The 139,681-nt window shown below is 49.3% G+C and overlaps 2 protein-coding genes and 1 long non-coding RNA gene across 6 annotated transcripts; all 3 read left to right on the top strand.

The window, feature by feature from the left end:
- The first annotated feature begins 19,042 nt into the window (after positions 1-19,042).
- TRAF3IP1 (TRAF3 interacting protein 1) lies at positions 19,043-86,863 on the top strand. Of its 2 annotated transcripts, none has more exons than XM_082658750.1 (15): positions 19,043-19,269; positions 22,432-22,500; positions 22,928-23,089; positions 24,878-25,021; positions 25,125-25,520; positions 27,923-27,994; positions 29,065-29,140; positions 41,245-41,265; positions 43,911-43,995; positions 44,431-44,514; positions 47,152-47,275; positions 47,493-47,526; positions 50,327-50,403; positions 83,994-84,217; positions 84,709-86,863. In XM_082658750.1, the coding sequence occupies exons 1-15, from the start codon at positions 19,147-19,149 to the stop codon at positions 84,872-84,874; spliced, it is 1,857 nt and encodes a 618-aa protein (XP_082514876.1). In that variant the 5' UTR covers positions 19,043-19,146; the 3' UTR covers positions 84,875-86,863. The 2 variants fall into 2 exon arrangements, with proteins under 2 accessions (XP_082514876.1, XP_082514877.1); XM_082658751.1 differs by lacking the exon at positions 19,043-19,269 and adding an exon at positions 19,841-19,936.
- Positions 86,864-108,468: 21,605 nt separating this feature from the next.
- ASB1 (ankyrin repeat and SOCS box containing 1) lies at positions 108,469-127,192 on the top strand. Its single transcript, XM_082658720.1, has 5 exons — positions 108,469-108,582; positions 112,709-112,850; positions 114,906-115,208; positions 122,094-122,479; positions 123,663-127,192. Exons 1-5 carry the CDS (start codon positions 108,543-108,545, stop codon positions 123,866-123,868), a joined length of 1,077 nt encoding a protein of 358 aa, XP_082514846.1. The 5' UTR covers positions 108,469-108,542; the 3' UTR covers positions 123,869-127,192.
- A 4,794-nt stretch (positions 127,193-131,986) lies between these two features.
- On the top strand, positions 131,987-134,018 carry LOC309825191. Of its 3 annotated transcripts, none has more exons than XR_014297006.1 (3): positions 131,987-132,044; positions 133,281-133,526; positions 133,893-134,018. It is a non-coding gene; the product is annotated as an uncharacterized lncRNA (long non-coding RNA). The 3 variants fall into 3 exon arrangements; XR_014297007.1 differs by having other exon boundaries at positions 132,029-132,194; XR_014297008.1 differs by lacking the exon at positions 131,987-132,044 and adding an exon at positions 132,217-132,709.
- Positions 134,019-139,681: the final 5,663 nt, after the last annotated feature.

Raw genomic sequence — 139,681 nt, 5'->3', positions numbered from 1 at the left:
GGTTTTCACGGGTGGTCGGTTATGATGGGGCACAGGTAGAGAGCAAGGTACTGGGAAGTCAAGCAGAGGTGGTACTTCATCAGAGGGGACAACGGTAATGATATTGATCATGGAGAAGGGTGGCTCCTAACGTTGGGGCTGGAGACCTTGGCAAAAGAAAATGGTAGGCTTAGGACAGCTCACTGCCAACTTGACCAAGTCTGTAAGCCTGAGGGCCCCTTTGCAGCCCAGCAGATTCACATCTCCCACGGCCACTGGGTAGACCGGTGGAAATCAGGCCTAGACTCTGATTGTGAGGTTCCCAGAGCTACAAAGGAGACCAAGTCACAGGCTTGACAGGCCCCTTATGTCAAGGTCAGGAGTCAGATAGGGAATGATCCTGGGTCACGGATGAACTGAAATTTTCAAAGCCCCAAGTTCCCAGGAGTCTCCTCGTCGGCAGAAACGATCACTTCCGCCTTCCAGAGAACTGACTGTCCTTGCTGGTTGCCTCACCTGGAGCAGGTGCCCTGCAAAATGATGCCTGTTCTCCTCAAGATCTACTCTCAGCATGCCTCTCTGATTCCAGGCCTATGAGGGGGATCGGGTTTCAGCATAGCTGGAGCGGGGAAGATAAGCCCTGCCCTGGTAAGAAACAGCCCACACGCCAAAGGAACTGCAAGCCTGGCTGACCTGTACCCACAGGACCTGAAGTACATGTGTGATGGTGGGTCTTCAGAGTGCTGCAGTGGGGGCGGGGGGACTACAAGGCTAGGTCGGTGGCTAGAGAAGGATTCACTGGCGTGGGGCACTCTTCTGTGATTTAGAACTTAACGTTTTGGCAAGAACACCGGGAACTTGTTCTAATCATTTCTTGGGGGTGAGTCCAGTGGTGTGCTGGTAAAAGTTTAACAGCTGGGTCTCTGGAGGGAGAAAATGTTTGTCATGGTGTAAGTGTCCCCACTGTGGCCAATTTCCAGCTACCAATGTGACTCTCTTAGGAAAGCGGCAATGCCCACCAAGGCCACACCGTGAAGAGAAAAGATCCGCACCGGACTCAGTCCAGTACGGCTGACAGAAGCGTTTCTTTAGAAAATAGAGTGAATTCACTCAGTTGCAAGGAGAAATGGGTCTTCCGAAGTTCAACACCTAAAAGACTCTTTTTCACGACTCTTTGTTTAGGAGATTTAAAAAGAGGCAAGTGTTACCGAGTAATCCGAATAAAGTGTTCATCGTACAAGCATTTCTCAGGGTTCTTGAGGCCTCTTGTAGAGGATTCTGCTGTAAGTCAGTTCACGCTGGGCTTGGAATCACGGCTCCTGAGAAGCTGTTCGGGACAAGGACAGGCCAGTCCGCAGCCACAGCGCTCCTGCTCGTCACGGCTGTACAATCTGCTGTCGGCACAGAGGAGGCGGCTCAAGTTTCCGTCCTGAATGAGGGCCCAGGTGTCGGTGTAAGTCATTAGGGCTCCAGTGAAGGAGAAATGGCTGCCAGGCACCCCTGTCTCATCCCCTGGGAATGACCCCTGCCCTCTGGGATGCTTCCTCCCGCCCCTGCCTCTCACATCTGAGCCAGCCCTCAGGGTCAAAGGTCAGGAGGAGGTCACCAGAAAGTCTCAGTGTCCCTGACAGATTGTTCCTCAGTGGCAGGGGGGTGAGCATGGCCAGCAGGGGATGAGCTGTGCCCAACCCCCCGCCCTTGATGTCGAATGTTGGCCTGAGAGAGCCCGACGTGCACTTTATTGAAAGAGTATGGACTTCCCTTCCAGATGAGGTGCACAGTTAACAGCCTATGTTTTTAGGGGAGTGTGTTTGTGTGAATGTGTACATAGAAGAAAACCAAAAAGGAACATCAAAACTCTTACAGAGGGCTTCCCTAGTGGCGCAGTGGTTGAGAGTCCGCCTGCCGATGCAGGGGACGTGGGTTCGTGCCCCGGTCCGGGAAGATCCCACATGCCGCGGAGCGGCTGGGCCCGTGAGCCATGGCCGCTGAGCCTGTGCGTCCGGAGCCTGTGCTCCGCAGCGGGAGAGGCCGCAACAGTGAGAGGCCTGCGTACTGCAAAAAAACAAAAACTCTTACAGTGATTTTTTCCCTGAGTTGTGGAATATGGGTGGCGTTAGTTTTCTTTTTCATACCATACTTTTCAGTGTCTGTCATATATTCTATAATAAGCATTCGTTACATGTTCTATATATTTGTATAAATTCTAGATAATCTACATTTATATAAGAATTTTTATAATTAGAAAAATATAGTTTTATATGTTATAAACTACTAAATATAAATCAAAAATTAATTTTGAGTTTTTACCATGAATGGATGGTGAATTTTATCAAGTGCTTTTTCTGCATCTATTGAGATGATCATGTGGTTTTTATCTTTTCTTTTGTTGATGTGGTGTATCACATTGATTTGCATATGTTGAGCTAAAAAATTAATTTTGAATAGGGTGCTTAGTATGAGTTTAAAATGGCTGGCTTTGTAACTCCAATAGAGATGAAGAATTGGGACCAGAGCAGTGAAAAGGAAAGACACTGAATTCTTCATATTGTGAAGTTACTACTTTTGTTTGACTTCTCTTCATTTCCCAGTTTTTGTCTTCAATAATTACATAAATATGAGTTTCATGCTGTTTTGAACAACCACTGCTAGAGATTTACCAAGCATATATTTATTGTCCACACCTTTGCAGAAATGATAAACAAATAAAATATTCTACAGAGCCAAAGTCAGATGATAGAACAATAAAAAAACCACAGAAAATAATGTGACAGACATAGGTCAGGCACAGCCATGAGTGCAGCAAACAAACAATGGAAGTAAGAGCAGTGGGCTTTCAGGTGGGACAGAAAACACCCAATATTGGGGGGCTTTTAAGATGCCAAGACACAAATGCTACAGAAAGGTAAAATAATAAAATAAATAAAATGATGAGCTTGGCTGTATCTGTGAAACCAAAGAATGTAGATGTGGCAACATTGCGGAAAGACAAAGCAAAATTTGTGCTTTTGGGTGTACGTATCTTACATGTACAACCATATGAAGCGTACGTGCCAATGGGGAGTGTGGGGAGGGGAAACGTGAAAGGAATACACTTCTGTCGGGTGGGTGGAGTGGAAGTGGCTTCCTCACTTGTTTTCCAAGCTCTCTTTTGCTTGTACAAACAAACAGGGGATGCTAATTCCTGTGCTTTCTCAGCTAGCTTTTAAACAAAACAAAACAAAACCAAACCTTCTAAGCATGTTTGCTTAAAGACCACGCATCCAGCACAATTTATAATAGCCAAGACATGGACGCAACCTAAGTGTCCATCAACAGACGAATGGATACAGAAGATGTGGTACATATGTACAATGGAATATTACTCAGCCACAAAAAGAATGAAATAATGCCATTTGTAACAACATGGATGGACCTAGAGATTATCATACTAAGTGAAGTATGTCAGACAGAGAAAGACAAATATCCTATGATGTCACTTACATATGGAATCTAAAAAAATGATACAAATGAACTTATTAATAAAACAGAGATAGACAGAGAAAACAAACTTATGGTTACCAAAGGGGAAAGGGGGAAGGGATAAATTAGGAGTTTGGGATTAACAGATACACACTACTGTATATAAAATAGATAACCAACAAGGACCTACTGTGTAGCACAGTGAACTACATTCAATATCTTGTAATAACCTTTAATGGAAAAGAAAACTGAAAAAGAATATATATATATTCAGTTATGCACATATATATAAATATATATATATATTATATGTATATATCACTTTGCTGTATGCCTGAAACTAACACGACATTGTAAATCAACTCTACTTCCAAAAAAAAAAAAAGACCAGGCATCTCTCAAGAGTGGGATTTTGGGGAGCTAAGGCAGAGATGTGGTAAGAGGCTCTTCCTGGAGCGGTTCAGGGCAGTGCGGGGGAGCCCTGGGGGCGGGCGGGGGGCTCACCCTGCCCCTGCCCGCCACCTGCTTACAGCTGGACCCACGAGGCTTTAGCGCACCTCCAGGTCACTTTTCAGCCCCTTCCTCCTCTGACTCCCTCAGGCTCCGGGTTGGAACACGGGTTGCCTGCTCGTGCTCCTCCGTCCATGAAGACTGGACGAGGCCCTGGGTGAAGACCTCAGGCCCCAAAACGACAGCGTCGGTCAGCGCTGGGTACGGGCGGATTTGCATCCTGGAAGCCGCCTTGTGCAGAATCTGTCCCTGGCTCTCACCTTCCGCCGGCCCTGACGCAAGGACACTGCGCATCCATGCCTGCCACCCGTCCCCGACTTCCTCTCCTGTCCTCCTCTCTGTCCTCACCCTCGGGACTCCAGCGTTCTTCTAACACTCGGAACTCCTCATCCAACTGCCGCTTTCGGGAAACATCTGATGGCGTCCCTGCCCGGGATCATGGAGGCTTTTTTATTCTGAGGGAGTAAGTTCTCGCCACCCTGGGCTCTAGGTTTAAGAGTGCTCTTCTCCAAATCTGTTTGGAACTCACTCTTTTTTCCAAGGACAAGCTTCACCTCATCCTATCCAAATGTTTTTGCCTTTTTAAAAATAATTAATTAATTAATTTTATTTTTGGCTGAGCTGGGTCTTAGCTGCCGAGCCGGGGCTTTCTTTAGTTGCAGCGGGGCGGGGCTACTTTTCGTTGCGGATTTGCGGGCTTCTCATTGCGGTGGCTTCTCTTGTTGCGGAGCACGGGATCTAGGCGCACGGGCTTCAGTAGTTGTGGCACGAGGGCTCAGTAATTGAGGCACATGGGCTTGGTTGCTCTGCGGCATGTGGGATCTGCCCGGACCAGGGCTCGAACCCATGTCCCCTGCCTTGGCAGGTGGATTCTTAGCCACTGCGCCACCAGGGAAGTCCTTTGCCTTGCTTTTGTTTAACTCTTTTGTCCCCTACCTTTCCCTCAATATTCTCTTCTCTCCCCCTCGTTGTTCAGGTCCCCAAGATTTCAGGCCACATCTGTGTCACTCCAGAGATGAACTCTCCTCTGAGACACCCTTTGCCGGCCAGCAAAGGAGCTCCTGGCATGCTTGTACGTGGAGCTTCTGACTGGGAATTGTCCCTCCAGGTCTTTGGAGGGTGCTCAGGCCAAGGCTGCGTGTGATATCTGGGAGAGCCATGTCTGTCCCTGGGGGCTCTGGGGCTCCGGCTGCATGGCCCAGTGAGGGGTGTTTGTGTGTGTGTGTGTGTGTGTGTGTGTGCGTGCGTGCACATGTGTGTGCGTGAATGCCTATCACCAGGGACTAGCATCTTTCACCGGCATCAAAAGACTGACCCACTTTCTGCAGCCACCTTCTTGCAGCCGACGAAGCCTTTGTTCAGTGTGTATGGGAGAGCGGAAATGTGTCTCCAGCTGGGCCAGGTTGTTTTTAAGAGACGTGGTAGGGGCTTAGCAGGTGGGAAGGAAGCCTGGCCGTGGCTCTCCTGTGAAATCTCACCTCCTTTCTTTCTGGAAAATTTACAAGACTCTGGTTTCCTTTTGCTCAGTCATAATGGAAGCCTCTCTTTAGGCATAAAGTCAACAGGGCGCAATGGAAATACCCTGAAAACATCACCCCCTGTTGGTACCTGGGATTCAGGCCCGTGAAAGCCCCCGTTCCCCGTGGTGATGAACGCCTCACAGGCGCCAGGCTCAGCTCTGGCACACGGCTGAGCCCTGAGTTTGCAGAGAGCTTCAGTGAAGGGCAAGCCGAGTGCACTAAGCATTTGCTGAGAGCCCACTAAGTCCCAGCAAGTGGAATTGGTTTTGGTTTGTTTGTAAAATTTCATTGCACTTACAATAAAACCAATTGCTTTAACTCTTTTTTAAAAAAATTTATTTGTCTATTTTTGGCTGTGTTGGGTCTTCGTTTCTGTGCGAGGGCTTTCTCCAGTTGCGGCGAGCGGGGACCACTCTTCATCGCGGTGCGCGGGCCTCTCACTGTTGCGGCCTCTCCCGTTGCAGAGCACAGGCTCCAGACGCGCAGACACAATAGTTGTGGCTCACGGGCTTAGTTGCCCCGCGGCATGTGGGATCTTCCCAGACCAGGGCTCGAACCCGTGTCCCCTGCATTGGCAGGCAGATTCCCAACCACTGCGCCACCAGGGAAGCCCTGTTTTAACTCTTAAACTATTCCTTGCTCCTCCTGCGTGTGGACCCCCAGGAGTCTCAGGGGTGGGCCTGGCCTCACTTAATGGCTCCGTACAATGATGCAGCCCTGCTTTCTTCCAGAAGCTGCCATCATGCCTAGTGTTAGCTGTCCTAAATTTGTAACAATTGCTGGGCACATATAAAATTCATCTGTTTGGACCACACAGAGTGAATGGGCAAGACTAACATTTAAATTGTTAGCCAAATACTGCCTTTTGAAGAAACACATCACGCCTGGACCTCCGCCTCAGCTTTTTGTTTGCGCACAGTGAGCATTGTGGGAATTGATATAAACGTTATTTTCCTGTTTCTCTGGCTTGTGTTATTTTTGTTTTTACAATGTTGATTTGATTTGAAGGCGAGTGCATCAGAGGGAAATGAATGTCAAATCTTGTTCAGAAGGTGGTAAACAGGCTTGTTTGGGGGATCAGAGACCAACTTGATGGACAAAGTAAAGGAAAAGGAGTGGGGTTGGTGGGGAGGAGACAGTGCAGGCCTTGCGGGACGTGGTAGGGGAGGGTCGAAGGACATCTGGGGTCTGACCATCAAAATGATCCCCAGGACATGGCCTGAGAAAGGGGTTGGGTGGATGGGCCCTGGGGGCCAGCTGAGGTGGGAGTCGAAGGTCTCACAGGAGATGCAACCTTGGGCATCCTTTGGTTAGTTTTTATTTTTTAATCTTATCCAAAAAAACGTATGTTGTGTATAGTGTGCAGAACAGTGGCTTGGGTTTCATAGTTCATGTAGCCAGATTTACAGTTATTTAAAAGGTTATTTAAAAATTCAACCACGTTCCCATTTGTTTGTGCTTGAGGAGGTCTGACCTTACATTGGTACCTCACCTTCCGGTGGTGACTCCTTTTCCTGCCTGCCGGTCTCTGGGCACAAAGAGCCCCAAGTGACTGCTGACAGCCATGACACAGCTCAGTGGCACTCTTACTGGGTACCCTGGTGGAAGTGGTCTCCCTCTGGAGGAGAAGCACAGATTCTCCCAGTGAATGCCTGGAAGTGAAGGAAAGGGCACTACTTCTAGTTTTACTCCTTGGTTCCCGGACCTATGCATTTTATCAATTGGAGACAGCAATTTATAATGATTTAGGGTACATTCCGTGTCCTAAAGGATGGAGTCGCATCCTTATAGGGTATTTTCTCCCACCTGGGACCTCAGCTGAGCCTCCGAGAGGAGCGCTCCGTCACTCACCTGGGCGCGCCGCTTCTGGGTGGAGAGGTAAATGAGAGACCCTGTGGACCCCGCGCTCATGGGCCTAATGCCACACCCCCTTTGCTGTCAAGTGGGCCCTTTGGTCTGGAGCAGTATTATGTGCTGTTCTATACCTGACGATCGAACATTCTTATAAGCCCCAGAGAGTGACCATAAAGGCAGGAAGAACAAATCCACACTCGGACTCTGCGTTGATTCAGCCAGCATGAATCATTGCCCCCTTTAGGGTGGAAGAGTCCAAAGTGATCAACTTTCCACAAAGTAGCCTGTGGGATTCCTCAAGGGGCGGTGCTAGGATGGGGGTAGCTCTGCCTCCTGGCGCTGTCAGGTTGAACTTCAGCAGAGGCCATAACTGGCTCAGCCTCGGTGGGTAGGATCTCATGCTGGGCCCATGCCGTCCTGTTATCCCACCACCACGGCTGATCGCTGAGTGGCCCGTGGCTGAGGCATGTTGATTTCAACCAGTCAAACCATTTGCCTGCTTGGTTGGTTATTGCCTGTTCCCTGGTGGGTGTTTTCTGGTGGGTGTCACCGTGGAAGACAAAGGTCTTCGCAACACCCCCACCCCCAGGTCGATCCACACACGTGCCCCTCCACAGAATTCCTGGGGTCCTCAATCTTTGGATCCTTCCAGGCCCAGCCTAGCGGCAGCCAAGCCTTAAGTCACCGTCCATGGGTGTGAATACATTCAAGTCACATCCCTTTCTACATAAAACGAATAGCCAAGTGTGCTGCCCAAGGGTGGTGGGCAGAATGATGGCCCCCAGAGATCTTCACGTCCAGATCCCTGGAACCTAGGAATAGGTAACGGTACATGGCTAAAGGGAGTTTTTGGATGTCATCAAGTTGAGGAGTTTTAGATGAGAAGGTGATCTTGGATTATCTGGGCAGGCTCAATTTAACTAGAGAAAAAGGGAGGCAGGAGGGTCAGAGTCAGAGAGGGAGATGTGGCGATGGAAGCAGATGTTGAAGTGATGTCATTGCTGGAAAGAAGCCACAAGCCAACGAACTCAGGTGGCTTCTAGAAGCTGGAAAAATCAAGGAAGTGGATTCTCCCCAAGAATCTCCAGAAAGAACACAGCCCTGCCATCACCGTGATTTTAGCCCAGGGGGACCCGTTTTGGATTTCTTACCTCCAGGATTGTATGATATTAAATGTATATTGTTTTAAACTCCTAAGTTTGTGGAAATTTGTTGTAGCAGCAACAGTGAAACTAACACACCAGGTTTCTCCTCCCTGGGAGCTTGGGAAGATTTCGTTTCACCTCTGCCTTTCAGGGACGCCGAGGGAGGCTGTAGGGTAGCGCTGCTGTTTGTAGGCACACTTTGCGCCCCACCCTGAGCCAACCCATCCACATAGGAAGCTCAGCTCCCTTCTTCCTCTGCCGGCTGGACATAAGCGCCACCCTAACCCAACACAGCAATAGGTGGAGGTGAGGGACAGGTAACTGGGGCAACAGCAGTCGGTGATACGAGGGTCTGGGCTTACGAGGTTTGCTTGCGTCCTCTGGCCCTGCGCGTGTCCGATCCTGACATACGACTTTCTTCCAGTGGATCGCAGTTGGCTGTGCCTGACCTTGCAACTTGGAGGGTCTGGTGGAACCCAGCTCTAGTGGCGTGGTGACCACTTGGTGTCTCGCGGTCAGGCACTCCTTCTCTAGGACACAGAGGCGTGCCAGCAGCTACGGGTCTTTGCTGCAGGTAGTGTGTGGCCTTGCTCCAGAAACCTAGGGGTCTCCGTTGTGATTCTCCTCCTGGGGCTTGCCATAAAATTACCACAGGCTTAGTGGTTTAAAGGAATATGGCATCGTTTCCCAGCATAGGCACCTCTAGAACCACAGAATCTTCCAGATCACATGGTCTAAGTGGCAGGGATGCTTGTACCACAGCCTCTGCACCTGCGAGAGTTCTTTGCTGTTCTGGGACTTTTCCCAGAGCCACTTGGTAAGTGCATCGGGGCATTATTCCCAAGTGTGGCCCACTCTGCCACCAGCATCCGAAGAAGCTACGAGGCGTCGTGGGTCTTTCTAAGTGGTGGGAAGTGCAAAATGCAGTATTTGTCCTCTCCTTTTTTTTTTTGTCCTTTCCTTTGGAGCAGGTGTCTGTTATGCTCCAAACCACTGGACTCCTGCAGGCCCCGGAGTCTTCATAGGATTTCTCTCCACCCTCTGCAGCATGTATCTTACTAAAGCCTCTGATGTGTTTTCCTCTTGTTCATCCAGTTTAATTAATATGATACCGTTAACATGCTGGACCAATATGGTGTCAGGCAGAGCACCCAGACAGTCCAGACTATGTTAGGACAGAGGGAAGAGTTAACATAACCCTGGGCAAGACCGTCAATGTGCCCTCTGTCCATCCTAAATGAGTGTAAACTGCCTCTCGTCCTCCTTTTTAGTAGGGATGGAAAAGAATGTATTGGCTGCCTCCCACGGACTTGAGGCTGTGTTGACCTGCTCTGGAAAACATACAATAATTGGGGCTACTACTTGTTTGGGTTTGCAGTACTCCACTGTCATTTTCCAGGATCCAGCTGAATTTTATAGGAGTTAGACTGATGAATTAAATGGCTATATGATGGGGCAAACTATCTATGTTAAGGGTGGGGCAGATCCCGTTCTTATAACTACTGTCGTTCTCAGCAGTATTCAGTACCGTTTTGGTTTACTCTCCCGGCAGAGGTGAGCAGGGGCTCCCACACAGGCTCCCCCACTTCTATAGCTCTTATTCCACAGTCCAAGGACCTGGGCAACACGGGGCTAATCCCACCTGCTAAGTATGTCCATTTCAACTGTGCGTTTAAGGGCTTGGGAAATGACCACCAGGTGGGTCCGTACACTCAGGGGACCTAACAAAATCTAAACAAACCTACAGCTAACTGAAGCAAATCTTGGCCAGGACTTTATCACTCGACCCCAAATGCCCTCCCTCTAACAGGGGCCATGATGACGCTTCAGGTCCCCAGGACCCTGCGTCCAATATTCCTTGAAATGGTTGTGTGTACCCCGCCCCTGTCCCCCCAGTGTAGGGTTACCCGGATGAGTGACCTTAGGTCTCTTTGGAGAAAGACTGGGGGAGATTATGACTGTATACAGTGGCAGCGATGTCGGGAATCTGGGCTTTCCTTCAGTCAGTGGGGTCCAGGTCTGAACAGTGAGTAAGGGGTAGAGGCATTTTATTGGGGGCAGAAACCCTCAGCCTCTGGATTATCTTTGATTTCTTTAAACCTCACTCACTGCCTGTGCATCTGGCCCCTAGGAACACTGTGTTCTATCCACCATCTTCATGGCTGTCTGCATGTCACCTCCTGCTGGCTACCACGCCAACCTTGCCACTCTTTACTGTAACTGTATCTACCCTGTTTCTGATCATTAGGCACCGCTGCTTGGCCTCTATTATTCTGAGATCCTGTTGTCCCCATTGTTACCAGGGAGCTCAGACTCACAACAGCATCTCCCTACCATGAGCCCTCGCCGGGCGCACTTCTCACCAGTCACTGCTTTGGTAAAAGAAGTGATCCACCAGGACCCCCCATGGAAGCAAGTTGGCTGGTGGGTTTGCTGGCGTTACATACTGCATCTACTCTAGCAGGACTACTTCTCTGAGCCTTTGACTCTTTTCTCCACCATATCCCGTGGCAGGGACGGCAGTTTTCCTTCATTTAGTGAAGGCCACAGCGTTTTGCAGGCTTTCAAGAACCATACTAACAACTAAGATGATTAGTCCCGTGTCCCTGGGTCCTTGCCAGGGTCGTAAATCCTATACTGTATGGCAGAAGTTCTGCCACAGTGACTAACTCTCTCTCATCCAACTTTTCATTCTATCCCCTGCTGATCCAGCACGTTGGGATGCCGTCCCAAATACGGCCTCCAGGCTCTGCTGGGCCCTACAGCTCCTGTGGGTCTAGTGCCTTCTTCCCAGCAGGTCATGTCATGACTTGACCCTGGTGACAACTCTGGGGACAGGAGGGGGCTAGTGGGGAGGACCCCGAGAAAGGTGAGTGCTGTCTTGCGTGCAATGACCTCTATATTGTCTTCCAGAAGCCCTTTACGGGGAGGAGTGGACCACTTCTGTAAGCCCAGAAGATTCAGGGGAATGTGGGGATTCTAGATTTTTGAGTACATCAATCCAGATGTCCTGTTCAAATCTCAGTCCCAGGGCTTCCCAGTCACACGTCTCATCTTGGCAGAACAGACTTCCTGGAGTTGAGAAATAAACCTTCTCTGGAGCTCCACTGCCCTTAAAATTAATGTTGAGGCTTCCCTGGTGGCGCAGTGGTTGAGAGTCCGCCTGCCGATGCGGGGGACACGGGTTCGTGCCCCGGTCCGGGAAGATCCCGCATGCCACAGAGCGGCTGGGCCCGTGAGCCATGGCCGCTGAGCCTGCACGTCCGGAGCCTGTGCTCCGCAACGGGAGAGGCCGCAACAGTGAGAGACCCGCGTACCGCAAAAAAAAAAAAAAAAAAAAAAATTAATGTTGGACCTGATCCTCAGCTATTTCTGATCTTTGGCTGCAGAGACAAGGGTTTCTTTACGATCTGCCAAGGAGGTCCTCTGACTCTCAGCCTCGGCCTTCATTGTCTTTATCCACTGCCCTGGCAACCCCACAGCCACCAACTGACCCCATGGTTCTTTCAGATGCTGAAGATAGTGCCCTCTTGCTGGCCTCCCATCCCTCCAGCGCTGGGGAGATTTTTCACAGTTGCATCCCTACTGCACCAGGTGCTCAGTTCTTCCACTCTTATATTAATCATGGGGATTTCAGTTCAGCTGGCCAGTGGGTGATTCCGCTTCAAAGTCTCAGGTTAGAGGCTGCTTCCCCAGACCACTCCTGATAGCAACTATATTAGGTGGCGGTCCCTGAGAAAGTGGGTTTGTAGCCCCAACTCGAATGGGGACTCCCCGGGGGGAAGAGGGGGGAGATAAGCCGCTTTGGTTGAATTTCCCCAGAGAGGAGCTTAGCTGGGAGCCAACAAGGACCAGTACTCCTTGTGGAGTGGGCTTTGGTCCGAGAAGCATCGGGGTGGCCGTCCACAGCATCCGTGACAGTGGTTTCAGACTTTGGCTCATTTAGCCAAGGTGCACCGTGTGTACCGAGGAGACAGCAGAGCAGGCTCCTGTCTTCCTGGAGCTTGCGTTCTAGCGAGGAGGAGACACTGTACATCCCTTTACACAATTTCTCGTTTAGGTGCAGCCCGGAGGAAGCTGATGGGCGGCCGTGGGCCACCTGGCGAGGCACCCGGAGGTGCAGGTCAGGGGAAGGTCCCCGAGGAATGACCCACAAGCCTACTGGGCTTGCAGGGGTGGCAGGCTGGCATAGTTTGGGTGGAAAACTCAGTTTTTACATGATTCAGACAGAAGCTGTGCTCTGAAACTCCGCTCTGAGGCGTGGACGGTGTGTGGCTCACGGTGTGTGGCTCACGTGGACGGTGTGTGGTAGGTACTCCGGAGGGAGGGGCTGGGCCCAGCGAGGCGGAGGGGCAGCGCCAGGCAGCGCTGAGGCCTCGGAACCCGCCCGCCTGCCCTCCTGTGACACCTACTCTGGCAGAAAGCGCCAAGTCCATGTGTGTACCTTGTCCTCATGCTTTCGGGCAAACCCTGACTGACTTTGGACACTAGTTAACCAGGCTTTCCTGGAAAGGGCTTGCTTGGGTCTCTGACAACAGATGATTCTTGCCCTTTGTTTGCGAAACAGCCCCTCTGTTCAAATAAGAGGAAAGCCGTGGACGCCCCCCTCCTCCACTCCAGGAAGGTGCCCTGAACAATTATTCTGTCTGTGTCTTCATGGATGTAAGGGCCCTCCATCAGATCTCTAGGTCCCGGGAGATCCCGGTTTAAGAAAATCCTGGTGGAATCTAGCTCAGCCCGGATTCTTCTGCGGGGCGTTGCTCCAGGGGCTTGTCTTTAGGGATAATTATTGGAGGAGGTGTCTGAGCTTATCTCATTCAAATCCCTCGCTTTCCTGGTGAAATAGATGAGGACTAAAAAGGCCAGAATTGACCAAAAAGTCACACAGCTGGTTACAGGTAAAGTGACAGCTGGTCACTGCTAATTTGGGGAACTCACAACAGTACCAGGTAAACTTCAGTCTCCTAAATGATCCTGTTAGATGCAGTTTTATATATATATATATATATATATATATATATATATATATTTTTTTTTTTTTTTTTTTTTTTTTTTTTTTTTTGCTGTACGCAGGCCTCTCACTGTTGTGGCCTCTCCTGTTGCAGGGCACAGGCTCCGCACGCGCAGGCTCAGCGGCTATGGCTCACGGGCCCAGCCACTCTGCGGCATGTGGGATCTTCCCGGACCGGGGCACGAACCCACGTCCCCTGCATCGGCAGGTGGACTCTCAACCACTGCGCCACCAGGGAAGCCCAGATGTAGTTATATTTGAATGGGGTATAAATGGGCACCCAGAACATTCACCAACAAGGCATCAATACTGTGGTTTTTCCTAAGTGGGGGCTTCCTCTGACAACCTTTAACTTTTGTTTTTGATTGAAAAGTTATTATTTATTGAGAAATAAATCTAAATTACAATGAGGTATAAAGAAGCAGAGAAATGTCCCATTATCCCAACTCCAAGATCACCTCTGAAACCTTGGGACTGCTGGACTTATTCACACACTCAAACACACTCACACAAGTACACATTTAACATGACTGAGATCATATTGTCCACATAACATCATAGTTTGATTTTTTCATTTAAACTTGCGGTATAAGTGAACCATGTTACTAAGAGCCCTTAGGAAAGAGCAATTCTACTAACTGCATAAGCTAGTCAGCGTTTGGCATATAGGTATTGAGTATCGTATGCATCTGACAATGTTGAAGGTATAGGGGATTCAGAGGTGAGCAAATCAACCTGTACTCATGGAACTCACTTTCTGGGGGGCAACTGGGGTGGGAGAGGAGACAGAAAATGAAAAGGCAGATATGAATTTTAAAAATTACTTCCAGAGAGTGATCAGTACTTTGAAGAAAGTAAAGATAACAGGCTGGAGAGTTCAGATGTGGTTTACTTTTGACATCTCTGAAGATGTCACATGTAATTTGAGACCCAAATATTGGGAAGGATGCAGCCATATGAAGATCTGGGGGACCAGTGTTATTCAGCTGAAAGGACCAGCAAGTTCAAAGGTCCTGGGGCAGAAATGATCTTAGCAAGTTTAGGAACAGATAGAAGGTTTTGTCTTCTAGGCTCACTTGGAGAGGAGGGGACAAAGCCTTCTAGGCAGACCCCTCAGATTTCACAAAATGATGTCAGTTACCTCGTGGCTTAGATGATGGAGTATACAGCAAGGCACTTTACTGGCCATACAGACTGATACCTGCCCTTCTGAGGCTGTCCCCAGGCTCTGGCCACTTCTCCCTCTCCTGGTGCCTGCTTCCCAGCCCGTCCCTCTGACTGACCTACATTCTGGGCTCTTCTCAGATGTGGAGCTCAGGATTGGGCCTCCCCAGCCTCTGTGGGCCTTTGTTTCTAGGAATGTTCGCCTCTCAGGCAAGGGAAGGTAGGGCCTGGAAGCCACCTTGCTTTGTGGACTTTCCCTCCTGGGGTGAGTCCTGGCCACGGTTACTTGGTTCATTCATTCATTCAGAAACTGCCGATTTCAAAAGCATCTCCTGCCAGGCTTTTATGTTTCAAACACTTTCTTTGCTGTGATTTTCTCTAGTTATTCAATCAATTATCTTTTTTTATGAATGACACTTTTTTATGTGCTCTGCCTTTTTCTCTAATCCTTTCATGACTCTGAGGAACTTAGGGGCATTCAGGGTACAGAGCCCCCACTCCCTGCAGCCAGCCCCCAGAACTGGAGGTCCCAGGCTGGCGCCCTCCTCCCGTCCCGACTCCTGAGGCCCTGGTGCCAGGTCTCTTTCCTGGAGGCAGGAATCCTTAGCTGCATGCACTAGCCCTGCTTTCCCAGGCCCCAGAATGCCTGCCCACCTGCCTTCCGGGTGGGAGGCGAGGACTCACCTAGGGACAGTGTTAAGGACGTGACCTACAGGGACTCATGTCCGCTCGACAGTCACCTCCGCCCAGACAGGCCCTCAGTGCGGGGTGGTGACCCTGCTCCCTTGTCTCAGATCTCAGATCTCACACCCTCTCTCACGGTCCCGCAGAGAGGGGCCAGGCCTGTGCCCTCCGGCCTCCACAGGGCCTCCTGAGCCTAGAAGTCCCCCTACTCCCCACAGCTGTGGGAGAAACACGATTCCTCCTCGTGCGGCACTGGCTGGGGTCCTCGGTGGACCCTCGGGGCCAGAGGACTCTCCACAGCCATACGCCCTCCCCCACTGCTCACAGACAAGCCGGTTACTGGCCACAGCTGCCCTGGCTGCTCCGGGCCCAGAGGAGGATTCTGCCTGGCGTGAACTTTCTGGGCAGGAGGCTGGGGAGCCTCTGTTGAGAAGGCCGGGTACTTGGGGGTCAGAGGCCAAGGTCACTGACCTCCCTGAGTTCCCCCTCTGCCCCTGCTCAGGCCAAGCCCAGCCAGTGTTCAAAGCTCACAGGTGGGTGCCCCTGACGGGAGACTCTGGGCTCCCAGCTTGGCCACGGTGGGCAGGTGGAGGAAGAGGTCTGGGTGGGACGCTCCGGCTCTCAGACTCCACAGCATCTTCTGCATCTGCTGCAGGCCCCGGGGGCCTGGCCGCCCTGGGCCAGTGAGTTCCCCTTCCTTCTCTCCCTAACGCCTGGAGGGCAGGAAGCTGGTGCATCCTCGTCTAAGGGCTTAATCACCGCAGAGCTTTGGGCCAAGCTTCATGATCTAAGGGCCCAGCCATGAAGAAGTACACAGTCCCATTATGGCCCCCCTTTTAATAGACTCCCAGGGGGCCTGAGGTGGGGTCGGGTGGTGGACGGGGAGGGGGAAGGGAGTGAATACCATTCTCCATCGTGACTGAAGTGCTAGCGTCAGCGTGGGTGAGGACGCTCAGAAATGGCGAGGCAGTTGGAAAACTGTTTTACGCTTCTTTATGGCGTTTGATGGACGGTTTAAGAACGAGTGTTTGCTCTTGGGCAACAGGATACATGTGTGATAAAGATAAGTGTGTGGACGACAAGGAGGATAACAGGAATCTGAGAGCCCTGGAAGGAGCCTGGTTCACAGTGTCCACCATCACCCAAGGGACCAAGGTGCCAAATGCCACAGGGGACTGTCCTACCAAGACCTTGGGTTGTGAGTCTGGACGGGAGAACCCAGACTCTGGGAAGTGTACTGCTGGGCGAAAGGGAATTGATGGGAAAACAAAAGCTCCCATGGGTAGAGTGGGGTTCCCAGAAAGTCAGGAAGATTTGATAAGGCGGGGGCCAGAGGATGGAGGTGCTCTGGCCAAGGGGTGGACTTGGAAGTTGGGAAGCAGGGTTAATAGCCGAGGGCCACCCGGGAGGGAATCTTAGAGCACGATTCTCCGGGGGCTTTCTTCCTCATGGACCGTGGAAGAGCTCTACACAGTGAGCATTATCAAATGCCTTCCCTCACAGGTTGTCACCTCTTAGGCTTCTCTCAACCTCTCAGTAAAGTCTCTTACAGCCAGCCCACCTGCATGGTGAAGTGTGGAAAGAAATGAGGTTGGCACTGCTGGAGGGAGATGAGCTCTGGCCGTTCACCTGGCCTCTGGCTAGATAACCAATGCTCACATGGTCCTGGATGCAGTTAGCAGCAGAGAGAGCTATGGTCCTAGGAGCAGTGAACAACTGCTGTTGTGGAAGTTGCTTACTAGAAGGTATGTAGTTCCACAGAAATCCCCAGCACCTAAACAATACTCAGCATACAGCAGTGATTCAATAAATGCCTGAATGATACTTTGTAGGCTATCCTCACCAAATATATATGAATGCCCGTGAAAATGAAAAGTGTACATGTACATAAAAAGTGCTTGAAATCAGTAATTACCAGAGAAATGCAAATTAAAACCATAATAAGATACTATTACATACCTATTAGAACGGCTAAAATTAAAAAGACGGACACATCAGGTGTTGCCAGGGGGTATGGGGCAACTGGGAATCCCATACGTTGCTAGTGGGAATGAAAACCGATGCAGCCACTTTAAAAACAGTATGGTTGTATCTTGTAAAGTTAAGCATATTCTTACCATACAATCCAGCAATCCTATTTCTAGGTATTTATCCAAGAGAAATGAAAACTTATGTTCATACAAAGACTTGTATGTGAATGGTCTTAGTAGTGTTATTCATAAATAATAAGAAATAAAAGCAACTCAAATATTCATCAACTGTTGAACAGATAACCAAACTGTACTACGGAATACTACTCAGCTGCAAAAAGGAATGACATATGGAGGAATCTCAAAACATTAGAAAGGAAAGAATTAAACACAAAAGACTGTGTACTGTGTGATTCCATTTATATGGAACTCTAGGAAAGACATGGCTGTAATGACAGTTGCAGTTGCCTGGGGCTGGGGTGGGGGAGGAGGTGAACTGCAAATGAGCACGAGAAAATGCTTTAGGGTACAGGAACTGTTCTGTATCTTGATTGTGGTGATGGTAGCATAATCGTGTAAAATTACCAAAACGCATCAGGCTGTACACTTAAAATGGGTGCATTTTATTGAATGTCAATAATAATCGGGGGCTTTCCTGGTGGTCCAGTGGTAAAGAATCCGCCTTCCAATGCAGGGGACATGGGTGCAATCCCTTCGGGGAACTAACATCCCACATGCCGCGGGTCAACTAAGCCTGAGTGCCACTACCGACCTCTCACGCCTCAATTAGAGAGCCTGCGTGCCGCAAAGTACAGAGCCCCTGCGCTCTGGAGCCCAGGCCACAGCTAGAGAAGAGAAAACCCGCACGCACGACACAACTAGAGAGAAGGCCGCGCGCCGCAAGGAGCGCCACAACGATAGATCCCACATACCGCCAACGAAGATTCCGCGTGCTGCAACGAAGGCCTGACGTAGCCAAATAAATAAATATTTTAAAAAGTCAAATATAAATTTTAAGTTAAAAAACTCCACATCCAGATACATCTCGAGCAAAGAACACATAAAGAATGGAGCGCATTGAAAATGGTAAAAATGAATGTAAATAAAAATTACAAAGGTATCCAATAGAAGAACTAAAAACAGACCACAAAGCTTCAATATTGATAGAAGTATCTGCAGTGAGCCTGTGCGTGGCGGATGGAAGACAGATGGGACAGAACCACAGACACCTGGCAGAACAACAAGGGAGCGGCTTCATCCTGGTTACAAAGCCCTGAAGCAACGTTTGGTCCTCATCTCCCTGGGAGTTAGGGAGGCTGGCACATATTATCCCTGCTTTATAGGAACAGAAACATAGCCTCAGAGAAAAGGAGTTACTCTTCCAAGAAGCCATGTTAAGTAACAACAGGATAAGGTATGTGTCTTTCGAGATAACTTAGTCCAGTCCCCCTGAAATGAATCTTGGAAGCTGTGTTGCTGCTATCCAGTCCTCGGGAGGGCTCCTCTAACGCGGGGCGAACAGCTTTTTCCCGAGGCTGCTGAGCGGTGGAGGGGTTCGGCGCTGTTACCGGTCAGGGACGCTGAGGCAGCCCCACCGCAGACACCGCCCGCGTGCGCGCGCAGTCGGACAGGGCCCGCGGCTCCGCCGCCGGTCCGTTGCTAAGGCCGCGCCGCCCTGGCGACCGAGGGCCGCGGCCCCGCGCACGCGCCTTGGCCGACTCCGGTGCACTGTGGGATGGAAACCCGAGCGGCGCGTCTAGGCCGGACCTGGCGGCGGCGGCGGGGCCGGCGGCGGCCGGGTAGCGGAGTTTAGGCTCGGCGGCCGGCGAGACGCGGGCGGCGCCGCCATGAACGCGGCGGTGGTGAAGCGGACGCAGGAGGCTCTGGGGAAGGTGATTCGGAGGCCGCCGCTGACGGAGAAGCTGCTGAACAAGCCCCCGTTCCGCTACCTGCACGACATCATCACGGAGGTGAGCGCCGGGCCGGGGCGGGGGTCGGGGTGCAGTCCGGGGTTCGTCGGGGTCGGGGCCGGGGTCCCGGTGCGCTGTCTGGGTGCAGGCCGGGGGTCAGGGCCCTTGTGGGGCTCGGGGTGCGGGCCGGGGGTCAGGGCCCTTGTGGGGGTCGGGGTGAGGGCCGGGATGCGGGTCGGGGGTCACTGCCGGGTTGTGGGTCGGGACCAGGGCTGGCGTCAGGGTCGGACCTCGCGTCGCTGAGCGCGTCCCCTGCCCGAGGAGCCGGGCTTTGGCCGGATTCCGCGGCGCCTCTGCTCTCACCCCTGTGCTCCCCTTCGCGCCAACCCCCTGAGCCCCCTCTTCCGGGGAGACTCCCGGCCCCTTGGGGAGCATTCTTATTTCTTCCCATCCTACCCATGTATCTCTCAGAGCACATCTTCCACTCTACCTGGCAAAGCTGTTTCTGTGATTTTTTTTGCTGCGGTGTCTAGCATGTGGAGAGTGCTTACAAATCCCGGGAGAAAAAAATCATTCTTTTTTTTTTTTGTATAAACTCCCTCTCCCCAAGTTTTCCTCCACCTGCTCCACTGTGGTCACCACATACTGGATGCTTAATCAGTACCTGTGGGTGAATTGATTGAAGGTGGTTTAGGGGACCTGAAAAGAAGACGCTATAAAAGAGCAGGTGAGTATTTGCTGATAAACGACAGAGCATGTCTTGAGATTGGTCGTCTGTAAACTTTTCCCCACTGGCTGGTGAATTCCTGAGTGACGTGGACGGTAGCTTGTTTGTTGGCATATCCTGGGTACGGTACACAGAAGGTGCACGACAAACATTCATTGTTGAATGGAATCAGTCAAGGCTCCTGTAACTCAGGGTGGCAGCGCCCATTTCCGTGGCACACCTGAGTGCAGTGTTGACCTTGGAAACTCGGGCATGCTCTTGGGGAGTTAAGAGCTCAAACTTGCAGGTGTCCAGGGGCTCAGGCTCCCACTCTTGCCCCATGTTTGTCCTTAAACTTCACTTCTCACTCTTTCCAGCAGGTGCTGGAAATTACACAAATTTTGCTTTGCTTGTTTTTGCTATCTCAGCTTAGCTTACAATGTGTGCCTCTCTCTGTTAAAAACCCTAATCGTGCTTACAGCTCTCTTGAAACCCACCCACATCCCAAGGGCTGCCTTGACTGGCCTCCCGCTCCTCCTAAGCTAGTGCAGCACTTAGACCTGCCCTGGACAGTGTTTGGGGAAGGGACGTGGCTGCGTGGAGAGCCTGCGTGGAGAGCCGGGCCTTGAGCTGCATCACCCGCGCCCTGTGAAGTAGGCAGGTAGCGTCCTCTAACCCAGGAGGGGTCAAGTCACTTAGCCAGGAGGTAAGTGGCCAACTACAGCAGTTGCCGCCCAGCCTCACACTTTCGTTTTCTGTGTTAGTCCCATCTCTTCACTGAAACAGAGCCAGGAAGGAGGCTGGGGCCATACCTCGTCCTGTGGGTCTTGGTGTGGCCCTGGGCTCATGGTGGCTGCTGTCCCCACCTCCTGGAAGGGCAGAGGAGGAGGAAGGTTCGGGCAGGAATCGGCTTGGTTGGCCAGGTAGCCAGGGTGTGGGGAAGGAGTTTCGTGTTCCCAATCGGGATCCACTGGTCTGCTTTTCTTCCTCAGTTTTTTCCTAATCTAAGGTCAAAATTAATTTCTCTACCTGTGTAAAGATAAATACGTTAATTGTCACCTACTCAATAAAGATGTTAGGACAGTTGACATCTGGAAAGCAGTTTCAGATAATATGTGCAGATCCTTGTACGAAAATTCTTCACTGCCCCTGAGTATTGTATTCAAATCTCCCTGTTAGTATTTTAGCGACTGCTAAACCAACTCTGCCTCTTTCATAAATTGAAGCACCGATCCTGCGAAATTCATGTCTCTTGTTGGTTAAAATGACTGCTCACAAGTTTAACTGTCAGCACACTGGAAAAAACTCCAAAGGTTTTTCCTTTTGAGGATGCAGAAGTTCCAGGAATATTAAATGCAGGATACTCCTAAGATTCCACCCGTCTTGTCAGGAAGAAAACCGGCACAGCTGTTAAGTAGTTTGAGGAATGAAAGCTAGCTTAATTAATAGCTAGCTAGTTGTAGCTTGGTCTCAGAGAAGGAGCCTAATATTAGTGTGGGACTGTCTTTTTTTTTTTTAAGGTAATAAATACTCTTTATATCTGACCCAGGACACACACATATAGGCAATATTCATCCTAACTACATACAGTGCAGTCTGATATTTTCTTATATGTTTTATTAAAAAAATGCTTATTGCTACCCATTACATTGACTTTATAGTGACCTGCCGCATTTTGAAAACCTCTGGTCTGAGAGAAGCCAGGGCCCTGGTGTGTCTGGAGGTGGGGAGGAACGGAACACATCACCACCCCCAAAGCCTGACTGAGGGGTAGCTGGGAGGTCCAGGTTGACTGAGGAGAGGAAGGGGTGGGGGGAGAACAAAAGTGATGTGGCACAGAGCACCCCTGTGTCCCAGGACATGAGTGACACAGTGGTGAGGAGAAACCCAGGCTGGGAAGTCCCTCTTCTTTCCAAAGTCCACGCTCTCCACTGCCCTGAGCCGTCCTCACAGGAGGCCGTTTCCTGTCTGTGCACCTCTCGGGGCCTCCTCGTGGTCGTGAGGCTAAGTCCATATTCCTGATGGCTTCAAAGGCCATCCAGTCAGGCCCGTGCTGACTCCCTGGCCTCAGGCTCCTCTTGTCGAACTTCCTCTGGCCCCGTGAACAGGACCTAGTTGGACCTTGTGGGACTGTTTCTTTTGCCTGTCACGTGCTTCCTCAATACTCGCTCCCCCAATTCTTCTCCCGTAAGCTTCTGGTCTTAGTTTAGATATGATTTGCTCTGGGAAGTGTTCCCCGACTCCCCGGGGCCTCCTGCACCTGGACCCGTTATAGCCCCACGGGTCCATTGTGTTCACCTGTTGTCACAGCCAGGCTGAGTTCTGTGAGGACCAGGCTGGCTCCTGCCGGGACGAGGCCTGGCACATGGCAGACGCTCAGTGCTCATTGCGTCAGTGGATGAATGACGTCCTGGGCGTAGACAGATCCAGGCGGCCCTTAGCGTGGGCAGTGGGTGAGGCCAGGGCACGGGCTGTCCCGTGGGGCGCTGACCATGGCCTCGCTTTATCTTTTGAAGGTGATCAGGATGACCGGTTTCATGAAGGGCCTCTACACAGACGCCGAGATGAAGTCCGATAACGTTAAGGTAGGTTTGAGGCGCTGTCCCTGCTCGCCTTCGTGAACAGGGTTTTTGTGAGCGGTGCACTGTGGTGGCCCCTCGCTCACGGCTGACCTGTGGCTGGCATGCGAGGCTGGTGGCTCTGGGCGTTGCCAGGTTCCCTTCCTCACTTCGTGGTCTTTGCGGCAGCTGCCTAGCACGCTAACGTTATCCTGGAGAAATGGAATGAGTGTTCCAAAGGTTAATGATGCTAGCCCACCACCTACAGCTAAAAGCTTTACCGAAGATTTTGTTTGGTGGTTGTTGTTATAAAGAGTCAGGATTTCTAAATTTAACACACATCTAAAAATAGCTTTTTATCTAAACGGGAACTGTGCCTGTTGGACATACTGAAGATAATGCAAGCTCTTTTTGAAGTATTTTAATATTTGTGTTTTAAATGGAAATCTTTCAGGATAAAGACGCCAAAATTAGCTTCCTTCAGAAGGCCATAGACGTGGTGGTCATGGTCTCCGGAGAGCCACTGTTGGCAAAACCGGCTCGGATCGTGGCCGGGCACGAGCCTGAAAGGACCAACGAGCTGCTCCAGAGAATCGGAAAGTGCTGTCTCAACAAGGTAGCGCCGCCCCCGAGCTGGAAGCTGCCAGCGCGGGAGGGATGACCAGACGGGGAGGGCAGGCCACGCAGCGGAGCTGAGGTGTTTAAGGAGGGGGTTTTAACCCTGTGCTTGCAGTCTGACCCCACCTCTCCTGGAGCCTCAGAGTTGCAGAAGTAGTTTAAAGCTGTACACTGAAACAGATAAGGCAGTGCTACGCACAGGGTCTACGAGCTGTCAGCATCAAATAGGGACTCCACAGGCACTTTGCTCGTGGGCACGTGGCTGGAGGCTGCGTGCCCAGCCTGCTGAGCCCTGCATCCTTTCTCCTTTTGGGCCTCCTTTCAGGGCAGGTGACTGTTTCCAACCGGGTGGCCGGAGGAGCTGCTTTTCTTCATCTTTGGGGCTTGTGGGATGTCCCTGTTCTCTGCCCGCCTTTCCAGCCTCTTGGGTCTGCTTCCCTCCCTCTTTCCCTCCTCCCCTCCATCCCTCCCTCTCCCCTGGTGGGTGTTTGCAGAGCTGTGCTGCCTTCAAAGAGATCCCGTTTCACTTGTGCAGGGACTGGATTTCCTGAGATCCTCACCAAGGGCTGGAATCTTGGCTTCTCCCTCACAGTCCAGCTGGGCCGTAGGAGCAGGTCATCCCCAGGGCCTGCCTTCTTTGTGGGATCTGAGTAGCCCCCAGGGGAGCGGAGTTGGACCTTTATCAAGGGCATGACTAACAGAGCCCTTCATGGACCTGATGGGCTGAGGGCTCACCTTCCATGTTACCAAGATGGGAAAGGTGGGCTTCAGCTCACACAGCAGCAGTGGGAGATGGAGAGTGGGATCAGACTGGCCCCCGGGGCCTCAGGGTAGCCTCGCCCTGGTGTGCTGGGTCCAAGGCATGGAGACGCAGAGGCTCATCTTCCAGTGCGCTGACCTCTGTCCCCCGCCCCCACCCCCAGATCCTTCTTGTTGCTCATCTTTCCAAAAAGCAAATCTGACTAGCCTTCCTGCTGAATCCCTCGCCCCCAGCTCCGTGCACTGCTCACGAAGCCCGTCTCCTCTGGTCCTTTTCTCTCATCTCTCACCTTGTGCCTGCAGCCCTGAGGGCTCCTGCCCTGGTCTCACTCCCTCAGTTGTGCTGCTGCTTTCTCTGTGCGGAGCTGCTTCCCGGGAGCCGTGTGGGATTGGCTGCTCTTGCTGGAACCCCCGTCGTGTTCCCCCAGCGCACTGACTTTTGGTTGTTGTGTTTGGCGGCCTCGCTGGTATGCAGCGTGTCCTCGGCCCGCGGTCTAGTGCCGGGCGTGTAGCAGTCACTCAGCGCAGGCTTGCGGAAAGCGGGAGTGTGTGGCCAGTGGGATTCCTGACCCGAGGTGTTCAGAGACTCTCGGGGGCGGTCAGGGTTGCTGCAGAAGGGATTTTGGCATTTGATGCGGCTCCGGTTAGATCATTCCTTAGGCCCTTTCGGTGCTGGGCCTCTGTGGCCCCGTGAGAAGCGAAGGGTGTCGTAGAGTCGTGTGGCCAGCTTTGGTGTCCTTGAACAGCACACACGTCCACGCTTGGCACCTTGGGTAGAAGGGACCCAGGGTTCATTTAGCTTGAGTGGACTGTGCGGTTACCGCAGGAGTGCTGGAGGGCTCGGTTAGAGGAGATGCTGTACGTTGTCTGTGGTAACGTTCATTTCCTTTTAATATTTTATCCTTTGAAATCCGTTAGGAGACAAAGATTCCGTTTAATGAGCAATCTTTGAATGTTGACATTCATGTTTATTAAATGTACTAATTTCATCGCAACCTTGCATTTTATTTCCTCACGTTGGGACAAGCTCTCCAGCGACGATGCGGTGAAGAGAGTGTTAGCCGGAGAGAAGGTGGAAACAAAAGGAAGGTCCTCACTGACGTCGAAACCTCAAGAATTGGATAATAAGAACGTGAGGGAGGAAGCATCCAGGGTTCATAAGGATAAAGAGGTGAATGCAAGTTACGTGCATCTGAAAATGAAATAATGAGGCTTTTTGTGGTTCAGGTAGACATTTATAAGTGATATTGTCATCCAGCTTTTTTTTTTCCTAGGATAGAAGAAACTCCGAAATAAATGAGAGGAATACAAGCGGAGGTCGAAAACAGAAAGAGGAAGAAAGCAAACCAAGAGAAAAGGAAAGGGACAGGGAGAAGGCCAAGGAGAATGAACGAGACAGACACAAAGATCCCGAGAGAGACAAGTGCCACGAAGGGGAGAGCGAGCGGGCCAAGAACAGGGCCCGGCCGGAGAGGGCCAGGGATAAGGGCGCAGAGCGGGAGAGCGAGCGGAAGAACGAGGGCGGAAAGGAGGAGAAGTGGAAAGACCGGGAGATCGAGCGCGAGCGACACAAGGGCCAGGAGCGGGCCCGGCAGAGGGTGCGGGACGGGCAGCGCTCCAGGGACCCCGACAGGGAGAGGAGCCACGAGCGCGAGAAGCCGGGGAGAAAGGTAAGTCCTGTCGGAAAACCTCTGCCTTTAACTTAGAAAGGGTTCGTGGTGTTCTCCACAACGACTCTGGTCTTGGTTGTAGTGTGATTAGGAAACTGGATTTCTTTATCACCAATTTAAAATTCTGACAGTCATGGATTCCTAGGAGAACCTTAAAGCGATACTGGTTTTTGCTTTTCCTGTCTGCTGTGTGTGTGTGCCTTTGGGCGTTCTCCTGGAGACTGGGGATCAGTGGGTCCCGTGGCTTTGTGAGCAGCATTTCCAGGCAGCCTCAGTGTGTGGGGTCCCCGGGGTGTGGGCATGGCTGCGTTTATTAAGGATTGGGGATACTTTCTAAGTCTCTGAAGCATTAGCAGATGAGTAAAATGAGACCTCAGTTTACTGAATTCTTGTTTAATTAAATTTTCAGGTAAATTTAGGGTTTTCCAGAAAATTCTTTGGGTTTCAGACACTGTTTTCTAGAGGTGCAGGTTATTTCGGACCTGCTGTAAATAGGGTAAGTCTCCTGGCAGGGCTGGCATTGCAAATGCTGGTTCTTGCAGGGACATCAGATAACTGTAAAGTGTCCTGGGCAGGTCCTGGAAATCCTCTGGTCTCCAGCTGCTAGAAAGGAGGAAGCTGAGGTCTGGGAAAGTACAAGGTCTGCTGAGTGAGGCGGCCAGGCGGTGAGGGGCTAGCTTGCTCTTTCCTGCTGAGCCGGCCTCTGGTTTTGTGGCCTCGCATCCCTGGCACCGGGAGGTGAGCGGGCTCTGTGGGACGGACTGCACGCCAGGCCTGGCAGCTGGTCTGCTCGGTGGTTCTGTTGGCTGTCGGTATGCTACCTGGGACCCTGGGGTCTCCCAGGGACACCCTGGAGTCATGTAACCCACCACGGCGTATGTATCATAAAAGCCTGGTTTCCCGTAGGAGTTTTAGAAATAACAAAGACCTTCCCCGTCTTTTGCTTCTTTCTAGAGGTCTAAGAAAAGTCTTTTTCGCTGAGCCGGTTTTAGTGTGGTGCTCGAACATTCTAGTGCACTTTACTGTGCACGAGGCAGCCCCTGCCTGGGGCACCTTCTCAGCCCTCCAGGCCTTCAGACCCAGTGTCCCACCCGTGATGTTCACTGAGGTTGCTGGTGGTATGACTGGTTTTTTAAGTAGAGAGACAGTTTCAAAGAGAACTTTTATAGGTGGATATATGGGACGTATTGGAGCCACGAGCGAGGCGTGCTTTTGTTTAAATGTGTGAGACCAGGGTGAACGGACTGCGTTCCTGCTCCCAGCTGGCCGTTGTTGGCCGAAGGCAGGTGTTCATAGACCTGTCGTGGTGATTTTGCTGGACTGGCCCTTCTGTGTCCATCTGGGGCTCCTTTGTGGAACAGGGCTCTGGGGGCAGGCTGCTGTCTCCCCCAGGAGTGGTGGGACCCCCAGAGAGCCGAGCCTCGAGACTTCCGGGAGGGCAGCTCCAGGGAAGAGGAGACTCAGCTCTCACCTGGGCCCTGCCGGGCAGTCTGCAGCCTCCAGTCGAATCCCATGACTTAGAAGAGACGATGGTGAGACATTCTCAGCCTGTGAAACAGCAGGTATGAAGGCACTCTGAGAAGTCACGGGTGTGTCCCCGTGTGGCGGTGGAGGATGAGTCTGAGGTCAGAGTGGCCACGTGTGGGTGCTGCCCTCCTCCCATGTCTGCAGGGAACTGAGCACTCTGGGCTGGGGGGACCCCAGGCACAGAGCCCGGCCCGCACAGGAAACTACTTCGGATATAGTCTGCTACCTTCATAGTTAAGTCGTGAGGACAGTTAATTGTTGAAGTACTCAACAGGCATCCACTGCTTTTCATGGAGGAAAATCTCAGCGATCGTGTCTCTTCTACTCCTTATGTCGAGATATGTCTTTCTGAGAGTTGATTTAAGTGTGAGGTTTTTTAAGGTGTTGATTTAACATGCTTACAGTTTTCACGTCATTTTTGTTTTGAGAGTGCTTTCCTGATGTAGCGTCTGGAGACTTTGCTCAAAAAGAACCGCTCCATTGGGAGGTGAGAGTGGTTCCCTCACAGAAGATAGGAGTGGGCGACTCCCTCGTTTCCAGATTCCCTGTGTGTCCCTGGAACATCTCCGAGAAGTCTGGCCTGGCGTAGGGACCGCGTGGGCCTGGGAGACGCTGCTCCCTGCGGTTCCCTGCGAGGCCCTGCCCCTGCTGCCCTTGGCCTCCTGGTCAGCCCCCAGTGGGCGGAGATCTCGGATAGGCCTTTGGAGGTCCAGGCCACACAGTGACCACCGTGGGGCGGGGCTGGGATGTGACGTGATGCTCCCGTGTGAAGGGTTATCTTGTTGGTCAGCGTTAGAGAAAACATCTCGGCGCGTTTTTAGATGTTACGGACTTGAGTAATTCTAGAGTTTGAAAAAAAAAATTTTTTTTTATAGTCCTCAAGCTCAGGAGAGATGTCTAAAAAGTCGTCAGATGGATCTTTCAAAGACTCCAAAGCTGAAACAGAGGTAAACTTGAAAAAATAATTTTGAGAGACATAAACCCATAAACCCATAGCTGTGTTGAAATAGTAAGTGCTGTGTGTGGTCCACCCCCAGTCCACGGAGGCACGGGGTGGGGCGTGGCGGAGGCTCACACACAATAGGTCCATATTTATTTTGTCGTAAAAGTACCGCTTTAAAGGGTTTACTGCCTGCAAGGTAGGTGGGGTGTGTTTATTCTCTGCTTCTCTGTGGTGACTCTTGGGTCTCCTCGTACCTTTATGTGACAAGTATGATGTGCGGAGTACAGAGGGGTAAGGCAGTCATTTGGGAGAGGATGGAGGTGGCACTTTGGAGGAGTCTGGGAGAGGATTAAGTCATGAGGCAGGCAGGGACCGGAGGGCTGGCTGGAGGGACCCGTCCAAGCTCTGCCTGGCCCGGTGGGACCCTGCAGTGCAGTTCCTGTGGGTGAGGTCCAGGCCAGGCTGGGCTGTCTTGGGGAGGTCAGACTCACCCCAACTTCATCGTCCAGTTTGCATTTCAGAAAGTATATCCGGGCAGCCACAGGCAAGATGGACAGGCGTGGAGTGGAGGCTGGGAGGCTAGTTAAGAGGCCCTCGTGGCAGGTTGAGGGAGGGGTCGGGCCAGGGAACTGAGCCAGCGGTGGGAGGGACGGGATGTGCTGTTTTCTCTGATTTATGCTCTGTTTAAACACACTGTGTACGTTTTCACTCTCAGAGTTGTTCACAAATGCATTGAGGTAATTAAGCATATAGCGACAGAAGTCGAGTCCTCATAAACTCATCTGATGAGAGTGATTCTCAAGGTATGGTCAGTGGACGGCTGACCTTTTTAGGGCTGTACCAAAAAGTGGAATTCTGCATTTAGAGTGAAAGAGCTTTCGGCTTCCTTCTAATCCACACTCTTAGGTCTTAAGTGCTTAGCTGCGCTGACTTGGAGTCAGTTCCCCTTTGAATGCGTACGGATGTTGTTGTGTTTCCTGTTTGTTCTTCCTTGAGCTTGAATAATAAATCTGCTCATGGTGTCGCTCTGTGGTGCATCAATTAATTTATTTTTTTCATTCTCTTTTCTTTAAGACTGAGATTTCCACTAGAGCATCCAGGTCAGTGACAACAAAGACATCAAAACGGCGATCCAAAAATTCAGTGGAAGGTACTGCAAAATTTATCATACAATGTAGCTGAAAATACTAGATTCTTTTTTCTTAATTTATTTTATTTTTGGCTGCGTTGAGTCTTCGTTGCTGCGCACAGGCTTTTCTCTGGTTGTGGCGAGTGGGGGCTACTCTTCGTTGTGGTGCGCAGGCTTCTTATTGCGGTGGCTTCTCTTGTTGTGGAGCATGGGCTTTAGGCGCGCCGGCTTCAGTAGTTGTGGCACGCAGGCTTAGCTGCTCCGCAGTATGTGGGATCCTCCTGGACCAGGGCTGGAACCCATGTGCCCTGCATCGGCAGGCGGATTCTTAACCACTGTGCCGCCAGGGAAACCCAATACTAGATTCTTTGCTTTAGTCACAACATCTAGTAGGAAAAAGCTTCTGTGACTAGAAAGCGGATTTGCCTTTGGAAGGAACAAAGACTGTGAAAATGATGAAGATATATGGTTTTCACACCCACATGCATGTGCATGCCCTCGCACACATGTGTGAGCTCACGACACCAGGGGCAGAGTACACCTGCGTGATCTGTGTTCCAATCTAAAAGGTGTGACTGAATGTTAATTTTCCAGAAATATTTATCAGTCATCCGTGTCTCACTGACTCTTCTGAATGGGTAAGCAAGTTTAGTCCTGATGCAGGACGGACATCAAGAGCGTCCTGCCCTTAGACAGGTGATGTTTATGCATTTAAAACATAGCAGAAAATGTCACTGGCAGTCATGCTAAAAGCCGAAGCTGAAGCAGACGGGCCTGGCCTGGGTTTGCCCGAAGATGTGTCTCCTTGTGACAGACCAATAAGTAGGGAAAGAATGTCAGTCCAATGCAGGAAAGTACAGTTGGAGGCTGGCAGTGTCGGAGGCTTTCAGTGGAAGCATGAAGTTACTTTGAATGAGCGGTAGTAGTTCCTGAAAAGTCATCCTTTTCCTAAATTGTAAAACTTAAAGAAGTATGGCAAGAATGTAGTAGTTGGAATTTTTCACTGAGAAATTGAACTTAGGTGGTAAGTTCCACTCTTTGACATTGATAAATGCTTTAGTGAACTTCTTTGTGACAGAAACTTTCTCTTCCTTTTGGGCGATCTCTGTGGGATAGGTTCCCAGGGTATAATTACTGGCACAGAGGGCCATTATGGACATTGTAAGGCTTTAGCTACAGTGGACACTGTCCGTACCCTCTACCCCACACCTTCTCTGGGGATTTGTTTGAAAGGCTCGCTGATTTTGATAGATGGAAAACACTCAGAGTCTGAGTGTTCTTAATTTGTGTGAGCTCCCTGTATGTTAAGGACATCTGCCAATTTTTTTTAAAGTATTTATTGTTTTATTTTTTTTAATTGGGGTATAGTTGTTTTACAATGTTGGGTTGGTTTCTACTGTACAGGGAAGTGGAGTTCCCTGCGCTAACAGCAGGTTCTTCTCAGGTATCTATTTTAGGTATGTATGTCAATCCCAATCTCCCAATTCATCCCACCACCACCCCCCTGCCGATTTTTAAATAAGTATTTGTTTCTTATATTTTTTTTCCACTTTTTTAATTCTAATTTTGTTTGGTTACTGACTTGCCTAGGTGTTTAATTTTTTTTTTTTTTTTTTTTTTGCGTTATGCGGGCCTCTCACTGTTGTGGCCTCTCCCGTTGCGGAGCACAGGCTCCTGATGCGCAGGCTCAGCGGCCATGGCTCACGGGCCCAGCCGCTCCGCGGCATGTGGGATCTTCCCGGACAGGGGCACGAACCCGTGTCCCCTGCATCGGCAGGCGGACTCTCAACCACTGCGCCACCAGGGAAGCCTAGGTGTTTAATTTTTATGCACTGGAAGCTACCAGTCTTTTTTCTGTAGTTTTTCCAGAGATTTGAGAGATGAAGGTTTGTGTTTTGTCATACGTTTTAATATTTAATCTTTTTGGTTATCTCTTATTTTAATTCATGGTATAAAATGAGGCTCTGAATTTATTTTTTCATAATAACTCATCAGGTGTTCCAGGGTCACTTACTAAATTGTTCCCTTCCCTCCTGCTCTGTGATCTCCCCACATGCCTTTTGGAGTCTGGAGTCTGGTGTTTCTGTTTTTGTTTTTTCTCTACGGTTTTCTGTTTCACTACTAGTTCCCTATCATTTTTCTTTTCAAAGATGTTTTAAGCCCTTTTATTTGCTATTCTTCCAGATGTATTTTGTAATCACTTCATGAGTCAAAGAATCCCACATCCCACAAAACAAATGGATGAGGATGTAATTGGACTTGGGTGAAACTTAGGCTTTCGTTATTCTGGGAAGATTGGATACCTCTACTTTCAAGTTAGACAGGGGTCTCCTCCTCTCCCGAGATGTGTGTTGGGTGCTTGGGTGTGTCTGTCAGTCAGGGATTGCTCGATTGTTTGTTTTGTTTTCAGTTTTTTTGGAAATGGTATCTTTCTTCCCCTCATTAATTTTTAGTGATCGTTGTTGGAATATAGAAACTTCATTGATTTTTGTAAATGTATCTTAAATCTAGCTTGTATTGAATCTTAACCCATAATTGTTCCATTGATGTTTTGATTTTCTAAGCTGATGGTCGTATCATCTGCTTTTCTTTTTTACTAACTCAGGATGTTAGCATCTGAGTTAACCGGTAAGCTTGAACTGTAGGGTTCCTTGTATTTGATCTTTGAGAGATTTGGTTATCAGAGAGTTGCCAGCTTTAAGACACTAAGGTTTACTGAGCTGTTGACAAATTGGTGAACTCTTTCTTCCCTGCCTCTGCTAGTCGGGCACTGACCTCACCCCGGGTCCTTGCCCAGCAAAGCTGGCGCTGCGCCCTGTCGTGCTGCCTCGCTTTAGCGGGTAGCATTAGGGGAAGGGTCCAGCACCCAGGAGGTGTGCGAGACACAGGTCCTCTGTGTGCCCGCCGAGGAGCGAAGCCTTGCCTTTACTAGAGAGGGAGGGCATCACGTTTGTTAGACATACTTAGAATCTTAAGGCCACACTAGAATCCCTATAGGATCCAAAAACCATTCTGCGTAAGAATATGATAATTTTTGCTTATTCTTAACCAGTGGAGACTAGCAGAGCAAATCACTTTGAGTTAGTGGGTGCATTTTAATTTCATTTGTTTGATAATATGCAGCATCGTAAATTAAGTTTAATACGTATTTTCATTGTGCAATTTCATGTTAGGAAGAAGGGATTCTAGAACCAGTGAAAATAGTCTCTCCCCTGAAAAAGAACGTAACTCTTCCTGCAGTAAAGCTAAGAAGGAACACGCCGGGAAACAGCTCGGTAAGACTGAGCGAACCCCAGGGAGGCTGCGAGCGAGGGTTTGTGACTCGAAACCTTTAGCCGCCTGATCCCTCGCTTCCGTCTGATCGTTGAACAGATGGAGCCCCGTGGGTGGTGCAGGGGAGATGCGCCCTGTGCTAGAGACGCGGCCCGGGTGCTAGAGCACTGTTCTCGGGGCCCCAAGGGGAGCAGGGGCAGGGGACCAGTGAGCCCCCTTGTCTGAGCCACGGGGCTGCCCCCGCCGTGCATGGATTCCCGTCCGTGACCCCCTCACTGGCCGAAATCGTCCATGTGAGCCTTCCTTTCTTAATTCTGCAAATATCTGTGGAGTACCTGCCCTCGTGGAGAGTATGATCTAGAAGGAGAAGACAGATAGTAAAGAGAACTCAGGATGTATACATTCGTGTTAGTTAACCATGAGTCTTTTGAAGGGAGGTGAAGCCGAGAGAGGTGGAGGGGGTGCGTAGGCAGGGAGGGCCACTGAGGAGGGGGTGTCTGGACAGAGTCCACTAGCGACACAGAGCACATGACCTGTGGGTGTCCAGGAATGGCCAGAGGCCCCGAGCTGGGGACAGGCCTGCCTGTTTGAGTGACTGGAAGCCAGGTGGTGAGGCTGGAGCAGAGAGAGGGCAGGTGCCAGGAGAAGGGGCTCGTGAGCGGGCAGGCTGGGGGCAGTGGAGTAGGTGGGAGCGAAGTCCCGGGGTGCCCAGCAGGACAGAGACAGGCTCTGGCTTAGGTTTGAGAGGCGCCCCCATTAAAACTGCAGGGGCGGGAATGAAGGCCGGAGAGCAGTTAGGTGGTGCTGTGGCGTCCAGGTGAGAGGCTGCGACGTCTGGGACCCAAGGTCACTGCTGCGGAGATGGGGGGTGGGGGTGGGGCGGGGTAAGCCGCTCTCACGGAAGGGATGACAGTGGCGCCGATGGACTGCACGGCGCCTGTTAGAGAGGAATCACAGGTGGGATCGGTTGGGGGTGTCCGGCACCTCCGTGGTGTCATTTATTGAAGCGGGGAAGGCTTTGGGAGAAGCTGGTTGGCGGATCCGTTCTGGAGGCGTTAAGTTCAAGATGCCTGTGAAACAAGCAGGTGGAGGCGTTGGGACAGCGGGCGGGCGTGTGGGCCTGAGGTTCAGGGGCAGAGCTGGAGAAGCTGACGTTAAAATGAAGAACTTGGGGGTTCCCAGATTAGCGCGCGGGCCTTCATGCAGTAATGGCCTCCGGGGAGCGTGGAGCCCAGGATTCGAGGGTCGGAGAGGAGGAGAGGCTCTGGCAGAGGAGACAGAGGCCAGCAAGTTGGGGGGTTGGAGAGCCAGCACCCTGAAAGCCAGGGGCTTCCGGAGGCGGAGGGGCTTATCCAGCGCTTCCGAGACAGGTCCCATGGAGGCTGAGGGTTGACCGTTGAGTTGATGGGACAGTTAGTTGGTGACCTTGGCATAAAGCCTTGTAAATCCCAACCAAAGCAACCAAACGCGAAAACCTTTGCAATAGTTTAATCTGTTGTTCACTGTTTTATGTCAGGAAGAAAGGAGGATGATATTTCAGCTAAAATTTTAGACCCCATAGTGTCTGGATTAAATAATGAACCAGATCAGGAAACTACAACTTCAGAAATAGGTAAGAAAAATATATTCTTTAGTTTAAATTCCTCACCACTTTGGTATGAAATATTTACATCTCAGTGGGGTTATCATTATTCTTTATTTTTCTAACCACTTTAATGTTCATCAGATTTCTTTTTTCCCACAGTGTACTGAAGAACAGAAATGACTTGATAGTCTGTTTGCTTTAATTTGCTAAGTTTTATGATAAAGAAGATGAACTTAGCTCTAAGTTAACCTTTACATGCTTTATTATGTGTAACATCTTTGCATCTAAGTCAAAATGCTTTCTTCATCTTACTCCTGGAATTTTAAAAAGTGTTGTGGATAGTTAGAGAAATTATCTTTCAGTTCTGCGACGTGCTCTGCTGTGTTCTGTTAAGAAAATGCTCCACAAGAACTATTTTCAAGTGCTTGCTCGGAGCACCTGGGGAAGGTGTCCCCGTGGCACACCTTTTACATTCGAGGCTGGCAGTGTGATGTGTGTGCACATCCTCACCCTGCTGATACCGGCTGATTAGACGTACGGATATGGAATTTCGGTGGGATGATCCAAGGTTGTAACTGTATGGAGTCTTCTGTGATGTTTAACTAAATTCTTCAGAAATACGGCAATTCTTGAGTGACATTTGAGGGGAAAAATAGTGTAAATCTTGCCCCCGGGGAAAGATAAAGATTTTTCTAGGCTGAACTTGCCTCGGATCTACCTGGTTTTTTAACATTCTGTAACTGTAGCTAGAATAACAATAAGCCCATCTTTCTGCACTTGCGTTCTCCCTTTACTAGTTTTTGCTTTTCTAAGAGGGGTGTGTTTGCAAGCCGTCTGCTCCATCGCTGGTTCAGCAGTGATGGTCTGTGGTTATTCTGTTCCAAGTAGGTCAGCTCTGTGTGGTTTATCTGCGTCTCTAGCAGTGTGGGAGGACCGAACGACCTAAATTGGGACAGAATGAGTTCTTACGGATGAAAATGCTTTTCTCAGTGGCCACGCCCGTTGCAATTCAGCTGCATCTTGTGATGTTTTATTTCATTTCTGCAGGAGCTTTTCTCAGCCACAGGCGGGTCCTGTGGGGGGCAGCACAGGGCAGTCCTGGTACTGCAGGAGAGGGGAGTGGGCGGGGCGAAGCTTGAGTGAGGGCTTGCCCTGCGCAGGCCCTGGGCGGCCCACGTGGGCACACCTCGCATCCAAACCCAAACCTGCGTACCTGCTGCCCTGGAACGAGCCGCACAAGTGTGCTCTCTGAGCCAGTGCCTCCTCGTGGGTACACGGGTGTGAGAAGACCTGCCTTGAGGGTAAATGAGGTGATGATCGTGAAGTGACTGGCTTGTCACAGACATGTCGTGCACCATTGCTTTAGTACCCATCACTTTATATATAAAGTTTACTCGAGAGCCCCAAGTCAGGGTGAGTCAGCGCTGTTCTGAGATGGTATGCTGGATTTAAAATAAATTGGGGTAGTTCTTTAGACATATGTTAGACTTTATGGATCTGTATAGATCTTTATCTGCATGTGTGAAAATAATAAAAGCTCAGTGTTTAAGAAGCACAGAACATTGCAGCAGGCGATTCTCAGTTGAGCGCTTTGTGGAGATTAGAAGGAAGCCTGGCGCCACCTGGTGGCCGCCAGCAGAGTCCTGTGCGCTCCCTGTCCCTGGGTGGCCCTAGTGAGCCTCCCTCCCCGCAAACCCTTCCTCCCTTGAGTCCTGTCACTGCACACACCCCGGGTCCCTGTCATCACAAGTGTCGTCCTGCACTGGCAGTCATTTTGCTTCCGGAATTCAGGGTTTGCCAGCAGTCGTTAGGGTTCCTTAAGTTTCCAGATTGATTATGGCTTCCAGATCCAGGCCACTGGGTGTGTCCTCCCAGCCCCCTTCCTCTCCTGGCCAGTGCTTCAGACCAGCGCCTGGCCGGCCCGCGTTACTGTTGGGGTGTCCCGGGACAATGGTTGGGCTTGGTGGTTCTCATTTGCCTTTGCCGGTGGATTGGAATTTATCCATTTCTTTCTCAAAACATGAACGTCTTCTTCCCCTGCTCACATTGTCACACAGGCTGTCTGAGGAGACTCGCTCCTTCTACAGCTGTTTGGTCGTCTTATGTTTTCCCGGAACCTTACGGCATCCATGTCTTCATTTTGCTCGGGTTCGCTCATTTCATTTTGTTTTATTGTTTAGACATTTTCATTATGAAAAATACGTAGAAAGAGTAGAATGACTCGCACCCATGTACCTCTCATGTAGATTCAATGGTCCTAACGTTCTGACACATTTGCTTCATCTATGGTGACATAGTTTTATGAAATATTTCAGAGTATTTAAAAAATATTTTAATACTTTAAATAATTCCATTTAAATACTTCAGCGTGCACCTCAAAAAAAAAAAAAATGTTCCTACATAACCGTAAAATTATTGTTGCACCCAACAGACTTGTCATTCCCCAAGAGCATCTAAAACCCAGGCTGCATTCTTATTGTCTCAACAATGTTATTTTAAAAAAAATCAGGATCCAGAACACACTGTATGTTTTTTATTATTCTTTTTGTGTCTTTAACCTCTTGAATGTGGAACAGCCCCCCTTCCCCCACCTTCGTTCCAGAGCATTGACTTTGTGCAGAGGTGAGGCTGCTTGTCCTGTACATTGTTCCCTCTGCCCCTCTTCCCCCACCTTCGTTCCAGAGCGCTGACTTTGTGGAGAGGTGAGGCTGCTTGCCCTGTGCAGCGCTCCCTCCTCTGTGTTTGTCTCATCGCTCCCGTGCTGTCATTTAACTTATGGCGCCACCCCCCGCCCCCGGTATTTCTGTTAGATCTAAAGGCCTGATCAGATTTGGGTTAAAGAGATTGCTTCTCCCTCACCCCTACGTAGGTGATGCTGTGCCCTTTACCTTGTGTCCTGTCAGGATGCACTTAGTGTCTCTGCATCCCATGATATGATGCTAAGGCTGGTCACTGGGCCAGGCAGATCGGCCCATTTTAAACCCTGGTTATTTGCATTTACCCTCAGATATAGTCAGCACCTCCGTGCAGCTGAACTTTGCACAGAGGCCTGGCAGAACGGCAAGCTGCTTGTGCAGTGCTGTGGGCTCTGCGCTGCTTGGTGAGTTTCAGGGAGAGTGACTGGTGCAGACTCCGTGGCCCCAGCCGGTGCCCCCAGCTTTGCGCGGGTGATCTTATTGGGATGAGAACCCCCTCAAGGCGCGGTGCTCCGCCCACGTCCTTACCTGCAGGGCTCAGTAATGGCCGCTAACTCAGCAGATTGTGCTAATGCACTGTTTTTTTTTCCCAATTCATAGTAATTTTAATTTCTTATGGGTGCGTTATTGTTTTAAAAGCTGTTGTTGGCAAGTTGGTTAACCTGCCCTCTGATTAGCAATCGATTGTAGTATTATTAGTGAATGATAGTCTGTTTTTATGTTCTTTCTGTTTGTGTGAATTTGGGGTTTAGTAAACCTTACTTAAGAATACCACTGGAAACGTTAAAACAACCATCATAGGCCTCTCAAAAAGGTAAGGAAAGAAAGAGCTTCGAGGAGATAAAATTGTGCAGAGTGTCATTGGTCTCCTCAAGCTATGGACAGAAATAATGCATTTGTAATTTACTTACTGTGCTGGTGGGTTTTGTACAATATAGAAAATATTTGATACTTTCAAATAGCATATGACAACTTAAAGTTATTGGGGTGTTTTCTTCTAAAATTGACAATCTACAGCTGCCTAACTTACACTTATTTTTAGATTTGTTTGTTTTAGAACTTAATGGTATTTCTTGTTGGTCCTATGAGATATCATAAATAATTAACTGTAGACATGAATCAGACTGTTTAAGTCAGCATCGTTTTTGCAGATCAAAAAAAAAAATTTCCTCAGAAAATTACATGTTGTCTATTTTATGCAGTTGCACTACATAAAATCAAGCAGTTCTCTGATAGTTAGTGACAGTTTAATTCTGACATAAACTATTTCTTTGAGTACTTTTAAGAAATTATAAGATCGTGTTTCAGGAAAGGGAACATTTTCCTAATTTTATTTTTGCCTCCGGATCCATTTCAGAGAGTGTGTGGGAGGGTCCTTTAGTAACAGGTCAGGTTTCCTCCCTGGGTCCTGCCACAATTCAAAATCTGTTCCCCCAGCACCCATCCTTTTGTTTTTACTAGGAAAAAATGTTTTATTTCTCAGGTATTTGGTGTTTTTTTCTATTTTTATAAACATTCGCATATAAGTCAGTAATCAGGAGGCAAGCGTTTGGGAGCTTTTGACACGTCTAGGACTGTGCACAAGGCCAGAAATATTTTTCCTTCTCCTCCTGCTTTCCTGAAGTTGCAGCCTATTTGCAGCTTGTGACTCCCAGGCCTGGCTGTCGTGGGGAGATGAGGGGAGACTGGTAGTGTCGGGTGGTCCTGGAAATGGGGGGCCAGGGTGCTTTGGCTGTGGGAGCCCAGGCCTCTGCCTGGGCCACGTGGGCGGGGTCTGCTCACGTCTGGGTGTCCCTTCGTGCCCTCCTGATCCCAGAGCCAGGCCTGGGAGGGGTGTTCTAGGTGCGTTTTCTAGAAGCTGCCCTGGGTCATCCTTGGGAAGCTTGTGGTGGGGGAGCACAGATGAGTAAGGTGCCTGATGACCAGTTCCATCTTAATAACCCATTTAACTGTCTTACATCAGGAACAAAGGAAGCTAATACTAACTCAGCTAGTGTTTCAGATGCTAATTCATCTAGTCTGCCGCGAGAAAGTGCTGAGCCAGAACCAGCAGTAAAGCAGAAAGGTGAGAAAGGGGCCCCGTGTCAACCACTCCTGTCCCGTGAGGGAGACCCGGCGCCCTGGATGTGGCGCGCTTGTGTGGATGCCTCTCAGCCCGAGGCCACGGCTGCAGCCACAGGTCCCTGAGTCTCTAACACCCCCAGAGAGTCCAGGCCCTCGTTCTCCGCACCATCAGGACTGAACGTGGCAAATGGCTCACTTCTGCCTTTTTACAGAAACTAGAAAGCGTCTTCTAGTCACTGCCTGATGGCAGCAGACTGTCCTGTGTCCCCAGTGTTCCTCCTGAGATACTGTGGGAAAGCCCGGGGTGTCGGGACGACAGGAACAAGCCTCAGTCGCTGCTGGGGGTCCCAGAGGCCGAGCTGCATCCCCCAGGTTTCAGGTCCAAAGAGGACTTTTAAGCAGCTCAGAGCGCTGTCACGACTGTGACTTTTCTGTCTGTGACATTCTCTGAGTGTCTTAAGTCCCACCTCAGTGGGGTTCTGCTTTTGGCATAATTTTTCTCAGCAGTTAAAAAAAAAAGTCGTGGTAAAGTCCAAGTTCAGCATTTGCTTTTTAAGGCCCTGGAGCTCCTTCGAGCATGGAGGGGTGCACGTGCCCCAGTGCCGGGCCTGGTGCAGGGTGTTGGGACCGGGGCAGCAGGGGCACGGCCAGGTGAGGGCCGACATTTGTCAGTTTGTTCCAGTAGAAAATGTTGGTTGAAGGCCTACTGTGTGCTAGGCCCTAAGGCAGTGAGTGCATGAGTGGGCAGAAGCCAGTAGGTGCCCTAAGGGGTGCTGGGGGTGGTCTGGGGGGAGGGACTCTGCACTCTCTTGGGGAGGGTCAGGGAGAGCCTTTGAGCAGGGTCAGGGGTGAGAGCTGGGGCCAGTGGCCACGTCAGGGAGCTTCGCAGCAGGAAGCTGATGGCATTTTTACGATGAGTGGCTAAGCCCTACTCAGATGGCCTCCACGTGGGCAGAGCAGCGCGTGGTCCAGAGGCGAGAGCGGCCTGGGCTGTGGAGTGGTGGGGGAGGGGGGACGGCAGAGTCTCGAGGCGCGCAGACACCTGAGGGCAGGCTCCCAAGCTCAGAGGGGGGCGCGGCCGGCTGTGAGGGTGCTCTCACCTGGGACGAGGGATCCGAGGGGGACAGAGCGCCTGCACGTCCGGGCCCCGGGATCTGGGGAGGAGGTGGAGCCGCAGAGGACCTGGGCATCCGTGAGGACGGGGCGCCCAGGGGCCGGGCCGATCTGTGGGCGGGGCTGCCGTGTGCCCTCACCACCTGGGCATCAGCTCATGACTCAGCCACCTTTCCGGGACCCACGGCCTGTCCCCAGCGACACCGAGGGCATGGGCTTTGGAGAGAGTCTGGAGGTGTGGCGTCGGGGCCCCGGGGGCCCAGCGGCTCTGACGCTGGTCTCTTTCCCGTGCACCAGGCGACAGGGCAGCAAGGAGGGCGGCTGCGGCCGCTGTGTGTCCTCCCGGGCAACCCCCGTCACCCCGTCTTCCAGAGGCTCTGTCTGGAGCCACGCTCCCCAGGCCTGTCCTCACCTTGTCCCTCTGTGGGGCGGGACCTCCGGGAGACTCTGTGTCCCACACAGATGGAGTCCTGGAGGGCTCCCGGGTCCCCCCGATGCCCTAAGCGGGCCCCCGCACCCCTAGAGCCGCCCTCTTTGGAGCAGCATTTCTGTGGCTCTGACCACGGCGTCCACAGGCCACCCAAAGCGCTCGAGGTCCCCCCCGCCGGTGCACAGCTCCGGGGTCTGAGGGGCGCTTGTCTGTCACGTCTGTGTGTCCTGAGGGTAAGCTGGGCCCATCCCCGGGGGGTGTCTGTCCAGGCCCTCACCTGAATCCAGGGAGTTTTGGGTCTTCTGCACACGTGTTCATGCATTTTAGGAGTGTAACACAGAGACCTTCCTGGGTCCACCCACCCCTGCAATGCTTCACTCGTTGACTGTGGCCGCGTCGGTCACATTTGTCCCCATAAAGTGGCACTTGAAGGGTCCTGGGGGAAGAGTGCCAAGGCAGGCCTGTGTGGAGCAGAGACACTTTCTTCTAATTTAGGAGCCGATGGAGAAACACTCGCTGCTGAGTTATGTAAGACGGGCTCTTCTTTGCTTCCATCCAGAGCCTGGAAAATGCCCCAAGGTGTGTTCGCCAGTTCACCCCTGGCTCGTCCCACACACATGGAGTCGGTCCATCCGTGGCTTCGAGGCTCTGTCACCTTCTCCCTCTTCTGTTTCTTTCATTCATCTCTTTGATGGATACACTTTCTTCTCATCGCTGCTTCCTGTTTCCATGTAATAACATGTTCTGATTCATAGTTTTGTTTGTTCTCTCTTTGAAGATAAAGCAGTGGCAATAGGAAACTAGAAAAAAGGCTATGAGGAAATGACCCCTTTTTTCCCCAATAGACATCCAAAATTATTAATTATGTATTTCTCTCTAATCCTGTTCTGCTCATTTAATATACTGAGGTTTCCTAACACAGAAGTTGATTTTCTGATGTACCTTTTTTTTTTTTTTTTCCCAGGTGATTCTCCTAGTGATGCAGGTAAGGAATAGCCTTGAGTAAATCTGTTTGGTGTAACTTGTGTACGTGTGTATAGTTATTAACATGTACTCTCAGGTTTATGTTTTACAAACTGTATTAGTGAAAGTAACTTAAGGAAACATAACTACACCAAGTTAAGATTTAATTTTCATATTTTATGAAAATATGTTTCCAAAGAATACATTTCAGAATTTCCTCCTGAGTGTAAACTGTATTTCCAATAATCAAGTTCTGATTTTACTATTTTCTAATGTATAAAGTCCTTTTACTTTAAATAGTAAGAGTAAATTTAATTGTCTTAATATTATAGCTTGGGCTTATTATTTACTGATTAAATATTTATCAAAATGAACAAAACTTTATTCAGATTATAAAAACAATATGGTACAGAGCCAAAGTGAAAAACCTTAAAAATGCAGAAAACTATGGAGAAGAAAATGAAAAGCAAGTGCCCCTGCTCGTAACTCTAACGGGTGTCCTTCTAGAGCCCACCTGTGTGTGCAGTGATCAGATACGTTACCCTACTCTACTGATGATACGTACATTAACATGACGACTGTTTTATACGAGGGTCTCACAGACCGCAGCTCCCTGAAGCTTCGTAGTGTCTGTCACTGTTGTAACTGCTGATGGGTGAGCGTCTTGACACGAGGTTACACGTGTCCGCTTCTTTCCTTAGCTTGTATTTCCTTTAAGTTAAATTGCTGACTTGATTGACCTACCTTTTGAATTCTGTTTCTGGAGAAGTTAAACCAGTTTGTATTCTCAGGGTTTGAGTGTGCCCGTTTCCCCAAATCTCCCCCCAAATTTAGATATCAAGTGTCTGTTTGAACTTCATCAAAATGATAGATGAGAAACGTGTTGCGATTGGTGGCCGCATGGCTGTGCCCATCTCGGGCCGTGGGGCCCGGAACCTGCTGCAGTTCCTGCGGCTGGTGGGGCAGCTCAAGAGAGTCCCACGTACTGGCTGGGTATACAGAAATGTCCAGAAGCCAGAGAGCGTATCAGATCACATGTATAGGATGGCAGTTATGGCTCTGGTGACCAAAGATGAACATCTTAACAAAGACCGATGTGTACGCCTAGCCCTGGTTCATGATATGGCAGAATGCATCGTTGGGGACATAGCACCAGCAGATAACATCCCCAAAGAAGAAAAACATAGGCGAGAAGAGGTTTGTTTTGAACTCTAGTATGCTTATGGTTGAAATTCATGTGGGCATCTTGCAATTCATCCACAAGATGTAAAATCCATAAAACTCTTAGAGGAAAACATAGGCAGAACACTCTATTAAATAAATCACAGCAAGCTCCTTTTTGACCCACCTCCTAGAGTAATGGAAATAAAAACAAAAATAAGCAAATGGGACCTAATGAAACTTAAAAGCTTTTGCACAGCAAAGGAAACCATAAACAAGACCAAAAGACAACCCTCAGAATGGGAGAAACTGTTTGCAAATGAAGCAACTGACAAAGGATTAATCTCCAAAATATACAAGCAGCTCATGCAGCTCCATATCAAAAAAAAAAAACCAACCCAACCCAAAAATGGGCAGAAGACCTAAATAGACATTTCTCCAAAGAAGATATACAGACTGCCAACAAACACATGAAAGGATGCTCAACATCACTAATCATTAGAGAAATGCAAATCAAAACCACAATGAGGTATCACCTCACACTGGTCAGAATGGCCATCATCACAAAATCTACAAACAATAAATGCTGGAGAGGGTGTGGAGAAAAGGGAACCCTCTTGCACTGTTGATGGGAATGTAAATGGATACAGCCACTATGGAGAACAGTATGGAGGTTCCTTAAAAAACTATAAATAGAACTATCATACAACCCAGCAATCCCACTCACTACTGGGCATATACCCTGAGAAAACCATAATTCAAAAAGAGTCATGTACCACAATATTCATTGCAGCACTATTTACAATAGCCAGGACATGGAAGCAACCTAAGTGTCCATCGACAGATGAATAGATAAAGATGTGGTACAGATATACAATGGAATATTACTCAGCCATAAAAAGAAACGAATCTGAGTTATTTGTAGTAAGGTGGATGGACGTAGAGTCTGTCATACAGAGTAAAGTAAGTCAGAAAGAGAAAAACAAATACCATATGGTAATACATATATATGGAATCTAAAAAACAAAAAAAGGTTCTGACGAACTTAGGAGTAGGACAGGAATAAAGATGCAGATGTAGAGAATGGACTTGAGGACACGGGGAGGGAGAAGGGTAAGCTGGGACGAAGTGAGAGAGTGGCATGGACATATATACACTACCAAATGTAAAATAGATAGCTAGTGGGAAGCAGCCGCATAGCACAGGGAGATCAGCTCGGTGCTTTGTGACCACCTAGAGAGGTGGGATAGGGAGGGTGGGAGGGAGATGCAAGAGGGAGGGGATATGGGGATATATGTATGCGTATAGCTGATTCACTTTGTTATACAGCAGAAACTAACACAACATTGTAAAGCAATTATACTCCAATAAAGATGTAAAAAAAAAAATGATAGATGAAAAAAAGCTCATTTATATTTGCAGTTGTTTGATTGCTGTCTCTTCACATATTTACTAGTTGTTTGTTTCTTTCTTTGTGAACTGCTGGTTGGCTTGCTGCCTGTCCAGAAGGAGACGTTGGACCTTCTGGCCAGGAGAAGTGTGAGGTGCCGGAGAATTCCGAGCTGCCAGGCGAGCTCCCAGCCGCCGTCAGGTTCGTGTGCTCTGGTTCCCACCCGGGCAGCTGCCCTGCTCCTCTCCGTACCTTCCACAGCTCATGTAATGCTTGGGCTTCATTGTGAGGAAGTGTGTGTACAAAGAAAGCAAAAACTGTTTTTCTTGTACCTGAGGTGTAACTAGCTCACGTAGATGTTTTAGAGATTTAGGGAAATTCGTACTTAAGGCTAAATTATGTCATGGTTTGATTCCTGATAGTTAGGTTACTACTTTTTGTACCTTAAAATGAACGAGAATGTAAGATTAGAAGATGGATACTTTTAGACTTGTCAGGCTAATGGAACGTTCTTAATATTCTGCAGGCTGTGTCCTAACTGGCATATTGATGGTGGCCTGGAAATTAGCATTAACGTTAATGTGGGTTTTCATCTGTCCACTTTGAAACGTGCAGGTGTTTTGTATCCCTTTTCAGGAGGATACCTCGGCCCGGGAGCGCACGGCCCGCGCCTCCCCGGGTCAGGCGGCCGGAGAGTGCGGAGGTGCCGACGACGGACAGGTGAGGCCCTGGAATCGCGTTGGCACCGAGGGGCAGGGCTTCCCTGGCGCTGGTGGGACAGGGACGGGTGAGGATGGTGCGTGTGCTGAGAGATGGGGGCGGAGCAGGCAGCAGACGGCGCAGGGAGCACCTGCTATTGAGTAGAAGAGAACCCGGGGTAGAGCGTCACCTCAAACCTCGTGCGTGCCACACACTTCAGATAGAAGTGAGGGAAAACACAGGTGTTCGTGCTCGTACAGTTATGTCTTTACAGTTACAGGGAAAGTGGATTGCCCCCATCTCTACATAGAGGATTTTCTAAGCATGAAAACAATTAGGGGAAAAATAGGATAAAAAAATTTTAAGGCTTAATTGCACAAAAATTAAAAAACAAAAGGTGGTCAGAAAGTCATCAGCAGTATAAAGACAAGCCTCAGGCAGGGCTTTTATAAATTTTACAAATCTACCTGTGGATCCAGTACAGAAAATCAAAACAAAAAACTAGGAAGATGAGAACAGGCTGGTCGGAGTGGGCTTCAGATGGAACGGGAGGCGGGGCCTGGAGGCGGCGTAGACGTATGGTTGCCGGGGGAAGCGGAGGGATGCGCAATGTCAAGGGAAGTTAGGGGTCTCTGTTTTTAAGATGAGCCAGCTAGCACATTTTTGTGGTGCGGGGGATGGTCCAGTGGAGAGGGGGAGACTGGAGATGCCGGCGTTGCGGGGTGGGGAGAGGGGACTGTGGGAACAGAGCCCCTGGGTGGACCAGGACGTGTGGAGGGAATGGCCTCAGCGAAGGCTGGGGGGCTGGTGGGTGGGCGAGATCCCAGGAGGTGAGACCCTGGCTCTTCATCTTTCTCCTGAGCCAACAGCGAGTCTGGGCGAGGAGGGGCAGGGCTCAGAGGAGAGAGGAGGTGGTGGATAGTGTCCTCCACGAGAGGGGCTGGTGAACGGGCGAGGGCAGAGGTCCTACCCGGGGGCCGCCCCAGCCCGGGGCCACATCTGGGGGCGTTTTGTAGCACCGTGATTGGGGAGGAGGTGCAGGGGAGGCCCTTGGCCTCTAGGTGGGGCTTGGAGCCAAGGATGCTGCTGAGCATCCTGTGGAGGACAGGCAGCCACACCCCAGAGGTCTGTGGCGTGCCTCCCAGGGCACGTGGGGTGGAGTGATGGCTCAGCATCGCGTGGACTTTGTTCTCCGGCCGGAGCTGGGAAGATGGGTGGGGGAGGCCACAGAGTGCGTGCTTGGATCCGCGGTTAAGCATTTGCTGTCAGTGGCAGTGACAAGGCATCACTCTGGGAGTGATTTCTCAGCCCTTGAAATCCTCAAGAGTGAAGCCAGGAGCCTGGAGTGCGGGGTGAGGCCCGGGATTGGCAGGTGGCGGCACTCATGATGGGGTTCAGGACGAGACTCTGATTCTCGGGGAATCTCTGACAACGTGAGATTCAGAGTTGGGAGATTTTAGGGAGAAAGATCTGGAAGCCTCCATAAGCCCAAGGAAAACCTCGATCCTCCTCGGGACCTGGCGGTCGGAGGCCAGAAGGAGGAAGGCCTCGCAGGGCAGGCACGTGGCGGCAGCGTTCGGGGGCGAGGGTGAGGGTGGGGAGGGTTTGCTGAGGGGAAGGATGTGGGGAGGGTTTCGGGAGCTGGAGGTGGTGGGATGTAGGCCGGACGGGGTGTACAGAGGGCGTGGAAGACCAAGGACGAGACAAGGTCGGTCCTGGTGGGGCAGGACGGGCGGCTGGGAGTGTCTGAGGACCCTGGGGGTGGAGCCGAAGGTGTTAGTGGGAAGCGGGTGTTGTGTTGAGAGCTCACACCCAAGTGCAGGGACTGCTTCTGGACCTCCCATCCCACTGAAGGGTGTGTGTGCACGCGTGTGTACATGCGCTGGAGAGATAGTGGCAGGGGCTGAAGGGTATTTGTTGAAGCGTAACTGTGTCAGGTTGGTAGGGAAGAAATGAGGGCAGGAGGGGCTGGTGGGGAGCCATGGAGTGTTGGGGTCCGGGGGCTGTGGTCCAAGTGCATGCGCAGCAGAAGTCAGTGCCTAAGCAGCAGGCAGCTGGTGGTGGTCTGCCGCGGGGTGACAGTAGGCGGGGCAGTTCCGGCGGTGGCCACTGGAGGCAGGAGAGAGCCCTTGGATGGAGGCGGTTACCAGGGAGACCAGGTCAGGAGCCCGTGGACATCGGACTGATCCAGAATGATGGCAGGCCCTCGGGGAGAGGCAGTGTGTAAGTGAGGGTGCTGGGCGGGGCCGTAGGTCAGGGACAGCACCCAGCAGCCAAATGAGGGGCCTCGAGGAGGCTGCTGTGTTCCCGCGAGAGACCAAGGATCAGGGTCTGGGGTGGCACTGGCCAGCAGGGCCACCAGTGAGTGCCACCCCTGCCCTGAGATTTGCGACTTGGGAGACCGGGCTTCTCCTGGAGAGGGGCTGCAGGCCCAGGGCTGGTCCCGCAGCGAGCTCGGCTGGGAGGAGGGCACGGCGCGGGGCGGGGTGGCACAGTGGGGCGGGGCCTGGCGGCTTTCCCCAGACTGCACGTTCGCAGACTGCGTCTCAGCTCCGGCCTCCTCTCAGGGAACCTCAGACACAGTTCCGGACGCTGGGATTGATGAGGACGTGTGACCTGGAGAACGTTTCTAATTTAATCTGATTTCTTTTCATTTAGGACAGGAAGTGGTAAAACCGTCTCAAATGTGATCGTAGAGTCACAGAATTCTGACAGTGAGGACGCCGACCAGTTTGTGGTGGAGGCCGCCCCGCAGCTCTCTGAGACGTCAGAGCTTGAAATGGTTGGTCAGCCACAGCGTGTGTTTAATAATCACACTCAGACAGCACTGGAATTAATTCTCCAACTTAGAGATTTGTGTAGACGGCATTTTCCTCCAGCGTTTCAGTTAGTTCTCTGCCATCTTTAATTTTGTCACCTCTGCTGAGATGCATGCAAGCATGAGTTTGAGATTCCAACAAATCTGAATCTCCTTTTCTTCTCCTTCCTTTCCTGCTCAGGTACAGGCGGTGGAATTAGAAGATGAGAAGCACGGTGAGTCGTGGGGTTGTGTGTGCACACGTGTGTCTGCTCTGTGTGTTGTGAAAGGATCTGGTGAAATGAGCTTTGTCTGCCAGGGTTTGGTCAGGGGTCTGAGTAGCAGTAGATGGGATGCCGTGGGCACGGATGCCTCCTCCATGTGTGGGTTATTCTGGGAGGCTATGGAAGCTGCTGGGGGGCGGGGGGTGGCCAGGACCCCAGAGGGCAGCCGTAGGCAGTTGTGGGGATGACATCACTTCTTTTCTGCACGGTTAGACTGTGGGATTGGATGACCCCTGAAGTCCTTCCCAGGTCGACAGTTCTGTCATATTGTTTTCTTCCCAAGCACAATGTCTTCCTTGATTTCAAACATTTATAGAAGCAGAGAGAATAGTCTTGTGAGCCCCTGACGGTCGTGCAGCTTGTGCGGTGAGTGGTCATCTGGTCTGACCTCAGTCTCCACCGACTGCTTTCGAGTCCTGGAGAGCATCATTTTTGCCATAAACATGTTCTTTTTTAAAAGGCATAACCGTCACTCCATTACTATATATAAAAAAAGCAGTCCTTCCTTAATATCATCAAATGCCTGTTTTTTTTCCCAGTGGTTTTGTGTGTTTTTCTTCTGGTTTGTATGAGTCAGAATCCAAATAGGGTCCCTGTGTTTGCAGCTGGTGGATCTAACTCTGAATCCGCTCTTAGCCTTAGGTCCCCTACCACCCCATCCCCCTTGTAGTTTATTTGTTGAAGAGGCTGGTCGGTTGTCCAGCAGAGTTCCTCACCGTTGGGTGTTGCTTGTCACACCCCAGTGTTGTGGGTTTCTTCCATGTGCTTCGGTTCCTGTAAATTGGTTCTAGAGACTTGGTCAGATTCAGGTTTTTCGGGCAAGAACACTTGACAAGTGGTGTTGGTTCTTCATCACACCTGCCCGTCTCTGTGCTTGTTGGTTGGTCTCAGTCTGTTGTTTCATGAGGGTTGTGGGGACGGTGACCATTCTCGTCCCGCCCCCTCGCCCCTCCAGCACGTTTTGGTGGGCAGTCTCCACACTGCGAGGCTTCCCTCTGCAGGAATTCGCCGCTCCGAGGCCCAGCTTCGTGCTTCCCCTTCATTGATCAGTTTTCTTAATAGTGCATTTGTCTCCTGGCACCTTCAGGGGTGACTAACGAGGGCTTTGGTGGTGGTGGTGGGTTTTTTTTTTTTAATATTTATTGGAGTAGCTGATGTACAAGAATATGGAACGAATTTGCATGTCATCCTTGCACAAGTGTCATGCTTATCTTCTCTGTATCGTTCCAATTTTAGTATATGTGCTGCCGCAGCAAGCGCTTGATGTCTGTATGATGTCATGGTTTTTAACACGCTTGACGTGTTCCATTTCAGTCCATCTCAGTTTTCTCCTTGATGTTCTGTTGTCCAGTGTTTGACCTTGGGGGCCTTTTGACACGTCCCAGTGGACTTTGTAGCTTCCTTGTTTATGGTAGGACAGATGTTTCAGGCTCGTTTTGTGTATTTCCTGCCTGGTGTCTCTAAGGAGCCTGGCTGCAACTTGCTTCTGGGTTGGTCATTGTTTCTGGGGGTTTTCTAATTTTTTTTGTAGGAAAGTATATCCTGAGTTTGTACTGGTATTTCCAACTTAGATTTATGATTGCAGGGTTCTTCCTAAGTTTATTTTTGCAGGTACGTTCGTTCCTGTCTCGTGCCCCAATCCTGGCTCCCAGCAGCAGTAGCTGTTTGTGTCTTTACCCTACATTGTGCACTCACAGCAGTTCAGAGCAACACCACTGGTGGTTAACAACGACGTGATTACTGGAAACACCTGAGGATCGTTTTTGGCAGATCTGCTTGCCTTTTTGTTCTCAGTGCACATCCCATTAGGGACGTGCAACCGATTCTTCTCTGTCCGGTTATGCTTGCCAGCGTGATACTATTATGTTTACTTTTTATTTATTTATAAAAAATTAAGAAACAAAAGCAAAAAACCAAAATGAAAAAGTCACCATCGCTTCTGTCCTCAAGGAGCAATTAGAAGGGACTCTTTCATGATATTTGCTTCATGGTCCCTCAGAACCGGAAAAAGGGAGGCATTTGCTCCTGTGGGTTTTCTCTGATGTACCTCCAGGGTCTTAGGGCTCTGGTTGCAAGGCATGATGGGAGAAGGTGGACGTGATGATAAGTGTGTTTGGCCTGCATAGCTGTAACGGGGGGTGGGGCGGGAACAGGGTCAAGGGGAAGGAGGCAGGTCTGATTTCAGGGTTTCAGATGAACCTCTTCTTCCTCGGGTCTCAGTCCTGCAGAGCACGGATTGTGACACTGCTCCAGCTTCTGATTCAGTGGATACACGATTTCAAATATGAGCTAACAGTTCATGATGCTTCAAGGTTTCGATACTGTTACGTTTATAGTTTCATTTTGCTTTCAAGTTTTAGGCTTTGAAATTTTTGATTTAATTTTGTTTTATCTATGTAAAATATTCCCTTATGTGAAATATTCACATAGTTCCAAGGTCAAATGTACCAAACAAGATATATTCAAATGGTTTTTCATATGATCTTTATGCCACGAGTAATCCTTTTAAAAAAAAAAAAAAGTTGATGACTTGTCCCAATATAAAAAAAGTATTCGTACTTAGTCTACAATAGGCTGAGAGAATTGCTTTGACCTTTTATCATACAATGATTATCTGAAGCCGTTTCAGTATAGAGAGAGAAAGGATAAGAACTAAGTATCCCTCCTCACCCCCAGCCCCCCACCCCTTTAGAACAGGATAGCTTCTTAGGGCAGAGAATCACTTTAACATAAAACCACTGGTTTTCAACAGGAGGACTTGTCAAAAAAATTTTGGAGACTAAGAAAGATTATGAGAAGTTGCAGCAGTCACCCAAACCTGGAGAGAAGGTAACAAAATGATTTTTGTCAACAGTGGCATTTTAGCAGTCTGTTTCACACATTTACATTTGAAAACTAGGAGCATCTTTCAAATGTTGTGATTATCAGTAATGTCTGTTTACATGTTTACAATCCCCTTCCCATCTCCCCCACCCTCCAGTTGGGAGGATAGAAGATTTGGGGCTTTTGGGGGGCGACGTTGCTTCCCTGGACCCACATCCAGTCCCGTCCTGGGTAGGGCAGTGGCCTTGCTTGGGAGCTCAGGAGTCAGGGTCCAAGGCCTGTTCTGCTCTGACCCCCTGTTGACCCCTTCCTGCCGGGTGCATCCCTTCTCCCTGCACAGAGTGGGCAGGCTGTCTGCATGGCCCTGGCTGATGACAAAGTAAGAGTCGGGGGACGTTTTCAGGGCTGGCTTTTAAATACACGTGCTATTTGTATGTGGCCTCCAGCCGTCTCCCTTACAGGTGTGTGATGTGGCTTTGTTGGAACCCACGGCCTCCTACCAGCCACTACCCTTGGGCACGTGACCTGGGGTGAATACCTGCAGGCCGGGTAGTGTGCCTCAAATGCCACGGGGAGGTTTCCGTTATCGCGCCTTAAAAAAATAAGAATAAATCTTCATTTTGTTTTTTTGTTTGTTTTTTTTTTGCGGTACGCGGGCCTCTCACTGCTGTGGCCCCTCCCGTTGCGGAGCACAGGCTCCGGACGCGCAGGCTCAGCGGCCATGGCTCACGGGCCCAGCCGCTCCGCGGCATGTGGGATCCTCCCAGACCGGGGCACGAACCCGCGTCCCCTGCATCGGCAGGCGGACTCTCAGCCACTGCGCCGCCAGGGAAGCCCTGTTTTGGGTTTTTATCAGAAGTTTCTTGGTTAGTTGCTCTGTCAGCAGCCAGCAGTTCCAGTAAGTTTTACACACACTCCCACAGACACTTTTCTTTCCTTGCAGTTGAATGAACGGTTATTTGTTTTAGATAATTTTGCTTAAAATGTCCTGGTTTGGCATGCAGATACGGCCTGCAGGATTGATAGCTACTGAGGAGAGCTGCATGGTAGAGCCCGCCGTTAGAGGGAGCCCTTTACAGCAGTAACGGGAGAGTAGCGTAGCCTGAGTTCTGCCGGCAGCACCACCGCCAGCTCTTCTGAAAAGAGAAAAACTCTTTCTGCAGTTTATTGTCTGTTGCTGTGGAATTTTAATATGTCATAGTCCTTTTCATAGGCCTGAGGACTTGTCCCGGTGTCCCTGGCAGTGTTTCTGCAACCCTGTCGGGAACCTCCAGTGTGGGCCTCGGGCTGTTACTGTAGGTAACCTTTGAAGCTTCAGTTGCTTTAAATTTTATAGCTATGTTTTTCTGCAAAGCACAGTAGGCCTGTGTTTCAGTTTCCTCTGAAGAGTAGATTTCAGATTAGTAGATCTTCTGACTTCAGAAGATAAAAGGGAAGAAATTCCCTCGTTTGGTGAACATTTGGGGCTTTAAAGGAGTACAGTTTGTGAGTGTTCTGAAGTCAGGGGCGATGTGTATTACAGTTGGGCGGGAAAAGCCAGCAAGTTTCTCTGCTCTTTTTCCTTTGGTATGTTATAGACATCAGATTTAAATTTAACTTGTGGGTCTTCTAAAAACGTTTTAATTAGATTTTCAAAAATAAGTTAAAATGTATTGGGAAAGTTGAAGTCCTTTCTGTCCTCGCTCTGATCCTGTTCTCACGAGGGCAAAACCACTAAGATGCGTTTGGTGTGCTCCTTACTTTTACGTGTATCTGCATTGCTTTGTGAGTTTGTAACTTTATCCTGTTGTTGATTTGTCGTGCAAGTTGCTTTCTTCAGACAGCGTGATGTTTCTAGTTTATTCATTTTAATTGATGAATGGTATTCCAGTGTTTGTCAGTAATTAATTCCTTTACTGATGGACATTTAGGATTCTTCAACCTTCCGCTGTTTGTGAACAGTGCTTCCACGGGCTCCTTAGCGTGTGCCCTGGCACACAAGAGCCAGTGTCTCTCTCCAGCAGTGGTCAGGAAACGTCCTCTGTAAAAGGCCAGATAGTAAATATTTAAGGCTTCAGAGCCATACAGTGTCCATTGTAACGTCTCATCTCTGCTGACGAGCTTGCAAACGGCTGTAGCATAGATACCAGTAAACAGATGTGTGGCCGCGTTCCAATGAGACGTTATTCACAACCGCAGAACCAGGCCTGGGCCTGTGATTTGCGACCCCCGTCCTTTAGAGGCCGTGCCAGACCTGGAATCGCTCGCCAGAGCACGGGCAGAGCTGCAGTTTCACCAGGTGCTGTCAAAGGCTGTACCGATTTGTTCTCCAGGTGGAATGAAAGCCTCTGTTGCCACACAACGTGCAGCCACAGCCAGGATAACGGACGTGCCCACCGCCCTCAGAAGTGGCCTTGGGCATCCCTCCCACCCACTTCTCTCCATGCGCCCCCCCCAGTCCCCAGCAGCTGCTCATCTGCCTTCTGGCACTTTAGTTTGCATTCCTAGAACTGTATATGAATGGACTCAGTTGGTATATACTTTTTATTGGGTCTGGCTCCTTTTATCCATCCTGATTGTTTTGAGATATCTCCACGTTGCATCGTGTATCAACAGTTCACTTTTTCTTTTACCGCTGAGTAGTGAGTAGTCGGCGGTGTGCGTGTACTGCCGTGCGCTGACCCACGTAGCAGCCAAGGAACATCTGGGTTGTTTCCGGTTTGGGACTGTTGCAGACAGAGCTGCTGTGAACAAGTCTTTGTGTGGACAAATACTTTCATCCCACTGGGTAAGTACTTACGAGTGGGACTGCCGGGTCATGTGGTAAACGTGTGTTCACCTTTTTAAAACACTGCCGGCCTGTCTTCCAGGGTGGCTGCACCACCTCCCATTCCAGCCAGCAGTTGAGTTCCAGTTCCTCCACACCTTCATCAGCACTTGGTGTGGCCAGTCTTTTTAATTTCCTGTGGTTTTGATTTGCATTTTCTTAGTTGCTAATGATGTTGAACGTCTTTTCTGTGCTTATTTTTCCATTCTAATATCTTCTTTGGTAAAGTGTCCAAATTTTTTTGCCCCTTTTAAAATTAGGCTGGTTGTTTTCTTCCTGTTGAGTTCTGAGAATTCTTCTTATATTCTGGATACGAGACCCTTATCAGACATGATGTGCAAATATTTTCATCCAATCTGTGGCTTGTCTTTTCCTTCTCTTAACAGCGTCTTTCAAAGAGCAGAAGTTTAGGATTTTAAAGTAGTCAAATGTAGGGGTTTGCTCTTTTGGTTGGTTGTGCTTTTGGTGTTGTGTCTAAGAAGTCTTGCCTAACCCTCAGTCATAGAGGTTTCTTCATATATTTTCTAGAGGTTTCATAGTTTTAGGTTTTATATTTTGAGTTAATTTTTGTATAGAATGCGAGGTATATTGAAGTTTATTTATTTGTTTCTGCATATGGTATCCAAATGTTCCAGCATCATTTGTTAAATTGTCACCCTTAACAAATTTTTTGCCCAATCTGAAGGATGTACGATTGTATCTTCTTGTTTCTTTAATTTAATACTAATAGCAACACACACCTGTTGCCTCCCTCTGTGCTAGGGGCTTTGTATTGATTGCTCTGGCCTCGTATCAACCGTCTGGTGTCAGTTCAGTCACAGTCCTGTATGCAGAACTCCTGGTGCCAGAGGTATTTGGTTTTAGAAACGTGCTGCGGTACATACGCTGTATATCCTCTAATCCCTCCTGAGGCCAGAGGTAATCAGATGCAGGAACAGTTCCACAACAGCATGGATTAAGAGTCCCACTAAGGGGGTGGGCAGAATGCTAAAAATAACCTCACATGAGTTTTGGTGCCAAGTTTATGAAAAATCTTTCCATTTTCAGCACTTGTGGCTTTTGGAATTGACACTGTGGTTTCTTCTCGTGTGTTGCCTGTTCACATCTTTGCCCATTTTCTTTAGTGGTGTTTTTCCTTTTGTTATTGGTGTGTGTGTGTGTGTGTGTGTGTGTGTGTGTAAAATGGTTGCATATGTCATATATCCTATAATAATAAATATCATATATGGTATATGTTATGGTTGCATATATTACATGTGTCATGGAATAATCCCTTGTGTCTCATGCTGTAAACATCTTCCCAGTCTGTTACTTGTCTAACTTAATGTCTTTTTATATACAGAACTTTTCTATTTTGATATAAAATTTAATCAGCCTTTTTCTTTATAAGTTGTTCTGCTCTTGCCTTAAAAAAAAAACTGTCCTATCCTGGTAGTAGAGATGGTCTCAATAGTTTTCTTAAAATAGTTTGTTTTCTTTTTTACATCTAGGTCTCTAATCTGGAGTTTTTGTTTATGTCGTGGGTAGGGCTCTGCTTGTTTTCTCCTTGTGAGTGGTGCTGCCCTCTAGTGAACCCAGACCCCTCGTGTGTGGGTGTATTTCTGGGCTCTGCTGTTTTAAGTCCTGTGTTTCTATGTCTGGGAAAGACGTTCTAATTGTTCCCCTCCACTCCTCCCACACCCCAGGTTGTCTTGGCTATTACTCCTAAATCTTTCTGGCTTTGCATGAGCTTTAGAATCAGTCTGTGTGGTTCCATTGGAAGGTCCTGTTGTGATGTTGACTGGAACTGTTTTCATCCTTCTTGGTTTTGCTGTGGCTGCTCCCCCTTGCTCCATTGCCTGCCTCCCCACATAGCGGAGCTCCGCAGTGGAACTGGATGTGCTCACCAGCTACAGTTCACCCCTTCCCATCCTCTTGTGAATGACTCTTCTGAGTTGCTCTCGTCAAGGTCACCTGCCTTCCTGGTTGGTAAATCCTCCTCGTGATGCTCAGTCCTCATCTTACTGGAATTAGCGGCAGCACCTGGTTCACTTGGGCGCTCTTCCTGGATGTGCCCTCTCCCTTTGGCTCCCAGGACAGCAGCGTGCCTCTCTGGCGCCCTGCTCGGTGCCGGTCACCCCTGCTCCGTGCCGGTCACCTCTCTCTGTCTCCACTGCGGGTCTTCCTCCTCTCTCACTCTTCTTAGTATTGGCGTCTCTGTTGCTGGCTCGTCTGTTCTCTCAAACTGGTCCTTTCTGTTTGCTTTACCAAGTCACTTTCCTAAGCGAGTCTATTCTATCTCCTATTTCTTTTTGAGTTTATTATGGTAATTAATATTTGAATCAGTTAGGATTAGGGTTACCTGTGGGTGCAGGAAAGATCTGAAGCAACAGTGGCTAAAGTGGGCTGGAAGGTCCCGAGTCAGTCTGGAGGCGGTGGTGATCCAGACCCTTCTGCCTCCTTCCTCCACGCGTGACTTCCATTCCTCAGGGCACCTCGTGGGCCACAACGGCTGTTGGCTCTAGCCTTCGCGACTGCGTTCCAGCCAGCAAGAAGGAAAAGGGAAGTAGGAGAAGGGCCCACCTCTTCTCTTTTAGGCTATTAATGGAAGTGATGCACACTACTTCCATTTACATTATATTGGCCAGATCTTTGTCACGAAGGGGTCTGTGAAGTGACACCTTTATTCCAGGCATCCGTTTGCTTAGCTAGCAGTCAGAGGTTCCATCACTACAGACCACAACTTGCCAGATTTTCTCATTGCCTGGCATGGGTCAGAAAATGATGATTTTGCAAGGCACTTGGGTAAGTGGCGGAGGCTGCCTGCCTGGCTAGGGGCCGAGGGTTCTGGAACCAGCACGGCTACCACATGTGGGCTGCACACAGGGCAGGAAGCTTTGCTGTAAGTAGGGAGGTCAGACACGGGGTCAACCAGCAGTCCCTTCCACGGAGCTTCTCTAGGAAGTTGCTTATTTCATGCACATTTTACGGAGTCATGGCAAAAAGATCTTTCGAGATACTTTTATGATTTAAAAAATATATCTACGGTTATAGTTTTCCTTTTCTTCCAAAATTTTTGCGTCTTTTTTCCTTTGATAAGACTTTGAAAAAACTATTGAAGGAGACACCCTCTAGCAAAGAATCAACCTTTGGTTTTGTAGATATTCACTTTTATTTTCATTTCATTGATATCTACTCTTTATTCTTCCTCTTAATTTCTTTGGGTGTTTAGTTTTTCTAGCCTCTTGAGTAAAAGACACAACTCATTTATTTTTCGTCTTTATAATTTTAAACAAATATATTTAAGACTGTACATCTCCCTTTAAGCATGCTTTATATCCTTAAGTTTAAAGTTTTTTGAATACTAAAAACTCCTTGAATTTTAATATGAAGTAGTTGGTTGTTATTTCTTCTTTAACATGTGGGCTATTTAGGAGTCTGGTCTTTAGTTTTTTGTTCTTTTTTTTCTTTTTGTGGTATGTGGGCCTCCTAGTGTTGTGGCCTCTCCCATTGAGGAGCACAGGCTCCGGACGCGCAGGTTCAGCGGCCATGGCTCACGGGCCCAGCTGCCCCGCGGCATGTGGGATCTCCCCGGACTGGGGCAGGAACCCGTGTCCCCTGCATCGGCAGGCGGACTCTCAACCACTGCGCCACCAGGGAAGCCCTGGTCTTTAGTTTTTAAACATAACGGTTTTTAAAAAGTTGTGTGTTTTTTTTAGCAGTATCTAACATAGTTGCATGTTCAAAGAATTTGGTCTGTATGATGTTGATTATTTGGAATTGAGACTTTCCTTGTGGCCTAGTTTGTGGTCAGTTTTTATAAATGTTTCAGAGTGCTTGCAGAGCATGTTTACTTTCTCTCTTTGGTGTCCACACTTCAGTGCACACTGCTGATTTCACGGAGAGGTGATTGGACGACTATGTGCAGACCGTGTCTATCTATGATTTTTGTGTATTAATCATAATATTAATTGCTTATCTTCTCTACCTTATTCAGAAATTCAAATAGTAGGTGTTTGCTCCCACGTAACTTGTAGTGTGCCCTTAGTTTCGGTACTTTTAATTTTTTTGGAAGGAGCACTTTTTTCAATGCTAAGGAAGTACATATTTGTAATCTGGGCATCTCTCCAGCCTGTCTTTGAAGTTGTGTTGGAAGAAAAGCCGTTCCTTATTGTGCTAATGGACTTGAGGAATACATTATAGAATAAATATGTGAGTCAGATTGCTTTGAGCATTTTCTTCATCATCCTGACTTACTTGCTCTCTTTTCAAGAGGAAATATAAACTTTGTTAATAGTACGATATTAGCCCATGCCAAGTATTTTTTTCCTTCAGATTTATGAAGTTTTTGAAAAACAACCAGAAAAGCAGTTTTATGACAGTGTTCCTTATGCTTTAAAAATGCTTGCTTTTTCAGCTTTATAAATGAAGATGCTTGGGAGAATAACCAGCAGTGTCAAGGATGGTTCACTCAGTTTAAACTACCATTTAAAGATTTCTCACTCCTAATTTTTCAATCTCCTTTTATACAGTCTTCTCTCGGGTGTTTTTTCATTTTATATCTGTTCTGTGAATGTTAAGGTTCAGATGCTTTTTCTTTGCATTTAAATTCTTTATTTTGAAATGGACTCAGAGAGTCTATTTCTCTTCGTAGATTTCTTTCTCTTCGTTTATTTAAAGTTTTGGTGATCTTACTCTCTTCATCTTCTCAGTCACATAAACCATGTGTTGTACTGGGACTGCTAGAGGTCATACATCTCTTCAGATGGGAACCTGAGCGTGTGTTGAATTGGACCTGCATGTATGTATTTCACTGCCCTTCTGAAGGAAAGCTGTCATAAGGACCTAAGGTAGCACCCACACATCATAGAGATTATGGATGACTGTCTTAGAGAAGCACTTATTTGGGCATATGAGAACCTCTTGTATCTTGAAATGCCTCTTGATGGATAAAATGATCTTATCACAAACATGTTATATTTTAATTGTAATAAGTAGAATATAGCTAATAGTAATTACCTAAATTCTTATATGAAAGTCAGGGGTCTCGGTCGTGTTCTCTTTTCCTTTGGTGATCTGGATAGATCGTCAAGTTATTTCTTATTTTGGTAGCTAGATGGTGCAATTTCATTACAAATTTCTTAACCCTGTTAGAAAACTGCTATTCCAAATCCCTGCTTAACTGAAATCCTGCGCCTGATAAATGTATTCTTAGTTTGGAAGTTCATGGTCCTAGTATTATTGGATGTTCTTTTGCTAAGAATATTGTTCCTGTTTAAATTGCTATGAAAGAAATAAAAGGGAACGTATGCTACGATATTTCTTCACTGGTGAGACTTTTAATAGCTAAACTGGGGAACCCCTGAAATTGATTGTAATCATGAAGAGTTACAGGGTTTTTGTATTTCTTTCTTTCTTTATTTGGAAATAAGGGGATAGTTTTACATTCCCAAGTAGTGCAGTGTTTTCCAATACACAGGCTGGGGATTTGGAGTTTTGAATATAAAATTAAAACAGGGGCTTCCCTGGTGGCGCAGTGGTTGAGAGTCTGCCTGCCGATGCAGGGGACACGGGTTCGTGCCCCGGTCCGGGAAGGTCCCACATGCCGCGCAGCGGCTGGGCCCGTGAGCCACGGCTGCTGAGCCTGCGCATCCGGAGCCTGTGCTCCGCAACGGGAGAGGCCACAGCAGTGAGAGGCCCGCATACCGCAAAAAAAAAAAAAAAAAAAAAAAAAACTTAAAACAGAATTATCAACAGTATCACTTCAAAATACTTACAGATAATATACCATGGATATATTATAGACCACAAAAGTGGTTTAGGAACCATCAAAACATTGTCTGTATCTGAACTTTGTGAAGATAATTATGAGGACGTAGGCCTTCTCTCTATATCCTGTGATGTGGTTTGTTATGTGGATGAGGAAACTTTACCTGAAAAAATATATATGTGACTTAACAACTTGGATTATAAGAATTAGCTATAGTCCTATAAACATTTCCAAATTGAATGGTCATCATCTCTTTAATATGTTTACTCAGTGAATGATGTGACAAATATTTTTACTCAAAATGTCAACTTAAAATTCATATCATATTGTATCTATACTTTCCTAGATTTTAGTTCTGTCACGCTAAGTAATTTTGGCCTCAATTCCAAAGTTCTGTGCTTTGCATAAAAAATACCTTGAGTTTGACGGATCTTGACAGCCTGAGCCTGTAGGTGGACATCCAGTTACGGGGTAGTGTGGGGCCTGGGGTTAACTGTACTCACTGTGACGCGTTCATGAAGGCAGGAGGGGATTGTGCTGTGGAAGCCACAGGGTGGACGTCAGTTGGTTAGGGTTAGGATTCAGAGTGAGTTTACACAAACTGACTGTAGAAAAGTGCAGGGGGTAGTCTTGGGAGCAGAAGGTAGACAAATAAGAGAGATTTCGTCACACGTCACAGAAGCTCCAGCTGCCAGACTCGGGCTCGGTCGACAGGAAGAGACTGCAGGTGCGCTGCCCTGACTGAAGGGTAATTCTCGCTAGTTTGTGCAGGTAGGAAGACTAGAAAATATCCATGAGATGTCATGAAACGGTTTTTTAAGAAAAAAAAAAAAAAAAAACATTAGAAATCAAGGCTTACAAGGAGTGGCGTAAAAATGATCTAGCTGAGCCATTGCCGGCTCAGCCTGCCTCGGCTGGCCTGCTGGTGCAGGTCTGGCCTGGTCCCCTGAAGCCCAGCATAGAGCAGCCTTGCAGGGCGGGTCTCCAGTTGTCTCTGCTGGTCCAGGTGGACTGCAGGTCCGTGGGTGACAGAGGTAGGAGAGTCACGTTCCCCATGCAGCATCTCCTGTAACCTCACCACCTTGTGCCGAGCCCTGCCCGGTACCATCGATGATTTACAGTGGGCCCTCTGCACCCGTGGGGTCTGAATCCACAGATTCAACCAACCTCAGACAGAAGATATTTCAAGAAAAAAAAATTCCAGAAAGTTCCAAAAAGCAAAACTTAAATTTGCAGTGCTGGCAACTGTTTACATGGCATTTACATTAAATTTACAGCTATTTACGTAGCATTTATACTGTATTAGGTGTTATGAATAATCTAGAGGTGATTTAAAGTATACTGGAGGATGTGACTTGGTTATATGCAAACTCTTCGCCATTCTACATAAGGGACTTAAGCATCCGAAGATTTTGGTGTCTGGGGTTCGGGGGTGGGCCTGAACCAATCCCCGGATACTGGGGGAGGACTGCACTGCTGAGGAAGTTGGGGTCCGGGCGTCTCCGTACCTTGCTGAGGTCTCACGCCCAAGGCCTGGGGCCCAGCTCTTATTCTGCTCCTGGGCAGAGGGTCTTAACGCAGTAGGGCCCGTGGGCTGCTTGGGGACACATCTCAGATTCACCAGAAACCGCCCCCTCCCCCACCCCCCAGTTTGCAGGGGCAGAACCTGTGCTGTGTGGATTGGGTGGAGCAGCTCGTTCCTAGAACTGGTTTAATCCTGAAATCCATATGTCTTTGTCTTCACTTTAAACAAAGACATTTATTTCCTGGTAACTATTCTTATTCTTAGTTATTTTGGTCCATCCTGAAACATACCCATTTGTGCTTACTGTTTTAAGTGAGAAACACGTTTATTTTATTTTGCTAGTTCCCCTCTCTTTATTGTTCCTATGTGTTTACTTATGACTTGAAAAGCAGCTTCCAGGGAAGCTCTGTTGCTGGAAGGACCAGACCTGGATGAATAAATTAGGTTTCCTTGAGCTTCTAATGTAATCTGGGCCACATGGCCATGTCAGCGAGACCGAGCTGGAGGAACCAAGGGCACGGCCCTGCCGCTCTCCTGGGGTCCGGGTCACAGCGGTGCTGTAGTCGAGGAAAACTGAAATGCTTGGCATTGAAATACTTGATTTCCTACTTACAGCAGTGACGCATGTATAATTTTTCATATTGGAGCATTATCAAGGTTTTCTAATCAAATCTCTAAAACATTCTCTCCCCAGCAGGCGGAACCCTTTAATGACGAATAAAGCCTTTCCATAATCCTTGTCACAGAGGCCAGGACTGATGGCCACTTAGTGAAGGGCTTGTTTTATGTCAGGGTTTTGCTCTACATAAGCTATAAATTTTAGAGAATATTCTTAAATCCCTTAAAGAAAAACAGATCTTAAAATAAAGTAGAAATGTGTATTTTTTAGACATCGCTATTTATAAATTATTTACAAATAAATACACTGTATCCTAATACTCTTCCATGTGTACCGCATATTACAGACAAGGTGTGCTATAAAAGTTTTATTTGTTAGGTTTTGAAACTCAGGAGTAATTTCCGCATATTAATATCTTTGAGACTGATTAGGTTTCCAGGTAGCTTTTAAAAGCTTGACCGTACTACAGATAGAGTCACTTGCAGTGAAAAATGATAGACAATTATGTTGTAATAGTAACAGCTAAACAAGGCAAAGAAAATACTTTTAAATAATTTTAAAAGCTACTTTTGAAGAAAAGCAGATTTAGAAGACATTTAAAGTTGTGAGGACCACTTTTGAGCACTTTCAGATACTTCAGAGATGACTGATGGGGATGTTTAAAGTGAAAAAGGAGTGTGTGTCATGGCCCTCCTTCCAGGGCCACTCCCGCTCTGCTCCTCGGGTTAGTCTGGGCTCCACATTCAGCCCTCGACTGGGTGAAGCCGGCTTAGCTTCTAGGGAAGGAAGGCCTTCTCCGAAGCCCATCCTGGGGTGGCAGCAACAGTCATCGTGCCCCGGGGTTGGTGAGCTTCTGTTATGGGCCAGGCCCTGAGCCACGTGCCTGGATATGTTGCCACAGTTAATTCTCACAGTAATCTTACACTTAGAGAAAAGTTGCACGTACAATACAAAGAAGTTTCCCCTCTGAACTCTCTGAGAACAAATTGCTGTTATCACTCCCGCATACTTTCCTGAGTAAGTTCTCTGAACAGGGGCATTCTCTGCACTACAACAGGGCCACCTTCCCCAGGAAATGAGCGCTGCTACATTGTTACCATTGTTACCGTCTTGGGCGGGAATAGCCCAGAAGCAAGGCCCTGCTCTTCTCACTGGGTCCCGTCACGGGGCATGTGTTTTAATCTGTCCCGTTCTGCCTCGGATCTCACGGTGTCTGCCAGGCTTCTCCACTGGCAGGTTACTTTTTGTAGTAAATAATACTTTGTGGGGAAGCGCTTTGGAACCACGTAAGTATCCTGTTCTTCACTAACTTTCATTTTAATTATTTATATCACTATGGGCTCATGGTTTCCAATTTAGTTTTATCGTTATTTTAACGCTCAGATGGCCTCTGATTTGGCCAGTGGGGGCTCCTTCAGACTGGCTTCTGTGTCCTTTCATTCTGCCCCTGTCATTCTTTGAGTTCTTCCTTTCTTGGCCTTGCCTGTACTTTCCCTGCCTCAGCCCTGGTTCCGTGCAGTGGAGAAGGGTCTTTAGAAACCACGATCTGCTCACTAGGTGTGCTCACTGCTTTTGAAGTGTTTCTGCTCTCAGGCCCTCTCGCTGGTCAGAGCTAAAGAGGAAAAGTGTGTGAGTGAGTGTGTGTGTGTGTGCGCCAGTTTTCTGCTTCTGTATTTGTATTTCTCTTTTCCAACAGTGTGAAACCTGGCTCTCGTTTTCCTTTGTAGATGAGCTTATACATGACTCCCCCTTGCATGTAGCCGGTCCCCATTGCTGCTGTCACCCCTGGCCTGTGTGGCTGCCCTCTTCACCCACCTTGGGTTCCAACAGCCCTTGCCAGAACAACAGTGTGACCGCTGCCCTGTGGACGAGCTCTCCGTCACTCCTGGACTAGCCAGCCTCCCCGCACGGCTGCCCTCTCTGCAGCCTGCGTTGACTGCTGCCCGCTTCCTCCCTTTCCCCTCCCCACCCTGGGCCCGCGAGGCTTCCCACCCCTGCAGATGCTTTCCTTGCTCTGCCCACCTCGTGGCTTCAGGGCTGAATGGTTCAGGAGGGAAAGGAGCCAGGAAAGGCCACTTACTGGCGTTCCCTCGGATGGGAATCTCATAAGGTAAGGCATCTCATTTCCCCCTCCCGTGGCTCGCATAGTATTGGACATAAGTGAGTGATCATTACCTGTTGACTAGGTGAATTTCAGAGCTACTGAACAAAAGTTAGGAGAGAAAGAGGGACATGGAGGAGAAGGAATGCTAACATGTGAGGAAGCCCTTGGCAGAGATGAAATGAACAGGAGGGGCTGCGGCCTCGGGAGCCGCATACTAACTGCTGGCTGGTGCTTCCAGCCCCTCCAGTGGCGCTCTCCTGGCGCAGAGCCCTGGATGGCCTGACCGCCGGCCGCCGGGTGGTGGAGAGCAGGCACACAGCCCCCTTGCTCTGCGGTTTTCTGCCACAACTTGGAAGTTTGCAGTTTGAACAGTAATTCAGATTTCCAAGTAAAGTGTGATAGGCATGACACTTAAATGGTTTTCTGACCTAGATTAATGTGATGTTAAACATAAAAGTATGCTTTTTAAGAGGTGCTTTGGTACTTTCACAAAAGCAAGAAGCTTAACCTGCGGTGGGCCTGCACTTAAAAGGGCTGTTATGTTCTGGGTAAAAAGAGAACTCACAATATTGGCAGTATTGTTGGGATTGAGGTTTTGTTTGTTTGTTTGTTTTTAACTATTCTATAGGTATACTGTAGGGCAAGAAACAATAGGTCCTTTTTTTTTTTTTTTTTGTGGTACGCGAGCCTCTCACTGCTGTGGCCTCTCCCATTGCGGAGCACAGGCTCCGGACGCGCAGGCTCAGCGGCCATGGCTCACGGGCCCAGCCGCTCTGCGGCACGTGGGATCTTCCCGGACCGGGGCACGAACCCGTGTCCCCTGCATCAGCAGGCGGACTCTCAACCACTGCACCACCAGGGAAGCCCCAATAGGTTCTTTTCAAAGGAACCAAAGTCAGATTTGCTTTTACACTTCTCAGCAGCCCTAAATGCCCGAAGAAAATGGAATAATAATAGTGGTTATAGCATTTGGAGAGAAACAGATTGACCCAAGGTTCTTATTATTTAGTCAGGTTGGCGTCTCATATGCAGAAATAATGAAAGACGTACCCAGGTAATGCGAGGGCTCAAAAAATATTGCTCTTGGGTTCTTCTTGGAAAAAATGATTGCCTAAAATATAGTCTGTCTAGATAACTAAGAGATCAAAAAAGCAGCCCAAGCCCACCCCTCTGGAAAGGGGAAGGTAGGCCTGACCAGTGCAGGAGCCACTGGTCAGATGCATTTGGGCACCCGGAAGTGGCTGGTCTGAACTGAAAAGTGTGCTGTAAGCTTAACAGACGCAGCGGGTTTATAAAAGACATAGAAGGAAAGAAGACAGAAACCATCTCGTTAGTAATTTTTATATTGACTGCATGTTGAAACAAGATTTTGGACAATGTTAATTAAAAATTCATTGAAGTTAATTTCACCTACTTTCCCTTTTTTAACGAAACTAGAAGAAAATGTTAAGTTACATATGTGGCTCACATGTTTGTAGTGGGTATCGTTGGTGTGAACAAAATGAATTAAAATTGAGCATTAAAACCAGTTAAGCAAAGAGAATTTGAATGGGCTACAGAATTAAATGTGAAATCCTTAAGACAGCTTTCAAAACATCAGCTTTATAGAAAAATAACACAGTAGCAGGTAGTGGGGTAGAGAGTCAAGGGAGGTCAAGTCGCATGAACGGCGTCATTTACTCACTTTTCCTTGTCCTTCTTCAGTGTCTCTTGATTACTCAGTTCTTAATTTTAATCTAGTCAAATTCTTCAGTCTTGTCCCTTGTCATTAGTGCTTTCTGTGTCTTCGTTAAGAAATCCTTGTCTCTTCTAAGGCCAGAAAGGTATTTCTTCTCTTTAAAAAACTAATGCTTTCTTATGACATTTAAGTCCTTGATCCATGTGGAGTTGATTTTCCTGTATTCCTTGAGGTAGAGCTACAATTTTTCCCCCCAGTTCTTCCTCCTTTCCACACTGATCTGCAATGCTGCCTCTGCTGTATATGAAGGCTCTTCCTGGATTCTCTACACGAGAGGCTAGCAAACTTTTTCTGTAGAGGGCCAGGTAGTAAATATTTTCGGCTCTGAGAGCCGTGCAGTCTGTGCCCAGTACTCAATGTGGCCATTGTAGTGAGAGCAGCCGTAGACAACACGCACATGAACGTATCCGTAAATCAACTTTTATTTATGGACACTGAAATGTGAATTTTATAGGACTTTCGTGTGTGTCACAGAGTATTATTCTTTAAATATTTTTTCAAGTGTTTAAGAAAGTGAAAGGTCACCATTCTCAGCTCATGGGCTGTATGAAAAGCAGGCGGTGGGCCAGGCTGTGGGCTGTGGGCTGCACTGTCTCGCTGGCCCTGCCCTGTCCACCCTGCTTCAGTCCCTGTAGCTTTACAATAAGGCCCCACGTCTGGGAGCTTGGCTATTACTGGCCCTTTCCACTGCCGTGTAAACGTTATAACCAGCTTCTTGGGTTCAGTGGGTGTGTTCACGCACAAGATGCTGCGTTTACTTAGCCGCCTTTTGGGTCTTCCCGTGAATGTTGAGGATCTTCTCTGTAGAGGTTGTGCACATCTCTTGTTAGATTCTGTCTGGGTTCTCCAGAGTTCGTTCAGTTATTGTAAGTGCTGTATGTTTACAAACTGTTTTCTGTTTGTTGCTGGTAGGTAGGAGTGCTGTTGATTCATAACCAGCTTCCTTGATAAACTGATTACGTTCAAAATGCGTCTGTTGATGCTTTTGTGGTCTGTGCTGTAATAGCCACTGGATACTAAGGTAGATGATATTGAGATGCAGACGGGGGGGGTCCAGGAGGCCGAGGGGCTGGTCAGCGCGCAGCGGGGACTCGCACCCAGGCCTTCTGACCCCAGCCCGTGTGCCACCTCGAGTCGAGGCGGCTTCACCTCCTTCCCTGTCCTCACGGTTTTCTTTTCAGGGTTTAGTTGCTCTGGCTGGGGCAGTAATGAACTAGTAGTCGTGAGAGTGAGCAATCTTGTTTCCTTCCTGATTTTTAATGGACATGCTTCTAGAAGCTACCCCTTCCTGATATTGTTGTAGCAAAAACAAGTTGAGAAGGTACGATTTTTCCCAGTATGGGGCTTTTATCTTGAATGGGTGTTGATTTTATTAAATGTTCTTTCCGCATTGATTGAGATGATTCTGTTGTCTTCTTTTAATTTGATAAATGTCACTTATAGCTTTTCTCATATTAAACTATTCTTACGTTCCTGGTATACAACCAGCATTGCTGTGATCTGCTATCTTTTTTATCCACTGCTAGATTCTAGTTGCTGATTAGTATTTTTCCACTTATATTCGTGGGTGAAATGGGCCCCTGATTTTCTTCCTCATGTGGTCTTCGTCTTGTTTTTGTCCCCAGGTTAAGAATGAATTGGGGAGCGTCCTTTTCTTCTCTCTGGAAGAGATTGTAGATGATGGAATGATATATTTCTTGACAATTTGGTGGGACTCACCTGTGAAACCATCCGAGTGTGGTGTTTCTTTTGTGGGAAAAATTTAAACTACTGCTTTTATTTTTGTACTAATTATGGGCGTATTCAGGCTTCTATTTCTTCCTGAGTCAGTTCTGGTTATTAATTTCTTTTAAACTATCAAGCTTGGGGCTTCCCTGGTGGCGCCAGTGGTTGAGGGTCCGCCTGCCGATGCAGGGGACGTGGGTTCGTGCCCCGGTCCAGGAGGATCCCACATGCCGCGGGGCGGCTGCACCCGTGGGCCATGGCCGCTGGGCCTGCGCGTCCGGAGCCTGTTGCTCCGCAACGGGAGAGGCCACAACAGTGAGAGGCCCGTGTACTGCAATAAATAAATAAATAAATAAACTATCAAGCTTATTGCAAAAAAGCATTTTAAAAAAAATTTATTTATTTTATTGTTTTATTTATTTATTTTTCAGCTGCGTTGGGTCTTCGTTGCTGCGCACGGGCTTTTCTCTGGTTGTGGCGAGCGGGGGCTACTCTTTGTTGCGGTGCGTGGGCTCATTGCGGTGGCTTCTCTTGTTGTGGAGCACAGGCTCTACGCACACGGGCTGCTGTAGTTGTGGCACACGGGCTCAGTAGTTGTGGCACGCAGGCTCAGTAGTTGTGGTGCACGGTCCCAGCTGTTCTGCGGCATGTGGGATCTTCCCGGACCAGGGCTCAGACCTGTGCCCCCGGCATTGGCAGGCAGACTCCCAACCACTGCGCCACCAGGGAAGCCCGCAAAAAAGCTTTTGATAGAACTCTTAAACATCTGCTCTATTTGTAATTTAGTTTTTTTTTTTAATTAATAATATTACTTATTTGTGCTTTTTCCTTTTTTTTAAAATCACTTTTTACAGAAATTTGTCACTCTCTTAAAACCACCGAATTGTGGCTTTGCTGATCTTCACTTTGTATCTTTGATTTTACTTTTTACTGATATTTCAAGTTTTCTTTATTTCCTTCCTTCTACTCTTTGAGTTTTTTCTGTTTTGTTTTTTAATTTCTTAAGTTGGACACTTGTTACTAGTTTTTATTTACCCTTAAAAAAAAAACCTTAATATAAACTTGTTTTATGATTATAAATTATTTTGTTTCAGAAGTCAGTATTCGGGACTTCCCTGGTGGTCCCGTGGTTAAGACTTTGCGATTCCACTGCAAGGGGCATGGGTTCATCCCTGCTCAGGGAACTAAGATCCCACACAGCGCATAGCGCAGCCAAAGAAAATCCAAGTCAGTGTTCATTCACTCACCAGCCGTTTATTGATCACCTGCCATATCCTGGGCACTGTTCTAGGCATCAAATCAGAAATGGACGTTAAATGCTATCAAATATCTTTTTGGCAACTGTTGAGATTGTCATATATTAATAGAATTCCTAATGTTGAGCAATTCTTTCATTCCTAAAATAATCTTTGCTTGGTCATAGACTATTATTTGTCCACTGCAGAACTATATTCAATTTACTACTATTTTAAAATAGAAGTTTGTATCTTTATTCAAGTGAAATTAACCTGGGGTGTTTGTTCGAATGTGTCTGTGTATTGTCATTAGGTGTTACGATCAAGATTATGTTGGTTTTATAAAATTCGCTTTTTTCCTGTGCCCTAGACAGTTTAAGTCAGAGGACTGATCTGGTTCACAGAGGTTTCATGGAGCCTTGAGGCTGGGTGCCCTTCCTTCCTCTCAGACAGAGGTTGGTCCCCTCGGGGGCTCCTCTCCCCAGGGCTGCTATCAGAAGCAGGAGCTCACTTCCTATCTGACGACAGCTTGAGAACAAGTAGCTCGGAGCTCACAGGGTTTCCTGGTCCCCAGCTGCTGACAGTCACAGGTTCCCATGCTCTTGCCTGCGGGGCACATAGGTCGTGGGCAGTGAGGCCTGGGTAGGGGTCCTTCTCCTACACACGTGGGTCAGCTTGCCACCCCCCACACCGGGAAGCCCTGGGAGGGACACTGGGTGCAGCTGCCCTGCGAGAGCTCGGCGGGATCCCAGAGCTGAGGTTTGTCCCCTCTGTGCTCCCTCTGTCCGTAGGAGGTGGGGCGGGGCTGTTGTCAGGGTGTAATTAGCGGCTTGCTTTCCTGATTGCTTTCCTGCGGGGCAAGCCGCCTCCTCCCCTGGGTTGTGCTGTGGGCCGGCGGCTTCCGGCCTCTCGGCTGGTGGCCAGTATCAGGACCTGTCACAGAAATCCCCGCTCAAGTCCCCGCTCACATGTCGCCTCTTCAGAGGCCTTCCCTGCCTGCCGGCTACACCAGTCCTCCCTCCAGCCCCTCACCCACGAGAGTCCGACCCGACTATTCTCTTCATGGCATCGGTGGCCACCTGGAATTGTAGAATGTGTTTTTGGACTGACTCGAGTGCTGGAGGAGCGAAGAATAATGAGTCCCGGTTTAAGAAGACCTAATTGTGCCATCTGTGTCTGCAGGGCACCTGCAGCACTCTTGCCACTGTCCTCAGCGCCCTCAGGGTGTCTGGGACCCAGCGTCCTTTATTTGCATTTCCTTTGCTCCTCCTAGCCTTGGGCACACTGCTTATGCTGATCATGAATTCTGCGGAATGTATTTTCTGCTGAAGACCTCTGATATCCGGGTACTTCCAGTTACAGGCTTGAGTGTTGATTTCTTCTCCATTTCCCATGCCAGCAGCTGTGAAATTCACTGGGGTCATAGCCCAGTAACTGCCTTCGGGGGTTAATGCTTAATTTGGGTGTGATTATTGTATCTGGTATTTTTAGAGCCATTAGATATGGTAAGAATTTAGAAGTCTAAATATGAAAAAATAAAACTGGAGCCAGAATTATAAGCACAGATTGGAGCAGTAGGCTCAATAGAAAATGATAAATATTTTAGCAAGACATTTAAAGTAGCAAATTCAGTTAGTTAGTAAAGGGATGGAAAGGAAAGCAAAATAATTTAAGGATCCTAATGGGCATTTCCAGAGATGATAGTGAAAAGAGAAAAGCACTTCTAAAGTGTATTTTTAAACCTAGATTCATTTGCTTCCACTGCCTACATCATGGGAGGTGATTATAAAGTACAGAGCAAGTGAACTTTAGAACCCTGTATCCTTTGAAATTTCCTTAAGGTACATCTGCTCAAACAGTCTGTGCCTTAGCCCTGTCCAAAGGGTCTTGTTAAATGTTGGTGCTGGGTCTGCCCCACACCCCTAGGTCAGTCTTCGGGCAGGATCCTGGTGTGCGTATGTTTAAAAACTTCCCCAGGTGATTCTGATGCACAGCCAGGAATGAGACGGTGCCTTCAAGCTTCTGCGCCAGGTGTTCGCTGACCCCTGGAGGGATGAGGTAGGAGTTGCTTAGCCTCCACTTCTGGTTCCTGTGCACAAGGGCTGATCCCATTAAACCCTTAGAAGACCTGGGGTCAGTGCCCGGGGAGGAAAGAGCCTGTCCACTCCCTCCATCCCTGGGTGGTAGCAGTGGCCTTCTTGGACCTGGCTCATTTGGGTGGGGGGGCCGTGGAGCTATGGACTTGAGGCAGACCTAAAAGCATCGTCCTAACCAATAGGGAACATGCACTACCTCCTGCCTGGTGGCCTGTGTGCTCCAGTTATAGCTTCTTCCTCTTGCTGACATGCAGGGAGTGGGGCCTGTTCCTCGCCGGTGCGTCTGCCCAGGTTGCTGTTTCAGGAGCAGGGACTGTTTCTTGCTGGCCCTGGCTTGCATGAGCCTAGCCACTCCAAGCTTACTCACTTACCCCATGGCTCTCCCCCCTTCCCCAAGGTGAGATCATCCTAACAATATTTTACAAGAAATGCCTGCACATACCTTTTTAATCTTGAGCTCCTGAGAAATCTAAATAACAAATATAGACTTGTAAAAAGATGAGAGGAATGTGAGATGTAATAAAAATGACATAAAAGGATATTAATAACTTTGATGTCCCTGAAGATGTATTAGTTGATGCTTAAATGTGAATGCTATAGCCATAGAGATGCCATGGAGATGCCTTGGATGGAAAGCAAGGGTCCTTCCTGGGAATGTCTTCTTAGATTTAAGTTCCTCTGAGTGCTTGATACCAGTTTTCTCCATCTGTTGAGCCTGGCGCCTCCGGTCTGGTCGTCTGAGGGAACTCCCAGAGCCATCCATCCTCTTTACAGAATGGCCACTGGTTTTCTTGCCTTGATGACGGGACTCAGTAGGAGGCTTGATACTTTTTCAGAATTCTGTTTCCATGGAACTTCTAGGTCAGATGGGGCAGCTTGAGCCCAAGAGTTTATCTTCCTCTCTCCTATTAGTATTTGCTTAGTATACCTAGGTGTGCTGATGTTGGGTGCATATATATTTATAATGCATATATATGCATATATATTTATGGTTGTTTTAAACTCTTGATGAATTGACCCCTTTATCAGTATATATAATGACCTTTTTTGTCTCTTCTTAAGAGTTTTTGGCTTGAACTCTATTTTGTCTGATACAAGTATAGATACCCTTGCTCTCTTTTGGTTTCTAATTTTGTGAAATATCTTTTTCTATCCCTTCACTTTTAGCCTATGTGTATCTTTAAAGATGAAGTGAGTCTCTTGCAGGCAACAGGTACTTGAGTCTTGTTTTTCTTTTTTTATCCTTCCAGCCACTCTATGCCTTCTTTCTCCCAGTTTTATTGAAATATAATCGACATATAGCACTGTGTACTTTTAAGGTGTACAGTGTAATGATTTGACTTAAATATATCGTGGAATGGTTGCCATAACAAGTTAGCTAACATCCATCATCTCTTATAGATAAAAAAAAAGAAATTTTTTCATTGTGATGAGAACTCTTAGAATCTATTCTCCTAACAACTTTCATATATACTGTACAGCAGTGTTAGCTATAACCATCGTGTTGTACATCACATTCCCAGTACTTATTTGTCTTATAACTGGAAGTTCGTACCTTTTGACCACCTTCCTCCAGTTCCTTCTCCCCTTACCCCCATCATACTGTATTTGTCTTTCTCCGCCTGATGTATTTCCCTTAGCATAATGCCCCAGGGTCTACCTGTGTTGTTGCAAATGGTAGGATTTCTTCCCTTTGTGTGGGTGAATAATATTCCACTGTGTATAACTATCTATCCATCCATCCCACAACTTCTTTATCCATTCATCTGTTGATGGACACTTAGGTTGTTTCCACGTCTTTTGTGAATAGAGCTACAATAAACGTGGGGCTGCAGATGGCTCTTTGACATGTGCTTTCATTTTCTTCAGATATGTTCCCAGAAGTGGAATTGCTGGGTCCGCTCTGTGCTTTTTGCTTGGAGAATTTAATCCATTTACATGTAGAGTAATTACAATAAGTAAGGACTTACTAATGCCATCCTGTTGTTTTCTGATTCCCATGTTCCTTTCTTCTTCTCTTTCTGCCTGCCTTTGTGAATTCATGATTTTCCATAGTGGTGTGCCTTGATTCTCTTCTCTTTATCTTTTGTGTATCTACTGTAGGTTTTTGCTCTGCTTTTTTTTTCTTTTTTTTTTTTTTTTGCTTTGTTTTTTTCTGAGGCTTACATAAAACATCTTACAGATATAACAGTCTGTTTTACACTGATAACAGCTTAACTTCAATTGCATACAAAAACTCTACCCTTTTACTCCCCCTTATGTTTTTGATATTGTGATCTACCTCTTTTTATATTGTGTATTTATTAACAAATTATTGTAGCTTTAGTTATTTTTAATACTTCTTTCCTCGAACCTTTATACTAGAGTTAAGTGGTTAATACCTCCATCACGTTACAGTACTAGAGTTTTGTTGTTGTTGTTGTTTCGTTTGGCTTTAGCAGAAACGCTAGACATGGATAAGGCTTTGTGACATTTCTTCTCTGTCTGTGACACTTTAGAAGGCACGATTTACACGGGATTGTCTACAGTTGACAAATATGCTATTTTTGAGACTTTATGGCTTCTTATTTAACAGCCATAAATCTAAGAGTAACTATATGTCATGACGTAAGAACTATGAGGTCCCATCTTGAGATTGCTTCCTTCAAGATCAGCATTTTGTTTCAGATGAAATGTTTTAAATTTGGTTAATACTACATTTCAAGAAAAATAATTGCACTTATACATGCACCTATTTATCTATTTATTTTTAAAGCGAAAGCAGGTTTATTCAGGGAGATACACACTCCGTAGGCAGAGTGTGGGCCATCTTCGAAGGCAAGAGGCCAGCATTAGAGTATTTTGAATTTGACAGTATACTTATCTTCACCAGTGTATTGTATGTTTTCATGTTTTCATGTTACTAATTAGTGTCCTTTAGTTTCAGCCTGAAGAACTCCTTTCAGCATTTCTTATAAGGCAGATCTAGTGGTGATGAACTCCCTCAGCTTTTGTTTATCTGAGAAAGTCTTATCTCTCCTTCATTTCTGAAGGACAGCTTTGCTGGATAGAGTATTCTTGGTTGGCAATTTTTTCCTTCATCTCTCTGAATATTTTGTCCCCCTCTTTCCTGGCCTGTAAGGTTTCTGCTGGCAGATCTGCAGATTGCTTTATGGGGATAGCTGGAAGTTGCAAGGCGCTCTTCTCTTGCTGCTTTAAGAGTCTCTTCTTGTCTTTGATTTTTGACAGTTTCATTATTGTGTGTCTTGGAGAGGATCTCCTTAGGTGAAGTTTGTTTGGTGAACTGTGAGCTTCATGAACTTGGATGTCCACATCTTCTTCCAGATTTGGGAAGTTCTCAGCCATTATTTCTTTCAATAAGCTTTCTGCCCCTTTCTCCCTCTTTTCTTCTGGGACTCCAGTAGTTTGTAGATTGCTTCTCGTGATGGTGCCCATTGATCACGTAGGCTTTCTTCACTCTTTTTCATCCATGCTTTTCCCCCCAGACAGGGTAATTTTGAAGGTCTTGTCTTCTACGTCACAGATTCTTCTTCCGCTTGAACCGTTCTGTTGTTGATGCTCTCGTCACATTTTTCATTTCATTGGTTGTGTTATTCAGCTCCAGAACTTCTGTTTCTATCTCTCTGTTAAACTTATCATTTTTTTCTTATGTTATTTTCCTGATTTGTTGAACTGTCTGTGTTTCTTTGCAGCTCATCGAACTTCCTTAAAATAGCTATTTTGGGTTCTTTATCAGGTAAATTGGAGCTCTCCATGTCTTTGGTATTGGTTACTGGACGAGTATTGGTGGTGTCATGTTTTCTTGATTTTTCATGTTCCTTGAGTCTTTTTTTAAAAATTTATTTATCTTATTTACTTATTGTTGGCTGTGTTGGGTCTTTGTTGCTGCACACAGGCTTTCTTTAGTTGCAGTGAGCAGGGGCTACTCTTTGTTGTGGTGTGCCGGCTTCTCATTGCGGTGGCTTCTCTTGTTGTGGAGCACGGGCTCTAGGCATGTGGGCTTCAGTAGTTGTGGCATGTGGGCTCAGTAGTTGTGGCTTGCGGGCTCTAGATCGCAGGCTCAGTAGTTGCGGCGCATGGGCTTAGCTGCTCTGCAGCATGTGGGATCTTTCCAGACCAGAGCTCAAACCCACGTCCCCTGCATTGGCAGGTGGATTCTCAACCACTGCGCCACCAGGAAGCCCCCTGTTGCTTGAGTCTTATGTTGCTGTCTTCACGTTTGAAGTAGCAGCCCTCTCCTCCAGTCTTTACTGACTGACGTTGGGTGATAAATAGTTCCACCAGCCCTGCTAGGGATTCTGAGGCTTTCTCATCTGCTATGCGTACGCTCGCCCCATGTTTCTTGCTGTTTCTTGCTCCCTCCTCCAGCAGAATTCCTCAGCTTCTGTGCCGTCTCTCTGCCCCGTAGCTCCCGGCTGGGTGATGACAGCCTCTGTTTCTTTTCCCAGGAGTGGAGCTCAAGCTGAAGGTTGTGGTCTCTCCCTCCACAGACTCAGGCTGGCTCTCTGCACGTGCTCAGTAGCCGTCCGTCAGAGCTTGCTCTCACCACGTGGGGATCACACAGAGGAGTGGCCGCAGGGTGGGAGTGCGTGTGGGTGAGGCACGCTGAGCGCTGGGGCCACCCATGGGCCAGCTGGGGCTCCGTAGGTGAGGCGTCCCCAGCGGCTCGTATAGGTGGACTTGTTGGTGGAGTGTGCAGTGGGGGCAGTAGGGTCTGCATCAGTTTAGCTACCTGCCACTCTCCCCGCCACTCCGAGCCCCCAGGCATGCAGCCCACGGCTCTGGATGGGGCGAGAGAGAAAGGAGCCTCCTTGGCAGCTTCCCGCACAGCTGGGGAAGCGGAGTGCCCACCCCGGCGCTCTCACTGTCCCCCTCGGGGGAAGTCAGCCATGGTGGTCTCTCTTGGCCCTAAGCTGCTCCACCTCGGGGAGGAGTGACACCGTGGGTGAAGTCAGGCTGTTTCTCTTTCCCTCTCCAGTGCATCCACACTGGCTTGTTTTGCTCTGGTGGTGTGCTGGACCTCTCCAAGGGCTCCCTGCCTGCAGAGTCAGCACAGCCGCTGCCTTGTGGTGGAGTCTCCAAAGCTTGGTGGCCCCCTACTCTGTGCCGCGGTTGGGAGACTGTCCCCACGTGGAGAGCGGAGCGAGAGTGGGCTGGCTGCCCGAGCGTCCTCCTGTCCAGCTCTGAGCCGTCCACTGCCTTTCTTCATCTCCTGAGCATGGTTGCCTCTGACATTTTGTTCTGTTTTATAGTTGTTCCCTAGTTCGGTTTCAGTTCTGTTATTTGGGCAGAATCTACTTGCTGTAGCTTAAAAGAATTGCAGAATCCTAAAAATCTCTAGCTAGAATGAATTTTAGAGATTTAAACAAAGATAAAGAAATACAAAAATAAAGGTTCATGGTTACGAATTCCTAATCTTATTTTTTTCTAAAGCATATATTTGATTATATGATTAATAGTGAAATAGAATACACTCTAGGAATGGAAACCCTATTCCCTAGTGGATAAATATATTTTTGTCCATTTTCTTTAATAGTCAGTGTTTCTTCTTCTTTTGGGCTGCCACATCCAGGAAAGAGTCAGTTGTTTCAGTCAAAAAAAGTTCAAGTCAGCCGTTGTAGCATCCTTTGAACTTAGCTTACTTACGGTACATTTAACCAAGGAATTATTCTTGAACCAAATAAAATCACTAGTGAGTGTGTTGTGTCTCAGGTAAAATCACTAGTGAGTGGGTTGTCTCTCAAGAATAAATGGCACATATAAAATTCAACATCCATTATTGCTACAGGCTTGCAGTGAACGAGGGGTAGGAAGGTTCCTCTGGCCACAGGAGGGAGAGTTCCTGCAACGAGCAGTCAGCAACCTACACAGCAGGGAGGGGCTGCAGGTGTTTCCGTGGAATTCAGGAACAAGGATGTGAAGTGAAACCTGGCTGAGATATTCTGGAGGGTCTGTCTAACTGGTACAAAAAGAAATGAGGTTGAATTCTGGAAAGGAGACAGGGTCACCATCATTTGAAGATGACAGCAGTCTACCGAGTCAATCAACCCCCTAAAAGTTAAAACTATGTAAAAAATTTATAAGGTGGCCAGTGACAAAATAAATACACAGAAGTCAGTACTTTTCCTATATGTCAGCAATAACCGGTTGGAAACAATGTATATCAAGTCCCCCGTCCAGAACTGGAAACAAAAATGTAAGTTTCCAAGGCATGTGTGCATTTAATAAGAATTTATAGTAACTGTACTGAGAAGCCACAGAATTTTACCAAGAAATATAAAAGGTCTGGAAAAAGTCGAGAGAGACATTGTGTTTCTGGGTGGAAACTCAATATTATAGAGATGTCACTTCTCTCAAGTTAACTTGTAAGTTTAATGCAATTCCAGTAAACATTCAGTGGATGTTTGGGAATTTGGCCGGGAATATTCTGAAGTTTTTCTGAAAGCATAAATGTATGAGAGTAGCCTTCCATGAGACTGTTTGAAAGGACCGGGTTTAGGCCAGTAATGTCACATTCTTAACTTACTTTCATTACTTTAAGCAGAGAAGGGATCACTGTGGCTGGGGACCTGAGCTCTACATTGCCCTGTTGCCTGCTTTGTTAGTGTCATCATGGTCAGTCCTGCATGTGACGAGATGATTTTTTAAATTCTTCCCATTTTCATGTCAGTCTGAAAGGCCAGGCTGAAGGTACGTCTTCTCTGTTCCGTGCAGTAACCTTTGGCTTCAGCCGCAGTGACCCCACGCCAAGCCTCTGTACTCTTATCTTACACACCGGTCTTCGAGGGGGTTCCTCGTTCCTTTCCAAGGACGTTAATGTTTGTAGAAGTAGCTAACATTTAATGATCTTTTGATTTCTCTCTGCACCAGGTTCTAGGTAGTTCCTTATATGCATTTCTTCTCCTGTAGAAGCTTACCCATCGGATAGTCTCAGTCGTAGACAATATAATTATAACAACAGCTGACGTTGATAGAGCACTTACTATCCCTAAGGAGTTGCATACATCACTTCATTTAATCCTCCCAGTAATTTATGAGATAGGTGTCATCCCCATTTTCTAGGTTAGGAAACTGAGGCACAAGAGTTATCTTGCCCAAGATTATGTGGACAGTCGCACAGGTGGGACATCAGTGAACCTCACACTATATAGCTTCTCATACATACGTTCTAAAAGCTTCCTGCTCGTGTTTATTTCTTATCCGTAGTGGCTGCAGCGAGCAGATTTTACCAGCTGGGAGGTTTTTTTTAACAGCGTGTCCCTGACTTGGACCGGCGGTTTTCTCTCTGCTGCCAGTGTTCAGTAGTTACACCTGCAGCTGTCAGATTGTGGAAATGCCATCGGAGTCGATGTTCTTGTATATGCACAGAAGTAAAATACTGGCTTGTGAAAAATATTTGATGTAAATTGGTACAAGCACTTTGGAAAACTGTGTGACATACGTACCCGTTGACCCAGCAGTGCCACTTCTTGTTGCATGCCGTGGAGAATCCTGTGCCTGTGTGCCTATGTGTATTAGGACAAATGTATAAGGTTGTTCCGAGTGGCCTTGTTTGTCATGGCCCCAGACCAAGAATCACCCAAGTGTCCACCAGCAGTGGGGTGGTTGGATAAATCATGGTGTATTCATATGGTGACATAACCATTCAGCAATGCAGATGAACAGAACGCGTGTGCTCGTAATTACATGGTTGATTCTCAAGTACAGCGTTGAGCAACAGAGTCCAACACATGCAGATACATGTGTGACTCCATTTGTCCCGTGCACATAGGACCGGCACACGGGTCAGCAAACAGCAGAGCCCGTCATGCAGACCTGGGACTTGAACACCAGGGACGGCAGACTGACAGTGACCTTGGGCTTTGGGGACCCTGGCAGGGTTTGCTTTCCTCACCCAGATGTTGGCTGCAGGTGTCACTTTATCATTTTGTTAAACCGTTCATTTGTGTCTTAGATGCTTTTCTGTGTGTGTGTGTAAAGGTTAAAGTGTTTGATTCCAGACTGTTTTACTGTGCGTTCAAGATACCAGTTTGACCCACACTAGAAATGAATGTGTGGTTTACAGAGAAGTTTGGTGATGGAATATTTCTGGATGAACAGGACGCTTGGAATCATTATTCCGTGGGTCTCTGCTTCTCTCATGTAACTTGGATGCAGGCATTCCTCGGTTTACGAAGACAATGAACTTTTGACAGGTTGTATATAAATCGCTTCCTGAAGTCATGGGCGAGTGTGTTACTTAAAGCAAATACTCACACTCTTTGATTTATTCCCCCCCCCAATTAATCAGGCCTTTGTTTATCGGGTTGGCTTCATGTAGGGTAGAGCTCTGCTCGGGAGTGTCCGTGACCCCTCAGATCAGCGGCAGCGTGGAGGGCAGTGTCGTACCCCAGATCCGGCTTCTGAGAGACTTCTAGCAGAATCTAAGGGTCAGGCTTTCAAGCATTATTTTAACAATAGTACCTTTTTGCCCTGAAGCATTGTAATTGGAATTTAAAGAAACAAATCTTGGAGGTCAGCAGTTTTTATGTGTATGACTTATAATAATAAATCATTATAAATTTAAAAAGCACTATAAACACAAATGCCCACAGTTCTGGGGACAAGTGTGTGTGTGGTAAATGCAAATAATATTAAGTCCCAGGAGTAACTCTTCACCTGAAAACTCTTGGAAAGTCACTTTTTCTGAAGCGCCCGTGCGAAGTGGCCGGCCAGACGCTACCAGCTGAGCAAACAGTCTGCATGCAGCCTGCGGCAGGCGGAGGGCCGGCCAGGCGGGAGGGCGGGCGGGTGTGTGTGCCCGCAACACACAGCTGCCGCCCCTCTGTGTCACCTGTAGCAGCTGATCCCGTGGCAAGCCACACGCAGGAGCTGCAGATCTCCGAGCTCAGCACTGCAGTCTTTCGGTAAAGATTTTTAAGGGCTAATTTCATGGTTTGGGTTATTCATGAAGTGGCGATGGGGAAGGGGATGTGTCAGGAAGGAAGGCAAATGATTTTTTGGTGAAAGAACTTGTCCGCCTGCAGCTGGGCACACAGCTTGTCGGTTGGTGTTGACAGTACAGCAGCGTACCTGTCAGCCTGTCGCCTTGCCTGGAGCGGCGGCGCCCGCACTGAAGCAGGGACTCGCCTGCTCCCCCTGCAGGCCTTGCGGCTCCGTCCCTCATGGTGGATCAATTTATAATGGTTACCGTTTACTGAGGGCTTACTCTGTGCGAGGCACTGAGCTGCTTATTTTATATTACCCCACTTAATCTGACCTGCAGGGTAAATATTATTACTTCTGTTTTATGGTGAGGAAACCGAGGTACAGAGAGGTCACGTCAAGCTCCCAGGGCCGTAAAGATGGGAGGCGGTGAGGCGGGCTGGGACCGGCTGGGGCCCTGCAGAGCACACGGTCCCGACCGCTCGTGCCTCACCCACAGGCCCTCTTGTGTTCTAGGCGGTTTTAGGTGCTATTTTGGATCATGATACAGTTTTGTTACTTTTTGCTCTTCTGTTTTCAAAAATTAAGTATATTTCATGTGACTAATTCCTGTATGGTGAGTATGGTGGTGGATTCTCCAATTCTACCGTACATATTAAAAGTCTATAAAACAAGGGTTTATAATGGTTGTATTTGTCTGGAAAGTTGCTGATATAGCAGTAGAAGCTCTGCGTAAATCAGAGGCTGTCGTCAGTGGAGTGTGCTTTCAAAGCACATGATCAGTGCTCGACTTATCCACCCCACCTGCCACTTTAAGTGAAAGTTTGAAAAATGCCAGAATTTTGATATTTTGCAGCAATAATCAAAGCCTCTCCCGACCATCATAGTCCAAGCCCACATGTGTCTTGTTTAACATTCTGAGGCTCTTAGAATTATGACCTTTAAGATTAGCGTTCCCGGGCTTCCCTGGTGGCGCAGTGGCTGAGAGTCCGCCTGCCGATGCAGGGGACGCGGGTTCGTGCCCCGGTCCGGGAAGATCCCACATGCCGCGGAGCGGCTGGGCCCGTGAGCCATGGCCGCTGAGCCTGCGCGTCCGGAGCCTGTGCTCCGCAACGGGAGAGGCCGCAACAGTGAGAAGCCCGCGTACCCCAAAAAAAAAAAAAAAAGATTACTGTTCCCAATCCTGCTTGGTTCTGTGCCACAGAAACATGAAGGATTTTGACAGATGACCCCTTATTGTCTTCATCCACGTTGGGACTTGCCAGTTTGGCAAGACGTTGTGCCTGTTAGTCTCCATCCTAAGTTCTGTGCCCTAAACAGTTTTGTGTTAGAGACAACGTGATGCCAAATACATAGGAATTACTTAATAATCATTATGAGTCGGTTTAAATAGAATTTTAAATGTCTCAACTAAGTAAGTAGTCAATATAATAAAGACAACACAGTTTTTCCTGGGAAGTCGTTTGTCATTGTATTGATTCGTTTTAGTCATTTAGCATTGTAATTTAAAAGCATTTTTATAGCTACTACCTTTTTTCCTTAATTAAACTTATTTTGCGATAACTGTAGATTCAAATGCAGTTGTAAGAAATAACAGAGAGATCCCAGGGACACCTTGCTCAGTTTTTCCCACTGATAACATCTTACAGAACTGAGTGCAATATGACACCCAGGATGCTGACCTTGATACAGTCAAGGTACAACATCTCCAGCATCACAAGGATCCCTCTTGTTGCCCTTGTATAACCACAGTCCATTCTCTACCTTCCACCCCACCCCGTCCTGAACCCCTGGCAACCACTAATCTGTTCTCCGTTTTTATAGTTTTATCATTTTAAGAATGTTATATAAATGGAATCATGCAGCATGTAAGTTGTTTTTTTTTTATTTTAAAATTTGTATTTATTTTTGGCTGCGTTGGGTCTTTGTTGCTGCGCGCGGGCTTTCTCTAGTTGTGGCGAGCGGGGGCTACTCTTCGTTGCGGTGCGCAGGCTACTCATTGTGGTGGCTTCTCTTGTTGCAGAGCACGGGCTCTAGGCGTGCGGGCTTCAGTAGTTGCAGCACATGGGCTCAGTAATTGTGGCTCACAGGCTCTAGAGCGCAGGCTCAGTAATTATGACGCGTGGGCTTAGTTGCTCTGCAGCATATTGGATCTTCCCGGACCAGGGCTCGAACCCGTGTCCCCTGCATTGGCAGGCAGATTCTTAACCAATGCGCCACTAGGGAAGCCCGCAGCATGTAAGTTTTGAGACTGGCTTTTTTCACTCAGCATAACTCTCTCAAGGTCCGTCCAGGTTGTTGTGCGAATCAACAGTTCGTTCCTTTTTTATTGCCAAGTAGTATTCCACGATACAGATGTAGCATAGTTTATTTAACTACTCACTCCTTGAAGGGCATCTGGGTTGTGTCCAGTTTTTGGCTCCTTGAATACAGCTTCTGTAAACATACCTATACAGGTTTTTGTGTGAACATGTCTTCTCTTCTCTGGGATCAGTGCCCAGGAGTACAATTGCTGGGTCGTATGGTAGCTGCACGTTTAGCTTTTAAAGAAACTGCCAACTGGTTTTCCAGAGCAGCTGCACCACTTTACATTCCCACCAGCCGTGAATGGGGGATCCAGTTTCTCTGCACCCTTCCCAGCATTTGGCGTGGTCGCTGTTTTTTGTTTTAAACATTCTGATAGGTGTGGAGTGTTATCTCATGGTGGTTCTAATTTCCATTTCCTTAATAGGTAATGATTTTGAACATCTTTTCACGTGCTCGTTGGCCTTCTGTATATCACCTTTGGTGAAATGTCTGTTCTTTTGTCCGTTTTCTAATTTGATTGTTTGCTTTTTTTGCTGTTGACTTTTGAGAGTTTTTACATTCTAGGTACTAGTCCTTCACCAGGTCTGTGGTTTGAACATATGTCCTCTCACTCTCTAGGCTTTCTTGCATGCTCTCAACAGGGTTTCTTGCCCAGCGACAGTTTTTAATTCTGATGAAGTCCAGTTTATCAGTTTTTCCTTTAATTGATCGTGCTTTCGGTGTCAAGTCAGAACTCTTTGCCTGGCCCTAAATCCCAAGGATTTTCTTCTAGCTTTTTTTGTAGAAGTTTTATAGTTTTCTGTTTTACATTTAAGTCTGTGATGCATTTTGAGTTAATTTTTGTACAAGATGTGAGACTTAGGTCAAGGTTCACTTTCCCTGTGGCTGTCCAGTTGCTCCGGTGCCTTCTGTTGGCTGGCTGTCTCCCCCGCTGGATTGCTGTGCGCCTGCGTCAAACATCAGCTGGGCGTATTTGTGAGGATCTGCTTCTGGGTTCTCTGTTCTGTTCCATTGACCTGTGTGTCCATCCTGCCAGTACCACCCTGTCTTGATTACTGTAGCTATCTGGGAAGTCCTGAAATTGGGTAGCCTGGTTCTTCCCTCTTATTTCTTCTTTTTCAAAGTGTTTTAGCTATGCTAGTTCCTTTGCCTTTCTATATAAGTTTTAGGATAATCCTGTCCATGTCTACAGAGAATTTGGGATTTTGGTAAGAATTGTATTAAACCTACATATCAGCTTGGGGAGGATTGACATCTCTACTATGTTGAATCCTGCAGTTGATGAACAGGGTATGGCTCTCTCTTTTTAGATCTCCTTTGATTTATTTCATCCACATTGTGTAGTTTTCAGTATACAAGTTCTGTACATATTTGGTTAGATTTACACCTAGTATTCCTTTTTTTTGAGCAATTATAAATGGCATCGTATTTTTAATTTTGGTATCCGTGTGTTCACTGCCAGTAAATAGAAACACAGTTGATTTTCGTATGTTTCTCTTGTATCCCGCAGCCTTGCAGAGCTCACTTATTAGTTCTGTGAGCTTGGCCTTTTATCTGTAGTCCTGTGTACTTAACACTGTCTGTGTGCCAGGCATTATGTTAAGGCTTTGCGTGTGTTTGCCAAAGGCCAGGACGTAGCGAGGCTAGGATCTTGACTCAGAAATTACTTACTCACTTCATCTATTCATTTGGCAAATATTTAAGGAGCACTTATATGGACCAGATGCAGGGTTCCTGCCCTCCTGGGGCCTACGGTCTGAAACCGGAATTAGAAGTGACACAAGTGGTTCTCTAACTTAATACAAGAAGTTTAAAGATAAAACAAGACGTTGATTAATTATAACCTAATGCATCTGACTCAGTGTCAGTGGATAAAGCCTGTGTGGAGTGGGGGCACCCAGGGGGGACTTGCTAAACATTGTTCATTTCCCCAGGAAAGGTTTCCCGACCCAAACTGCTTGTTGATTCTTACATCAGTTTTTGCAGTTCAGAGACGTCTGTGGTAAAACCTCATACGAAGGGAATTAAATATTTCTTGTCCAAGAGCCCAAGAACTCCTGGCCAAAACTGCATGGAGCTCCCTGGTCGCCTCCATCGTCACCTCCTTCGCCTGCTGTGCATTAGCCCCTCCCCCGCCAGCCCTGCACCCTCGATGCCCGCCGGGGCCCCAGGCCCCGTCGCCTCTCCACCGGCCAGCCCAGGCCAGCCCTCCTCGACCTCACCTGCTGCCCCCGTGCTGCCGAGGGCCGCACCCTCCGTCCGCACACCGCACCTCCCTCTCTCCACCTCGCGGCCCTCCTCTCCTCAGCTGGCAGCTGCCCTCCGCTGGCCTGGCAGGCCAGGTTGCAGAGTCGTTCGAGCTGGGAGGGTGGTGCAGAAGGAGTGAGATGCAGGGCCAGGTCCCCTTCCCGCCAGACGGTTTGGGAAGATCATCAGTGGCCCTGCCTGAGCTTTTGTAACAAGAGCGGCAGTAAGTTTCTGGCCAGTTGGGAAATGAAAATCTTACCCCACAGAAATGTGCCCCTCGGGCAGCCTTCCAGGGACAGGGCCTTACGGGGCGCTGCTGACGTGCTCACACAGGGCCTGGCACCCCGGGCCACTGCTGACCTAGTCTCGCGGTCACAGGCGTGAAGCAGTGTCCCATAGCCCGGTGGGTCCCGAACCGGCACCGTCCCCACGCCCACGCCCCTTCCGCCCTTATTAGTCCCTGTCCTGCCTTAGGAGTGAGGCTGTTGCTCTCTCTTCATTCTCTTCCCACTGACTGTAGGAGAAACTGCTCGTCTTTGAGTCGGCGTGGAAGAAGGAGAAGGACATAGTCTCCAAGGAGATAGAGAAGCTCCGTGTGTCCATCCAGACCCTGTGCAGGAGCGCACTTCCCCTGGGCAAGATCATGGACTACATCCAGGAGGACGTCGACGCCATGCAGAACGAGTTGCAGCTGTGGCACAGCGAGAACCGGCAGCATGCTGAGGCCCTGCGGAAGGAGCAGAGGTGGGGGCCGGGCGGGGGGGGGGGAGCCGGGGCGGGGGCGGGGCGGGGCCCGGGGCCCACGTGTGCCCGCAGCCCAGGGGGAGGGCTCCCGAGAGCCCACGGCCCCTCGACCCTCTCTTTCTTACCTCCTCCCCCGAAGGAAACACGTTTCTTTTTCTTTTTCGTTCCTAGCATAACGTGCATTTCTTTGTAGCAGTTAGAGAAGATCTGCAGTCAGTGTTCAAAAACGAGATTTAGACATTAAAACAGACAGCAAACTTTGCAGTTTGGACACCATATTTTTCATGTATCTTATCGAAATCCCCAAAGCTTTGTGACTGTAATTTGAAAGTGTTTTAATTTTTCACTCTAAAAGAGTACGTTTATGTTTGTACCCTTTTTCTTTGGATGCAATGACTAATTCCCCTCTTGTTGTCTTCCACTGTTTGAATTAAGAAGCAAATGTAAAACGTGAAAGATATTTATGAGCCCCTGGCTTTGCTTTCCGTCAGCATCACAGGTTGTGCCCTGGAGCCCTTGGAGGCGGAGCTGGCGGAGCTGGAGCAGCTGGTCAGAGACCAGCAGGACAGGATCTGCGCCGTGAAGGCCAGTATTCTGAGGAATGAAGAGAAAATTCAGAAAATGGTACACAGTATCCATCTGAGTTCCAGGAGGTGAAAGCGCAGACTGTTTCGGAGACTGAAGGTCGCCCTCAGTTTGCACGTCGTTACTCCTTAAGTTTCCGTTTGAAGACAATGAACAGTTTACAATGTTATCCAACTGATTTTCAGAGCTTTACAAGCGTGAGGCATATTCAGTGTGTGAAGACCATGTGTTCCTACCTTCCTCCGCTAGAATACCTGCTAGTTATAAATAGCTCTTGCAAATGCCTGTGTGAAAAGTTTCTTTACAAGCCTGTCCTTTGTATTTCCCCCGTAGGCTGTTCAGTTCTGTGCCAGATTCGCCAGCAGGTGAGTGGTGCTGGCGCAGCCAGGGATGCAGGCGTCCGTGATTTCACACTCTGAGTCTAGTGACAGGACTTCTTGAGTCAAGCACTGAGTGAGACGGCTGTACATTTTGATAGGAGCTTCATAAATACAAGGAAGCCTGAAAATGAATGAATTATATTTTTAGCTCATTTCCACTTGAAAAGCGTTAATTTCGGCCCGTATCTTTATAAGGTACGCGTGAACTTTAATTTTTAACCTCTTTGTAATTGCATACACGTTATGTAATTTTCTTACTGGTCCCTTTTATCTTTTGCTTATATTTCCAGCCCTTAAAGTTCATACATTTAAAAAGGAGGTTTGAGTATGGCCTTCATGGACATCATCTGGACATGAGATTGTCACAGGCCCTTTCCTCACTTTCTTTAACATTTTGCCCCTGGGTTTTCGCCACGTGCACACTTGTGTCACTTGCCTCGTTCTCTCCAGAAGAGGGGCTTGCTCTCCAAGGCATCGGCATCATGCCTTTTCCTTCGCACAGGTGTAAGCACCTGTGCACCTGAGAGACAGGTAGCTTAGGGAAAACTGCAAAAGGAAGACTTAAAAGGATACATGGATTTGCAAAATTTTTTAATGTTAGCGTTTTTTTGGAAATTGTTTTTTTAAAGCAGAAGTTTTTTTTTTTTAAACATGGTTTTTATTTAGTTTTTCACTGCATATAATATTGTAAATACTTACTAAAGTCTTCAATTTGTGTATAAAGGATTTCACTGTTTGGAGACATACTTACGGGTCTTAAGGTCTGGGTCCTGATACTTTTATTTCTAGATACTGTATTTATTATGTAACCCAAGGAGGGCCATTTTAAGTGTTAGAATTTGCCTGAGAAAGTTTTGTTTCTTTAAAAGACTAGCACAAATGGCACGGTTAAGTTTTTCTTAGTGTAATTTCCAAAATAAATCTGTTACAAAGGTAGTTCTATGACTTTCGAAGCTGAGTAAGTTCAAGGTCAGATTATTAAGATCTGCCGTCATGAAACATTGGTCTTCTTCTCCTTTCCGTAGTTTACCGTAAAATTCAGTTTGGCGAGGCTCCACTAATGCAGCACTGCCGGCGGGCAGGTGTGTCAGTCCCCAGCCCTCACATGCTCATAGTCTCTTTTCCACTGACTTGGATGGCAGCCACCATCCTAAAGGGACCCTGTTTTGCTTCAAGTGAAGGTGTCTGCCTTTAATGAATTTGTACATAAGACTAGAGATTTTGTGTTGCAAAAAATTACATACATTGTGAGTAAAATTTTGTATGAAGTAGTCTCTCAAATTGTATCATAAAATTTATTTTTCTTTTATACATAAATCATTAAAAATAATCAGATTTTTTTTCTATCAGTGTATGGGTTGTGCAGTTCAGTTCACACCTGGAGAAAAGCATTTATAAGCATTTGGATTTTTTTCAGTTTTCAAATGTGTGCAGTTTGTTTTTCTTTGAAGAAAGTTCAGGGAAATTTATATTTTCACTCATTGTGACACCCCTTTTCTGTATAAATTGAAGTCTTATGTATGGCAGGTAAGCATTTATCAGAAATTTTAAGACCATTCAGGAAGCTTTAGAAAGTCTCTGCATGTAGTTATTACTGTAATTTATCACAAACGAATTAAATTCTGTGATTTATTATTTTGATAGAATACACAAAAGGGGTTATTAAATGTTTTTCTCTGCTTTGGCTTGTAAGTTTTCAAGACGTGCTGGAGTCATACTTCAGAAATTTTAATTTAAGCGACTTCCCTGGCGGTCCAGTGGTTAAGACTCTGCCCTTCCACCGCAGGGGGCACGGGTTCAATGCCTAGTGGGGGGAACTAAGATCCCGCATGCCGTGTGGTGCGACCACAGAAAAAAAAAAAAAGAAATTAAAAGTTGAGCCGACATATTTATATTTAAAGGAAATACATAAACCTTTGAAAAAAATAACAAGACTAAAATTCAGGCTTTCTACTTTGACATTCATGCTTATTTTTCTTAATAAGCAACTTAAAAAATGATAACTGGAATCTGTAAAGACAGATGATGTTATTTAGTGACAATATAAGTGCAGTTTAGGACTGGGGGTTGGGGGTCTGGAATTCTCAGTCTGTTGACAAGTGCCCCTGAAATATTCCCAGACTTCTTTTCCAAGCTGCCCTGAACTGACCGGGATGTGTCTTCTGCTGACTTGCGCAGCCCTGGGGCACACGAGCGAGAGGAGAGGTAGCTGGACCTTTACCAGCTTGGTGTCATCAGTCACGGGCTTAGGACGACCAGTCTGCTTGAGTTCCCACGAGAATCGGGTTCAGGATGAGGCCGCACGCAGGACCCTGTGCTCAGGCGGCTGCCCTGAAGGACCGGTTTCCGCACAGACCCAGACCCCCTCCTAGCTCCGGGGTCTTCTGCCTGCTCCCAGGGGGGCAGAGGCAGAGCGCCTCGCTCCTCATGCCCTCCCTGCCCCCAGGAGCCCACCGCCCGAGCTGGGAGGAAGCCCCAGGCCCGTCCACTCCCGGGGTGTGCTCTTGCCTGGCGGGGCTGTGTTCACCTCTATCCTGTGATGCACTTCACTAATCGAAAGGCCTCATGTTTTCCTAAAAAGTGTTTGGGTGAGTACGGTTCACACAGGCTCTGCAAGAGGGCAGGAGGCCCCTGGAAGAGTCCCCTTCTGCCGCTTACATGTGTTTTCATAAAAGGATTTTGGGAAGGACTTTTATTTTTTTAATTCAGTTAGAGAAAAGATGTTTAAATGGCTTTTTAAGCTGTAAAACTAGTGTTTACGTCCATGTTTAGAGCTGAGTTCCAGATTGATGATCGGCCTCTTAAACCAAGCAAGTTGGCCTTTCTGGTGAGAAAATGGGCTTCAGGGACTTCCCTGGCCGTCCAGTGGTTAGGGCCCCGCACTTGCACTGCCGAGGGCGCGGGTTCAGTCCCCGGTCGGGGAACTAAGATCCCACGAGCTTCGTGGTGCAGACCCCCGCCCCCCCCAAAAAAAAACCCAAAAACGGGGTTCCGAAGGAAGTCAAGGCCTGAGTCACGGAGGCTGTGCCGGCCAGCTGAGGCGCAACCAGGGCTTTGTAAGCCAGTGTGGTGGGTGCGCTCGGTGTGCGAGGTTCCCCGGCAGCCCCGCCCCCTGCCCCCGCACCGCCGGCTCAGCACACCCCGCAGGCGCGCGGCCGGCGAGTCAGGGCAGCTCAGAGGATGCTAAGCCCGCACCAGTTTTCAGCCACAGCCTGTCGGCTAATTCGCAGCATCTGTCCTGTTCCTCACTGCACTCTCGGACTTCCCGTTCGATTCTCGGAAAAGGCTCTTAGCGTTGCTGTCGCCGTGATGTAACAAACCAACAAACACTTAGGTCTGCCGTTTACGGTCCCCGTCAAAGACAGCACTTTGCCGGGTGACGGCGGCCAGCGATCGCGGGCCTCGCTTGCTGGACCCCGGCCTGAACGCCGGGTGCGCGGTGCCTCTTGCGCCCTCCTGTACTTGGGGCGCGACGCGCACCCCCGGGAGCGGAGCCATAGCCCTGATCTGCTCAGGACGGTGGCAGCCGTGCCTTTTCTTGAGGCATAATTATTAATACATCCCTTCCCTGCCTGCAGGAGGGTTCTGGTTTGGATGACAAATGACCTTCTCCCTCTCCCTGTTTGATATCTAGGAGTGGTGACACATGGCTGTGAAGGGGTGACGGGGCCCCTCTGAGCGACAGGAGAGCCGTGTGGGTCCCACTGTCGCCACAGCTCTGCCGCAGGTCAGGGGGCGTTCGTGAGGCGTCCACACTGCAGACAGGTGACAGGGCCTCTGCTTGCCCGGGGCGAGACGCGGACGTGTGTCTTGGCTTCATGACTGTTGCAGGGCCTTCCCCAAACGCTCCCGTCTGAGCTGATGTTGCCTGAAGGGAATCGCAGGGGGCCTGTTGGATGCCCTTCCAGCTATCTGGATGGAGCTGCAGGAGGTGGGTCTGTGCTGTGTGCAGCTGGCATGACCTTGACCGGGCAGGACAGAGGCCCCGGAGAACCTCCCCGGGCCGCGGCAAGATGGGACCAGGCAGACCCTGCCTGGAGGAGAGCGGCAGGAGGAACCCCGGGGCTCCTGGCACCGCAGTCAGATGCGCTGGGCGCGCGGAGACGCCCCCCGCCCCGGGGCGTTCCGTGGTGAAGCCGGCACAGCGCGACCTCAGGGGATGCCCGTGGAGGCGAGGCCCGGCTGGTCCGCGTGGACGGCAGGGCTGGGCCATGTTCCCACGGAGCCCGGCGTGACATCCGATGACAGTGTTATGTGTATGTCTTTTTAAAAAAGAAAATGACCGTTAACTGCTCTCACGTATCCGTATTCTTAGTCATTCCACATTTTTATATATGGCATAACTATAATTTTAAAAATATGGCTTCCATATTTTTATTTAAAGTGCTTTTTTAAGAAATAGATTATATATTAACATGGATCAATAAGTGGTGCAAAAGGTCCGCACCGAACGGTCTCCCCCTTCTCATCCCCGTCTGCCCTGTTTCTTCTTGCCCCTGTAGGCAGCCTCTTTTATTAGATTCTCCTTTATCTCTCTGTTTCTTTAGGGAAATATGAATACATATTTTTATACTCCCACAACACACAGTATTGCAAAAGGTAGAACGCTATATATATGCCATTCTGCATCTTGGTTTTTAAAATGTTCCCAAATCCTGGGGACTGCGCCCTGCCAGTCCCTAGAGGCCGTCGTCATTCCCTGCAGAGCCGTGCGGAGTGTCCCAAGGACGTGCCCGGTGCGTGTGGCCCAGTTCCCTGCCGCTGGCCTCGGGTGGTTTCCAGCCTTGCGCAGTGACCGACCTTGTTTTGCTTCGTTTTTTACGTGTGCAGGTGTGTCCGTGGATGGACACCCAGAAACGAGGTTGCCGGGTTGCTGGGTAGACGCACCGTAATGTCGGCACCTCAGCTTCAAGGCGATGGTTGTGGGCTGTGCTGTTTGGTCTCCCGCCAGTACAGGTGCAGGCGTGTCTGCTTTGCCACAGCCTTTCCAGCGGCGTATTGTCACACGTTTGGCCTTTTGTTACTCCGACAGGTGAGAAAGCAGATCTCAGTGAGGTTTAATTTGCACTTCTCTTTTTTCGAATGGGTTCGAGCATCTGGCCGTGTGTTTAAGGACTGTTTGCTTTCTGTGAACTGAGTCTTCTGATCAGCTGCCCTTGATTCTGGTGGACTCTTGGCCTTTTTCTTCTGATTTGTTTCTAGAAGCCCTTTGTGTCTTGCGTTGTAAATATTATTTTCCACTTTGCCTTTCACCCAAAATGTTGCTAAACAAATAATGATGCTAATCATCCTCCTTTTTTTTTTTTTTTTTTGCGGTACGCGGGCCTCTCACTGCTGTGGCCTCTCCCGCTGCAGAGCACAGGCTCTGGACGCACAGGCTCAGCGGCCATGTCTCATGGGCCCAGCCGCTCCGCGGCATGTGGGATCTTCCGGACCGGGGCACGAACCCGCGTCCCCTGCATCAGCAGGTGGACTCTCAACCACTGCGCCACCAGGGAAGCCCCATCCTCATTTTGTGACCGACTTGACGGATGGTCCCTCCGGTGCCACTGCTCAGAGCGGTGTTGACCGCTGCTTTACGGTACTTTTTTTATCACATTGAAAACACGTCCTATTCCCGACTCACAAAGCGCGATCAACACGAATGGATGTTGAATCGTTCTTTTCTGTTAGGGAGAGTGTACCTTTTTCTCCTTTGGCCTGGTGATGTGATATTCCAGGTCACCTGATGTCAGAATATCCTTACAGTCATAGATCAGATCCTGCCTCATCGGGATGGATTATTCTTTTGCTCTACCAATTAGTTGTGTTACGTAGTCATTATTCCAGGATTTCCTGTTGCCAGACGCTTGTGGCCTGGCTTTCAGGGCTGCAGGGACGCCCTCTGTTGTTCCGTTTACCCCAGCCCTCTGTGGTTCTCTGTCCCTGGGGTGCGGCCCACCAGCACTCCTGCCCGCCCTGGGCTGCAGCTCCGGACCCAGCACACTTCCCTGCCTGCAGTGCCCTGAAACGGACAGTGCTTGTCGCTGCCCCACAGAGGGGGAGGGGGAGAAGGTTCCAGTAGGAGGTGTTGCCCCTCCAGTGGCTGCTGCTCCCTTTCCCAGGTCTACACCGCGAGGGATACATGGTGAAAAGCTGTCCAGCATCTTCTGGGAGGTTGTGGAGAACACCCGCAGGAGGGTGGCCCCCGCTCCAGGCTTTCTCCTTCTGGCTTGGGCTCTGCCCTCTTTTGGGTTCTGTGCCGCGTGCTTGTCCTGTGGCCTCAGCTCCCAGCTCAAGAAAAGTCTCAGGCTTGTGCAGCCTTTTTCCCCAAGTGGAGGAGGACGTCCTCCTCTGCCGGTCCTGGGGGCTGGTTCCCGGGTCTTGCTCTGAACTGTAGACTCAAAGCCCCCGATGGACCTGAAAATCAAAGGTCGGGCCAGATAGTGACTTGCTGCCATCACTGGTCTCTGTCGTGTCCGTGGATCACGCCACAGTGTTTCAAAGCCCAAACAAGGTTCATCATCAACAGTAAGGGGCAGACGGGTCAGTATCTGAAGGCTGAGGGTGGCGTGCTGGCTGGGGGCACGTCTCACTGGCTGCCAGGGTTACAGATGAGATGCGCCCCCCCCCCCATGACCCCTGGACCTTTCCCCCAGCCCCCCAACCAGGACTTGAGCCATGTTTCTCCTCCGCTGGCAGAGAAGAACCAAGGTGCCTCACGGGGGAGTGCAGGTCCCTCTCCCTGCCGGACCCCACCTCTCCAGGTGAATTCTGCTCTTGCCGAGGTGGTCTCCTCTGGTGACAGATTCGTTTCTTTCCCTTAAACCCCACAGGCAAAGGCAGACCTGGTGGGAAGGAGGCCAGTGGCCTGGGGAGAGCTCGGAACTTGGAGGCTGTGTGGCCTGGGTGTCCCCGCACACCATCTCTGAGCTGTAGATGCCTGTGGACGGGGTCGCCACAACCCCTCAGCATCAGGGGGCTTCTCAAGAGCGTTCTGGCTCACACAGGGGCTCCTGGGGGCTCCTCAGCTCCTTCATCCTTCAGGGCAGGTGGGCTGTGTCCCCATCTTGCTGGAGGGTCGCACATCTCCTTCCTGGCTCGAGGAGAGAATGTGCCGCAGACGCACAGTTAAGTCCAGGACTGTCCCCTCGTCCGTGTTTGGATCGCTGGCTACGAGCGTTTTCCTGTGAGAGAACGGACTGTGGTCTGAGCTGAGGTCTTAGGAGAGGCCTTGGCCTGAGGACACCCAGAGCTGGACACAAAAGGGGCAGCTTTGCCTCGGCCTGTGGCCACTGAGGGGACTCGGGCCTCCTGGCTGGGGGCACCGAGGAGCGATATGGTCCCAAAGCCGGGCATGGGGCCCCTTGGGGCTGAGGGCCCTGACGGTTCTGGGAGGCGCTGTCTTCGTAAAGCACATGAAGCCCTCTGACCTGGCCAGTGAGGGGCCAGCCCCGCCCTCCCAGACTCCCAGCTTCCTGAGTGCAGACGTGCCCACCCTGCCCAGGGGACAGACAGACGGGGCTGGGTGGGCACAGGTCTCCCCGGGGCTCCGGCTGTCGTCCTGGTCGCGAGCCACAGGGCGCGTGGAGGGGCGGGACCAGGCAGGGCTGGCTGCCGGCTCCCCCCAGGACAGGAGGCCCGAGGGTGGGCAAGTGGAGGACAGCCCGACACGGGACTGCACTCCAGCCAGCACGGCGGGCTGCCCGGGTCCAGCTCTGCTGTGTGGACCCTTAGCTTCCTCTGCCCGGGGGGTGGAGGAGGGGTGCCCAGGAGTGTGGGCAAGGGCGCGGCACAGGGAAGGGCCAGGGAAACGGCGAGTCTGGGTTCCCGGGGGGTGCAGAGCATGGGCAGGGTGCAGGCCTCAGGGACGCAAACAGACCTTTCTCCCCGAAACCTGGAAATTGAACAGTAAAAATTCAAATCCCAGTGACGTTATTGAAGAAATGTAAGCTGATCACATACGATGAAGCTCTAGTAATTGTAACAGAGTGGAACCGGTGTAGGAAAACGTGAACCACTGAAATAGCACAGGACCCCCCTCCAGACACGTAAGTCTAGGAATTCTGATTTCCGATAAATGTACTTCAAAGCAGAAGTATTTCAGATTGGTGTCCAAATAAATGGCATTGGAACGTGTAGTTTTCCATATGGCAAAACTATTACATACAAAAATAAATTCCAAGAAATTAAACAGTTCAAAACATATGAGAGTACCGGAAGAAAATAATTGGAGAATATTTTATATTGATAATATGTATAAATGTTTATATAATTTATTGATATATTTATTATACTATTAATACATTTGTTATTTATGATAGTTCTGTTTTGTGAGAGGCCGTGTAACGTATCGGAATAAAGCACTTAGAAGAGAGGGTACTAAGTGCTAAACATATTTTAAGGTGAAGAAGAACTTCCTAAAAAAGACATTTTCAGAAGCCTTAAGTGAAAAAAATTATATATACTTGGCTGTATAAGAAATAAAAATTTCTGTATAGCCAAGCAAAAGTGAAAAATGGTTCACTGGGAGAAATACTTGCCGTGTCTCTAACAAAGAGTTAATATTCATAAGAGGCAAAGACTCTCTCATTAATAAGAAAAATACTTATGGTCCAATTGAATGATGGAAGGAAGTGACAAAATAGGCAGTCAATTCATGGAAGGAGCCAGAAACCAGCGTTTGGCCTTATCATCAAGGGATAAAGGGGCAGAGAGCTTGGGAGTCCAGGCTGGAGAGAGTGACTCGGGTTCAGACCCCAGCAGGTCAGGGTGCCTAGCCCTCAGCCTGAGGAGGGCTCCTTTGTTAGCTGGTGGCTTTGGGCAAATGGCCTAAGCTTTTGCCTCACTTGCCCATGTGTTTGATTGGGTTAATCCACATGGCACCAGCTTCATAGTTTGTCGTCAGAGGATAAATATGTTACTGGTTATAAAGTACAAAGATCAATAATTGGCACGTAGTACGGGCTATATAAGTATCGACTAGTATTCATGTAATGTAACGTGAGCATCACACTGGCACAAGTTTTCAGCTGGCAGAGGTTAGAAAGATTAATAATGCATGGTGTGGGGCTTCCCTGGTGGCGCAGTGGTTGAGAGTCTGCCTGCCGATGCAGGGGACGCGGGTTCGTGCCCCGGTCCGGGAAGATCCCACATGCCGCGGAGTGGCTGGGCCCGTGAGCCATGGCCGCCGAGCCTGCACGTCCGGAGCCTGTGCTCCACGACAGGAGAGGCCACAACAGTGAGAGGCCCGCGTACCGCAAAAAAAAAAAAAAAAATGCATGGTGTGGTTGAGGATGTGGTGTGTAAGTCGGTCAGTATTTTTAGAGGGCGTTCTGGAAGTACTTCTCAAAATTAAAAACAGGAATATTTGGCTGACTGAAGAAAAAGCTGGAGCAGGGAGATGACCACTGTCTTCAGATAAAAGGTCCGGTGGGTGGAGGAACCTTCAGATAAAAGGTTCTCTGCGGCCCTAGCACTGACCTGTGGATGCGAAATACAGGGAGATGGCCTTGGCCCTGTGTAAGGAATAAGTCTCCATTCAGACAGAGCGGTCCGTAGGTGGTGTGGATAGCGAGCTCCCCGTCTCAGGAGGTGTGCAAGCAGAGGCTGGTTGGCCACTTCCCAGGGATGCCTTGGGGGGTTCGCTGGAGGCTCCCTCTGCTTCTTCAGGCCTTGCCCACCACAAGGAATGACCCATCCCACTAGCCCAGATCTCCACCCACCCTTCTCCCTGCTCTACCTGCCGACTCTGCCAGGTCAGCAGATGTGGTCTTCAGGAGCCCCTGCAGGCTGAGCCCGGCTGTGCTTCCTGCCCCCCTGATGGACCTGCAGCCTCCATTCCCCTCCGCTGCTCAAAGTTTGCCGGGAGAGGCCTCGCCTTGCCCTCCTCCAGCCAGGGGTGGATGTCATCGTTCTCTCCTGAATACAAACCGCCTTTCAGGAGGTTTCATCGTGGCCCCAGGAAACTGGGGGCGACGGGCAGGCAGCTTCAGGAGGATGTGCCTCTCAGGACAGAGACCGATCGGGACAAGAGCATTTGCTAATTTTTCTGTTTCACTTTCAAGCAGCCTGAGACCCTTCCAGGGTGTTCCAGAGTTTTCATTTAAACCCCGGGGAAAGCTGTCTTCTGTGATGGCGTGCCTGGCACTGGCTCTCTGGGTTGGCTGTAGCTGCCCTGCGGGTTTCCAGGGCTTGGCACCTTGGTCAGGGCCTGGAATTCCCTCTGTCAGGGAAGCCCCTTCCGCTCTTTTGTTAGAGATACAGGGAAAAAGAAAGAGCCCTCCTGGCATGGAATTGTTTACAGAGATCTTTCCCTCCCACCTTCTCATGTGAGCCTCTCTGGGGCTGGGAGTCAGGCCTTAGCTACCCATTTTACAGATGAGAAAACCGAGGCTGTGTTAGCAAGTCTCAGGCCTCTGCCAGGTCTAAGCCCCAGGCATGTTGTCCAGCTGCCTTTGAGGTGAGCAAACCTGGGCTGAGTTGAAGAGCGTGGAGGCCGGGTCCAGGGCTGCTGGCCTTTGAGCTGAGAACACATCGCTTGCCGGTCCCCGGGGTGGGTTCCTTGTTCTGTCATCTGGGTGAGCACACAGCTAAGAAAGGGCGAGTCAGTGATTTCTAAAAGCCCGTTTGTTGTTTTGGCTGGTGCCCCAGCAAGGACGCCTCCCCGCCCGAGTCTGTAGGATGACGGTCACCCCCTGCCCGTCTCAAACCGCACACCTGAGCCAAGACCTTGATACCTGGCCCATCAGCCCAAGGGCCACAGCCACTGGGCGCATTGGCAGGACCCACCAACCCACCGGGCACAGCAGGTGCAGCACTTTGAGGGGCCCGGGAAAGCGTTGTAACTTTTTATAATTAAAAAAATTAACTTTTAGGTCAGAGTAAATGTTTGAATATATAATATTAATACATCTGCCTTTATAACAATGTGGTTGTAAAATAGAATTTTTAATATTTTTTGTGAAAGAAGGGCCCACAAAGGCACAAGTGCCACGGACCATCGTGCAGCCTGAGTGCCGCCCGGCCGCTGGGGCTCACGCCCGTCCTGTCCCCAGTGTGGCTGGACCCACCTCGAAGGTGACCTCATTCCTCACTTTACCCGGACGCACCCAGGGAGTGGAGCAGAGCTGCATTCTTCCGATGGGTTTTCCATTTCCAGGGATTATGGTTCTGAAGGAAAGCATCTTTGGGGCAGTTTCAGTACAAACACCGGGATGTATTTAAAAATAGAACTTGCAAATGGAAGCTGTTAAACCGTGGCTTTTAGGCAGGCATTAAGCTCGTTCGGATGGATGCAAAATCAGAACCTCATGTCAGCACGTGGACGTGCCTCTTGCAGCCCGCAGTGCTGTGGAAGGAAGCTGTCCCCTTAGCAGTGGCTTCTGTGTCCCGCTGCCAGCACAGCCCCGTGGGCAGGGCTTGTGGACCAGCCTCCAGCCCTCCTCAAGCCTCTCTTCTATCGCCTGTAAAACTGCACGTCCATCTCAGTATTTCCCCTATTTTTACAGCTGCCAGAACAACCATTTGTGGTTTTAAAATAAAACTCTTATTAGACTCCTTAGCAACGGAATGGAAAGGTCCCAGTTTATAAAGAGAAGAATTGTCTCTGGGGTGAGCATTCCGCTCGTTGTCCCCCCAGAAGGAGCCTTGCAGGGCCCTGCCTGAGGGGCACTTCCAGACCTCCAGGGCCACATGCCCCAGACACTGGCACCCCGAGGGCCAGAGCACAGGTCGAGGGGTGCACGGTGAGCTGGAGCTGCTCGTACAAGCGATTGTTAAACTTTCCGGAATTCTGCGAGCTGTTGTGTTAAAAAGCAAAAGTAGTGGATACTGAAAACTCATCGCTTCTTAATTATTTTATCACTTTCTACTCTTAGCTCTGCCTTTGGGCCTATCTGTATGGTGGAATACTACTGTGTGTTGCATCTCTCCCTGAATCCAAATTCAGTTAAGTCCCTTTTGGCCAAGGTTGAAGTATTTACACCATGGAAACTGGCAACTTTGATAGAGTGAGAGTGATAATAAAGTGTGCATATCTGTAGCCATTACATGGTGAATAGCACAAAAAATGGAGGCAATTCATTCCAGTGTTCAAAAATGATTATTCAGTTCAGCAAAGTCATCACTCGTGTCATTGCCAAACAACCGAAGTTCCTCTGCAGGAATTGTATCTCTTTTCTCTTACTTGTTAAAATAAATGAAAACGTTAACTGACATTCAGGTCAGAGCTACACTTGTTTGTCAGTTACAGCCATAGGTTGACTATGAACACAAAAGTTCAGCAAAAATCCACAAAAGCATTCTGTGAGAATCGATTGCGGGCCTCTGTGGAATTTATAATATTGTGTGTCTTGTTTGTAAGTTGTGTGCTACGCATGTTTATACCACTAGTATTTTGAGAATATATTATTATGCATTGTCTCATTGTTGATATTTATAATTCCCTTCCCTCCGATCAGGGGAGGAGACGTCTTCCGTTTGGACCTCTGGTTCGGACTGGGGGCTGGAGGGCCTCCTGAAAGTTCTGAGTCCCCTTGATTTAGCAGGCTCTGGGGTACTGAGGTGCTTCCCGGGGTCTGGCACGGTCGGCTGGGGCTCCAGGATGAGAGGAGAGCCAGAGGACTTAGGGGGGCATTGAAGACAGAGCAGAACTGGCCTCGTTGACTCCAGGGGTCCCGCCAGTGGCACCCCTCACCTGGGAAGGCAGAGGATGGAAGCGGGAGTCTCGTGTCCTTCTCTGACCACCCAATGCCCTTCCATCGATCCTGCTTGAGTGGCTGGATCAACACCCAGGGGACCAAAAGTTGGGTGCTGGGGGTTCCTTGTGCTCCGCCCACACAGCTACTCTTACTTTTGTCCCAGTGACATTCATTGTTTCGGTTTCCTGCTCACTTAATTTTTGTTCAGTTAGAAAACAGCATCAGGAAGGAAATAAACATGACTCATAATCCCATCTTCCAAAGCTAACGATTTATATGCTGGTTGCCGGTATCTGTTTTCCCATCTTTAAATTTCCTTTTTCTTTACAATCGCATCTATTTTTTATGCATATGCAACACGCACACATCAGCCACATGTTCACGCTGTTGAGACAATGTGGCTTGTGTTGTTACGCAATGTGGACTTCTTATCTTCAGGAAGAATTTAGTGTATTTCCCCCTTGTCTTTTTGTTCTCTTAACCATCATTTTGGTAGCTGAATGCTATTTCATTGAATGGAGGACTTATTTTGGTTCAGCTGCAAATATTTTCTCATTCCATAGTCATTTCTTCTTTGGCCTGTTGTCAGACACGTACTTCCCCCTCCCCCGTTTTATCTTTTTGTTCTTGGTTTCTGGTTTGATTGCATCACAGGAGAGAATGGGACCAGCCACACCTTGGAGCTGAGTGGAGGCCGCGTATGGCCTAGCATGTAGTCAATTTCGTAGAATGCCATGTAACTTTTTTTCACAATTTATCACTTTATTGGGCTTAACAAACAGCATTGTGACATGTCATTATCCCCCCTTTTATTCTTATTGTGGTAAAATACACATAACATAAAATTCACTATCTTAACCATTTTTCAGTGTATATTCAGTGACGTTAAGCACATTCACATAGTTGTGCAACCGTCACCACCATCCATCGCCAGAACTCTTGCATCTTCCCGAACGGAACTCTGTCCCCATTAAACACTAACTCCCCATCCCTCCTCCTCCAGCGCTGGCGACACTCATTTTACTTTCTGTGTCAATGAATCTGAATCTTCCAGGGACCTCATATAAGTGGAGTCAGGCACTATTTGTCGTTTTGTGACTGGCTCCTTTCACTCAGCACGGTGTCTTCAAGGTTCATCCGTGTCGTAGCCTGTGTCAGAATTTCGTTTCTTTTCAAGGCTGATACCATTCCGTGCTGTGGATGGACCCCACTTTGTTCACCCGCTCACTTGTCAGTGGATACCTGGGCTGCCTTCACCTTTTGGCTATCGTGAATAATGCCGCTATGCGTGTGGGTGTGCAAATATCTATCTGCATACTTGCTTTCCATTTTTTTTGGATACATACCCAGAATTGGAATTGCTGGATCATATGGTATTTCTCTGTTTAATGTGTTGAGGAACCACCATACTTGTTCTTCTCACGTTATTTTGAAAAGAATCTGTACTTTCAAATTGTTGCATACGATGTTGTATCTATATTTGCCCATCCTGTCAAGCTTATTTTGAGTGTGGAAATAACCCTGCAAACTCACTAAAGGTTGCCCAGAGAGTGAGTCAGTGGGAACCACTCTGCCCTCACCCACTCTGCCTTCTTTTCATGGGGGGGCAGGCCTCACGCCCAGTATCCCTGGTGTCCCAGGCCATGACATCACCATCTCTGGGGCTGTTGGCAGCCTTCTCGGGCCCCTGTCTTTGTAAAAAGTTGTACTCAGAGTGGGACTTAAACTAAACAGACTTCCTCTAGGAAACACACACAATCACACTGCTGTGAAAGTTGCTTTTATGGACATTTCCCTGAGAAATATTCCTCTCTGGAAGAATAAATTCACAGGATGTAATTAAAACCATTATATGTGTATGTTGGCCTGGGCGTTTCTTAAGTGCTTCACCAAATGGGCCACCAAATAAAGAAATGAAGGCCGGCTTTGTTCACATCCAGTAACAATGACCTTTATTAACTGTAACCTAGGACGTTCTTCTGTTACCTTATGGACTCAGAAGTAGCCTTTCATCGGGCCCTTGTGCAGGGCATGCACCCTTGGTCCTGACCCCGGTGTGACCGACCACTGCAGGGAAAAGCAGAGCAGGTGGTGCGGTGTCACCTGGATGAAGGTGACCATCTCCGTGTCCACTGACAGTTGAATGGCATGTGTTTTCTGGCTTTCGACCTGTGAGAAAATAAGATAAATTCATGTTGTCTTCAAACATCATAAGTTCTGAGAAGGAAAGTGACCAAAGCAAGGCGCTTTGAGCAGCGCGGCTTAGAGGAGCTACTGTGCTGTGTTGGCTCCTTTGGTCACCTTCTGGCTCTCCTTTTCCCAGTTCTCTGCAGAACTCCTCCTTCACCCCAGTGCCCTGGCGGAGGACCCAGCCACGGGCTTGCACCGGCCTTTGTGTCGGCACGTGGCCCAGCAGGACAGTCAGAATACTCTTTGGGATGGACATGTGATGTGGGCTGAGAGGTTTCTCCTGCAGTTACTGAGCGAGGAGCTTGAAGGCCTGTGGTGATGCAACACAGAAGAAACTGTCACAGTGGAGACTGCACACGGAGGAAAGCAAGTCTGGAGGTGGGTGAGACCTAGGGCCAGACTTTGAGCTCCTGGATCCAGCTGTGCCTGAAGACCATCCCACCTTTGACATCCCATTCTGTAGATGACTTGGTAGGTGTGATGGTTCAATTTTATGGGTCATCTTGGCTAGGTTATTGGTCAAACACCTGTCTGGGTGCTTCTGTGAAGGTATTTTATAAATGGAATTAGCATCTACAATTCACTGACTTTAAAGAGATTACCCTGGATAATCTGGGTGGGCCTCAGCCAGTTGAAAGCCTTAAGAACAAAACCAGGTTTCCCTGAGAAAAAGGAATTCTGACTCAAGACTGCAGCATAGAAACCCTGTCTTGAGTTTCCAGCTTGCTCGGCTGCTCTACAAATTTTGGGCTCAAGGTGACAACACCAGCTCTTGTCTGAGTTTCCAGGCTGCCAGCCTGGATTTCACACTTGCCAGCTTTCTCAGTTACATGCGCCAACTCCTTGTTCCCTGGGCAGACCCTAAGGCAAGGATTTGTGTGCAAGTGATTTCTTAAGGCAGTGGCTGCCTGGGGAGGGGGGCAGGGAGTGGCAACGGGGGACGTGGAAGAGTGGAAACAGGTGGAATCTGATTTCAGGCCTCAGCTGGATCCCGTGGGGGGCTCTGAGGTAGGAATTACAGTCAGCGTTTGCCCTGCCTCAGGTAAGGGCTGTCACTCCCAGGTCCTTCTCTCTCTCACCTCTTGGCAGTGGTTCCAGGGCACCAAGAGCTTCTGCTACAACAGGCCAATAGATTCCTTCCTCCTTTACTGGTTTGAGAAGAGCCTCTCCTGACAAGTCGTCAACTCACTGTTCAGAGGGAAACTCGGAAACCGAGCAGGACCCTGTGGGGCTCCTGGGCACGGATGCCTTTCCATATCCCCTGCTTCTTGTTTGTAGGGACAAGACTCCAGCGTCCATGACCTTCCCTGAGTTCTAAAGCGCAGATTCAAACAGTTGCTAATCAGGGAAGGGAGGGGATGCAGAGACAAGGGAGGAGCGGCCAGGAAGCAGTAGAGCAGCCTTGGGCCAGGGTCCTGGTCCCTCCTCAAGGGACAAATATAACAGTGTGTTTGAGCTCTTTACAGAACTGTAACCCCCAACAAATGGAAGATGTTGGCATTCTTCATTCCCGAGAACATCACAGCTTCATAACCTCATCAAGGGACCACCTGAGGCCAGATTAAAGGAACCAGAGCAGCTCATTAGGACGAGACCACCTGAGGCCAGATGAAAGGAGCGCAGGCCTTGCAAGCACCCTGATCCTTATCAGCAAACCGGCCCTTGAACCATTGCTATAAACTCCTCATCAGATCCTCCTGGGTTGGGTCACACACAGTTTCTGAAGGGCATGTGGCCCTCCTTGCCTGGCAAAGCAATAAAGCTGCTCTTTTCTACTTCACCCAAAACTCCAAGATCTGATTCAGCACCGGTGCACAGAGGCCGAGCTTTTGCCAACAACCCCTCAGCTACAGACCACAGCAAAGGCTTTTAATTATCCAGGTGGCCAGACTCTGCCGGTCGACACAGCCTGTGGAGTCCTTGGACTCCAGGCTTGGAGCAGGGGCTCCTGGGCCAGAGGAAGCTGATCATGGCCAACTGGCTGGCCAGGGTTCTGTCCCCAGAATGAATCCAGAGACCCAGGGGGAGGTGGATGCCTGAACTGTTGGTCACCGAGGGTCAGGCTGGAGTTTCTGACTCAGTGAGACTGAGGGCTGCCAGGGGCAGTAGCTGAGAGACGGCCGGGCCGAGGAAGTCCATCTGCAGAGAGGGGATGGGCGCACGCACAGGACAGGCAGGGAGAGAGACAGGGAGGGTGCTAAAGAGACAGAGGGAGAGAGAGGGACAGAGAAACACCAAGGTTCAGGGCAACAGTGAGAGACAAAGGCAGAGACAGAGAGAGATTGAGAGAAAGAGATTGTATTACTCAGAATAGCTGCAGCAAAATATATCCCATCTCGCATCCTTTCTTTGGACGTGACATTGATGTTCCTCCACAGAGAGATAGGTGGGGTCCATGCTGGCATCTTGAACAGGGGCGGACCTTTGTAACTTCTTGGACCAACAGACCGCAGCGGGAATGATGCTCACGGCTTCCAAGGTGTCGTAAGACATGCATCCCCTTCCCTCGCTCCCTCTCTCCTCTTTGTCTCCCCTTCTCTCCGGATGCTCCCAGTAGAATCCGGCCACCACGTTGTAAGGAACCCTAACCACGTGGGGAGGCCACACGCGGGTGTTCCTTCCGCAGCCCCAGCTAAGCCGCAGCCAACAGCCAGCATCGGCCTGTGTCCCTTCAGATGGCCCAGCCCAGCCTCGGGGTCTCCTGGCTGAGACCCTGAGACCTCAGTCATGAATCAGAACCAAGCCGTTCCCGCCGTGCCCGGGCCAGGTTCCTGCCGCACAGCAACCACGCGGGATGACGTACGACGACACCTGGTGATTATTGAAGCCACTGCTTTGTCACCTGGCGACACAAAGAGACACACATGGCAGGTCAAGGAGGGAAACAGAGCAGAGAGGCTGCTGGGTCCCGTGCAGCCAGCCTTCCAAGCTCAGCTTGGCCTGACGCCCTGGCCACCCCGTGTCCCCAGACCAAACCAAAGGCTCCTGGTACTTGAACCAGCTTCTGGGGACGCCTGGTCTGTGTTCGTTTTGCCTCCTGACTGTCTCTCACAGGACACACTCTTAGCTCACAGGGGTGCACAGGACTGTTCAGCGCCGGACGCGGGGACACTGGACCCATGAAGGCCAGCGTCTTCTGTCCCCTCAGCCGGTGCGGTGACGAGGTTGCCCGGGTCTCTCTGGAGTCCTGCGCCCTTTTCCCCTCGATTTCCCACACACGGGAGCCAGTGTGGCTCTGTCCAAACCTGGGTCTGATCACCACACTGCTTGGTAAAACCCTGTGGACCTCCTGTGACACAGCACAGGACCCGGCATCACCAGGTCCACAGGGTCTCCCCTCCCCTCCCAGGCCCCAGAAGGGCCTTTGCCCAACTGTCCGGTGCCGCGGTTGCGATGCGTCCTCTCTCGTTGTGGCTAACTTCTCACCCTCCCTGACTCCTGCAGACGTCCTCTTGCTCCCCGGCCCCGCTCCATCTCTCGTGGCCCTCACTCCGCGGGTGATCTGTGATTCTGGTCTATGGCTGGGTGTGAGTTTCCTGTGGCTGCCGTGACAAGTGCACACACCGGGAGGCTTCACCCAACGGACACGTACTCGTGCTCGGTTTAGAGGGTAGAGGTCTGAAATCAGCGTGTCAGCAGGGCCACGCTCCCTCTGGAGGCGCTCGGGCAGGACCCTTCCTGTCTTTTCTAGCTTCTGGTGGCTCTTAGCTTGTGGCCGCATCCCTCCAGGCTCTGTCTGCTCACGTGGCCTTCTTGCTCTGTGTCTGAGTCTCAGATCTCCCTCTTCCTTTCAAACCCAAAGATCTGTCATTAAATGCAGGATGATGGAGATCGTTTACTTAATTACATCGGCAAAACCCCGTTTCCCAAATAACGTCCCATTCGTAGGTTTCAGGGGTTAGGAGGTGTACTTTTCTTTTTGGGGAACCACTATTCACCCCACCTACTGGACCACAGGCTCCATGGTAAGTGTCCACTTTGGCTCACCCTGCACCAGGCTCAGTGCCCAGCCGAGGTGGCTGTCACTTCTGGCCGTCTGTTCAATGTCAAGTCCCGAGCGAGCTCTTGTGAGGGAATCTAAATATCTTTGTGAGCAGAAGCAGCTTTCGAGGAAGCCGCACCTCTGCCAGGAGAGATAAGACACCTCCTCCCGCAGCTGCAAGTCAAGGTGAGAGGAGATGGGGCCCAGAACCACGGGTGGAGGCTGGCAAGGAGCCCAGGCGCCCAGCTGGGTGGGTGGGGATGGGGGAGGCACCTGCTGAGCTGGGAGGCAGGTCCCCTGGCTGAGGGCGTGGACGGGCCTCCGGGTGTGTGCAGACGGTTGGGTTCTAGGTGGGAGGTTGGAGTCTGCATTGTAAAGGGCCCCAGATGCCCAGAGAAGGAACATTCCGGAGTTCTGGGGACCATTTAGGAGTTTGTGGGTCAGAGCGACAGAGCCTGAGTCGCAGGGCACAGAATCAACCTGGTGGGGCCGGAGGGAGGGAGGGTGAGGCAGGGTGCTTGGGAGCAATCCTGCAGGGTGGGGAGGGTCCCAGCTCACTCCGGTTTGAAAACTGGGGTCCTGCGTTCTGGGAGCCCCTCAGCCTGGGGCAGACTGGGCTGGCCTGGGATGGGGGAGTCATTCTCTGAGAATCTGCCCCTTCTGCTCCCTGGGGACGCAGGTTCAGGCTTCTCCCACGTCTGGACCCCGCCCCCCACCCCCAGGGGCCAGCAGCGCAGTAGGTGCCCCGGGCGGGTGTTGGGTGGAGAACGGAGCAGGCCGTGGCACTGATGCCCGTTTTGTTCTGAGGCTCTCTCTGGACGGGGAAGCAAGTGCACTTCCTGAGGAATTTCGTGTCTTTACAGTAATCCTGCAGACAGGGGTCATCAGCCCCGTTTCACAGGAGACGCAGGCCCGGAGGAGCTGCGCCCTGAACTGGTTGCTGGGCAGAAGGACTTGGCCCCCGGCTCCTGGCGGACTCCAGGCTCCGCCCCCTTTCGGAGGGTCGGCACCTCGGCTCCGCGGCGGCGGCGGGGACTCTGAAGGGCAGAGGCAGGGTCTGCAGAGCAGGGCCGGTCAGGTGTTTCCAGGGCAAAGCCGAGGGTGAGGGCTGCCCTTGCTCATGGTCTCCTGGGTAAACGTGAGGAGTGAGTGGCCCTGCTTCCTCCTTGGAGGCCAAGGGCGGGGGGGAGGGGAGCAGCAAAGGAGATCTCCGAAAGGGGGTTGAGGCCCGAGGCCCTGAGAGCAGACGCCCCAAACACAGGCCCAGGGGCCCAGGATCAGGAGAGCTGCCCGTTTCCCACCCTGCGGGGTGGCCGTCTGCTGCCCCGTCCTGGGCTGGGCTCCGGGGGTCGAGCTGCCGACGGCACCAGCACCCCAAGCCCGGGGCAGGAGCCCTCCCCCCGCGCAGCTGGGGGCTCTGGCTTCTAGCTGCCCCAGCACCTGCAGCGTTTCCAGAGGAGGTCCTGGCTCCCTGCAGGGGGGAGGGGACTAGGGGCTGGTTAAGAGAGGAGTCCTTGCCCCTTCCCGGACCTCCTGAGCCAGAAAGCTATTGTTGGACATTTTTTTCTGTAAACATTATGCTTAATGAGCAACCCTGTAGCAACATCTCTCACGCATCTGATTATTTCCCGAGAATAAACGCTTAGAAGAGCAATTTCTGGTCAAGGATTATGAACATTTTATGCCAAGTTGCCCTCCAGAAAGACTGGTCCAGACTCCAAGGAGGGATCATTTGCGGACATTGGGTGTTTTGTTTTGGGGACACAGATAAGTGAGCTGCTGTGGGGCAGGCCTGAGCTGTCAGATGGCAGCAGGAGGCGACAGGGGATTTTGGGGTAGGAGGAAGTGACGGGATGGGAAAATGCCAGGGTGCCCCTGGGACTTGGAGGGGTGCGGGGACAGCCCCCTACTCTGCCTGAAGGTGGCACTGGCCCTGTGTCTGTCCAGGGCTGGTGCTCCCAGAGCTGTGGCAGCACCAGGGAGTTCCTGTTGGGAGGGGGTCGGTCACGTGATCTGATGAATTCCATCTGTTGCATTCACTCACAGCCCTTTGTCGGTGGGTGTTTTGGGCTTAAAGGACCTGGAGGGAAGGTGAGACCTGAGGAGAGCGGCTGCCCGGCTGGACGGTCCTGGGTTTGAGTCCTGACTGGGCCACTGTATGTTGTGGGCACGGTACCAAGGCTCCCTGACCTCAGGGTCCTGAAAACAACAGGGCGAGCGTTAGTGCTCCCTCCAGTACCTGCTGGTGTTGAGAGCATTGACCCATGCCCAGTGGGCAGTTAGGAGGAGGGGTGGGATGCCTCTGACCCAGTGGGGCCTCAGGTCTTTCTAGAGAACAGATGGGATCCCCAGGGCAATATCAGAGCCAGGCGCCAGCAGGGAGTGACACTCTGCTCAGGCCACTTAACCCCTGGTTGCAAAGGCCCTGATATTGGGACGGGGGGCAGTGCAGCTGAAGCTGGCTGGGGCAGGTGTCTCAGCCTGGCTGCATTCGAATTACCTGGGAGCCTCAAAAATCCTGATGCCCAGGCCACATCCCAGATCGCCTGCATCAGGATCTCTGGGGTGGGGTGGCATCAGGCTTGCTTTTTTTTTTTTTTAAATAACTGTGGTTAAGATATACATAATAAACTTTACCATTTTAACCTTAAGTGCACAGTTTTGTAGTGAGTACATTCACTCTGTCGTGCAACCAACGGATCTCCAGAACTTTATCATCCTCTCAAACTGAAACTCCAGGCCCATCAAGCAACTTCCCGCTCCCCCTCCCCCAGCCCCTGGCACCACCATCTACTTTCTGTCTCTATGACTTTCACTTCTTTAGGAAACTCATGAGTGGAATCAAACAGTATTGGCCTTTTGGTGACCGGCTTCTTCCACTCAGCTTGATGTCCTTAAAGGTTCACGCGTGCTGTAATATGTGTTAGAATTTCCTTCCCTTTTAAGGCTGAATGATATCCCACCGTATGGCGGGATATATATATCTACCCGTAGATATATATATATATATCTACCCGTATGGGTAGACTACACTGTTTACCCACCCATTCATCGCTGATGGACACTTGGGTGGTCCAGGCTTCTGAGTTTTTCAAGCTCCCAGGTGTTCCCGAGGTGCAGGTCTGGTGGAGGGCCAGTGGGCATGGCAAGCCCCTGGCTCCCTGGAGGGCACGTCACTCCTGGCTTTCCTGCCGGTGGTAGTCTCTGCTGTTATCAAGCCCAAACAGAGCTGCAGGAAGCTCCCTTCCCCCAACAGACACCCCTGCAGGGCCTGCTGCCCAGGTGGTGCCCCCCACTGAACTTGAACACTCCTCCTGGGGACGCGAAGCCCCTCCGTGTGGCTCCGCCTACGCCAGGCCGGTCCTGTGATTACAACACAGGCCAGGCCAGCGGGTCACACGCACGCTTGTTGGGGGGGGTCTCCAGCCTCACACGCATCGGTCCCCTGCTGGAGCTCCTTTTCTCCACCTGTAAAACTCGGAACCCGCTCTTCACCTGGCCTCAGTCCCCCCTCCCTGCCCGTCTGCTGGAGACCTCCTCCTTCTCCTGCAGAACCCTACTCCCCACCCGTGGGGAGCGTGGAAGGAGCCTAAGGAATCCACGCTTACAAACCAAAACTCAGTACACATGGTCCGACGTTATTTTAATAAGCGAGTGGGCAAGAAAAGTTATTCCTTCGTTCACTAATTTATTAAGTAAACGCTTTGTGTCAGGCACTGGGCTACAGTAATTTGATAGACATGATCCCTGACTTCATGGAAGGAATTTCGGGGGGCCTTCACCTAATACCACAGTAATATATGCCCAGCCGTGCCGTGCCTCTCCAACAGAATCTGTTGCAAGGACAGAGCTGAAAGTCCCCCACCTTCACGTCCACGCTCTCCCGGGGCTGCTCCCAGCCCCCGGCTGAGCGCGCGAGGACACACTGGCGCTGAGCCATCGCTGCCCGGCGCAGGCCTCCTTCAGCCGGCACTCCCCGGGGACGCCCCATCAGCCCGGCTCGGGTGGGATTCAAACACCGGCGCGAAACTCCCGCGGCCCCGCCCACACCCTCCCGGCAGAAGGCCTCGCCCTTTCCGTGGGGGCGGGGACGGGCCCGACCAACCAGAGTTCCCAGAACATGCAAATTAGCTCCGTCCCCCAGGTGAGCGTGTTTTCCCAGACTCCTCTACTTCTTCTGTGGCGAAACAGCCCCGGTGGGGCCCGACGGCGCGCGCCCCCGACAGCCCGCACCCCCGAGCACGCGTCTCCGACAGCGCGCGCCCAGCGCCGGCGCTCGTTCGTCCTCACATCGGGAGCGAAGCGGGAGGTGGACGCCCTGGCGCCCTGCTAGAGGCGCCAGAAGCGCCTGAGGGAGGCGCGCGCCCGCCGGAAGCCGCGCCCCCGACGCGGCCCACAGCCCGAGGCGCCGGAAGTGGTCGCGGTCGCGCTGCTTCCGGTCTGCGGGAGGCGCTCCGGGCGGGGGCCGCGGGGGAGGCGAGTTGCCGACTGGCCGAAGGCCGGCACCTATGGCGGAGGGCGGCGGGCGGGCCGGACCTGGGCTCGCAGGTAACGTGCGCGCGGCCGCCGGGCCCCGGGGCGGCGGGGGGCCGGGGCGGCTGCCCGGGCCGGGGCCCTGCGTGTTGCCCTGCGGCCGGCCGGGGCCCACGGAGCCGCGCCCCGCAGCCGGGGGTCGGTCAGCGCGGCTCACGGGGTGCCCGGCTGCCCGGCTTCGCGAGACCAGCCCTCGCGCCGATTTCCCCTCCTGTGGAACTTGCACCGTAACTGCCAGCCGGCTGGCCTCTAGGGCTGGGTGGGACCCCAGCTGTAAAGAGAGGACGTGGGTCATCCTCCAGCTGTGAGCGCAGCGGTCGGGAGAGCCCCCAGAGGTCAGCTCCCGGGAGGGCGGGTGCCTTCTCTCCATCCTGGCATCGGTTGCCCTCAACAACCGCCCCCCTCCCCGCACAGGCCAGGGACAGCGATAACGCCACCTCAGCGAGCTGTCAGTGACACAGCAGGTCCAGGGGCCCTTGCCCACCGGCAGAGGAGGCAGCCGTGCCATAGTTCGGTTTAGGCGGCTCGAAAGGCTCGCGCCCAAAACAGCCATCTGACTGAGGGTCTCCACCTTGAAATATTCCTGCCAAACAAATGTGAATGTGCGGGGAAGTGCGTTTGCCCGCCTTCGGGAGAGGCTTCCTCTTAACCTGCGGGGTCGGGGGGTGGGCGGAGGTTCCCTCCTTGTCTGTTGTCTCAGTTTTCCCCGGGTACCAAATGCTTCTATGTGCTCTGGACTTTACACGCTCATCTGTGTCTCTGGAGAGATACCCCTCCAAAGAGTTTATTAGTTAGTAATAAACTAAGGAGCTTATTACTCTTAAATGTGCCAAAATTTAAGGTATAATGTTGATTTGGAGACGGGTGCAAGTAGTGCCTTTCATCCCTCCCTCCATCCATTGATTCATCCAACAAACGGTTTATTGAGGACCTGCTATTGGCTGGACCTGGCTGGGGGTGGGGATACTGCCGTGAATAAAAACACAAACAAAGCCTTTTCTGTCCTGGGCTTTGGTTGGTATTGACTTTGACCCCAGGGGCAGCCAGGACCTTAGGGTCTGGGACATCACTTCATGTGAGAGTGCGGGAGGGACTGAGAGGTGTTTACCTGGGGGAAGAGGACTGGCAGCTGCTTCCCAGTGTGGAGAAGAGTCTTGTGGCAGGAAGACCGGCTCTGCCTTACACAGAGGCACTCTTGTCAATATCCAGGTGGTGCTGTTTTACTGTTGAGTGTGTTGCAGGCCTGGGAGTAGAGGGGCCACAGTTAAAGCTTAAGTGCTGTGTCAAGTAATTGTGTTGTCATTGGAGAAGCTGATCAGAAAAATGCAAACTGAAAGATATCTTGGAGCTGGAGCTGGGAGAGAGGAGGCTGCGTTGAGCTGGGCAGGTAGTGGGTCAAAAAGAGGCCAGCAAAGGGAGGCCTAGAGGAGAACTTAGCAAAAGTTTGTCAGAGTCTCCTTACACCTTCTGAATCTTACCCCTACTTTGAACTTTCTCAGCCTGTGCAGTGAAACTGTGGGATAACTACAGTGGAGGATAGCTACCGAAGGAGCATTGGCATGGGGGCCCAAGGGGTCCTTGATGCCTGCCTGTTGGCTGTGGCATGAGCTCGAGTGACCCATGCGTTTGTGAACCCCCACTGCTCTGCCCACCTGCCTGTGGCCTTTGTGTCTTACCTCTGCCATTGAACTATCAAATCTTGGAGTGTAAGGAAACGTACGCATCACCCCTGTTGTCCTATGGCCCAGCCTTGTATACAGTAGGTACTCAAAAGAGATTTGATTTGAATATAAAAAGCAACTTCAGCATTGGAGAGAGTCCACCACTAGGACAGCTGGCACGGTGGGGACTTGAATGAAGGCCGTCTGAGTTCATGCTCTTTTCTTATGCCCCTCTCTGTGCAATTATGTTTATAAAGAGATATTTTGGGCTCCAGTGTGAGGTGAAGAACTCAATTACAGTTGACCCTTGACAACACAGGGCATGGGGGTTGCCAAACCCCTGCACAGTCAAAAATCCCCATAAAACTTTACAGTTGGTCTTCCATGTTCAAGGTTCTGCATCTAAGAATTCAGCCAGGGACTTCCCTGGTGGCTCAGTGGTTAAGAATCCGCCTGCCAATGCAGAGGACACATGTTCGAGCCTGGTCCGGGAAGATCCCACATGCTGCGGAACAACTAAGCCCGTGCGCCACAACTACTGAGCCTGCGCTCTAGAGCCCGTGAGCCACAACTACCGAGCCCACGTGCCACAACTACTGAAGCCCGCGTGCCTAGAGCCTGTGCTCTGCAACAAGAGAAGCCACCGCAGTGAGAGGCCTGCGCACAGCAACGAAGAGTAGCCCCCGCTAGCCGCAACTACAGAAAGCCCGTGCAGCAACAAAGACCCAATGCAGCCAAAAATAAATAAAATAAAAAATTAAAAAAAAAAAGAATTCAGCCAACTGCGGATTGTGTAGTGTAGTATGTATTTAGTGAGAAAAATCCATGTGTGAGTGGACCCACATAGCTCAGACCATGCGCTTCAAGGGTCAGCTGTAGGTATCTAATTGTACAAATTTGTTGACTACTGAACAACTTGGGGGTTGATCTGCATGTAACTTAGTCGGTCCTCTGCATCTGAGGTTCCTAGGCATCTGTGGATTCAACCAACCACAGACTGTGCAGTATTGTGCTGTTTACTGTTGAAAATATCTACGTGTGAGTGGACCCCTGCAGATGAAACCTGCGTTGTTCAGTGATCAATGGTACTTGTTCTAGTCCATTCAGGATGTAACAACAGAATAGACTGGATGGCTTATAAACAACAGAAATTTATTTCTCACAGCTCTGGTGGTTGGAAGGTCCCAGAATAAGGCACTGGCAGGTTGGATGTCTGGTGAGGGCCTGCTTCCTGGTTCCTAGGCGGCTGTCTTCTCACTGTGTCCTCATGTGGTGGAGGGGGTGAGGGAGCTCTCCAGGGTCTCTTTTATAAGGGCACTCATCCCATTCATGAGGGCTCCACTCTCATGACGTAAAGGTCCTACCTACCAAAGGTCCTGCCTCTTAATAATCACCTTGGGGGTTAGGACTCCCAGCATATTATTTGGCAGGACATTTTGGGGGACACAGACATTCAGTTTATAGCAGCTACTCCTCCCATTCCTCACTGATTTTGTTGCCCATTTCTCACATACCAAGTTTTTTATACTAAGCTCTTTTCTGGGCAGTTGATTGTTTGATTTATTTATCTTTTTATTCTGATGAGAGAGAATTTCTATTATCTAGTAGGATAGATCTCCTCTCATACATACAAAAAAAACAAAAAGGGATTCTTATTTTTATTTCCAAATAAACTTCTAGAAGATTTTTGTCACATCTCATATAAAAACCCCAAAGAGATTTGTTAAACCTCTTAATTTATTTGGTATCACTTAAAATTTTCCTAGCATTGACTCTCACTCAAGTACATGGTATGGTTTTCACCATTTATTCTAGTCTTTATTGTTTTTTTGTTTTCTCTCTTCATTATATAGGGCTGGCTTTCTAGTTGTATGCATGTATTTAAAAATTTTCCTTTTTACTGCGGTGCAGCTTATATTCAGAAAAGTACACCCATCTTAGGTTACGTCAGATTTGTCACTTGCGGGGACTCCCGCGTGGCGAGGCCATTGCCCAGATCACATGGCAGAGTCATTCAGGTTTACAAGCAGCAGTGTTTTTCTGGCTGTTGAGTTATGCCAAAGTCAGGTGTCCTTTTGTAACATAGCAGCTGATTATATGGTTTTTCCCAACACTAAGACATTCTTGGAATACATTAGAGTAATTTTACGGTGACTTTTTGGATACATATTTTAAATTTCACTTTATTAATATTTAATTTAGGATCTTTATCCTTAACTAGTTTGGGCTTACTATCACCCACCCCATCAAAGTTTTAAAACCTCGCCAGGTTTGGTGTCAGGAGTGTGCTAGCTTCATTAAGGGAAACTTTTTACATTTTCCTGGCTCTGGAAGCTTCTGGAGCAGGGGAATGATGTGTTCTTGAGAGTTGGAGAGCACCCGTGTTGGGGAGAGGCAGGGCTGGCGGCCGAGGGCGGCCCCTCACAGTTGGTGCTGGTAAGGCTTCCCTGAGCTGACAGGCGCCCCTCTCTTCAGTGCAGGTCCGAATCTGAAGGAGTGGCTGAGGGAGCAGTTTTGTGACCATCCGCTGGAGCACTGTGAGGACACGAGGCTCCACGATGCAGCCTACGTGGGGGACCTCCAGACCCTCCGGAGCCTGCTGCAGGAGGAGAGCTACCGGAGGTGAGCGCCGCTGCCCGCCCCGGGGCTGCCCAGGTTTGGCCTGTGGGTCTGCACGCAGCTAATGCTCGGGAGCTGTGAGGGAGGCCCAGCGGTCTCCGATTTGCAGGTGGAGACCCTGAGTGTTTCCACTTTCCGAGGATGGGATAAAAGGGGACTGCCGGAAGCGTGGTCAGACTTGTAGGCGACAGCCTGATGGCGAGGGCAGAGAGACCCGAGTTCAAGTCCAGTTCTGTCACCTTTATATGTTCCAGCAACTTCTGGTGCTCTCTGGGCGTCAGCTTCCCTGACGTTACCCTCGACGACAGCGTCATTACTGTCTTCAACAGCGGCCCTGCTCCCTTGCGAGTCTCTTCTGGCTCTTTATCCTAAGGCGCATGCATAAATTCTCCTCCCTTAATTATTGCATCGTTATCCCCCTTTGGGTCCGGACTTCCCGATGGAGCAAACCTGTACAGAGTTCCTGATGCGCTCTCCTCTGGCTTCTCAGGGCCTCAGTCATCTGCCTCCAGGGCCTGGGGCTCAGCCTCTGGCCAGCGGTCTCATTACCCAGGGACACGCTCCTTTTGTTGGTAGCGCCCTGCCTGTTGCCTTGCCACATCCTGCTAGCTCCTCCAGACCGGCTCAAGCCCCTCATGGCATCGGAGTCTTGCTGTTACTTTTCCCCACTCGAGACACCCGGGGAGCACAGAGCCTGCCTGTTCTCCGTGTGTCTAAGGTTGGAGTCTCAAGTAGACTTGAAACTCACCTGCAACCAGAAAATCCTTCAGCCTCTTTCTGTGTTTCTGTTTCCCCTCCAGGGCTAGGATGCCAGTGAGTTGATAGAAGAAATGCCTGTGTATTGATACTGAAACTTATACCACTTTTCGTGGACAGTTCCCAAGAGAAGGATTTCTAACAATACAAGAATAGGTGTCTCTTCTTTCCCTTCTAATGTCTTAGCATTATTTCGTTAGAATAGATATTCATGTTAAAAATAAAAAAGCTCCAAAGAGCCAGAAAGGATCGTCATAAAGAGAAATGATATGGATTGCACACGAATATTTAACATGAATGACTCAAGTCCAAAGAAAACCTTAAATTTGCAGATATAACAGTAGAATAGAGTTAAGCTACTAAAATAGACCAAGTATGTTCACATTGCTTTTTCAAGTACCGTTTTTCTTTCTTTCACTCAGGTTCAGTGAATCTGGTTTCTTGACGATATTTTGCTCTTGCTATGTAGTTCTTCGGTGATGAGTCCTTGGAGCGTTCCTTGGCCTCCTTGGCTAGTGGAAGCTAGTAACCAGCTGAAGGAGGAACCCTGACCTGTTGCATGTTTCTGGGTCACTGCTTTAGTGATCTGTATTCCTCAGCTTTGTTCAGAGCTGCGCTGGGAGCTTGAGGTGAAGAGCCTCAGCTGGTGACATGATGGATCCATGCATTGCATGACCCTGGCATCCCTTGATGGGGATTTGTGGTCTGAGTGTCACTTGCAATGAGGGCTGAGCCTGGACGGTTTCCCTCTGCTGCTGCTGGCCAGGAGTGTGGTGATTCCTGCAGGCTGTCCTTTGTGCTGTGTCCGAGGTAGAGGGACCACAGTGGTCACCTAGCCCCAGTGAGGATACCGAGGCCCAGAGAGCAGTCCAGCTTCAGGCCTTCACAGGTAGTAGCTGGTGAAGAGGGGCCTCGGGGCCCTGACCCAGGTCCCGAGCAGGTATGCTGTCCTCCATCCTGCGCTGCCTCCCGGGCAGGCCCTTCTCCCCTTCGTGGAGCAAAGAGCTTTGGACGCGAGTCAGGAAATTGGAGATCTTAACTCTAGTGCTCAGCAGTCTTACCTGCGCCTCGAATCTCCTCATCTGTAGAACTGGGCTCTTAATTTATTGCCTGTCTTGCCTCAGGCGTGGACCCAGCAGGGTGGCTATGTGAAAGCATTTCATGAAACGAGCACCTGGAAGCACTATTAAAGCGAAGGCTGCCCTCCTGCTCCCTGTCTCAGGATCCCACCTGAGAGGAGCTGGAGCGGCTGGCCGGTCTCCCAGCACCCCTCCCAGCCTGGCTCCCTGTGCTCTCTCTCAGCCGCATCAACGAGAAGTCTGTGTGGTGCTGCGGCTGGCTGCCCTGCACACCACTGCGCATCGCGGCCACTGCAGGCCACGGGAACTGCGTGGACTTCCTGATCCGGAAGGGGGCTGAGGTGGACCTGGTGGACGTGAAGGGACAGACGGCCCTGTACGTGGCCGTGGTGAACGGGCACCTGGAGAGCGCCCAGATCCTTCTGGAAGCCGGCGCCGACCCCAATGGAAGCCGGCACCACCGCAGCACCCCTGTCTACCACGCCTCCCGGGTGGGCAGGGCAGACATCCTGAAGGCCCTCATCAGGTCAGTACCACAGGGGCTGGGCCACCATTGCCCTTGCGATGGCCACCACGGGGAGCGTGGCCGCATCAGCACGTTCTCGCAGCCACATTCTCATTTCTTGTTTTCTGCATTTGCCTTTTTTTCCTCTCTCTCTCCAATTAGACTTGTTAGAGCATTTGTCTATTTTGTTAGTCTTTCTAAAGAGCTGCTTCTTAGCTTTATCAGTTCTCTTATTTTTTTACTTACTGATTAATTTCTGTTTTTATCTTTATTTTTTCCCATTTTCCTTAATTTTACTTAATATTTTCCCTAATTTTCTAAATTGCATGCTTATTCATTTTTTTCTTGATTAATAAGGTAAACTTTCAAGATTATGAATTTACCTTTGCCTATAGCTTTGGCTGTGTCTGCTAAGCTTTTTTCTTTTTCTTTCTTTTTTTTTTTTTTTTTGCAGTACGCCGGCCGCTCCGTGGCATGTGGGATCTTCCCGGACAGGGGCAGAAACCTGTGTCCCCTGCATCAGCAGGCGGACTCTCAACCACTGCGCCACCAGGGAAGCCCTTCTTTGGGCTTTTTTAAAGTTATTTTTTAATGTCCAACTACGTTGTTGTGGATACTTGTAACAAAGTATATAACCACAGGGTTTTATTTGTATAGTACAAGATGACAGCCTCAGTTATGTTATTCAGACTTCCTCTCTCTTTTGTTTTTACATCTTTAACCATTGGATCTTCCCCAAATTCAGAGAAGTCTGTTAGTCTGTAAGTACTGTTGTGATTTGCCAGTTTCCCTTGTATTTCTAATAATTTTGCTCACCGTATTTTGATGCTCGTTGGGCTCATGGAAGTTCTTGCTTATGGATTGTGCCCTTTATCAAACCAAAAGGAAACCATTGGTTTCATTGAGGCTCATTTATGTAGCATTCTGTAACTTTTAGTTTTCATCTTAGTGGGTTTAAGTTATTCTTTGTGAGCTCACTTTTACTGTTTGACTGTCTGGGATTCTTTTGTTTTTTTAGGTGATACAAATGAACTTTTATTTCACACTTCAGGAAGTGGATAGTCTCCGAGAACTGCAAAATGGGGTGAAAAGCAAGAAGCTTTTGTAGGATAAAGGGATTCTTTGTTTTTTAATACAGTTAACATTGTTGCCATAGCTGATGTTAGGTCTATTACTGTTGTCTTTCTGTGTCTTAACTGTACCTTTATTTTATATCTTTTTTCCATGATCTGTGTTTTCTTTGCTTTCCCTTTCTGTGGTTTTAGACGGTTTCTGGTCTTCTTTTAATTGTACTAACGGTTACCTTTTTAAAAATTTGAGCCGGATTGCATTTTCAGTCTCAGTCTCATGTCTCCAGTGACTTCTTTCTACTAAAGATGCTTCCCTGCCCAGCAGCCCCCGCCACCCCCACCACCGCCCCCCGGCTCTGGAGGCTGTTTGTTCTGTGGCTGGACTGAGTGCAGTTCAGGTAGCCCGTTGTCGGTGTGGGAAAGTATTACAGGAGAGGGTTACAGCATCATTACGGGCTGCACTGGGGGTGTTCTGAGGAGCAGGGACCTGGCGTCCCCCGCGCCCAGTGCAGGACATCGTTTTTTAAATTAGGTACTGAGAATATATTTATTATATCAAAAGGACTTATATATTAAATGGCTATGGAATTGAGTTTTGGAAAGATAATTGAGGATGGTATGGTGGTTATACTGGAGGGTGATGAAGACGTGATGATGCTTTTTTCCCCTTCTTTTGAAGGATTTCTAGCCTGATAATCTAAATCACCTCAGTCCCGTATCTTTGCATCTTGGAGAATGTAAGTCATTAATTTGGAAATGTTTTTCAGTAGGATCAATCCATGAAATTTCATCTTGGTTCCAGAAATCCCATAGGGCATTTCAGTCAATTCATGATGCGCAACTGCTTTGAATTAACTGCAGGCTTGACTTTCAGAGATATTTACAGGTGCCCTTCTTGAGGAAATGTTACTAAGACATTTTGCTGCCCCGCTGGAGTACAGGACATTACTTTTACAGTGAGGTACCAAGAGCATATATTATTCTGTTGAAAAGTTTTCTGGATTCTAAATTACCAGATAATTGACTTTTGGAAAATGGGGTTAAGTTACTGAACAGCTAATACAATCTAAACGCAACTCCTGCCTCTTCCCTGTGTCATTGTCCCTCATAGGCAGGGCTCTCTTCTGTCACTGTTGTGATTTGGTGTCCCTCTGCAAGTAACCTCCATTTTGTTACTTCTCATTTCCCTTGATATATATTACTGATGTTTTTTTAAAAAGGTAAGGAGTGGTATTTCTGTATGTGCAAAAGTTATACTGATTTATTGAGTCGTCCCGGTGGTTCCTTGCCAGTGATACTAAAAGCAGTAGGGGAATTTTGGAAAATATTCAGGATTAAAATTAACTGGATCCCATCCATTATATTTTTATGAGTGGATGAAGGACTGTCTTTCCCACAGCTCAGCTAATACCAGATTGTCATATTGCCCCAAATTACAAACATTCTAGAAGACATATCCGTAAGAATAAGGAGGCAAAACAATGTCACTGCTTGAAATCTAGTTCTCTTAATTGATTGAGTGTGTGAAATGAAATATCGGCTTCTGCTTGGTTTGGTATGTGTTTTAGAATGTTTCTCTTGTCACCCCTAGGATATCTTGGAGAACACTGGGTGATACTTGCATTTGTAGTGGCTGACGATGCTGCATGGCGTCAGTGGGGAAGCAGGTTGTCATGTGAGCTCATTGGTCTGTATGCTGTCCTTTGTCTTCCTCAGCTCTGTGCTGCTGACAGGCAGCAGTGTCGCTTCTAGGGGCAAGTTCCTTCGGATGCTTGCAATAGTGCTGAAGAGACGGGTGATAAAACATGATTGCTGGCTGTGAGTGTTGGCCAGCTATTTCTATTAAGGCATGGAAAACGATGCTCTCCCCTCCGCCCGGGCCCCTGCGTGTCAGGCCCCATCATCATTACTGCCTACATTTTGTCATTTCCTAATTCAGATGAAATATGTGATGACAAAATTTGTGAGGCATTGCAGCACTGTCTAGGGCAGTGGAAGCTCAAGTACACGGGTGCTGGCTAATGTTTCCTCACGGAAGAGGTGGGTAACGCCTTTTGGGTAGCAGTCTCACGGAAGTGGGGCTGTGCTCTTCTCATTACATCCTCTCAGGCTGCACATGTTTCAGTTGGTCCCAGTACTGCTGCTGTTCACTTTCGTCTTCTGGTTAAGGTGGCGTCTGCCAGCTTTTTCCATTGTAAAGCTCCTCTTTTTCCCTCAGCGATTAAAAAATATTTTTGTGGCTCGGTACTTTGGAACCATGTATATATCCTGTTCCTCATCAGATTTTTAATTTATTCATTTATTTATGTTAGACTTATGGTTTCCTGTGGAGTTACAATTATTCTAGGCTCTTGTGTACTTTGCCTGGTTCACCCCTGGAATTAGTTATTTCTCCAAGGAATCCTGGGTTCTTTTTGTGGTGAATGCTATTTAAAAGCCAAGGTGTGGACACTAGGAGTGCTTATTGCTTATGGGGTGTCACTGTTTTCAGTTTCTCCTGCTGGACAGAGCTAAGGTTACTTAAACATGCTTCTGTCTACGTTTCTGTATCTATTATACATTGACAGTTGAAGAGTTCACCCTGATGCCTCTAATCCAATCCAGCACCACAGGGTTCATCCTACTTTTCTCCCTTTCCAAATTTATTATTCTTTTGCAACATTGAGAGACCTGGTTCCCTTACCTTTAACATGTTAACTTACTTTGCCAATCCCCCATATTGAACCAGTCTCCTATGCTGCTGCCCCTCCCACACATGCCTCCTCCCCCGCCGCGGGCTGTAGCACCCTTGCAAGGCAGCATCCTTAGAAGCACCCTCTTCACTCGGCCAGGACTCCAACAGCTTGAGCAGGCCGCCCTCCCTGCTGTAGTCAGCGGCCCCCGCTTAGTGTAAAATGACCCAGTTGGTAGTTTGTGCTTGGCCTGGGAGAACCCTAAATGTCCCATAGAAAGCCATGTATTTGGGCGTCCTTGGGTGCAAGGACAAGGGCAGGTCCCTTGAGGGGATCCTGAAGGCTCTGCCTGTAGAGTCGTTTAGAGATTGGCTCTGCTGGAAAAGGAGGCTTCCGGGTCAGGCGGCCCCTGCGTCGGCCTGTGTGAGATTCATCCTCACATCTGGGCTGTCTCTGGGAGTCAGAAGAGGAGAGCTCCCGGGCAGCCATACAGATCAGCTCAGGGACTGTCATCAACGCTCCCACCTCTGGCAGCCGCGCGAGGCTGCCTTGCTGTGCATCCTGTCCTGGGTCCTTCTAGGTGACCCTGCTGGGAATGGGCTGGCTCCTCTGGAGGCTCAGTGCCTGAAGGGAAGAGCCGCCCTGGCGGGCAGCACGCAATGGCACCAACTGGGTACATGGTTGCGGTAAAGTATTTCTTTCTGCTTTGCAGTTTCTAAGGATTGCTGTTTAATTTTTTTTTTTTTTTTTTCCCGTATGCAGGCCTCTCACTGTTGTGGTCTCTCCCGTTGCGGAGCACAGGCTCCGGACGCGCAGGCTCAGTGGCCATGGCTCACGGGCCCAGCCGCTCTGCGGCATGCGGGATCTTCCCGGACCGGGGCCCGAACCCGTGTCCCCTGCATCGGCAGGCGGACTCTCAACCACTGCGCCACCAGGGAAACCCCTAATTTTTTATAGTATGTATTTACATGGTTCCAAAGTCAAATCTATAAAACAAAGTATATTAAAAGCAGTCTAGCTTCTATCCTCATCTGCTTCGTCCCTGCCCTATAGATAACCATTTAAAAAGTTGTGTGGTTTATCCTTCCATCATTAAAAATTAGGCAGGTATGTGTCTAGGTGTGTATCATGTGCACATTGGTATTGCAGCCTCCTCCCCAGGATAAACAGTGGCATACTTCCCGTTCATCGTCCTGCTTTTCTCACTTATCAGGGTGTCCTGGAGGTCACTGCAGAGCAGTCCTTAGCCCTGGTCCTCATTCCTTTTCAGATGGTACAGTGCTCCTTTATGTGGATGGGCCAGGCCCTCTTGACGAACCTGTGGCTCGTTTCCTGCCTTTGGCTATTACGGGTACTGTTTTAATGAATTGCCTTGTGTGTGCATCTTTTCAGAGTTTTGCAAATGTGTGTTGGGACTAGATTCCAGGAGTTGTGATTGGTGCGTCAGAGGGTACATGCATAGGTAAGTTTGCCAGCTATCACCAGATTTCCCTCTGCAGGGATTGCTGCATCATGCCTGGCCCCCAGCGATGTATAAGACTTCCTTTTCTTTAAAGCTCGGTCAATAAGTTCTTGGATTTTTCCCAATCTGATAGGTGAGAAGTGGTGTCTCCGAGTAGTTTGAATTTGCATTTCTGTTATGAGCGAGGCTGAGCGTCTTTTCATCTGGTTGAGAGCTGTTTGCACGTGTCTGTATCCATCTCTGGCTCATTTATCTATAGAGCTGTTGATCTTTTCCTCTTAGAAGGTCTTTATATATTAAGGATGTAACATTTCCCCCAATTTGTAACTTATTGTTTTACTTTACTTATGTTAAAAATCTTTATTTTTATATCTTTTCCTGATCTTCCAAATCAACTTTATAATCAACTTATGTAGCTCCAGGGATGTTATTTTTATGTAGTTACATTTATAGTCAACTTATTTAGTTCTGGGGAGGGTATTTTCATTTATATAATAAACTTAGGGAAAATGACATCTTAATGATATTGAGTCTTCTTGTCTAAGACTACGGTATGTCTTTCTGTTTCCTTAGGTCTACTTATGTGACTTTCAGTAGTATTTTATAATTTTACTCATGCAAATTTTGGACATATACTGTTAAGTTTATGTTTAGATATCTCACTTTAAAATTTATTTTGCTATCAGAAATGAGGTCTTTTTCATTTTATCTTTCAACTTGTTTTTGTTTGTATATAGAAGGCTGTTGGTTTAAAACTTGCTACTTTAATAAATTCTCTCATTGCTTGTTAACTGCATTTTCATTAATTATTTAAGGCTTTCCAGACAGTTATATTCTCTCTAAATAGGGAAAGTTTTACCTCTTCCTTTCCAATTTTAGTCAGCTAATTGCTTTCTCTTGTCTAATTGCACTAGTACTTAAAAAAAAAAAGTCTTTAAAACGAGTGGGCTGGAAAGTGGGGCTGTGTACCTTGCTCCCGACAGAGCTGCTGCTTGTGTTTCCCTGCTAGGCGAGAGGCTGACTTCTGGGTTGAGGAAATATTTTTTATCATGTTAAGGAAATATCCCTTACTTTCTTTTTTATTAAGTATTTGCAAACATGCTTAAGTGTTGAGTTTTGTTATATGCCCTTTTTTTTGCATCTATGGACATAATCATGGATTTTCCCCTTAGTTCTATGAATATGATGGATTATGTTAATAGAGTTTCTAATTTAAGAACTACCCCCTGGAATAACCCCCATGAGGTCATTGTATGTTGCTTTCTTAATGTTTTTAGATTCTCTTTGCTAACATTTTATTGGAGGTTGTTAAGTTGATATTCGTAAGTGCAGTTAGTTGGTAGGTTTTCTTTATGGTGAGGCCTTTGTCAGGTTTGGAGATTATTGTTTTGTTAATTTCATAAGCTGAATTTGGAAGTTTTCCTTCTTTTTCTTTGCTTTGAAATAGTTAAAATAGCCATGGGATTGTTGGATCTTCAAAGGTTTGAAAGAACTCCCTTACGAGTTCTTTTGCGTGAGTGGATTCCAAGGTTCCTAACTACCGTGGTACCTGCTGGTGGTCACGGGACCACTGTGACTGGGGGGCTCTCTGGTGCTCCCAGTGCTCCTGGAGTTCGGGCCCATCTCCACCGGGTGCCGTGGGGATGCGTTGACTGCGGTTGGCCTGCTGTGAGGTCTCACTGTCCGTGTGTCTACCCTGCAGGTACGGGGCCGATGTCGATGTCAACCACCACCTGACTCCTGACGTCCAGCCGCCTTTCTCCCGGCGGCTCACCTCCTTGGTGGTCTGCCCCCTGTACATCAGCGCAGCCTACCACAACCTCCAGTGCTTCAAGCTGCTCCTGCAGGCTGGGGCAAACCCAGACTTCAACTGCAATGGTCCCGTCAATACGCAGGGCTTCTACAGGGGCTCCCCCGGGTGCGTCATGGATGCCGTCCTGCGTCACGGCTGTGAGGCGGCCTTCGTTAGCCTGCTTGTGGAGTTCGGAGCCAACCTGAACCTGGTGAAGTGGGAATCCTTGGGCCCAGAGTCGAGAGGCAGAAGGAAGGTAGACCCTGAGGCTCTGCAGGTCTTCAAAGAGGCCAGAAGTAAGTGGTCTTAGTTGAACTCTGACTGGCAGTCTCTTCAGGTCAATTGAATGAACCAAGTTGTAGCAATTTAAAAAAAAACAACCTCCAGCTAAGCACTCGGTCACCGCCTGCAGCGAGGACTAGGAATTTTCTAGAACGGTCTTCCAGATTGGTCTTCTCTAAGTTCCCAGACACTAAGATTTAATACCAAGAAACGTATCAAAGTGCATGTTCTCAGAGCTCCTAGAATTATGTTCTCTTTACCCCTTTGCGCTGCTTTGTGATCCCAAATTCTTTCACTGCTGTTTATGGCTTTTAAGTGTTTTTGCTTTACAACAAATCGCAAGCCCTTCCTTCTCTAGGGCGCCTCATGTCCCCTTCTTCGGTTCCACTCAAATACCATTGTTCTGCATGTGTGCTAAGTATGATTTTTGTTAGAATGAGGCGTACAGTTTGCTTATTCATGAAGAAGGATTTTGCCAGTGAATTAAGTTGATGGCCAGGGAGTTTGCAGTTGATCCGTGGCTTGGTACTTGTTGTCGTTCTCTCTCCAGGACTCAGAAGTTGACCCTGTGCGCCTTCTGACCTGCCCACACCCTGCCCCTTTCCCGTCTGGGTCTTGAGGGCATCTGGGTGACCACCTTTTCCCCAGTCCCTTGGCTCTCGCAGAACTTATGTTTGTTGTGTTCTTGTTACTGGCTTTCCTTAAACCAGTCATTAAAGCATGGTCCTGTTGAGGCTTCCCCAAAAGAGTTGCTGGCTGGTCAGTTGGAGCCACGCTGACAGAGTTAGGCTCCCTGTGTTCAGGCCTGTTGCACAGGCAGAGACACGGCGAGGCTGTTCTGACCCAGAGCAAAATTGTCAGCCTGCCCTCCTCCTGTGTTGCTCGGCCCGTCCCCTTCAGACCCCCTTGGAGCTTCTGGGAGGGACCAAGAGCAGAGACTGACAGAGGGCAGAGGGCAGTTTGTCACACCTGCTGGGGTGTGCAGTGGCCAGCTCTGTTTCTCTGTCTAGGGAGTTCCACAGAGTTGAGCAGATAACAAGACCTTTTTCACCAGGGCCTGCTCTTCTCTGGAGGTGGGAAGTGGCAGCGAGCGTTGGCGCAGCCCCGCTTGTCCTCACAGCCAGCCTTTGGTGTGTAGGGTTAGGAGAGGCGTTTAACCTCTCCCTCTGTCTCTCCCTTTCTTCCCATGCGTTCCAGGTGTCCCCAGGACCTTGCTCAATCTGTGCCGTGTGGCCGTGAGAAGAGCGCTTGGCAAATACCGACTCCATCTGATTCCCTCGCTGCCTCTGCCAGACCCCATAAAAAAGTTCCTGCTGTATGAGCAGAACTCACGGGCAGCGGCTGACTGCAGCGAGGAGGAAGCAGTCTCCAGAGCCAGTCGACACCGGTTCCTGCCCCTGTGACCACGTCCTGTGCTGCTGACTAGATCCCACCTGGCTGCTGGTGAAGCGGAATCAGCCTCGTCCTCATGGATTGTATCCCATCTCAGGTGCTTGGGGCGTCGGACAGTCCTTAGGTCGGTATCAGCCGAAAGGCTCGTACAAAATTAATTTTGTTCTTCCTCAGTGTCTGTGTTTTGGAAATTAATGAAATGGGCCTCGAAATGTGAGCAAGTTCGGGCTGAGCTTGGAGGCCTGCTGACTTCCCCAGGAGGGGGAACTAGCACCGTGCAGGGCTGTGCTGCTGCGTTTGCCTCTCAGCTTGATTAACGCGAAATGAAAAGGAGTCTTGCTATAAAAGTACGGAGATGCACTTCCTGAACTTACTAGTTTGTTTCCCCTGCTGCTGGGGTAGACGTGTGACATTTATCATGCGCACCCCGTTTCCTTGCCGCTTCACTGTTCTCTCCTTGTGGCGTAGGCGCCATATTAATTGTCTTCATTCAAGGATGGTTTCCTGGCCACATGGATGGGCTTTACTGCCTCAAAGTCAATACTTGCATTTGTTCACAGCCTCTTTAGGTAACGCTCAGAGTTCTGCAGCGCTGCACCTGTCTGATACCCACCTGTGCCTAGCATCATGCCAACAGGTCTCATGAGTTCTCTGCCATTTCACTTTGGGGAGCTTCCAGACAGTTGATTGATTTTAGGAGGCCAACGCTGAAATAGCCAGTAATTGACTGCCTACATTCGGACCAAGGACTGTCCAACAGCATTCACTGCCAGTTCTAAAAGAGGAAGATGCCTGCGGCGCTGTCTTCTCGTCGCTGCACATACCAGAAAGTGCAAACTTTAGTCATCTTCTGGATGGTTCTAAGCTTTCAGTTGCTTTGTGTTCAGTGGACAAAACATCTGCTGTTTGGTTGATTGATCTTCACTTTTTTGGACCTAATGTCTTGGTAGTTGCTCCTAGAACCGAAGAAAGGGGATAGCAGTGAGGTCAGAGGGCTTCCCCTGGCCTGCCGGGGGTGGTGAGAAGTGAGAGGAATGAGCTGGCTTGTCACCTGACGGACGGCTCGGCTGTGGGCAGGGCTCACTCACACCTGGGCTGCGTGGCCAGGTGTGTGGCCATGTCGGCACAGGTGGGCCAGAGGCTGCCTCTTTGGAGCATCCAGGTGCTGCTGTTTCCAGGGAAATCACATCTGGTAATTTGAGGCCTCAGGGCCATTGTGTGGATCTGTGGTGATTCTGACCTTTAGAAGTGTTTAGAAACGGGCAGATTTCAAATCTGAGTTTGGATTTTCTGCAATAAGAGAAATCTAATTTGTAACAATTGAACTAATGATAGGGGTTTATTTAATTATTAGCGTCATTATGTGTCTTCACCGACCAGACAGGCAGTGTCTGGCCATTGTCGTCTGTGGCTCGAGGATGGAATTCTGAACGCCACCTCCTGTGTCATGGATGGACGTGTGTTGGAAAGCCAGGCTGGCCCATATATGAACGTATGAGGTCTGAGGGGGGGCCGTCGATGATTTGGGGGGGCCAGCGTAGCCGCTGGAGGCTTCACCTCATTACAGGCGGTGGCCAAGGCGTAAGTGTTGGATGGCGTCTGAGGCCCGAGCCTGGGCTGTGTGCTGCTTCTCAGGACGGGGAGCCTGCTTGGCTGGTCGCATTCAGAGCTCGGAGTCAGGGGAGGCTTCCTGAGAGGAGAGGCGCTGCGGGTGGGCGGCCGATGGGGCCCTTTGCAGCCGGAGCTGAGTGCTGCAGGGCTTCAGCCCGGGGCCGGGCATCAGCTGCGTTCCTGTGGCACGTGTGGTGGGACCACACCCGAGCTGGGCTGCGGCTGGGCCAGGAGCTGCGGGGAGCTGGGGCTCTGCCTGCACTTAGGGAAGGGTTGTGTGGAAGCTCGAGCCACCCAGAGGTGGGCTGGGCCGCTGGAGGGGACTTCGTGTCACTGGGGGTGTGCCAGCGCTGGCTTGTCACCTCCATGGTCGGGCTGAGAGAGGTGTATCAGGAGTGGTTAGCTCCCCTTACTTTTTTTTTTTTTAAGAAGATGTTGGGGGTAGGAGTTTATTAATTAATTAATTTATTTTTGCTGTGTTGGGTCTTCGTTTCTGTGCGAGGGCTTTCTCTAGTTGTGGCAAGCGGGGGCCACTCTTCATCGCGGTGCGCAGGCCTCTCACTATCGCGGCCTCTCTTGTTGCGGAGCACAGGCTCCAGATGCGCAGGCTCAGTAGTTGTGGCTCACGGGCCTAGCCTCTCCGTGGAATGTGGGATCCTCCCAGACCAGGGCTCGAACCCCTGTCCCCTGCATTAGCAGGCAGATTCTCAACCACTGCGCCACCAGGGAAGCCCCTCCCCTTACTTTTAAGCTCTTGCAGCTGCCCTTTGGCTCGGGATCCCTGCGGGTGAGCCTTGCTGCAGGCTTGCAGGACATTCTGAGTTTGCCCTGCTTGGTGTTTTCTTCAGGGGTCTGTTAGGGACAGAGCCTCCCCAGCCCGGCCCTGGGTAGGAGGGTGTCTCTGTTCTCAGACCTTCTGGAAAGCCGCATCTGGGAATGCTGCCAGTGCGGGGGTCCCAGCCATGCCGATGCGACCTTGGGGCTGCACCAGCAGAGTGGGCGTCAGCCTCCTTTGCAGGTGAAGTGAGTGCAGGGCTTGCTTCTGGGGGTTGGAACCATTTTTCTGGGATCTCTCTGGAAGGAGTGGACTGAGTCGACGCTCATTGTTGGGCCTGGCCCAGAGCTGACCGGGGAGGCAGTGGGACTGGGGAGAGGTTGAGCCGGGGAGTGGGGCCCCCGAGCATGGTGTGCTCAGGGCCGGTCCGCAGGGGCCAGGGCCTCAGCTCTTCCTTTGCAGAGAAAGGTTGGCTTTCTCTTTGTGCAGCCAACTTTTAGAGATTTTTTCACAATCCCAGCAACTTCGAGGTTCAGGCTCTAGTTTGACATTTCACAGCTGCCAAACCTGAATCTGAGCATAACGTAGATAGCTGCTTAAGGCCGTTCCTGCTTGTTTTGAGTGGCGCTTTGCTAAAGCTCCCTTTCTCTTTTGTTGGCAGCGATAGGATCCAGAATAGGCAAGAGTCACCCCCTCCATCAGAGCACTTTATAAAATCATGTTTCTGAGCCCTGGGGCCCCAGCCCCACACAGCCAGGAAGTGTGGTGGTACTTGATGAGGCGGCGGCCCCAGAGCCCTCCGCAGGGAGGGGCATGATGCACCAATGGGAAGGAGCCCGAGGTCCCCCCAGCCTAGTCCCGGCAGTGTCCTGCTGTTGTCCCTGCTGGGGTGCCTGCCGGCCACTGAACGGAGTCCTGTGCCTGGGCCTTGGCTGCTGCGGACGGGCGGGGGGCGGGGGGGGGCGGACGGGGTGTGGTGGAGGCAGCGCTGATACCTCTGAGAATTCAGCTGTGGCATCCTGGGTGGCGTTTCTGCGTGTATTTCCAGAACCATCAGTGTCATACATATCTGTGCCTTTTCATATTACTTATGCTATTTACGTATTTATTTACTTATGTATGCCCTACCTTGTTCCAGAAAAGGGTTTAAGGCAGTGATGCTTATTTTTTGATGTTCTCTTTTGACATTTGATAAGTTGTAGTCAACATGCGCTTGTTGTTAAACAGGTAGTTTTAAAAAAGGAAAGGACAATTAGCAGTTTCCTGATGTTGAATATGTTTCTGTTATCAGGCCTGAGTGCCATCATTTTAATTTTTTCCTCTTGCTTCCATGAATTGATTCTTCAAATAAAAGGTTCACGCGTAAATAGAAAGAGAGGAACTTGCAGCCAAGGTCAGGCTGAGCAAAGGAAAATCGGCCCTAGAGAGAAGCGCTCTCCTGTGCTTGCTGCCTCCTGCCTGGCCTTGAGCAGGTCCTGTTCCCAGGGAGGCTGCTCTCTTACACGGGCCGGGTCTGGCCGTGCCTTTCCCATGGAGCTTTTGGGAGGGCACGTGAGAGAATGTATGTGAAAGCACTTTGCACTTAAGCCATGCCTGCGACGTGTACACTGCTGTCCTTGTGAGTGTGGTCCCTCTTCTCAGTGGATGGGTCTTCGAGGCCATGATGGTGCTGGGACAGCCTGTGATCTTGGTGGTCAGCTGGGCTTGTGCCCCAGGGGGCAGCAAGAGTCACGGCGCCCACGGCATAGGCCTCCTGTGCAGGTCGAAGTACAAGGACACATGTTAAATAATATAGGAAGTCAAGTTCATTCAATTTAAAGGGTTGTCTTTTATTCTAAGATTACGTCCTTCCTAATTTGGGTGATAAAATGTCCTCTTATATAATGAAGGTGATACTAGAGGGCAATATTTTCATTTTAAAATGCTCTTGGTTGCAGAATAAAACGTCAGCTGCCCTTTTGTCAAAGCACAGAATTTCTTATTGAGTTTGCCTGTCTCTGAAAGCCAGCGTCGGGGACCCGCAGTCTCGCTACCGTGTATGTTTACGTGCCGAGGAATTTCTCTCGGAGTCTTGAAACAGCCTGTACGTGGTTGAAGGAGAGCCCAGCGTCTGCTCTGCCTGGTAGTCCAAGAACAAGCCCTGAGATCACTGTGTGAGCTGTTAGGAAGTGCGTGCTTGTGTCCTGCCCACGGCAGAGCAACGACCCTGGGGTGATGGGCCTCTGGCCTCCCCGAATCCCCTAAGAGACACTCCTGGGAGGTTCGTGTGGTCTCCTCAGCGAGGCTGCCCCTGACCTCAGGCCTGGGCACCTGAGGCATCCCCGAGCGCTGGCGCTGGTGCTGGTGGTGAGCCTTCTGGCGCCGGGGCTGCCGGCTTCTGCTTGTGCCCCTCTCAGCCGCCTGCCACTCAGCGGCCAGTCCCGAGTGGTCTGGATTCCCCGCCAGCTTGGAAGTGCCTCATCTGGCCCCATGACCTCTCTCTCCCTCGCTCGCTGATGCCTCACTTCCCTCCTCATCCCCCGCCCCCAGCCTGACTCTCTTGATGTGGAATAAAATAACTGATGTGCACACATGAGTGGTTAGTGGGATCATGTCCTAGGAGAATTCCACGGGGGGGACGTGCAGAGTTTGAAGTGCAGTGACGTGCGGAATATATGCTGTAAATTCTAGGAAGACAGTCGGATGGAAAAGAGAGGCGGGGGGAAGGGTGACTTCTGTTGCCTTAACTTGTAATCGCTCAGTGTCTGGAATGCTTGGGGAGCTTTTCTTTTTTAAGTTGCTTGGATTTCAGATCTCTCCCAAGTGACGTATGCGTGTGCCATCCATGCAGTTTAGTGTGGTATTTGTGGGCACGGTTCTCCTGTGTATAACATCAGTTTGCTGCTGTGATTTAGCCAGCAGTGCCCCTGCTCCGCCCCGCGTGTTTGCACAGCTCCCGCTGCTTCTGTCTGGTGTCGGGCACGTGAGGTGTGACACGCGCTGGGGCCCGTGTGCCTGCACGCGTGCTGAAGGGGAATGCTGACCGTCAGCCCTCAGCTTCTCCTTCTCCTCTGGTCATGACTGCGTGCTTGCCCGCAGCAGCTGGGACCTGACTGTTCTTTGCACTTGTGCCTGGTTAAGAGCTTTCAGAAATACAATGGACATCTTTGATGTGTTATTGTAACTTTAGTAAATGCTTTATTCCCCTTTAATTCCCCCCAATGCCTTAATTTAGTGCACTGTTTATCTCATTGGATAGAAGAATTGACCATGTGAAATCTTTGTACATGAACTTCAGGTAGAGGAAGCTGGCTCTCTGGAGAGTTCCTAATTCGCAGAGAAGGGCTTATCTAACACAGGAGTTTTAAACTGCTCTGGGGGACCCTGGCGCTCTAGGGAGGCACCCAAAATGTTGCACAGGTTTAAACTGATGGATGAGCCTGTTTTACTTGGTGGGGTTTCTAGTGTGAAGAGAGTGTGCTCCTAAAAGTGTGTGAAACACATGACTTTCAATCAGGGTGACACTGTCCCTGCAGTGCTCTGTCGGGTGGGGAGGTGGTGGAGACTGCGGGCCCCTGTTCTTTGTGACTTAGTTTGAAAGTGGGATGGTGTGGTGTGAAGCTTTGGGAATGAATGAACTAAATAAAGCATTTATTCATCTCTCAGTGACTCCCTGGCATGTCTCTCTGTTTGCTGTTTCAGATGTTTTCTTTGTTCCTCACACCGATGCCCAACCCCCTACCCCCATATGTACACTTCTCCTGCTCTACTGAAAGATGGCCTCACTTTCAGTCTCCCTCAAAACCAGCTGCATCTGTGTGGCAGAGATTGCTGGTTTTCCTTCATTGTCTCCATCTGTGATAACAGACCCACAGTTCTAGCTGGAGACTTGAATTCTCTGAATAGGTCTTCATTTCCCAGACTTCTTACAGCTCGATGTGGCCATTTACCATAGCTCCTTCCTGAAATCCCATTAAAGTTAGAGGGAATTTTAATTTTTTTAAAAGGCATAAATCCACTAGGATGACTATAAATAGCAACAAAATTTTGGAACCTCTCAAGAAAACAGATGAATGGTAACTGACTTAGAAATACCCGAGGAGACAACGTTGTAAAAAAGAAATGAGAGCATCTGAGAATCTGATTTTATTGCAAAGCTCCCAGAGGCTCTGGGATTGGCAGTTCCAGGTGCCTCTAGAAGTGGATGTGAAAGAGTGAAAGCAGGAGGGCTGGCTGAAGGCCCTTTTCAGAAGCAGTTACAACTCTCCACTCCACACAGTTGAGCAGTTGTTCCTGCCCCAGCCCGGCGGGAGACTGAGGGAGGCGAGACATCGGCCTTCAGTATGTAAAATCCTCAGCTCAGAAACAGGCTGTATCCTCCAGGCAGGAAATAAAGGAGAAAGAGACTTCTTGAGAGATCTCACCAGCCTAAAAGGAAACACCTAAAGATACCAATACTGAATGTGGCTAAAGAAAATCACACACTTCTAACAGTGGATTCCAGTAAATAATTCAAGAAAATTCTGAGAATGAAGGCTATGTTTCCAAATTACAAGGACTGGCCAAGTACTAACCACGGCTGGTGACCAGCCAGGGCACATCACTGTGGAATTTCAGAGTGCTGGGGAGAAAAGATTCTATAACTTCTGGAGCGGATAAACAGGACACATACAAAGTATCAGGAATCAAAATAGCTTTGGAATCCTCAAATGTCACATTGGATAACAGAGGAATTGGGACCTTTCAGAATTCTGAAGGAAATGCATATAAAAGTCATGCTAAAAAGACCTGTAGTTTCTTTAAAAATGTATGTTCCACACACCCTTTCTTAAGAAACTATTAGAGGATGTACTCTTCCAGAACAAAGGGGTAAACGAAGAAAGGAGAAAACCTGGTATTCAGGAAATGTGGATCCAACGCAAAGAGGCAAGGTGACTCCCAGGAACACAGTGAAAGCCTTGAGGACGACAGCTGTGCATCAGGCACAGAAGGCACCCGATCGAGACTAGATGTGAGGGGCTGAGGCTCCAGAGAAGATGCCTTAATTATTAGAATAACTGTTGTCTCTGAACATGTTTAGATAGGAGTTGGGATTGATTTATTGACAAGTACCTAGGAAACCAAGGGACATAACTCCAAGGAAAACAAAAGGTTGGGCAAGAAAGAAAAAGTTACCACGGTAATACTAGATGCCTCAGCTGTGACTAGTATTTACACAGTCCTAATAACATGCACCTACTACCATAAGCGCTATGGGGGGGATGAAGGGTGGGGAAGTGTGTGTGGGTGAAAGCTAAATAATAAAGAGCAGAATTCATTACAACCAACAGAGGGCAGCAGCAAAGCCCAAAGCTGCTGCTTTCTAAGGAAGAAATGGACACACCTCCAGAGACTAATCAAGACAAAAAGGACATACAAATCACTTAAAAATTTAAAAGGGCAATTTTATAGGTCATATAAAAAGATAAGGGTATATTATAAACAACTTTACGATAGTAAATGTGAAAATTTAGAGGAAATGGACACATTCCTAGAAAATAGAATTTACCTAATTTATGGAAGTACTCGGACAGCCGCGGGGGCAGCTACCGCCCGAAAGGAAGTGGCATTTGAGTACTTGACGCGGAAATCTTGGCGCGTCTCCTTTAAGAGGAGGTGAAGCCCCGCCCCACGTGGGAACGCCGTTTCTCAGCGCCCGTTGTGATCTACGTCACGACGTGGAGGGCCAATGAGGACCCGGGAGGTGGGGCGTTCCTGTGCGTGTGGACGAGGTGGGGGCCGGACTTCCGGATCCGTCCTCCTGGGATCCCGTCGGCTCTGGGGTAGGCCGTGGCCCGAAGGACCCGAGAGCTGGGTGGGGTGGTCCTGGAGGATTCTCGGCTGGGGCTCCCCTGGCGGCAGGGCCGCGTGGTCTCCGAGGATGTGGCCTGTGCTTCTCCCAGGAGGAGTGGCCCGGCGCCTGCTGCGTGGAGGTTGGACGTGGGGGAACTTGGCACCTGCGGCCCCGGGTGGTCGGTGTGGCGTAGAGCGGGAGGCACCGGCCGAGCGGGGCGCTTTTGTAAGCGCATCTCAGGTCGGGACGCCCCTCGCAGGTCCGTCTGCTTGGGCGCGTTCCCTGAGATGTGTGGCCCAGGCTGGAAAGACGAGTTGCTCCTGGCTGAGCACCGGGGAGCCGCCGCGGGCAGAAGCTGCAGTGAGGAGGCGTGGGGGAGAGGCTTCGGCCTCAGCGCTCCCGGCCCCAAAGCAGCCCAGCCGAGAGAAACCCAGCAGAGGCGGGCAGGGTAGGGCCTCGTGGCGAGGCACTGTGGATCCACGTGTCAGAGAAGCCCTTAGTGTGCGGGGAGGACGGGTCCAGCGCCGGCCTCCTCCAGCACCAGGACGGGGAAGGCCGGCAGGAGCGCCGCAGGCTGGGAGACCGCTCACCCCGGACTGTACGGCAAGTGGGAGGGAGCCTACGGCCGCCACACCGGGGCAGGTCTGAGTGCAGGTAACCCCCGCCTCTTTCAACGGTGGAGAATCCACGCTGGAGAAGAGCCTTATGAGTGCAGCCGCCGTGGGAAGGATGCATTCAGCGAAGGATACACTCTTGTTTGGCACCAGAAGGTTCACAGCAGAAAGGCCTGGGACTTCCCTGGCGGTCCGGTGGTTAGGACTCCGCGCTTCCACTGCAGGGGGCACGGGTTCGATCCCTGGTCGGGGAACTAAGATCCCCGCAAGCCAAAGGGTGCAGCACCGCCCCCGCCCTCCCCCCCCCCCCAAAAAAAAGCCTGATGAGTGCAGTAACATCAGAGAACCTTTAGCGACATCTCTAAGCTCAGTCGGCCTCAGAAAGTTTATACTAGAGAAAGTCCCTTTGAATGCATGGAATGAAAGCGTTTTGCCAAAGGTGTGCTCTGATTTACACTGGAAGTTCACCGCCCAGAAAAGTGTTAGGAGTGCAGCAAACGTGGGAAAATTTCCTGCCAAAACGTCAATCTTGTGCTGCATGGAAGTCTGTTGAGTATGTCCAGTGTGAGAAAGCGTTAAGCTGCAGGTCCAACCCCATTCACCCCTGGCAGGTTCACCCTCGAGGAAGACCTCATGGATGCAGAGATGGGGGAAGGCCTTCCACCCAAGAGGCTTCTTCATTTAGCAGCAGAACGTTTGCGGTAGAGAGGCCTATGAGTGCAGCCGATGTGAGAAAACCTTCAGTCAAGGGCCTCACCTCGTAAGCATCACGAAGTTCATGCTGGGGAAACGCCTTAAGTGTGCAGGGAACGTGCTCTCTCCTCGTTCAGCGGAACAGGACGCGTGCCAGAGACGAGGTGAGGGAGCCTCTGTGAGGATGCCCTTGGCTGGAAGCAGAGCTTCGTAGGGTCAAACGGGATATTCCTGATGAGTGCTAGGTGTGTGGGGAGCTTTCGGGTGCTCTCACCTGCCCCGGGGCCCTTGCCAGAGTTCTCTCGCTGGCAGGGCCCATGACAGAAGCCATCTCACCACTCTGCCAGCTGGGAGGGACTCGTCACCTGTGCTCGTTCCAGTCCCTGGAGGGACCCATGAGCAGCCTGGGCCTGTTGATGGGCCTCCTCTCCTTCCTGACTAGTTAGGGCGTGGGTGTGACCCAGCATTGGCTAGGAGGGCCTCAGCTGCGTCCTTTCTGTGGCTCTCAGGGATGGTTTACCTTTTTTCAGGGACCTTGTGGGCCTCATGTGACTCTCGATGGATTTGTCCAGCTTCCACGTCAAACTTCCAGGGGAACTGCCTGCCTCCCATTAGTCTGCTGGGTGTGGAAATAAAGGCCTTGTAACTGAAGCCACCTTGAATCTGGGGGTTTCGGCTTACTGTGTAGGGTGAGTTGAGAACAGGATTGGGGTCTGCCAGCATTAAGAGGGCGGGTGGGGAAGGGGAGAGAAGATGATAGGGAAAAACTCTGTCTCCTTTTGGCTTAGTTTGTGTTGCTGCCCAAGACCTTCGGGGAATGACTGACGCTTAGTGGGCTGAATCCCATGGGCTGGAAAGCAGGATTATTTTGGACACAGAGATCACCCTGAGGACGGGTGGTTGGTGTGACAGCCCCAGTGCATCTCAGAGCTGTATGAGTTTGGTCCCTTGTATCCAGGGGGTGTCTCACATTCCCCAGCACTGCTGAGGGGAAGCTTTTTCCCAGCACCTCTCTAGGAGCCTCGTCTCCTGAAGTTAAGAACCTGGTAGGCATGTGTCATCGACCATAAGACCCACAGGGGCCGTGTAGGAGCCATAATTAGTGCAGAAACACTAGGCGTAATAGTAGGGAACAGGGGAGTCTGTGGCAAAGTTAGGGGGCAGTGTGCCCCTTTTAAACACACATTCATAAGTGTGCTTGTAACTCTGGCTCTGAAAAATGAGAGTGTACAGAAATTCTCCAGGCCTCCAGACGCGTGTCTCTCCAAGCTTACCATCAGCAAATAACCTAAAGGTTCTGTAGTGGTTGCACCTGCTCCAGGGTTGAGAGGTTCACTGGGTTACCCTGGGCTGCTGGACCGAGGCTGGTGGGCAGGAAACCACCTGTTGGCGTGCCAGAGATTCGCTGGGAAGCTGCTTGCACGGGGTTCCGTTGAACCTGGTGGGACACTGGCGGGAGCAGGCTGGACTCCCGGGGAAAGCTGGGAGGCTGCCTGTGGGGAAGTTGAAGTTTCTGGGAAGCCTGTTAGGATACCTGAGGAGCTCACCCGGGAAGCTGCCTGCTGGGTGCCGCTGACACTGCAGCAGGTATGCTCCACCGGTGTCGTATGCCAGCCAGGTGCCTAGGGGGTTAGAAAGAAGGGAAGCACTATGGAACTACGAAGAGAAACCCCCCTCCTTCCAGCATCCCTCCAGCGCCCTCTCCTGACCAGCTTAACATCGTTCCAGTTCCAGTATCACAGCTGAGCAGTGGAGCTGGGATTTGGGGAGGCTTGGGGGAGGAGTCTCAGACCCAGCCTCCCCTGCAGTCAAGGGGTCTGGCCTGTGAATTGACTTGGGTCTGAGAACCAGGTGAGAGGCCGTTCCTAGCCACAGTTGGGACTCAAGTCAGGGTTTTGGCTCTTAGGCCTAAAGGTTTTTTTGTTTTTGTTCCCCCCCCCCGCCCCTGTTTTATAGATCAGTCAGTACTCTTAGGAGCACTGTGTTCAGTGAACCACTGTTAGAGACCCCTGGGGACCAAGGTGTTCTGATTGGGGGTACACGTCTGCTGTCTCTCTCGGTGGATGCACCCCCCTTGCCTTTTGTGGTCGATTCCTGCCGTTTGGCCTCTGCTCCTCTGGAATCCCATCATCTCCACTGAAATTGGGGAGCCCACCTCAGCGGCAGCATCCCCACCACCATGCGTGCCGTCAAGGAGAACAGTCCCGAAGCCTTCCAAGCACGTGAGCGCCCCTCTTACTAAGGGGTTTCTCGGTGCCCTAGTGAAAGGAACGTCTTCCGGGTCTTCCGGAAATCCATAGTTGGGAGGTAGGTGTGCAGGTCACACGGGACGGATCCAGGCCGACATTCCTATCTCCCTAGGCCTTTGGATTCCCTCCTCCGTGCCAGGGAAGCTCTGGCATCTCACCCTAGCCAAATGTAGGCCATTTCTGAGGATAAGTCTCAGTCAGACAGTCAGATATGTTGTTTAGAAACACCTCCAGCTGCTCAAATGAGTGCATTAAATCTGAACTCTAGTCCCTTTACCATCATCCATAAATTTGGCCTGATCTAGTGTTATGTCCCACCCTCTGTGGTCTAACACCCTTAGAATCCACTTCACATGTGTTTCCCATGTTTCTGGTATATGTTAGAAAAGGCTTGCTCATTTTCTAGGTGGGTTAGCTAGTCTTCCCGGAGCATTGTGTGTTCCTGTCCCACTGGAGCATGCTGTGCTTTGACCTTAGTCACGTGACTGGTGGCAACAGTGGGTAGTTGTGCTGGGTCTTGAGAATAGCTGTCCCTTTTCAAGGCGTCTCCCCTTGGCAAGGGTGTCAACGGATTTTCAAGCAAAGGAAGACGCCACGGACAGACGACCTCTACTGGTGAGGGAGGCTTAGAACAACTTGGGGTTTTAGGCTGGTCAGTTTCCCTGGATCTAACCAAATGTCCCCACCCCAGTTTCATGTTCCCACCCTTTCTCAGTCAGTGCCTGACGTTCCCTTGAGATACTGGTGAGACTGAATCTAGCTGTTCACAAGCAATACAATGAACAAAATGACTGCAAAAAAAGAAAGAGGTTCTTTACTGAAGTATTCTGGTTCTCACTATTACTTGTCCTGAGAGTTAAGTCACCATGACTTGTCATTTTCTCTCTGTGTGCACTCCAGTGCACTCGAAGCTCTATCCCATACCGTACCGCCTGTAGCCATCTTTAATACCATTAAAAAAAAAAAAAAAAAGAAAAAGGTTCAGTAGCCACAGGTGCTCCAAGTCACTTGCTTCAGTCAGCACTTCATCACAAGCAACCAAAGGCGATGGCTCGATTAATTCTGATACTGGTGCATGCGGGCGTGCCACGGATTACTAGCTTCCCGTTTCCCACTGGCAATGAGCTCAACACTGCTTAAGCTCGAAATCACAACAGATCAATTCCCAGATCCCACTTTGCAAGTCCATCTCCTGTGATCACTCCCGGTACCAGTTCTGAATCAGTCAGGGTCCAGTCCAGCATACAGTAACCACACAATAATATGAGCAAGGAAGGTTTGAGATAAGAATTATTAACTATTTCCAGGGAGAAAAAAGAGCATTCGAAGGAATACCCCAAGGGAGAGTACCCACGGAAGGAACAAATGTGGAAGGCAGGGAGCCCTCCCCAAGGCTGGATTGACACCTTGTTGGAGATGGTGGTGTTTTAACTCAACAGACAGACGGCAGAAAAGTTCGCAGGGTTGATCTGCGCCAGAGTTGGTCCGTGTGACTGATGGGCAAGAGCTCTGAGCTAGTGGAAGGCGGGACCCCCCCTATCCCCAGCGCCCCCCTCCCCCGCACTGGGGTGCCTACGTGATTCACCTGGAAGCTGCCCTGGGGGAGGGAGGTGCTGTCAACTTGGCTTAGAAGCCTGCTGGGTCGTGGCTGGGCTTGCCGGTGAGCTGCTGAGAAGCCCTCCAGGGAGTGCCCTTGAACCCTCTGGAAACTGCTTACAGGGCTGCCCCTGAGCTCCCCACCAGGAAGCCACCTCAGGTGCCCTGAAGCTTACTGGGAGGCGAGCTCCTGGGTGCACAGCGCTCCAGCCAAGCACCCGGGGAGCCAGGAGGAAGGAAGGCGCCCAGAGCCAGGAGGAGAAACTTGCTCCTCCAGTGCCCCTCCAGCTCCCTCTAGCGACAGAGCCTGACGTTGCGCCAGCTGCAAGGAAGACGTGGTCTGGACCAGAAGCAGGACAGTGGGAAGTGGGGTCAGGGCTGAGAGGCCACGCGTTTACCACCGGCACAACCAAAGTCATGTTATGACGCTAGCACACCCTCGATGGCAAAACCCAGCAAAGGCAGCAGGAAGAAAAGAATACTGGTCTGTGTCACGTGTGCATGGATGCAAAACGCTGAAGAAAACTCAGAAAACTGGATTTAGCAATACATAAACTGCACTGCGTTAAGACCGCCTTGCGTTTATATTGGTGTCCGCTGGCTCTCTAACTGCGAAGCACCCAGCGGAATGCTGCCTCCAGGCTAAGGCTTTTAGGAAGAGAGCACGTGGGCCTCCTCCCCCTCTCTCTCCCCTTCTGCTTTCCCGGTGCAGATGATGACCGGCCCCTTGGGGATGGAGGAGTTACAAGGTGGTGGCCTGTGAAGAGCTTCCTGCCAATCCAGCTACCATCCTGGCTAAACAGGTGATAAACTTCTCATGTTTTGAGCTAGTGCCCACTTCGGCATAGGTATGTGTGTGTATGTGTGTGTTTTAGCCTTACCTAGCCATATTTATAAGTTACATAGTTCACTGTATTTACAGCTTATTAAGGGATAAAAATGATATGATCATGTTAACAGATGAAGAAAAAGTGTTTAATAAAAAACCCCTGGCAACTAGGAGTGGAAGGGAATGTCTTTGTTCTGACACAGGTTATTTATAAAAAAACCCCACAGCAAGCATTATAACTAATGGTGAAAAATTTAAAGCTTTACTTTTGAGTTGGGTCCACTAAGGCAATGAGCAACCAAACAAAATAAGTGATATAAGAATTAGAAAGGTGAAAACAGAACTTATTTGACAATGTAAGTGTAGAAAATCCAAAATTACTTACAGGTACATTTTTAGATTAATAAGGAAGTTTTTAAAGTTGTTGAATACATAATCAACTATAAAACCAGTTGCATTCTGTGCACCAAAACCACAAAATTAGAAATTAAGACTTAAAAAGGTGCAGTTTACAATGGCATAAAAATCAAGTACACAGGAATATGTATAACAAAAGACATGTAAGAAAACTTTGGGAAACATGAGAGAAGAACCAAATAAGGAGGCTATATAAAAGATGTCAAATTTCTGCACATTGACCTGTAGGTTTAATGCAATCCAGATAAAGATCCTTACATGTTTCTTTTTGAATTTGAAAAGACAGTTCTAATAATTATATGCCAACCTAAAAGGATGAAGCTAGTCAACAGGTTCTGGAAGAAAATGGAGATGCTGAGAGATCTTGCTCTACCAGATTTCAAGACTTAGTATAAAGCTAAAGAGAGAGAATGGGGTTATGTACAAGGGGAGACAAATGGCCGGAACAAAGAACCAGAAATAGATCAATGTGTTTGTGCTTGATTTATGGTGAAACAGACACTGCAGAACAACGGGAAAAATGGTCTGTTGAATAATAATGTTGGGACAGTGGGGAGCCACAGTCTCACACACACACACACACACACCCCCCCACACACACACGAAAATGGATCTCCACATTTCACCATAATAAAAAGTCAATTCCAGGTGCATTTATTGATAGACACGAGAAAGGCAAAAAAAAAACAAAACAAAACTGCAGATAAAATAGGGAAATCTTCATGATCTCAGAGTCTTAAAAAGACACAAAATTCGTAAGCCACAAAGAAAAGATTGATAAATTAATCTACATTAAAATGAAGACGTTCTGTTCATCAAAAGACACTATAAAGTGAATGAAAGACATCACTAAGTGGGAGAAGATATTTGGGATGAGACAAAGATCTTACATCTAGAATTAAGTAAATAATTTTCTACAAATCAATAAGAAAAGAAGACTGATAACCAAATAGAAAAGATCTGAACAGGAACTTCATAAAAGAGGAAATCCAAATGGCCAACAGACACATGAAAAGTGTTCCACTTCAGTAGTAATCATGGAAGTGCAAGTGAAAACCGCAGTGGGACTCCAGTGCATACCTAACAGATGGGCAGAAAGTCAGGAGTCGTCACTGTTGGTGGAAATGTAAAATGGCACTGGCCCTTTGGAGAACAGTGTGGTAGTTTCTTAAAAAGTGAAACATACACCTACCGTAGGACCCAGCTATTCCACTCCTAGGGATTTACC

This window comes from Grampus griseus, assembly GCF_964374135.1.
Source record: "Grampus griseus genome assembly, chromosome: 7".
In the NCBI taxonomy this organism is placed as follows: domain Eukaryota; kingdom Metazoa; phylum Chordata; class Mammalia; order Artiodactyla; family Delphinidae; genus Grampus; species Grampus griseus.
This window is presented reverse-complemented; position numbering and strand designations above follow the sequence as displayed.

Coding starts and splice junctions, on each gene's coding strand:
- ASB1 (XM_082658720.1), top strand. CDS start 108,543: ATGGCGGAGGGCGGCGGGCGGGCCGGACCTGGGCTCGCAG. Junction 108,583..112,708: donor GGCCGGACCTGGGCTCGCAG/GTAACGTGCGCG, acceptor TCTTCAGTGCAG/GTCCGAATCTGAAGGAGTGG. Junction 122,480..123,662: donor GGTCTTCAAAGAGGCCAGAA/GTAAGTGGTCTT, acceptor CATGCGTTCCAG/GTGTCCCCAGGACCTTGCTC.
- TRAF3IP1 (XM_082658750.1), top strand. CDS start 19,147: ATGAACGCGGCGGTGGTGAAGCGGACGCAGGAGGCTCTGGGGAAGGTG. Junction 29,141..41,244: donor ATCCAAAAATTCAGTGGAAG/GTACTGCAAAAT, acceptor TTTTTTTCCCAG/GTGATTCTCCTAGTGATGCA. Junction 47,276..47,492: donor AGACGTCAGAGCTTGAAATG/GTTGGTCAGCCA, acceptor TTTCCTGCTCAG/GTACAGGCGGTGGAATTAGA.